Here is a 142,292-nt window from a genome sequence, read left to right on the forward strand (position 1 = left end):
GGGTGTCCGACGACTTCACAAACACACACATGGGCACACACTCGCCAGGCCATGTGCATGCATGCCTTCCTTTACCTCATCGCCATTAAAGTTTCATCAACGGGATGTCAAGTGGATTCATTTTATTGAGCCGTTTGTAGCACCTGTATTTTTACAGACTTTAAATATTTAAAACACACGCACATGCCAGGATACAGCCCAACGCCAGCATCATCATCACAAACTGGAAGGCTGGGATAGCTGTCAGGACAGCGGGATGGATTCATGATCATCAACACGTAGAAGTAAAGTAATCTGGCGCTTCATCATGGGACTCCCTCGGGCACAAAGCTGTGCCGACAGCTGCAGCCGGCTTTAAATCTGTACACACACCTAACCTTTACTCACACACTCTGATAAGCTTCAACAGAAGCCTATAATTGACTTGTAGACTTCTATCTTATTTTCTATGAACTGCAGTTATCAGTTCACTTCTCTTCTACCTATTTTTTTTAATATTATTTTTAATCGGCCTTAAATCGTTCAATCCGTATAAACAAGTAGTCACCAGCCTGATGAGAGGAGTCTTCATTACCTGTTAGCAAGTTGCATGGTCAGTGTAGAGGACAATTGTTTTTTCTACAAATTAATAATTGGCATGACTTCAAATCCTTAGACAATCCAGGTGTAGCATTCCAGTTATCACCACATTCCAAGTACAAGGTATCTCACATTGTGGTCTGTGATTACTACTTCAGTATCATCATCTCAGTTATGATCAAATCCAAATCCATCACTATTATATCGACATTATAGCTACTTGATAGAACAGTGTTGAATAACCACTTACAGATGCAACTAAACAGGGTAAAAGCAGCTCTGCAAAGTACAGCACAATGTGCCATTGCGATTTCCATCAGGATTTTCAATGAATAGGACACTGTTCAATGGAGACATATTCTTTCAGAAAGAATGCAAAACAAACCGAACAGAAAACTCATGGATTTCTTTGTAAGATGCATCCAGGAACCAGTTAGATGTTTAGTCACGTGTTCTCTAATGGCTCTGAACCTCGACCGTCTGGTCCTGATCGACGAAGGCCATGTTTACGTATGATCCGGACCAGAGGTCTCTTCAGGGACTTTCTCGCATCTGTGAACATTCCCCCGATCTCTGATCCGGATCTACCAAGGTATCTCTGGTCCCTTTAAAAACGTTGACCTCGGTTCTCACGCAGGCGGACTTTCCAGCGGGCGGGGTGGGAGGATGTGACGTAACGCGCAATGCATTTTGGGTATCACACAAACAAAGCTAACCACGCGAATTTGAAGATGCAGACACAAAGAAAAACTTTGAAAATATCTTGCAGTCAGACATGAAGTAATGAGGAAGAAGCCATGATAAAGGCGCTCATCGATATTATCATTGACTATATATCGCGATTGTTTGTGGCTACCCATTAGCCATGCGCTAATTAGCCCAGCCTTCTGTCTGACAGATGTACAAAATGACGCACACCATCTATTTAATGTGTTTGTGTTTTAACACTTTGGTAGACAGAAGGAACCCAAAAGAAGACTTTAAGCAAGAGAGGGTTTATTATGGATCACAGAGCGGGTGGTGGTGACGAGGAAGAGGAGAAACCAGGTCACCAAACGAGGTGACGCAAGGGGATCCTGAATCGAACATGATGCATTAACTTGAGTCCAACTAACAAGAGTTTCAGGGAACAAAACACTACGAACAGGCTGTCTTCGCCGGCAAAACTGGCGACGAGTGGATGAAGTTCTCAGTTAGTGAAGCTCCAAGCAGAAAACCCAACTGATTATTATCGAAGAGGAGTATCTCGGTAAAGGAGAGGCGAGGCCCAAAGACAAAGAAATAATAAGCAGGTAGGAGAAAGAGCAAGAGAGAGTGAGAGTGAGAGGCAGACCAAGGCAGGAACACTTCAGCTTCATGAATGTGGAAAATTTGTCATGTCTACTGCGTCGTGCAAAATAAATAGAGAGAGGAGTTTATGCAAACAGTTTGATTGTTATTGTGAGGAGAGTCATTTTCTCAGCTGGCTTTCTGTGACTTTTGTTTGTGGACTTTATTTTAAAGGTTTAGGGTTCACTCCGGACGATCCCTTCATGGCGAACACAGACCAATGAACATGGAAGTTAAACTCTTTCCAGCTGATTCTCTTTGTGTAAAAGTGTTTAAAGCTCGCAAAATCCTTATTTGAATGCTCCTTTTTCAGTGCGATGTTAGTTGCACTTCGAGTTTGTGCGTTTTACTCAGAAAAACACCACGATCTATTTGATCAAATATGCAAATTAATTGTTATGCCTGACCTTAGACAATCAGGCCTTATGACTGTAGTTATGTAGGAATAATGGAGAAAAACTTAAGTTTAAAAATTCTGCTTTGATTTATGGTTTAATTGGCAACAGAATTCAGAAATAATGTATAATTGTGAAACCATTTTATGTATTGTTTGTCATACTGTCAAACATTTTTCTGCACATCAATAGTGTGCAAAATGAGTCAACAAGGGAAAAAAAAAGAAAGTGCACCGTTGCAGCTCACTTGCTTTCCTTCATTAGTCATGTGAGAGAGGGTTGTGGAGTGGCGGACTGGGAAGCCTTGGAGGATGAGCGAGGGGCTAGATTGAGTGGGTCCTCATTAGAAAGCTTGCTTCACTTTGGCCCACTTAAAATTACAAAGAAGAACAGCTAACCTGTCCCTGTCAGGCTCTGAAATGAACCTGCCAACAACACTGAGGCTCACTTACATCAGACTGAAGCATGTGAAAACAACACTGTGACCTTTTTGTTATTAAATTATTTCCTGGGGAAAAACATTTTGATGCTTCCACTATGCAGCTGTGAAGCAGGTTTCCACAAACAGTCTGAGTGCAGGCTGTGGTACAGTAAGTAGGAGTTGTACAGGTTTAGTATATTAAGACTTAAACGTGATGTTGGTACACCAGTTGCGGAGGTCACTGGCACTTAAAAATAATTTAATAATTTATTAGTGCATTAAATTTGTGCCATTTGAACCCTGGGGTTGCACCAAACAAATGAAGCAAAGCACCATGAAGCACAGATGCTGGTTCGGTAGCAGTCGACCTCTGGTGTTTGATCAAAGTCTGACACAGAAGACGTCTGAACAGACAGAAGGCAGGATGTGGCTGGGATCTGATTCGCAGCCCTTTTGCAGCACATGTTCATTATCATGCGCGATGGAGGACTTCTTATTAGCTCGGAAAGTGCCTTCACATGTGCCATCAGCCTTTGGTCGAATGTCAAAAACGGTTGCCATTAACCTGAACCCTGGTTCTGTGCTACTGCATAGTTCGCAATTATATCAGAGAGAATTCTAGTATTGTAAAAATTAATATTGGTGCCGTGGCTTCAGTCGTAAAGCGGGTTGGCACCCAATCTAATGATGGTTGAGCAATGGACTGAACCCAGAGTTGCTCCCGAGTGCAGTCATGTCCACTGATGTGTGAGTGCGAGTGTGGTGTGTAAATGGCTCAAACTGGTGTTAGGAGCTTGAGCAAGTGCGGCCAGTGAGAGGCATTCAGGAACAGTTTATTTAAGATTTTGGGGGTTTTGCTGAGGTGTTTAGAACATCTGTGTTTTTGAAATGCTTCCAGTCTACTACAAAATGACTGTACAAATACGTTTTATGTAATTCATGAACTCAACAATAAATTGTACAAAGTACAATTCAAGACTTTGAGGGATAAAAAATTTTTTTTATTTCTTTGAAATTAATATTATTTCTCTATATTAGTTGAAATTTGGTCCATTCATAAAAAGATTAGACAGTCCATTTAGAAAAACAGAATTTTAGATCATCACTCATACAAATCTCATGCAGCAGCACAGAAAAGAGGTCAATAATTCACAATTGAGGCGAAATAGGTATTGAAAACTGTAAAAAAAAAAAAAAAAAAATGATTCTAACTTGTTCTGAAAGCTAACAATAATAAACTACTGATGCAGAATGAGAGACAGTGATTCTTCCACCTGCCGTCACTATTCAGAGCTCTGAGATTCTATTTTTGTAAAACATTTTGACAGGCAAAGGTTAAAAGCGATAACATTTCTCTCGTTTCACCCGAACATTCAGGAAGTGATTATAAAAAATTTACTTTTCGCTGCTTTGCGTGTTCAGGCTGAATGAAAATAAATTCCTCACCAATGCCTGCAACACGCCCAGCAGTTTACTAAAGAGCCCTGAGATCCATTACAATTACAATATAAATGCTGTTGACCTGCAGCCTCCCACTGGAGGAAGGTGCGCTCACATTTTTCCTCTGGTAAACTAAGAGAGTCACTTAAAAAGCGGCAGTTTTCAGAGAGAGCTCTCCATCTAAGTGGGAAACACAAAGGCTGCAGTGCAGGATCAAAGTAAGGCAGTTGTCTCATTTTTGAAACAGTGGGGGGAAAAAGTAGGACAGAGAGTGTGCAACATAATCAGGGAGGAAGGCAAACTGATGCAGGAAAAAAATAAACTGAAATGAAGTGGAGACGAAGTCATTGTAGCCTCATCTATGATTACTGTACCACAAGTGTCCTCATAAACAGTGAGTGGATCATTCCAGTCTGGCTGATGGTGGGAGGTGGCTTTCATCTGAAATGTTGGAAATTGAAGTTTATAATGTAATGTGTTAATAAAACCAAAAGGGACCTTTTTCCAAATTGTTGGGACTAAATTAAAGCAAAACATTCCGCAGTAATAGTGCTTTGACTGGAGGGAGCTTGCATTGAAAAATCATACACCATGACCTCCATCTCCTGCAAACATATCTTCCTGTGATTCTGAGAGAATCTGCAGGAGTAACGTCTAACTTACTCCATTTGTCATGCTTCTCAAAACCAACTGTAGGATGACGAATGTTGTAGCCACGCCACACATATAAAACACTTATTCAAAATTCAGATGGAGCCATTTGTTGTTTTAGCTTATAAAGTTACAAACAAGCTAAACTGAGGAGTTTATGGGCATGTTATACGAGTGTGAATTACATAACCTGCCAACCATGTCGCCGGAGTATTTGAGTGCATCCACTTTTGCTCTGTAGGCAGTAACATCAGTCATATGTTTCAATGGGATCATATGTATTATCTTATACATAAGGGTTATTTTTGAAATTAACCATCTGAACCATCCATTCTTTGAGAATCTAGACAGGTTCACTCCTTGTTATACATTATAGAGGTAGATTCATAAAGCAGTGGTGGCACAAATAGTTTGTGAGTTGTGGCCTGAAAAATTGCAGTGCCGACACAGGCCCTGATGTCACTTGGTCAATTGTGAGAAGCCTGCTTGTGTCTCTCCTATACAGCAATCTGTTGCAATTTCCAGTTTGATGATCAGATGTGCCCAAGTGGCTGTATTATGCAATAACACACATTATGCATTATGTCGCACTTCTCGATACTAATAGTGAGATTTGTTGAAATTGTATCGTTCAGGTAGACAGCCCATAAATTGGACTCATGCAGGAAGGTGACAGACTGATTACCAGTTCCAGCCCATCGCTGTGCGCCGAACATGGTGGAAAGAAAATCGAGAGGAAATAACTCACTAAGCAGGGGGACAAAGAAAAAAAAAACAGACCAACACATGAACAAGCACATGTGATAATGGAACAGTCAGAGGCTGAGAAGCTCACGCTTCTGCCAAAAACTTCCAGCTGGCGCAAACTGAGTTCAGCACCTTGGACAGCTCCCGCAGCGCCGACATCAGCTGCACAACAGCAGCCTCTCTGAGCACAGCAACATGTGGTCCTGAGTGGAGGCAGTGGAAGAAAATTACCTTAAAACACCACCAGCATGCCTGAAGGAGCTCTCCCTCATCCCAATGTCTAACACATCACAAATAATTTCATATTTTTTGCATATACAGTGGAAATCAGTGTGGGGGGGGGGGGGGGGTAGCTACGGGTAGACGAGGTTTGATAGTGGTCCCACCTTGCTCTTATTTTGCTTTTCCCTTTCTGCCACAATTTCTCCCTGGAAGCTTTTACACCTCCACGCTGAATGTTCTTCTACTTTCCTCCCCATTACTGCCACTGCCTCTTTCTTCACATGTCCTGTCCCTCACTTAGAGAAGTGAAAAGAGACAACTCCAGCACCATGGCTTTCCCTCAGGGTTCCTCCAGAGACTTATACTGGCCTGATTTGTGCCCTCTGTGAGAAAGTTTTGTCTCAAAATACATGTTTTGAATTTATTTTGGCCAACACTGAGGTTATGATGTAATCTGGGTATTTTTTCTAATTTATGGGCGCCGGAAATATACCTATACCCAGATGTTGGTCCTAAATGAAGACGCAGGCAGGTGCATTGTGTGCAAATTGATAGCTCAAGTCAACAGAAATCTATTGCATTATTGACTATTTAAAATGAGGTCTTCTGCCCATAGATAAATACCTATTACATACATACAGTACATATTGAGGGTAGATTATGCTTCTTAGATTAAGAGATTTTTACAAGTTTCAACAAAACATTATCAGAAGCTGAAGTTCTGTTTGTTGCTTCTAGCTGTTTATAAGTCTTCACTCTGAGTTCATTACATACCTGCAGCAAGATCTCTTTGCAAGTCTCCAAAGTGGGGAATTTATACATGCGGCAGTGGTAACGACAAAAAAATAAAAATAAAATTCTAATTATTAGAGTTGTGTTTGTGGCCTCCCAGCTGTTTATCACAGTTTCTTTGCTTCGAGTTAATTAAATGGCAACGGTTATGGCTCTGGAATGTGGAATGATAGCGGTTGGGCAATCGGTCCAGATTGTAACGGGACATTGAGAATTATTTCTTCGTCTCTGGCGTGGAGTTGGGAAGAGTCTGGATCTTGTAGCAGAAAGATGAACCGTCATACAGTTCAGCTTATTTACTACATCGCAGCCTATTCTCTCTCCTGATATCAACACATGGCCACCTAAATTGTAACGGGAAAGCAAAGTATGCCTGCATCCTATGCAAACAAAGCTCCCATTAATGAATGCTAACTCGGCATTAAAAACAAACACATCAGTCAGGTGGGTTCATACAGGTACCTGGGGCTCCACATTGACAACACACTCAGCTGGAAAGTACATGTCGGAAGTCTATAAAAGCTCCAACAGCGTCTCTACTGCCTACACAGACAGAGGGTCTATGGAGTGGAGCACAGGATCATGTTGCTCTACTACCGGGCTGCACTGGAAAATATCATCGGATATGGCATTGCGGCCTTGTACGGTAACCTGACCGTGCAGTCGAGGTCACAGATTGCCGGTCTGGTGCAGATTGCCATGAAGATTATGAGAGTCAGGAACTGACCTTCCCTCCAGATGCTTTATGAGCACCCCATCACCAGAAAGGCAGAGAAGATTGTGTTTGACCCGACTCACATCTTACGTCACCGACTCCAGCTCCTACCTTCCCCGCAGGAAGTTCACGGTCCCAAAGAACCAGGCTGAACCGCTATAAAAACCAATTCCTGCCAACATCCATCCAACTGCAACCAACAATAGTGCAATAAGATACATGGTGCAATGACTTCATATCTGTGCACCGCTGTCCTATTATCCTGAGTGTGTGTGTGTGTATATATATATATGCTATATACATGTATATATATTTTATGTGAAGTATGTCATTACTGTACTTTTTTTCTTATTCTGTTCTTATATGCTTGTAAACTGCACCTTTGCAAAATATCTCCCCATGGGGACAGTAGAACTATATCTTAACTGGTCAATGGATTTAACCTGTATAGCATTTTTTCCACTGCTTGAGCAGTTCCCAGTTCACCCATTCACACACACATTAACACATCAATGGAGGTGCCTGCAATGCAAGGCGCTCAATCGATCCATTGGGAGCAATTTGGGGTTTAGCGTCTTGCTCAAGGACATATAGACAGAACCACAACATTCCTAGCCGGCTCTACCATCCGAACCACAGATTGTGATAAAGAGAAACCCTGTGCCAGACTTTATTCACAATCTGCAATGGCTCTGTGCTCCAGCTGTCACTTTCACAACAGATTGACAAAACCACCATCACAAGATGTTGAATATATGGGAGACGGAAATGTTTAATGGCGTTGATGATTAATTAAACATAATGTGAATACTAAAATGAATTTAACAAGCAGATAATTTGCCATCACACATGAAAAAGTGGCCTTGGACACACTGAGTCTGAACAACAGAGTGTGTTTCTCAAACCGATAAAACAAAAAGACAGTTTAATAGACGGCGTATACCATTAATGTCATGTCTGGGTTCAAAGAGGTCAAAGTCTTAAAAAAAAAAAGGATTTTTATTTGCGCCCACCTCGGGAACATCTGATAATCAACTAAGCTTCATGTTTATTTAGGTGTTCTTTAAATTAACCAATTGCAATTCATTGCCCTGTTATTAATATGTATATATAGCCATAAAACAGCAGTATCAGGACATGCCTGTTTTAAATTAATGTGCTGTCCTGGGGGGGGGGGGGGGGGGGGCAGAATGGACCCGGACTGTTAGGTCAAAGCTGTATAAAATCCAGGTTTACAGCAGGCGCCCTATATCATGATATGATCATAAAAAGGCTGGTCATGAACATGCCTGATTAAAATTTATTTAACATCCATCGTAGCCGTCCCAGGAGGCCGAGAAGCAAACAGAGGCAGCCCCTGGGGTTGGCTGATGGTAATTAGGGACCATACCATTATCAGCTGAAGGAGGCCGTGCAGAGGCTGACGTGGACCCCAAAGGGGGTGGGTGAGAGGGTGGAGAAGGGTTTTTATTGTCCCGAGACATGTCTGCATGTATTACGAGGCGATACCCAAAGCAAGAGCCATTGTGGGGTTTTTACATTTAGGGGGCGTTCAGTGTTATAATTAATGTAACATCCTGAATATAGGAACCACTGTGGTGTGAAACAGGAACAGACAAAGGAAGGCGCAGCAGAGCATACTTCCTTTACCTCTTCATTTTAGTCCATTCCCTTCTCTAAAGCTAAAGGGCGGCTCCCATGGGTCCCATCGGTGCAGGAATCAGTTTTAAATAATCAGCAAAGTTCTATTAAAAAGGATTCAGGTTATCACTGTAATCTATCATCGATAGAAGAGAGACGTTAAGAACCGGCTCTCATTAACAAGTTAAGAATCTTTGGAGGGACAGGCGAAGGAGGAGAAGAGGACGAGGTATGACAGGATAGTTGCAGATGAGAAGCAGCGAGCTGAGCCAGTATTCTAGAGAAGAGGTGTTTCCTGTGGGAAGTTCACTCTATTTACCGTTCTTTCTGCCGCTCTTCTCAAACGCTGTGAAGGTTTTCACTAAAGTTAAAATGATCTTTAAAAAAATGTATAAAAATCAAATACGGTCTCTTTTACAGGATGTTATCGTGCTGACCTTCTGCTTCAGGCTTTTCCACATCATATCGCTTGTTGTTTATGCTATTACAATTATGAATCAGGCGCCATTGTGGCAGTATCCCAGATTCATCGACATTCTGAGATCAGAAATGAGCAACTTCTCACCTTCGTGACACTACATGACCATCAACTGTGCCGACAAGTAGTGATTCACAATTCAAATATCTGCAATAAAACACTACAAGTGTTATAAAGACAACAATAAAACAACTGATCATCAGAGCAACATTTAACATTGTGTGCAGAACAAATAACAAATTGAGGTCCTTGAAGTTTTTCTGTGAGAGTACGGACCTAAAGAGGGTGAATCTTTTAATCAACACCTGAAAGGACAACTTTAATCCATTTACAGGAGAACTTCGACACAGAATACTTTTAAATGCCTTTTAATTAAAAAAAAAAAAACAACAGAGGTTACAATTTGATTTATTACAATATGTTGTGAAAGTGCAAAGTGTGATTAATGTTTGGAATTAATCTTTAAGAAACTTTAATAATAGTTGGAGCACATACACATTGTTGTGCAATCAAAGCAGTGAATCCTGACTTTTTTAGTCTTTGCAGTTTCTTCTAGGCCTCTCAAACAAAGCAAACCGGTTGCTTTCATTCAAGACTAATGAGACAGCAAAGTTTTTCCATCGTCTCTACTCTAAAACTGAATGGCCAGACATTTCCAATATACCGATCCCAGAATGCACCAGCAGCCATTTCTCGCATGTTTTACTCATGTTGACAATTAAAAGATGTATAGTTCAGTTCAGTGCAAGCATGGCGGTTTATTTTCACATGATGCAAAGCTGCCAGCCCTCCCAATTGTATAGAGAGGATTAAAGAAGTAATGATGTGTCTTCAAATGTCGAAGCGGAGATCTCCTTTGGAACAATCACGGATGAGACATTACAGCACCTGCAGAAAAACTGACCTTTGGCAGCAGTGTGATGCCAAGTTTAGCACATGAGCTAATGAAGTCATAATGTTACTTAACTGATTTTTTTATTGTTTTTTTCTTCATCTCAGTGCCTTATGCGAGAGCCGAAAACCTGTATGAGGCAATAACTGTGCGGTCAATGTTTTTTTTCTTGCTTCTTTACACGATAGTATTCTTGTGCCAACCTTTCTGTGGGAGAGTTGTTTTCACATTTTGTGTTCGTTATCAATCTTTGATTAAAATATAGGGGAAGAATGACTGTAGAAAGTGTAACAAAAACCACTTGACTGAATGGAGGGCTGCTCATGAAAATTAAAGACACTTGGTAAGACATATAGCAGACTTAGCTCCCGTTTACACAACGTTTTCAAGTGAAAACAAACAACTTCCATTGCGTTTTGGATGTCCGTTTACACGACGGCGCTTTGAGCCACTGAAAACGCAACATTGTGAAAACGGACCCGAGGTGGAACTTTCTGAAAACGCTCCAACTCCTTCTCCGTGTAAACAGAGGAAAATACAACTTTTCTGAAATGCTTGACTTTGTAGTTTTCCAGCCGAGGGTCACCCGGACTATCAATCCAACTTGGTCGTCTGTCCATAGGAATGTCTCTTTACTCGTCATTGTTGATGTTTATATCGTAATATTCTCTGTAAATATGTGTCTGCAGTTCCATTACAAAAGCAATTAACAGCATCACCTGGTGGCCCTACATGAAAAACTATATCGTTTTCAGCATTTTTGAAACGTTGCTGTTTAAATGCAAAACTTTCCTGAAGCAAAAACAAAAAAAAAACGATGTCTTCTTACTCCTCCAACGTTGTTGCCCAAACAGGGCCAGAAATCTTGCTGCGTGCTTTCCTTTTGAACGCTACCGTCTCTGTGTGTTGGTGGGATTTGGTGTGTCCACCAGCGTTTGGCTTCACTGTCATGATGTGACAGATCAAAAAACTGGAGGTCTACAGCCTTCCTTAGAGGCAAGCTCATTTGTTTGACACTCTCCAGGATTCGGGCGAATGCTCGTGCTTCCACAACAGCTCCTGCACTGATGCAGCAGTCATATCAGGCTTTGTTCTATTCAACCCACATGTGAACACAGAGCTCCTGCTATGCGTTTCAAAACTGCATTTTTGCCATTAACATAGAGAGCGAGCGCGACTCTTTGCAGGCGGCAAGAATGACAGCGTCTTTGAAAATGAGGATAATTAAAAGCCCTCGGTGACACACAAAAACACATCGAGTCAGCCGTCCATCATTTAGTGGAGCGAAGCCAGTGAAAGCAGAGCACAGTGCCGGAGTGAACAGCTTGTTCCAGAACAGTGTGTCCTGACTTCTTGCCTCATGTTCACCTGTTGTCATTTTGTTGGTTTAGAGGATGTGGAAAGGTTTCTGACTGGGTTAAAAAAACATGCACTCTGGTCTGAAATCATGTTGTTTTGTCAGGAGCAAAGTGCAGTGTATTTCTTTCATTTTTCTTTATTTACATATAATGTCCCTATTTTCTGTAATGCACCGAGGTCTACTCAGATAATATATTAATGCCCTATATGCAACCTGGTTTATTTTTATCACACTGCAGCTTCTTGCTCACTTCACCCATTTAAACGTCCTCTCATTATAATGTAATTTATTTTCTTACCACTAGGGGCCTCTGTTGACCTTATGCATTTTCTCCTTATTTGATTCTAAATAAAACCAAGGGGACTATTTCTGGATATGTGTATTTATAGAATATTTAAAAGGTGAAACAATCACATCCTTTATGCAATATTCAATTTTGTTACAAGGCTACAGCGGTGACATTTAAAAAAAAATTTAAAAAGTATAAAACATGGTTGTGTCCTTACCATAAACAGTAAAACATGGCGGCTCTCATCAATCACATCCCTCACTACTACTGCAGACTCAAACCAAGGCAATCACCTGAGGAGATTTAATAACCGTCGGAATTCATCTCACTTATCATACACTTAATTAGTGAGCGGCATTGAAAGTCTGAGGAGACGCGCAGCAACTGAAGCCTCAGCACGTCTGGAGATTTGTTATGCATGACTGCCATCTGGTGGCAGCAAGTGGTATTACACCTGTGAGCCCTGACCAGAATGAAGCACGTGTTGAATAAAATAAAATGAAGAAGTTCAGTGTGACACATATAATCAGACATCAAATATTCTCCTCTGGAAGTTGAGTTTTCGTTTGTTTGTTTGTTTTTTATTTCTTTGTCCAAGAGATCCATGCAGTCAGTTTGACCTCATGAAAGATATGTACACATTAAAATATGTATTAGTTACTCTTTAGTTCCCTCGAAATATATATATGTAGATACCCATGTGTCCGGTATAATACTTTGGGTAAAAATCTTTGATTATACACTCGCACAAAGAACAACAACTAAACATCACAGAGCTCTTTGGGAATGCAGTACACAGGCCACCAATGGATGAAGCTTCTAGGTCGTTGACCAGGTCAACCAAAACAGGAAAAGAAAAGAAAAGATTGGCTGTTTTAAAGTGGCCTGCAAAGACGCCTTGCCTAAATTTAATGGAAAAGTGTTCTGCACTTCTGCAAACTCAAAAAAGCTTGTACACCCCACAAGGGAATAGTGTCGGAAAATAAGAAGTGGGCAAGAAGCTTTTAGCTGGACACAAAAGAGGTTTACAGGCTATCAGTGCTGCTAAAAACTGCAAGCAAGAAGGGTCAATAACTGTGCCCAGGATTCAGGAGGTTTTCAGTTATCAGCATTTTTTTTTTTTTTTTTTATATTTTGACATTTCAAACATTTCATTTGCAACTATTAGTGAAGCTTATGTAAGTCCAGACATAAATTAGTGTTGCTGATAATTAGCCAGCACCGTCTGCTTTCATTCGCAATCCGTGCTTATTTTATTAAAATCTAATCACTCAGTTTGTGCTCGTTCTATACAATATGGTGTTTTGCCTCTCCTTTCCTTGTAGCGTCGCTTCAAACATGTTTGTGTTGCTCCCTTTTTCAATGACATGCTGGTTCACTTTACGCATAAAAACAGCTCCCAAAGGAAAGAACAGCTCTGCCATTCTTAGCTCTGCCTCCGGGACAGAGGCAGAAAGGCCACGAGGGCGAAAAGAGTAGAGAGAGAAATGGAGAAATGAAGCGGTAGAATGGTGGAGAAAAAGCAAAGCACACGGGAGAGACAAACAAAAATAAAGAACAACCCAAAAACCAGAAAGGGAGAAGCAACAGAAGGTTGGAGAGCAGATTCTTTCCCCTGAGAACTAATTACACCATTACCACAGTGTGCAGTTCAAGGCCACTTTAAAAAATAAATAAATAAAAAATGATGCTGGTCTTTTTCTTCTTTCACTGTTTTGATGATTGCTTGTAAAAAAAAAAAATGCACAGAGCTTCTCCACATATATCCCAATCTACAGATCATACATGGAACTAGTTGTTGTCTATCAATGTCTGCGTGATATTTCACCCATTGATGGACGACTACTGTGGTTGTATCCATATCAAAGAGTCAAAAAGTATTCACATCCATTAATCAAGAAGTACAGATACTGGGTTTGAAAAATACCCAAGTAAAACAAAGAACAATTGTTGTGCAAGACCCATCTAAATGTTTACAATATGCAGTGGGCCTATAACATTAGATTATTTCATAAATGGGAGCCAAGACAATAAGTGTGTTGTCAATCATGTCTAGCCTCCATGACAACACACTTACACATACTTCATTTTTGATAATCTGATATCCTGCAGTATTCTCAAGCACCGACATAGGTTGCATTGGCTACAGGTAAGTTTACTCCATGTTCCCGGGGGCCACGTCAGCCCCGTTTGCCCGAAACCTAGTGCGCCGTTGGATTTTGGGGAATTCTGAGGAAGGCGCGGCACGTTATTCACGTTCTGTCAAGACTTTCTACGGATGAAATGTGGACGCCGGCCAATTTTGAAAGCACGTTTAGGCCCCAAAAGGGCCACCAAGAGTGAAGGCAATCATCGTCTCCTGAGACTTTTGCTGGGTGCACACATACCTCTGGATTTCTTTTTCGGTGGCAGAGCCTGTAGAAGGTGTTCTGTCGTTGATCGCTCAGACTCGAATGAAACTCCCCTCCGGGGCCCGGGAGTCGGCTTCCTCCCAGGCCGTGCGCGTCGTCGTGGGCAAGCCGCCATTGGACGTGCTGAAACGGCGCCGTGAGAACCGCGACGAGCCGCGATGGAAAGCCTCCCGTCCCAATGACGTTCATCCCGTTTTTGGCAAACTTTTTTTCACAGTTTAAAAGTCTGGCACGGCGCCCACGGCATTCGCGACCCATCCCGTCACGCTGCGTTGTCTCACGTTCATCCCCGTTTTGTTGGTCCCGGTGGCCTGGAACGGGGCTGCCGTGGACATAGTATAAACGTACCTTATTCCTGTACTATGGATGCGCGTTGTTTTTGTAACAAGGAGAGGCAAAGCTGGGCATTACAACGCAGACGCGACAATAACTGGCACCAATCTGAAGAAATGCCAGGTGTGGCCTATCAGCAGCAATCAGTGCACCTGCAAGAGAGTAGTGTGACCAAACTAACTATTTGTTATTTATCCATCCATCTATAGCAAATACTATCAGACTGACGCACACAGACACACAACCTACATAACAATAATATAACTAAGCAATATGCCGAAGCTGGAAAAGACACGTGCACAGTCTCGAGCACACTCACCTGAAGCACAACGATCAGCTCTGTCGTCACAAAGATTTAAAAATGATAAAACTTACCTCCTAACTTTCGTTGTCCAAGCGGCCGGGCTCCTTGTGCGAGCAGCAGTAGCAGATGACGTTAGTGTGACAGCAGCGCCTGCTGACCAGGGCCGACTGGTCGTTAGGGGCGGGTGAGCCCCACCTGGTGTCACCAGAAGGGACTGCATGCAAAGTATGCTCTTAATTCTTTAAGATTATCTGCACAAGATAAAATAATCTGCACGAAATATCTTCACAAATACCAGTTTGTTAGTAGCTAAAGCTCACAGTTAAGAAGTAAAAAATAATTAGGTCGATTATTTACGAGTACTAGTACAAGTTTGAAACTCATACTTGAGCAGAGAAACTGAAGGTAACTATTTTTTAAGAATCTTTTAAACTTTTAACTTTGCTGGTGGTTGACTGGTTGAGCTTTGAAACAGGGAAAAAAAATGTTTTCCTGCATCTATATGTGTTTAAGAAAGAACTCATACATATGGAATCAGAACGACAAAATGAACATAATCCAACTACATGGAAGGAGACATTTTGGAGGAGACCACAGCAGACCGATAAAGTTCAGTTTTATCTGTTTGAATTAAATATTTGAACAGGGACTTGCAAAAAGGCTCTGTGGACTTATGTGTTGTATTCTCAGCCACTCGAGAGTTGGAGGCGGAGGGTGACGAGGAGGTCAATTCTGTCTCCGGCACTGGTACCCGCCGCACCAGTGCGTCCAGAGCGCATGGCGTTGCAGCGCATCCACACTGCAGCTTTACACACGGCGGTCACCGCACTATTTACGTGCTTACTCTGAAATTAGACTGATTGTTACACGCCTTGCCACAATTGATAATCAATCGAGTCTATCCACCGATCTGTATCATTCGAAGATGAAACTATGACATATGAACATCGTGTTGCTGATTCAGTAGTAATGTTCCACTAAAGACACAAATCTATACCACTACAGCTGGGCTGTTTATGATTACGTGGATCTATAAGATAAGATAAAGTATGACTTGACAGCTGTGAAAGTTGTGATATAAGTATAAGACTCCACAGTTCAGTTTTTGCTACGCCGCAGCATAAAATCCATTTGACCCAATTCACATACATCCTTCCTAACAAGCATCCCTGTAGCTAATCCCATATTAGGCCCTCTGGCACATTCCTCATAGTCTTCTCCCAGGTCCCTTTACACTTCAAAATACGGTATGTTCTGCTTATATCTGTACTTGACTGTGCTGTCTGCTCATGTTTGTCCTCTCTGGTCAGAATAATGTATGAGCAGAATTTGATGCCTGAAGGCTTTTTTCCCCATCCATTTCCTGAAGGATTGAGTCTTCTGTGAAATTACAGTTATACAGTTATACATGTGAGATAACATGTATAATATGTTGAGTTCTGTATTAGAAGCTTGTGTTTGGGCTTGTTTAGCATTATTTAATGTATCCTATCTGATCCACACCGTAAAACCTAGTAAGTTAGTAAGTTAGAGTTTACTCAAAACGGTCCCATGTCTCTTTTAAATGTGATTAAAAAAAATTCCCCAGTGATTCACATCCTTTGAGTTGACTTTATATGATAAGATGCTGAACATTTCAAACTTAAATTTTAGGTTGTTTTTTTTCTCCAAATAATAACTCATCCATAGTTTTAAGGAAAAACATCTGCCCTTCAAGACTGTGTATATAATAACAAATATTTTGATATTCGTTAGCAATTAGGGTGTCAGAACATCTAAATGTGAAAATGATGTTTGTAGTCATTGTCTGGTTTCTCAAATTGAATTAAAAACGAAACACCATAACATAAATTATTTTACCACTTTACGTTTTATTGATTTTTCCCATTTTCTTTTCAACACAAACAGACAGAACGGGACAGTTTGTAACATAGATTTTAAAATGTTAAATCCTTCAAAAACAAGAATGAACCGGTTTGTATGTGTCTGCGCTCAGCGACATAACTGCAAATCTTCACAATGCGAAATTGCAAAGACAGAGTTTTAGTAGGTCTGCTCAATCAATCGGTATATTAGCCTCTATTTAGAGTCAGCTGCAATCAAATGACACAGGAACCGTCAATATAGTACAAGCTCAAAACAACAAACATTGATCATATTAACTCTTGGCTCTTATTAACAATGAAAATCAAAGGGCTTGAAAACACAGAGTTTATTTTCTAATTTTATTTTTAAAGGTTTCTTTCCTCCACGTGTCTTCCTTCAGTCCCTTCCCTCACGCTTTTGTTTTAAAGTGGATGAACGTGAATAAATTGCACATGAGCAGCAAGCCTGCAACGGCTGCCAGGGCGATCACAGCCACCTCCAGATTCCGGACATGGCTGCCGGTGTACTGAACCTGGAGCAAGTACTGGCTCACCGTCCTCTGGTGCATTTTGCTTTTCACATATTCTACTGTCTCACAGGTGTAGAGACCAGCGTCTGAAATGGAGGGTGTGATGACGAGACCCTGACTGATTGGAGTGTGTCGAGGATCCGGATGGATGATCTTGTCGGAAAAGCGCCAGCTCACTGGGAGGTTGGTATCGGGGTGACATGGCAGGAACTGTGTGACGTTGACTGTGAGTTGTACAACCTCAGGTCTCTTTGTCACTGGAAGAAAAAAAAAAAAAAGCATATTTCAGTACCATGTTGGAAATCGTTACGCTGGTGCTCCTGTTAAAGTCCATTTTGAACTCGCTTGTGCTTGTAGATCGAACACTAAACCTAACTTACAATTAGAAGTTGAGCATATACTGGTGTCTCCATCACTAAGACTCTGAAACCTGCAAAAAAAAAAGACAAATGCCACGTTCAGACCGAACCTCATCAAACACTGAATTTCAACAAAATTTGAAAACAAGTCGCCAATTTGAATGACCTATACCAGGAAGTTGCGACGGCAGCAGATACACATTTGCCTCTTATCCGGTCCCAGCCACAGTACGGGTCCCTGGCAAGGATGCAGTCGTCACACGATGTGTAGCGGCGGCAATCTCGTACATCCACCTGCACAGCAGCGTTACTGGCCCCGCTGTACAGCTGACCCTACAGAAACAACAGTCTCAGGCTGTGTTGGCAATAAAAAACATTTGCATTACCTACAATGAAGTGAACCTTACTGTTTTGGAGGAGATTTGTAGGAATTTGACTGGCAGCGGGTCTTCAAACAGCTGCAGCTCCTCAATGATGCGCCCCTCTTCACCATCCATATTCACTGCCTTCAGCAGCCAGCCAGACTCTAAAAACACATTGTTGTTATAACATCACTAGTTATCAGCAATGGGCAAGTAGCTGAGCTGTCAATTACATCGTGAAACCGTGAAAAAATCTCTGAAGTGTCAACAAACTCCACGTTTCATTTGTTTCGCATTATAAAAAGCGGAGGAGCTGCGGTCTCTTTCTGCTCGTCTCACAAGCCAACTGTTTGATTTAGTATTTGCTAAAGCTGTCATAACGGTCACCACTCCTGTTTCCTGAAATAATTTAGCAACGGGAAAGGTTTCCCACTCGTACATTAGCATTAGCTTGTATCCACAGCAATTGTGAACAAAAAAAAACATTGGCTCCTCTTTAAAATTTATATATATATATATATATATATATGTTTGCTTATGTCAGCATGTTGGTACTTGTATCTTCTTGTTGTCGCCAGTTCATGAACTCAATTATGTCAAGATCGTTTAACATAAAGATTGCGGTGCATCTTTCTCTAACTAGCCAGTCATCCCTTCCACAGCCCTGTAGAAAACGGAATCCAGCATGTGTGCGTCTGCTGTGAATAATGAGGAATACGCTTGCATACCTGTGCCAATGAGCATAATCTGGTGCTGCTGTCCATCTGGTGTTGTGACTTGGTCGATGACAATTTTGGAGAACTTATTTGATGGGTGGACTAGCAGAGGCTTGCCGGTTATCGGCGTAACTACCCCCTCCATCAGCGGATGGTTCCTCACAAACATCAGACTTGTGTCCGGGAGATCCAAAGACGTGTTCACCCCTCTGGCTCGCATCTCATCGTTAATGCACTAGTCATGCAGAACAGAAACAAGTCCTGTCAGCGTCGTCAGAGCTTGTTGGAACTAAAAATGAATGGATGCTACTCTATACTTACTGTACCAGGGTGAGGGGATGGCTCGTTTGCCGTGTATATGTCCCAGCTTCCAGTGTTTGTCTCAGTCAGAAACTTCCCAATAAACACCTTGTTGACGTCTGATAGTTTGTAGGCACAGACGGCAGAATGGCCACTGGCTCCAGAGTCTTCCCTGTCAAACAATGCAGGAATTTTCTTTCATTCATTCATAGGCGTGTGGAAAGGAGGCGCGTGGCTTGGCAAAGGCACATAATATGTGACGCCTTTGCCTCCTTAGTATTAAATGCAGACATTTTCCCTATGGGACCAGTTACTTCAGTTTTATCACCAGCAATATTCAAAAACTCCCGAGGCTTGGTCAGAAATTAGTTTTGTCTCATAGTGATGACAGAGTGAGTTAATGGAGGATGAAGGTTCATTACTCTCCGTATTACTTTGCTTCAGACTTGAAGTACTTCTTCAAATCTAAGAGGTTGAGTAGAAATGCTAATCAAAAACTGTGTAACTAGAGAGTTTACAGACAAAGAGTTACAGGAATTGACATTGTATCACAAGCTATACCACACATGTCATTGTCAATCAATCAATCAATTGTGCAAAATGTGAATGTTTTAATGTGAACAAAGTTTTACCTCTGAAAGGTATATATGTCTCATTTCTTCCAGAGCAGGACCCTCACCCAGACCAAAGCAGGACTCTCACATATAACATACTAAACATCTCATGAACAACAAGATTATTGTCTTTTTCATTTTAAGTGGGTCAAATCACTTATATTAACAGTAAACTAATGGAAATGGCTGCTGTAATTTCATTCTTTTAATAAGCCATGTAACTTGCTATGATCCCAGGTTTTGAACAGGCATGATACTGGCGTGTGGCCACAGCGTGCACATTTAATGTCGCTCACAGTGTACTGGGGGAGCTTGTGTGTATGCCCAGACACGAGGAAAAGTAAAGTGAACTTTGCCCGAGTACACGCTACTTACGGGTTGGATGTAAACGCAGCATAAAAAATGCTGTCCTCCCAGTTACTTTGATTTTGGAGAAGAAAGACATCCCGCGCGAGGGGTGACGAGCCAACGTCTCCAAACGGACAGTCAAGCCGGGCTTTAAAAAAAGAAGTCCACTTGCGCTGAAGAATCCTGCTGCCCCCAAGGTCACTCTGAAACGACACAGACATTTATATGTGTTCACAGCTAAGACAAATTAAGTTTTAAGCCTCTGAATGAAAGGACTTTCGAGACATACCTTACATACGCGAGCGATCCTCGAGACCCGGAGGTTGCGCCGACGCTCTTCCACCGCGTTCTCGGTGAAGAACAGGAACACATAGTCATCTTCTCCAGTATCGCTGTGTCTGCTCGCTTCAACGAGGCGGATGGAAATCATGGTGGGATCTGAGGACAAATGATCAAGAATGTGAGCTCGCACGGGTACTTTGGGGTTCCACAAGGATCTGGATACGTGTTCCCAAGTGGGATCAGCTTGCCATTGAGCCAGGAGCGTTTCATTTCAGTCTTGATGGGGTTCAGTCCGTGTTTCTGGAACAACATTTCCGTGCCCAGAAAATTTGAAGAGGCAGCAGAATACAGAGTGTTTTCTGTGGAGTGGCAAAGATGCTTTAATTAATTGTTCAGAGTTTTAGAATCAGGAAGAAGAAATGGAGCTTTACGAAAACAGCGTTGTACTTAACCGTCCATAAGTGAGGCGAAGCGTTGGTAGGGGTCAAAAGGCACTTTTCCCTTTCCTGTCATCTGGTTTCTTTCCAAGGAGATTGTTCCGTTTGTGAATGTCTGTTAACAGTGGCATTCACAGGATTTCATATCACTGTCTGATTGTTGTTGTTTTTTTTTAACTTCTAATGAACCCCTTTGAATGCATTAACCCCATTGGTAGTTACCAGATCTTATCATTCCCACACAAATACAAGAGTCAAATCCACCTTGACCTTGATAGACTATTTAACTCTCATCAAAATGCTGGTAATTGGAACATTTCCTCAATTTATTTATTTTTTTCCATCAAAACTCTTGATTACACAAGAGACAACATTTCAAGTTCAATTATACAGATTACATGATGAGTTACAATAACCACACATTCTCAGACGGCTGCTGTTTAGATGGATGCACTCACCATCACTTTGTGATTAGGTGTAGGAAACACTGTATTCAATGAGAATGATTGAAAACTCACCATGTAGTCACATGTTGGGTTGAAAGCGTTTGTCCCGCACACAAGCATTTTCCCATCTTTCATCATGTGTAGAACCCTGATGAAATTATCACATTCCTGTTGGAAGAATTAAAGCTGTAAGAAGCGCCAACAACCAGCAGTGGGAGCTGTTTTTGGTAAGTAGGAAATTCAATAATAGCTGATGATTCCTCATTTTTCCTGTCCTACCTCTATGGGCTTGCCCTTTTTCTGGCAGAGGTTTTTTTCTGCTGAGCTGGCTGTCCAGTCGACCTAGAGCATGAAATAATTAACACGGAATATAAAGCCGTCATGTTTTTGCAGGAGGTGAAAATTAGTTTTGAAGGTCGAGGATGTAAAAACATGTATATTCACTGTACCGAGCAGTTGAACTATTTCTGAAACAGTCAGCCATACCTCGCCGGTCTTTTTGGTGACGTCATCCAAGCTGAGGGTGAACACTTTCCCCCTGGCGCCAAGGACAAGCTGCTCAATGTCGTCTCTCAGTATCAACGAGCTCAAAAAACCAAAGTTGGACTCTTTGAACAGTTTCAAGTTCATGTCTGAGGCAGACAAAGAGACGAGGAGCTGGAGGTTACTTTTCAGAAATGTGAATCCATAATCAGTACATTAGATATTTTAAAGCATGGTCAGATAAACTGATATTTGACAAACAATGACAAATTCAGAATAGCCGCATGCACCTCATTGATGTCGCCCTGCTTTAGCACACTCCATTGAAATGATAGTCATGTGATCAGGTGTTTGAAGGACTGGACATTGGCCCATTTGGGAGCTATTCAAATATAAAAGTCCAGGTCGATTGCGTGATGCAGTGTTTGTCATTAATTGCTCAAAGAACAAAAACAACCAGAGAATGAAAGGAAGAGTGGAAAATCAATTAAAAAATAAATTCAGGGCCAAATATAATTAAGATTCGGTTGATAGAAATGATGCGCAGATGTAAATCTAACAGGCATTTGGGCTGGAATGAGCCGAGGATGCAAACTGAAAGGAATCTACATGGAAATGACTTCAAGTGTTGCTGTTGAAAGAATTTACAATCTTGACTTCCATCACATAAATCGGGAAGTGTGCTTTGTGGTTCCAGATTCTGACACTTTGAGGTGCATTCAGTCTGACTTCTTAAAATATTTTGTGAAAGACAAAAGACAGAAATTGGAGTCGCTTTGCTTTTTGATTGTGAACATCAGAAACTTTACCTTGGAAGAAGACACTCCGGCGGGGTTTGCTGCTCACGGCAACGCCTTCAGTCATGATGAGGAGAAGGTAACAGAGCACAAAAAGAGGCCTCATCTTGTCTTCAAAGAAACAAAGATACATTCTATCAGCAGCATTGTGCAGGTTACCGCCAATAAATACTTGGATATAGTTACTAGTCAAAAAACAATTCCCTCACAAGGTACTGAAAATAAGAGGGACAATTAGGATTATGTCAAAATAAAATATGTTAAGTATGAGCATGTTTGGTTATTTCAGTGTTGCTGTAACACATTTCCTGAGCTATCAACAATAATGATTGAGTTGAAGTTTGAAATTTGCATTATTGCAGCAGCATGTGGGCGGTGACAAAACATCAGCAAAGTGAAATAATGCAAAAGAATAATAACACATAGGAATATACAAGCGACAATAATATATCAACAACATAATAGACATTTGTCTTCTCATGTGACCCCGTTGCCTGGTGTCTCAGGGCACTTTGACAGTGCTGTCTGTGAATGATCATGCCCTAAGCGGTTAGGTTTCCAGTGGAATATCACATTTTATTTGTTGTATTTCTTGCTTAAAATCATGTGAGCCACTTGTGCCTCTGAATACGGAATGTGCCTTGAGCTCTGTGCTGAAACCTGAATGGATATGGTTTTGAAAATATTTCCAGTGCCATCTTTTTGTCCTGGCAGAAAAGAAAGTTTTGTCATTCCTGTATGAGAGTCCATTTCTGACCTGGATTAAAAACTACTTTTTAACAACGGTCTATTTTATTAGCTTCTGTTTTTACCACTACTCAGATTACTCATAACATCTAGTGCTGTGTCCAGTATTAGGTTGAGTGCTGCTGGAGCCATCATAGGCCAGTGCAGAGAACTAAGCACAGCTGTAATGTGCTCCATCCCCTTTGTGTTGGTGAGCACTCTGGATGAGCTGCAGCCGTCTTACCTACTTTCTACTGAGACCTTAGTTATGATCAGTGTTGGTCACTTGGAAATAGTAATTAGTTACTGATTATTTCTCTGAGAAAGTGATCCCATTACTTTACTGATAAACTTATTTTCAAAACTAAGTAGTTACTTTAATAACTACAACGGGCACTCGGTAGAGCGCAGACCACATTCGCTTGCTGAACCAAGTTAGCATTGCTAGCACGATACCCATTCGCTCATATCAATGCTAACGAGGTAGGTCAGATCATAGACATAATAAATCTATAATTTATAATGTCTATGGGCCAGACAGCTACATCACTGTGGGAAATATTCTTCTTCTTTTTGGTTTAATGATAGGGAATATATATCCATAAAGTTGCATTACCGCCATCTGCTGGTTCTGCCTATCAACATTGTTTCCCAACCCTTTTATCGGCCCTGGTGACTGTTTCCCTCTCTTTTTCTTCTTCTTCTTCTTCTTCTTCATCACTTGGGTTCAACGGCAGTCGGCATCCGTGAAGTTACACCACCGCCATCTGCTGGTTCCAGCTAGTCCATACAACTCCCACCACTCAAACAAAAATTGAACAAAGAAAGAAAGACTTCTCTACACTGTGTGAAATCTACTATAAAATGCACTACAATACACACTAAAATAGGCTGATCTCCTTTGATTTCCTTCGGGAGGTGCCACTCTCATCTGCTTTGTATGGGAAATCTTTTTGAGTCTTTTGGGGATTTATTTGGAAGGGGTAAGTTATTAACATCCCAAAATCTAATCAGTTGGTCCTTGGATGATGACAAATCATACCTGAAAATGTCATCCAATTCAAGCGAGTAGTTTTTGCGAAAAGTCGGTAAAATACATACATACATACATACATACATACATACATACATACATACATACATACATACATACATACATACATACATACATACATACATACATACATACCAATAAATAAATACACAAAGACAAACATATAACCTTCTTGGCCAACTTCGTTGGTCGTTAACCAACTTCGTTGATTGACCAACTTTCGTTGGCGAAGGTAATTACTTTACTGAATTACTTTTCAAATACATGATGCACAACCTGAATATGCTGTGAAGCAATAGACCTTTCAGCCTCATTCTATTCGTTCTGCATTTTCCATCGCATAAAAATTTTAATCAAATAAAACACTGTCTTATTTCAAAACTTGTTTTGTTGATTTCAATCTTTTCAAATGCTATGCACATTGCCTCTCGCAGAAAGTATACTAAATGCAACAGTCTGGCTTGAAAAAAAAAATCATTTAGCATTTAAACCCATTTGCTGCACATATTTGGATAAAAACAAGGAAATATTTGTTTTGAATTTGTTATTATCATCATTATTATTATTATCATTATTGTCATTAGTAGTAGTAGTAGCATTACTACATTAGAATTATTTAGGGGGAAACGTAAAACGGGCGTGTTTACCTATAATAAGCCCCGCCCTCAACATGCAGCGTGGTCCCGCCCCTTAAGCAGCGAGGGTTTACGGTTGATTTCCGGTGTCTGGCGTCAGGATTTTCAGGTTCCGCGTAGTGTGTGTGCGCGTTAGTATGTGTATGTGAATGTGAGCGTGAGCGGCTTGTACGTGCTCGTGGGTGTGTGAGGGAGGACCGGAGCGTGTGTGTTTCGCTCGGATATTGCACCACAGAGAGAGGCGCCGTGTGTGTTCCTACATGCAAGTTACCGCCGCGGCTCCACAATTGTTGCCCAGCAATGACCGAGACCCCCGGACCCAAAGCAGCCAACGGGGAAGTGTGTCAGCGCGCCAAGAACGGCCTGAAGCCGGAGAGAAACGGCTCGGCGAGGAGCCTCCACCGTCCCCACGAGTGGCCGCCCCAGGAGAAGGAGGAGGTGAGGCCCGGGATGGGATGGGATGGGATGGGATGGGACGGGGCGTGCGGAGAAGGGATGGTGGAAGCCGGGGCTGGCAGTATCGATGAGCCGCGCACCCCGGCAGTCTCACGTCCGTTAGTCCGACGTTGTCCGATGTGACACGAAGTTGGCCGAGCGAGCCCCGCCGCTGTCACCCGAGACAGTCTGCTGTCATCGAGCGCGCGGACGTCTCCCCAGTGCACCCGCCGAACTCCATTAGAAATTGTCCAATTCACCGAGTTTCCGCGAATGGTTGCTGTTGTCTACGCTTCAAAATCTGAACGCTTGCTTGTTACGAGCCCCTCTTTAATTCGGCATACTCTTTATTGTCACCAAACGCACGTAAAATTATTAAACTAATCACGAATGGGTTCAAACTGCTCAGTTGCTCAGTAGTTTTGAAAGGAGAAAGGCAGTTAAAAAGGCGGGTGTGACAACTCTGTTGACATGAGGAGGATGCCTAAACTGCTGTAATTGTATCTCCAATCCATACACAGAATACCTGATTAGAAACCTGTTCTTCAACTTCGGACAGTTCCTCTTCTGCTTTTATATTCCCATCAGTTAAAAGTGTGTTAAGTCTTCAGAAAACAGTGTATGCACTAGTTATTCTCTTGCACCAGGGTGACATTTCCCCTTTTCCCTTCACAGCATGTGTAGTGCATTGCACAAAGTTAGAAACTTTGATTCTTGTGGATATCTTATTTCCCTTTGCTAGATGGTGAAACTGAGATGAGCAACATTGAACTAGTGCACCTGTTTGCTTCAAGCCATCCACTGAGACTGCAGCCTCTTGTTTTCCCAAAGCGGCTAATGAAATATCCACCCGCTGTGTCTGTTCCAATTATCAAGTTCCCACAGGATAAGTTACAGTCTTGTATTGACTTGTAGAAAATGTTGTGCTATTGAGATTTCACTATTACCTTTGGAGATACAGTTTGTCAGTTTTTGTTATCTCATCACGAGATAACGTGGTGCCAGGAATACCGGTATAGGTTGGTAAGCGAGCCTGGTGCCTCAACCTCAGCTGGTTTGAGTTCATACAGATGTCAGCATTGCTACACTATAAGGGATTTGAGAGAGAGAGCGAGAGAGAGACGCATGACTGGTCACATGCAGGGCCTAATGGCCTTAAGGCCCGCGATGAGTGTGATGGTGAATTGCACAATTCCTGTGAGGTCTGGCTTTCTGTACTTGTTGTCAACATGGAAAAAGTATGTACGTACTCAAATGAGCTTCACCACAACCTGTTGGTCTCTTATTTGGCAGGCAAATCCCCCTTTCTCATTGTTTATGGTTTGTGCAGACCTGAACCAGAACCTAATTCGGTGGTCTTATCTTCCGGCTCAACAACCAAGCAAATAAGCCACCTATAGCAAAAGATTAAGTGCTCTTTTCTCTATACTGAAGCTGTAGGATGTTTATTTATATGTAAAGTAACATGGAACTCAATTTGATTTGTTAACCTGTGAGCTGATACTTTGTTAACATACCAAAGGCAGGGAATTAATGTTGTTTTTAAATGCCCAGAGGTCTGGATCTCAAAGCGTGGAAAGAGGTTTACATTCATAAGTTCCAGATGTAAATAGGAATTACTTTTCTCATTCATGAAAAAAAAATGATGTGACGCAAGTGTGCTTCTGCAGGATAATTCATTCACTGTGCTTCCTGGTTCCTGCAGGTCCACGCAGCCTCACACCATGACAGACTGTACAGTCGGCCATTCGTTGAATCCTTCGAGGAGACGCCCATGCTGGTGGCTGTGCTCACCTACATGGGATATGGCATCCTCACCATATTTGGCTACCTCCGCGACTTCCTCCGTCACTGGAAGATCGAAAGCTGCCACATCGCTCGAGAAAAGGAGGAGCAGCAGGTGAGAGCAGCGACTGTGATAGTCTCTCTTAAGAGGCTGAAACGATACTGAGGCTGAGAAGATACTGTCAAACAACGGATCCAAGCCAGTGAATAGCAACCTGAGGTCCTTTAGTGTGCGGTAGAGATGACAGCAGGAGTTGTTGCATTCTCACCTGACAGCGAGGATGTACCTGGCCATTTCACATAAAGTTTGCATTTACACTGGGTACTCTGGTTTTCCTCCTACAGTTCAAAAACCTGCATTTGGTACTAATTAATGTCTCCATTTTGCCTCAAGGCGTGAGTGTCAGTGTCTATCTCTTGAATAACTGTAGACCTGTCAAAGGTGTGCTCTGGCTGTGCTCACAGTAGCTGGAATCAATTTGGCTTTTTTTTCTCAAATCTGGATTATACCTGGATAACTGTGCTTCCTTGCTTTTGGATGGTAGTCAGAGAGTGGATGGTCCCACCAGTGTTTGTCTTGACTGTAGCGTTTTTGCAAATCAAAGATCAGAGAAGAGGCTCAGAGTATTTGTGGAGCCGAGAAGTGAGTTGAAGGAGGAGTCGTGCAGTGAGTTCTTGAAAAGCCAGGAGTTGGGAAATTTGCACTTATCATGCATTCAGCAGTAAAATTCTAAACAATTTTTTTTGTTGTTTGTTTTTACTTTAGAAATGAAGGGTTTGTTGCGTAGTGCTGAGCTGTTTCCTGGTTGTTGAGCTCATGTTGAAAACATTGGCGATAAGAGAAAACTGGGCTGAGTTGTTTTGGTAACCAGGGTAAACCACAGTGCTGTCTGCACACCACAATGCACAGAAGCTGTAATACTGCCTCTCTCATCTCAATTAGTGTTGCTGTTTTTTCGAGAAGAAAACAGTAGACCACCCTTAAGCCTCAGAGAGCTCTGCTCATCAGCTATTCCTAAATCGCCATGGTCATACTCAATTTGCTGAGCACACTGGGACACATCCATGATCCCACCACTTGTTTTCAACATGTTACATAAGGCGCGATAGGGAAACTCATTGTTTTAAACGGTTGGTTTCATTGAGGAAAGGAAGCCCATGGTGATAGACATGGGGAAGTCAGTAAATCCCTCAGGATGTTTTCTCCCAGACCTCAGCAGCATCAACTCCCTCTCTCACGTTGTTTTTAAAGGTTGTAATTCCACAGATTAAATGCTTTCCTGTCACATTTTCAACGTTCTGCCGAGGCACGGTTGGGATTCAGTTTGCGGGTATTCACACGAGTCTGTTAAACTCGTTGAATGGAAAGACTTTGCGATAAAAGTCTGAGTCTTTCATGTTGACGCACTCCCTCTCTGCTCTTCCACGTGTAGGATTTTGTTCCGCTCTATCAGGATTTTGAGAACTTTTACACCAGGAACCTTTACATGCGGATAAGAGACAACTGGAACAGGCCGATATGCAGCGTCCCGGGAGCCAAGATGGACCTGATGGAGCGAGTCTCCCCCGACTTCAACTGGACCTTTAAGTTAGTCCCACACTTTTTCTGGAATGTGATACAGTTGTTGTTTGCAGGAGAGTTTCATGGAGTTTGTATGCAAGTTCATGATGTCCCTGAATAAGTAAATATCTTGCTTTTTGCTTCTTTCTTTTTTTTAAGTTCCGGAGCTCAATAAATATAAATATATCATCCAAAAAAAAAAAAAAGGAATATAACACTTCATATTAACTCTAAAAATAACAGCCAAACTTAAAAGAAATGTTGCAGATTCTACAATGAATCATTTAATTGTTTATTTTGTGATTTGCTATTTTTGACTACCGGTAACTGTATGACGATAAACAGTGATAATATCGGTACAAAATACACATTCTACAAAAATAACTGAATTAAAGACGACTCCCTTCTTCTCCCTCTGTGTATTTAAATGTCCTCACATTACACAAATGTGCAATAAGGTGTTTCGTTATGAAGGAAGCTTCCCCTCTGTCCTCAATTAAAATGCTGCAAATCACTTGCAACTTTGAATAAAATCTGCCAGGAAGAACTGAAGCTGGGCGGCGGTCTGGAAGCTAAAGAAAATAAAGTTACGTGATGCCTAAATGCCTTTTACTTCCCTTCACTTAATTTCTTTGATTATCTGTCCCACTCTTTACTATTAGTGAGACCACTCTGGCTTCCACAATCCTTAGTTTCCACTCATCGATTGCTTCCTGCGTCTGCTCATCCTCTTGCTGTCTCTCCCTCGCTCCTCCTGCAGATACAGCGGTCGGGTTGTGCCGGATGTGATTAACTTGGGTTCGTATAATTACCTGGGCTTCGCTGAGAACAAGGGCCCGTGTGCTGACGCCGCAGCCCAGGTCACCATGACGTACGGCGTTGGAGTTGCGAGCACCAGGCAGGAGATTGGTACTAATACACGACCACACACAGATATATAGATTAGATTATTTGTAATGCTAGCAAAAACACAGTAATCGATTGTATCTGTCAATGAGTCATTTTTCTAATCGTCCATGAGCCAAAGAGTTTTTATTTTTTATCTTGAAGTTTGAGTTTCATCTAGTCTAGGCTGATGTGTTAAATGTATTGTGAAAGTGTTTCGAGCTCGCAGTGTTTTCATGCTGCTTTTCTAGTAATCAGTGTTCTTCGTTGAGGGGATCATTTGTCAATAAAAGCTTGTAACAAGGCTGCCTTAGTAAAGCTGTGATATAAGCGCTCACAATGTATTGCAATACTTAAATCAAATTTTAAAAACACATGTTATGAAAAAGGAATCCTGATTTGTTTTTTTTGGCATCATTACCTCATTACTAAACACTATACAACAGTATTTAATTTATGGACTATGGTTATTATGTTAAAGCTGATCTATTTTGAAATAAATAACAGTTGTGAGCCCATCGGTTAATATACACCAGAGACGTCCGTAACCAAAACCGGTATCCACCAAAATTAAATCATGCAGAAAGAAGTGAAATTGTTTCTCTTCTGTTGGATTACTTCCTGGAAAGACCAGCCCAAATTAAAAACAGCAGTGATTTCCGTGTTCCTGGACTATCTTCTGATTTGCGTGGTATAAATCAATTGGCTCGAACTCCTGGTCCCAATTACAACCTCTACCCAATAAAGAAACAGCAGAAGATGTTTTTTCAAACAAAAACTGTTTGCGTTGGCAGTCAAAACTAAAGTGTGTTCTTTTTAAATTTGTTAATTAATGAGTAAAATGCGAGCAAAGTACTGTCAAGTGTCTGGACAGAAGGCAAATTGTGTTAATGTTTTTTATTTATTTGGAAGGATGTAATTAAATTGGAGGTATTTAAGAATTAGGAAAATGATCTGTATTTACTGTTTTCAGTTTTGTGCTGTTACATAATATTTCAAATAAAACAGTTATTTTTTAAGGCAGAAATATTCAGACGTTTTATTAACGACTCAATGTGCTTGGTATAGATATTTCCCTCCTCCAAAAACATTGAACTCAAATGGAGGAGTTGTAATCAGGACTTGATTTAAACAACCTCCAGGACTTAAAGAACCAGGATATCTTACTATAACAGTGGCAGAGGTCAGTGTGGTGGGTCAGGGCTGGTTTAGCTGATGGCCATGATGTTACAGGTGACTGATGTATATCTATTGAATACAAACAATAAATCTACAGCCAATCTGATTACAACCTTGAACACAGAAGAAGAAAATCACTTCACCTACCCAGTAAACGTTCTAACATGCAGCATTAGAAAACTCTACCCTTGAGATAATGAAGTCATTTTAACTTCAAACTAAACCGAGTGAGCGTGAGCGCCATATTGATTTCCTTCCCACCTCATACAAAGGAGTGGTATTCCCAGTGATTTGTGTCGGCTGACTTTTTGGGAGGTGCTCAGACGAACCCGCTTCTTGTGACCTCAGGGAACCTGGACAGGCACGAGGAGATGGAGAAACTGGTGGCCAAGTTCCTGGGGGTGGAGTCAGCCATGGCGTTCGGGATGGGCTTTGCTACCAACTCCATGAACATCCCGGCACTGGTTGGGAAGGTAAGAGCACAAGTGAGGAATCCTGAGGGGAACTGCACACACCTCTGCCGTTTCGCTTCTCGGTTCTTTTCCCAGTCGGCTCTTTTTCTTTTTTTCATTCTCACACTAACACATGTGCCAATAGATAAAATGACTTCACCGCCCAGCAAAAAATGTGAGTACAGTCTTTAACAAAAACATTCCATAACATGACGGTATCGCAGGTCATCAGTAGCACCCTCCAGTCCTCGTATCAGGAGGAAACACTGGATTGAGCAACTGGCACCGCGACTTTATGTCAAGAGTGAAACGCGGCAGAGTTCAGGTCAGCCGTGTCTGCTGAGTCACGTTGCTGCTGCTGGTGTTGTTTGGCAGGTATATCCTTCACATCTTTCCACTGTTGCAAACCGACTCAACGGGCCGCTGAGCGGAGCTGTGAGAAGGGGGCGGGTTTTCACCGTCGGAGCATTTGAGTCCATACAAACACCACAGCGGTGTGTAACTCATCACAACCTGATGAATAATGTTAGTTATGACACGTTGCAGTAAGAGTAACATAATCTGTGGGAAATATTTTCAAATCATATATCTAGTTAGTCGTTTTAATTTTTTCTATTTCAGAACTTGAGCTTCTATGTGAAAAATGGATGTTGGAGTCCTGAAAACGCAGTGTTTTCTTAAACTCTTATGTATGCTTTGTTTTTTGTGGGTACACTCTTAGACATTTTCAGTATCGTTCAGGTCATTTATTTTTTTGTAGAAATCGCATCAACAAGACCTGAAACCTGATGCAGGTTTGAAAACATAAAAGTGGCTGTTTCAGGAACTTGTCTTCCTTCCAAACCTCATTATCTCTGAGTCGTATGGAAACCTCTAATGATGCATCTAACATCTCTCTTGGCAGATTCACCCGCCATGAAAGGGATCTTGTGTGTGCAGTGCTGTTTAAGTGAGATTGAAAATAAACAAATTGGGGATGTATGAATTATTGACGGTAATCGGCCTCGGTGTGGTGTCCTGCAGGGATGTCTGATCCTAAGTGATGAACTGAACCACGCCTCTCTGGTCCTGGGAGCCAGACTCTCCGGGTCCGCCATCAGAGTCTTCAAACACAACAGTGAGTCACGAGTCCTGTTTGCCTCCTCACTCCGCTTCATTGGTCATTTATAGCCTCTTGTTTACATGCATCCTTGTGTCTGGCTGGAGTCATCGAATGTGGATATTATAGACTCTGAATAACCTGGTAATGGATGCTGTCCCGACTTTCACATCTAAATGCAGCACAGAATGTGTTCTCATTCCCATAAAGGATAAATAGTGTTGCAGTTACTGACTGCAGTCACAGTTAAAATGAGACGTTATTTAGTTTTTATACTCCTGTGCCTTTTTTAAATACCAGCCCAGTGTTAGGCTGTGCTTCCCCCCCCCTCACTGCCAGTAAATGACGGAACATAATCTGCAGAGTTTAGTTGGAGCCACGTTTCGGTGAAACTCCATCTGAGTCAGATCCTGTTAAATATCGAGGTAAAGTAGCTTTGGGCTTGATACTAATTAGTTCTATTTGTGTAATTGGCAGCTCATGTTAATACCCTGGCGGTACTGGGTCGTTAACTGCCTCAGTTGCTTGTTTCAGTTCCCCCATTAGCAGGTAAATGCAATTTGCAGCTACCAAGAAACCACAAAGAATCAAATGAGGAGCTTGATTGTAGCAGTTTGAAATCTAGCTTTGGTTTGTTTCGGTTGCGATTCACTCATTATTACAGCTGTGCCCGTATTTAATACAATAACATAACTTCAAGTGTCTTTATACAACAGTAACACAAATTTGATTAATCCTCTTTTAATCATTTGTTTTGTCAGACAGAAATAGTGCCAAATAGTGTTCAAAAACACAAAGCCTATTCTGTGCTTGGCTTCTATATTATCATAGTTTCTCTTATATGTACAACCAGAGGAAAAGATAGATAGTATATAATTAGCCTCGTCTTAGCATGTGAGCGTTTACCTCTTCTGGGTGTTAAAACAGCTGTAAGGTGGAGTGATTCATTCTATCATCATGCTGTGGTCCAGCACTAATTGAATATCTTTTGTACCATAAAATTCTGTTCAACCAACAGCCTAGTGTAAATTTATCATGCAATAAAAGTGCAATGTCATGAGAATGAAATTATTTTCGATGAATGAAGATGATTACATGTTGTGTTTTAATTTCCGTTCACCTTAAATTTGCTCGTAAAGTCCACAGTATATGTTTAGATTCAGTACACAGTCATTTAATAGCTAAATATGGAGCATTGTAAGCTTGCCGATGCCTCATTTTGAGGGTGTTGTGAAACAAACTGCGAGTGATTTTCTACGGTCGCTGATCAAATAGAAATTGTCTTAAGTGATTGTAACGCTTGATTTTCCTCCCAGATATGCAGAGCCTTGAGAAACTGCTGAGAGAAGCCATAGTTCACGGCCAGCCCAGGACTCACAGACCGTGGAAGAAAATCCTCATTGTTGTCGAAGGGATTTACAGGTATGTGAACAAGATCTTTTGACGTACCAGAAATATAAATGGAAGATACCCATTGTAAACCATCTTAAATTTCCTCACATTTTTCACATGAACCAACTCTTTCCTCCCTGACTGGTTTCTACAGAGAGCAACAATGTGTAGCAATCAGCTGGTACACATATAAAGAAAGTTTCCTTTGCTCAAAACACAAAACTTTGTTACATCTGAGGCATGAGAATCTGAAACTAAAAAGAAATTCTGCTCTAACACCACCCGCTCCCTGCTCTTCCTCCCCCTGCAGCATGGAGGGCAGCATAGTGCGCCTGCCGGAGGTGATTGCCTTGAAAAAGCGCTACAGAGCCTACCTTTACCTCGACGAAGCCCACAGCATAGGGGCACTGGGTCCACGGGGCAGAGGGGTGGTGGACTACTTCGGCCTGGACCCACGTGATGTGGATGTCCTGATGGGCACCTTTACCAAGAGCTTTGGTGCTGCAGGAGGATACATTGCAGGGAAACGGGTGAGTATGACATAAAGAATGTTGAATGTATTTCACTTTTTGTCAAATCCACAAAAACAACATATGATTAATACAATAAAAGGCCATATTCAAGCCTGTAAGTCATAATTTTTCACATGTATGACTTGCACTTACAGTATATGAATCCCCAGACTTACAGTAACAACTTCTAAATGTAACCTGAATTATGTCAATTCCCCCCAACAATGTGGATTTACAACCTTCCACTGAGTGTACGCTGAATTCCTGACATTCTAGTATTGTTGCATGGCATACCATCAGGCTTACCATAAACAGTGTTTCACCACAGAAGCCCTGAAACCCTACAAAACCCTTTTTTCCCCCCTTTATTAGATTCTTTATAAAATTGTGACACTTTAAAGTGTTGAACAAACTACTGAGTCCACACATTGCAGGAAGCAGATTACAGTATGTGTTCATTGTAGCCGGGTGTCTTTTAAACAAAGTAACGCACGCATGCTGAAAGATTGTTGTTGCAGAGGCAAAAGCTAAATTTGAATTGTTCCGAGTATCACATTTCAGTAAGCAACACACTTCAAAACCAGATTTCTCAGCTTTCAGCTGGAATCGTAGAGTTACATGATCAGAGCTTTTCCATGGACATAAGGAGGAGAAATCACCCTGCACTAGACACAGGACGGTCCGTATGTGGTTGGATCAAGGTTCAAACTCTTCAGTGGCAAAGTAAGGAGACGTGCCGATAAAGGTATTTTAGTAAATGATGATAAATGCTTCAGTGCTGCAAGTCACAGGCTGAGCCCCACACAACCAGTGTTTCGCTGACTGGTTGTAGAGTGAAATGCAAATTAGAACTGAAGCTAACATTAGTCTGGACCTGGTTGTGCAAAGTAAAGATTTCCCTTGTGTCTCCTCATCAGTCTGCAAGCTGAAAGAGGGACTATCTATTATGTCTGTGGATAAATATGACCCATGGGCTACATCCTCACCAGACTCCGGGAGAGAATTAATCTTCCCGTTTCTGATGCAAAGCTGATATTAACTTTAGCACAAGCAAAGTTGAGTTGCTGTCACTTTTATTTACCTTTGACTGTACTTTTGCCTCCATTGCGTTCTGCCACTGCTACAATGAACCTCACTTTTTACAGTTTTTAATTAAAAAAAGCCAAAGAACCTTTTTTAAGTTTCTGTTTATGACCCAAAGCGGGTCAGAGCCTGTGTAGCCGATACATCATAAAATGAAATGACAAAGAAGCAAATAACATTTCCAGTTCTGTTTGGCTGACAAATTGTGTTGTAATTCTAAGTAATAGTGCCACCTTGAGCTCTTGAAATGTACTGAATATGATTTCTTCAATTAAAATATTGAAATATTTCATACGTGCATAACTATGGGAAAACAAATTTTGAACATTTAGGCTCACGACTGAGTTTGTCCCGCTGCAGTTCCAGTCAAGCGTTCCCTTGATTTACCCTCAATGCATGCCGAGAGGAACAGTGTTGTTCATGCACTTCTCCCATGTTTCGTGTCTCTGTTGGGTTTAGGAGCTCATCGAGTACCTGCGCTCCCATTCCCACAGTGCAGTCTATGCCACCTCCATGTCTCCTCCTGTGGTGGAGCAAATCATCACTTCTATGAAGTGCATTATGGGAGAAGATGGCACCACGATAGGTACGTGAAAGTGTGGACAACCATGTTGAAGTCTTCAGATTTATACGATTCAGTTACACTACAAATACAAGCTACAAATGTATTTTTTTGGTATTTTGTGGGAAAGTGAAAAGTGTTATTGTTTTTTGGTTTTTTGTTTGTTGTTCCAGTGGCAATGTTGGTGAAAACAGATTTCCTTTTTTATTCTTAATTTTTGTACCTGTACTTCCTTTTAAATCCTGAAGCTAAAAGCTAAAGAGGAGCATAATTTAACAAGGTCACACATTTATTCTGCAGCTGAATAAAATTGAGTATTTGAATTTGGAAAAACACCGAGGAGTCTTGATGGTAAAATATCGAGGTTCTAGTCAGTTTCCTTGTTCTTATTTGTTTGTTTTTCTCCTTTTTTGCATTATTGTTTTTGGCTGCTGTCTCCTGAGTGGTTTGAACACTAAACGTCAGCACAATGCTGTTGTAATTCTCATCCTGAGCCAGCAGGTGTCAGCGCAGACTAGTAAAACGCAGGAATGTGCTGGTTTTTGCATGGTCTCAGATGTTCTGTATTGATAGAGGAGATGCCACACTAACGACAGCCGTGAATAATGACTGTAGTTTAACAATCAACCATATCTTAATCCAAACCTTTGACGATTTGAAAATCTACATATACTAAAATGGACTTGCACCTGTCAGTGTAGCTTTTAGTCATAATCTGAACATCTCCTATAAAATGAATAGAAGAGCATAACCTGTGTGTGTTACGTCTTTGTGAGGGGATCTTGATACAAGTTCAGTGTTATTTGTTGGGACTGCAGCTTTTCCAAGAAGCCTGGGAATCTCTGAGCCCTCGTGGGACACGGAAGAAAAATACTACAGAGAGACTGAAAGGTTGATCTCTCCAGGCTGCTGTAGTTTTCAAATGGTTTCAAAGCTTCTCATCAATGCGGTTGTTTCCAACGTTTTCTTTCATCAAGCTTTATCAAACCAGTATTTGTTTCCTTTTCGTCTTGTCTTATAGAACAATGTGGTATAGACAGTCGTTTAGGTCCGTCAGGCCTCTTTAACTTTATGATGCAGCTTTGCAAATACCATCAGTTTAGTCAACACTGACCAACACACGAAAACCTTCCAAGTGAGTGTTCAACTCGCTTCTTTTTAAATGACCTAGAAAAAAAAGCTGTGAGTACCAGCAAGCGACGGGATGATTATTAATAATGAATAGTTTCAGAATGGAGGCCCTGGCATGTGGTTAACTTGCATTGCGTGTGCTGTCAGCACTCCTGTTCCTGAGTCTCTCTCCATCGTTCCCAGGCTGCGATCGTGTGCGGCAGCTGGCAGACAACACAGTCTACTTCCGAAAGAGGCTTCGAGAAATGGGCTTCATCATCTATGGGAACAATGACTCCCCCGTCATACCCATGATGCTCTACATGCCGGCCAAGATCGGGTGAGCTGACAACCTTCCAGCTGGCTGCCGCATCGAGTATTTAGTTGTGACCTTTTACTGCTCTAAAGTTGTCAAAATAGATTTGGCCAAAGTCTTAATAAGACTATTTTCAGCGTATCTTATGCAGGTGGATCTCCCTTCCAACACTGGTAATTGAGTCATTTTTGCTTTGCCTCCTCCTCAGGGCATTCGGCAGAGAGATGCTGAAGAGAAACATCGGGGTCGTCGTGGTGGGTTTCCCCGCCACCCCTATCATCGAGTCACGGGCGCGCTTCTGCATCTCAGCCGCCCACACAAAAGACATGCTCAACAGGGTAAGTAAACTGTTTTACTGTTTGAGGGACGGATAAGAAATCATATTTTGTAATGCGTTCTCATTCAGTCTAAACATACAGTTGGTATTCAGTCATGAGGAACTTATTCGTGGAGCTAGTTTCCTCCAGCAGACTCGACTCCTCGTAATTATTTTTCCTCTTCTTTAGACTGCAACAACACCACCTGCGAGTGTATCGATGTTGACTAGTCTTGCGTCGACTCATCTCACTGTTGTCTGCCCACACAAGACAAAGAGCTTTCTCAAGCCCTTGCTGTTTAGTGAGAAACACTCTCTGGGTTGTTAGAATTCCTTTAATTAGTAAGAAATGTTAGTCCCAGGCCTCACAGCACTCAACTCACCAGTGCTTCCACGAAGAGTTGTTCCAGGAAGCTCTGGATAATTACTGCACTCTTGCACACATTACAGCTTTGTCAAGTTTTCCGACGTGTAGTTTGTCAGCTATAGTGGCCAAGCAGGAGTACGAAATCAAGCGAAGGGAAGAAGCTGCCAGAGTTTTAGTGTTCACACCTCAACATGTTGGGATGATCTGTTGACCTTGAAATTGAACAGTTCTGAATATATTCTTGTGTTGCGTTTAGTAAGTAATGTGTCTGTAAGTTGCAGTAGATACTCCAGAAATAACTGTACTCCTCTCAGACAGCCTTACATGTTGAAAATACCACAGATGAACTATGGTGGCATTACTACCCGGCTCACGTGTGGTTCTCTGTGTGTTCAGACACACGTGCAGACACCAGGGAAGCTGGTGAGCCAGAGAGCTCAACAGCACTTCAAATTATTTATCACTATGATTTATTCCAGTGATCTGCATGTGGGAGAACATGTTTTACATTTCTAATCTAAACAGGAAACTTGTCCACAAGAATAATCTGCAAAACAGCACGTCCAGGTACCACAGATATCTAAAATGCAACTCTTATTCTGCTATAACATGACTTGTTGTGTTTTCCAGTTAATATGTTAATCATACTTTTGTCAGATGTGACAGAAAAGGGCTAGAATTTGTTTCCCACAATCACTTCATCAGTATTCAGGTGCTACTCTCAGCTGACTTGTCATGGTCACCGTGGAGAAAAGTTTGTATTTCGGTGCTTGCGTGGTCGAGTACCACCGTCAGTTCCCACTAAATCCTACAAGCTGTTCCTTTTAAACTCGGGGCTCTTCCTCCAAGCACCATCACGACCTTCGGGTTGTTTGAAAGGAAGCCGGGAGATGATGATGACATTAGAGCGAGGCCGCGCCGTCTAATGGATGGAAAAAAGTGTGTGTGATAGGTAGGACACAGGTAGGATGTCTCCTGACCTCCAGCGTGTGAATCGAGCACATTCTCATAGCTCAATCTCTCCCAGCTCCGTGCCTCACCTCCCAAGGACGCCTGTGAAAGGATGGAGTCTGTGGGATGAGCAATATAGCGGGAAAAGTTCGATTTAAGTGGCTCCGTTTTCCGCCGGCGGAGTCACCCTGCAGGTTAATTTACATTGTACTCCCCGTGCTTGGAGTTCAGACCCCTACTCCAGCCGTTTCCTTTACTGACTTTGCCGCTGTGTGTAAGCGCAGACTGCTCAGCTTTGATTGCTCTTGGCAACACATCAAAAAGCCTCCCACTTCTCCCACAGAGGGCTCTTCTGCTCCGCTGAAATGAGCTCACTGCAGACCTGACCGCTCTTTAACTTTGAGTCACCGACTCAAACTTGGATTCTCCTCTGTCTTTTTTTTCTTTTTCTTTCTTTTTTTTTTTTCTCACTTTCACACTGAAGGAAACTATCTGGCAGAGGTCGGACTAGATCTTACTATCTAATTTGGATGAGTCATATTTAGGGATTCACTGCTGTATATCCACGAAGGAGCCTTGTATTCAGTTTCTATTCTCCTTCTTGCACAAATTAGAACCCCCCAAAAAAATGCAGACAGGTAGTGGGAGTATTTTAGTGCGGCAGCACTTTTATCTGTCATAATGTTAAACCCTCCGTCCGTTAGCCCTTTTCTCGGTATCTCTCTGAAGTGTCATGTTGATTTGTGTCTTCCTTTCATCCTGTGCTGAGCTTTCGCAGCTCAGTTCTCTCTTTCACGTGTGCACTGATATTCACACATAACACCTGAATCCTTTGGGGTTTTTTTTTTAGTTTTTTTTTCATTGCTTTTTATCCCCCGACTTCATTGATATCCAAATCATAACAAGTGTCAACTTCCTACTAAAGACAAAAGATCCAGAACTGTGTTGGACTGAATGTTGCTCTTCATTGGTTTAGTTGAATCTGGATTCTGTGGCTGTTGAGCCTTCCTGTACTGTTTCAAATGGAAGTTTGAATTTCAGGTTTTGGGGAGGGTTTTCTTTGATAAATATATTACAATCCGTTGACTCAAAGGTTCAGTAAACCGAGAGGAGAAGCGAAGCACAGCAGCCTTGTCTTCTTCCTGCTTCTGGGCTGAAAGAATTTAACAAATCACCATACGTTGTTATCCTTGTGGAGGGTTTATTGTACAGAGCTTCAAAAGTGACTTATGAAAGCCAAATCTTGCTAAGATGCTTGTGTAGAGCAGACCATCAGAAACCACTTCATAGAAATACTATTTCTGCGGGTCCAACCTTTCCTTAAAGTCCATCCCACAGGAAAGCTCTGAAAGTGAACTCTTCCTCAGTTTGTCATTTAGGAAAGGCCAGAGCGTCAGTATGTCGGGAATAGATCTTTATACTGAACCTTGTGTTGGACTTCCAAGCTGCGTATGGTTATAGTTTTCATAAACTTGGATCTTTACACAGGATGTAGTAATTGTGTAGTTTGAAACAAATTAGAAAAGCACCGGAGAGGGCAGAATAATGTGATTTTCAGAGTTTTATGGCAGTTGTAGTTTCCGAATAACAGGATTGATCAACCCTGCACTCTCGTCTAACTTATTTAAAAACAAAAAACCAGAAATGTGGTGCCACTCCTGCTTTAAGAGTTAAAGCTACCATTTAGCTTCGGGCACAACGGTTGGGGTTTACTTTCCCACCGCAATAAATCGTGTCACAACAGCGATGAGAAACAAGCTGTCAATATGGTTACAGAGTTTTGAAGCGTTTTCTATCACACTCCATTGAATTATGTTCTTTCACCGCCAGTTTGACTCACTTGGTCCCCAAGATTTTACAAGTATTGCAAATGCCACTTTTGGAAAAAGTCCATTTGAGTCTTTTCACAGTCATCGGCACCTTTTGGTGGGAATCGGTCCATTTAACTGAACATCTTGTCCAGAACAAAGAACCGTGAACGTATCCAGTATAAATTAAAACAATGGGGGCCTGACCAAGACGAAGTTACTGCACTGAAACCAGAGAAATTGTATTAAAGGTGTCTCGCTCAGGCCAATGGAAGCTGTCCTAAAGGAACACAGAGGGAATTGCAGCCTAAAAAAAAAAACCAAGAGGCGTCTAAAGAATCAGAGCCCGCAGGCAAATTCACACCAGAAGCAGTAGGTTGCATTGACAAAAAATGGAAAAATGCCAGTTACAAGCAAAAGTTCCGATTCACCCTCAGGCAAGACGGCTATCTCGTAGTTAAAGCAGCTCCACTGGCAGTCCGGGCCTGTTAGAAGTTTCTTAATGCCGTATTGTTCGGACTTGAGCGAACATTACACAGCAGCAAGATCCACCAGCTTCTTACTCACACTTTACATTGAAGAAAGAATGTTAACCTTACACAAAGGAGCGTTCAGGGATCACGGTTCAGTATAGGTCAAGTCTGTGATACAAATCTATACATATCTGTACAAGACTGCCATGACGTCACTTTATCCCACTGAAACTTCGTCCTGATTCAATCTGTCAAACGATGAAATTTATAGCTGCACAATATCTAAATGATTACTGTGACCCATGTTCATGTGTGAATTGAAGTTTTTGCTCGAGCTTCGTAAACATGGTCGTCCACTGTGATGAGCAGTTACAGTATCTAAGTACTGAAATGTAAAGTACTTCTTGACTTGAAGTCAAGTGGCTAAAAGAAATGTGCTAATGCGACATTATTTCAAAGTAAACCCAGAAAAGTGGCAGCAAATTGGAAACTGGATTAAAAACCCGAGTTGTGTGATTTCATTTGATTGACCAGATGATATTTAGAAATTATTTTCCACCCCCTAGAAGCTGAGCCTGTCCACAGTGACCCGACATGTCTGTTGTGAACTGGTTGTCCTAACAAGATGTCACTCTGGCGTCTTCATATCCAAGCAAAGAGGAATGTGCAATGTGGTCTTCTCCGTTTGTGATCTCATCTTCCAAACAAAGTCCATCTTTAGATTTTCTCCAGACACGTTGGCCTTGATGTTGACATTTTTTATTTTTATTTTTTTTAATTCCTCCTCCACCATACGAATGTCTCCACAGGCGCTGGGTGTCATCAGCGAGGTCGGAGACCTTCTTCAGCTCAAGTACTCCCGTCGGAGAATACGGCCGTCGTTGGCTCGGCCGTTTGACGACAACGTGTACGACGACGTCGACGACTGATTTGGACCACTCCTCCTCGAAAGTGGTGCGAAGCAGGGAAGAAAAACGAAAAAAAAACACCTCCGAAAATACAGAGCAGGTCAAGATGGATCGTAAGTCTTCCAAGGAGGGAAGAGATGTACATTTATCTCCCTCGTCACAAGGTTGCCATAATGTAATCCCCAACCGGAGGAGAACTCTCACAGTGATCATCTGATTCCACTTGGCCTTACCCCAACACACAGAACTTGTAGTGAATACACTGAAAATAGTACCTGTGCATTTACTTGTGTGTGTGTGTTGTTTTTTTTACCATTTTGTCAACGTTTTTCTCCTGAGGTTGTATGTTTTGTGTTTGCTGCGCTTCTTGCTCTGCCTCATTGCTTCGTGTGAAAAGGAGACGTCGGACCTTCTTAAATATCTCGTATTATGATGAGCTGCTCACGTTTAGTTCTCGACTGAATTTAATAACCACCAATCAAAGACCAAGTTTTTCTTCTTCTTCTTCTTCTTCTTCTTCTTCTTCATCCAGTACCTTTCCGATCAGTCATGACTGCCATAGAAGAAGGTGCTGGGTTGTTGCGTCGCTTGCGCGGGACCATATCCACGTCACTGGCCTGCAGGCCGTCGTATCCGATTTTCACAAACGTATTTAAGGAACCAAACCTGTTGCACTTTTTATTTGTTAAAAAGTGTGTTTGACATTTTAAGCCTTCAGGCCATTCCCAATCTACTTCCAGATGTGCAACTCTATTATAATTTAATAATTAGACAAAACCAATTCTGGACCAAGCTGAGGTAAATTGTATATGATATAATATAATATATATAATACAATGGAAGATATTACAAATCTGAAACTTGGTCACTATAATCAAACGCAGGTTGGTTCAAGTGGTATAAAAGATGGATGGAGTTTTTAATCTAGATTAGATTTGTGTTCACTAATCTACATCCAGATATGTCATTTGTCCATTTTTACAGATATAATAAATGTTTTACTTGCTTTACGTGTAGGAATAATGTGGAGATGGCGCCCGCTGAAAATTAGGTTGGATAAGAAAAATGCCCAACCCCCCCCCTTTCTCTGGAAAGCAGTGTGTTCCAATCAAAATGTAGAGGAGCCCCGGGAGAGTCCTGCAAGCCTTTCCCTCCAGCGCCTTGTCTGGAGGCTAACCCTGCCGCCTCACGCTTCATAATCAGCCCGCAGAGACGAAGGGTGGTTGTGATGTTCGCTCCTGAATTACGGCGGGAAAAACAAGCACTTCCAGCGACGCCAAACACTCGTCCGAGTTCGCTCAGATGATCAGTTCAATGTTTATTGCCAGTTTGAGTGAGTTAAATTATTCATGATAATGTTATTGTTGATACAAGCCATTAAAGAAAAACAAAAAAAAACAACTCCTGTTTGCCTCGACTGACGCCGCCTCTGGTTCAGGAGTAAACCGTGCCAAAATACTAGAGTAGGAATTTGATCCAGAATCATTAGAGACTGACACTTGATCTGGTTCAGTGACGCCTATATTTGTTGAAGTGGGATCAATTTCATGCTAAAAAATAGCAAAGCCAGGATTTTCACTTTTTATTTTTTTACTACTTTTTTTTTTTTTTTTTTTCCCTTCAACCTTTGAATGAAAATTCTGAATGAAAATTCATCCGTGTCTGATAACCTCGTTCGAATGCCTTGTAAAACAAAGTGCTCTCTTTGTGCTGCGACCCAGAAGTCGTCAGTGACTTTAATCGTTGTGTGTGTGTGTGTGTGAGACGATTGCCTGCACGCTTTCGTGTGTGTGTGTGTGTGTGTGTGTGTGTGTGCGCCGCGCGCCGCTCTTTGAAGCCCGAGTTTTATCTTCACGTTGTGCCACTGAGGTTTGGGGACAACAACACTCTGTTATAATGGCAGCTGCTTAAAGGAAAAAAAAAAACAATGAGTAAAAGTCACAGTGGTAAATTAACACTTGCATGCGTCTGCACACTAAGCGTCGTGTCATCACTACTTTTCCATACGAACGCATGCACAGGATTTTATTTAAAAAAAAATTTAAACTAATGGTGCTTTGCAGCACAGCTTGAGGAAATGTTGACGCTTATTCATGACGAATTAGGGCCACGTTAAGGAAAAAGATGAAGCTATAGTAAGAATAAATTGTATTAACTGTTTTCACTCATATTTTGACTCCACTTACCTTTTTTCAGAGGTTTTTCTTGAAATTCTTTAGTTTGTTTTGGGTTTTTTTCATCGACTTCCTCTTCCCTACACATTGCTTACCTGTGATCCTTTCAAATTTATTCAAAGCCTTTCGGGTATTGGTGACTTTCACTCATCCTCTCAGCTTTGTCCTCATCTTTTTGCGTGCCCTTTGACCTCACCATCAACTAATAACCTCCGACTTTATGACTTGACATTTTAAATCAATTCTCAGTCTTTCATCTCTCTTTGACTTCATTCTCCTCCCTTTAATTTCACATGTGATTCGTCGTCTTGATTTATCAAACTTGACATTTTAACAATTTCTGGAGTTTTCATCTATAGTTCCATTATTTCTTTTTTGACTTCATTCATAAGCTCTCAACTTTCTGCCTCGATAAAAATACATTTGATTTTTGTATTTATTTTTTCCCCCCTAAATAATGTGGCCTCAATACACTGTTGTACGTCTTAGTTATTGTAAATGAGAAATGCTGTTTGTTTTTTTTAATGTAAATTTAATTGGTTTGTTTCCGGTTGAAATGTCACAGATGATTGTCCATGAACACACAATGAGCTGGTCCATGTGCAGAATGTCTTTGTATTTTTCTCGTGTTTGCACGCGGGAGAATCATCCAATGCTCAAAGCAAAAGATTTAAATCGTTAAATTCTTTTTTTAAACTTAATGATAAAAAAAACAAAAACACCCCATGACCTTATGGCTTGATGTCTTAATGATTCACTTTCAAATATAAATGAAATTTGTTCGACACCGTTGAGAATGACTGGTCCATATTAAACAAGTTACTAAAAACCAGATTTAACAATCCGCTATGTTCCCTTCATGCCTTTTGTGGGTGTAAGATGGTTGGAATCCTCCATGGCCTGGACCTTTAGTCTTCATTAATCCCTTCAAATCGAGCTGTTTGGGATTTTCTATTTCCCCAGGAGGTGTAAGTGCAGAAGCGCCACGCGTCAGACATCTTTTTCTTTGGTATATAACAGTAGTGCCTTTGAAGCTAATGATTTTTCTAAAAAGTCTGAAGACGGTAAATAAAACACGGATTATTCATCTTTGACAGTCCTTTCTGACCTGGACTTGGTCTTTTGCAGGACTTGTTCGTACCGGACGTGTCATCCATGTTGACGAATTGCCAAGCATTTGATCATACAACAACAACAACAACAACAAAAAGCACTTTTTGCAACACATCAGCAAACTGGTAATATATTGGATGCCTCCCAAGAACGGTGTATCAGTAGATTATTCAAAGAATAAATAAATTGAAATGGTTTGTTTTTGCATACTGTCTTGTCTTTTCTTTCTTCTCTCCGCACGTCACTCGCGTCTCAATAGGCAGACAAAGAATTGGAAAATTCACATGAAAAAAGTTCGGTGAACAAAAGCCCAGAACACAGAAAGAATTTTTAGTGGGAACTTCTGATGAATGTTTCATTTATTCCTACGAAACGCATGGCTCTTTCATGGTGCTCCTCCATCAGCGAATAGGAGTTTAAAGAACTCGCAATAGAATCCTCGAGACAACAGCTTATAAAGCCAACAGTGGCCTGGACGGAGAGAGACAGCCGCTCTGCAGGTAAGAAGCTCAGTAAATATTCAATAAGTATATTTTTAATTTATATTAAATTAAAAATGGTGGCGTTATAGTTTCTTTGCTATACTCAAGAAAACAACAAAACAAGCTTTACTTGGACCCCATTCAACTGTTTACAATTGTGCAAACACACAATGCCGTATTATTGTACAAGCAGACATTTTAATTCTATTGCCAGAAGAAACATGTATAAGTGGTGAGTAATAAAATGAAACGCCCCCCCCCCCAAAATAAAGTTCGAGTGTTTTCGTCATGATTGTGTCGACTTCAACACACAACCGCTGGGAAAGTGGGACAAACTGAGTGGAGGAAACTCCCGAGTGACGGGGCTTTATTCATGGAATAGGTACTCCATCTGCACACGATCGGGGAAGATCTGCTGGGAAATCCCTCATCTGGAGCAGTCGGGCCCCGGGATCGCAGTGAGGAGATATAGCAGTGAGTGGAAGGGTTCAGAGTCCCGACACCCCCTCCCCCCTCCCCCCCATGAATGTTTAACCTCGGGCGGCGGAGTTTCAAACTGTTGTCTTCTCGCTTCACCTCATTTCGTCCTTGTTGCAGTGATGGACACGGCCGGTCAGGTAAGGACGACACGGAAGGGCTTGTGTTGTGCAGCCGCACTGGTTCGTTGTGTTTTTGCAGAGACGAGATTCTAGATGGTGGAGTGACCGTAAACCGAGGGGACTATTAGGAATCTGGGGTCCTGCCACTTCCATGGCCCAAAAAAAAAAGCCACTTTTGTGACGTTCCAACAAGTTAATTTTGTACTGAGCTGCAATTTTTACTTTAATAAACTCAAAAATAACGACAAAAGAAAAAATGGAACATAAGACATGTTTGTTTGTTTTTTTAAAATCTTTGTTCAGCCATTTTCTTTGTTTTCACCTTCAGCTTTGGCTCTTTTCATTGTTTTGACTCTTTGTCATTTTGCTTGCTTGTTTTGTTTATTTGAGGCTACTTTTGCCATTTTTTAGCCACTTTATGTGTTTCACTTTTTTGTTGTTTTAGCTATTTTGACTCTTAGAAATTAGAAATTTAAAAATGGTATGTTTTTCCCCCTTTTTTTTTTTCTTGTACCGATTTGAGATAATTAAGCTTTTTTTCCTTCTTTTTCCCCATTTCAGGTCATCTTAGCAGTTTTAGCTTTTTCCACTTATTGATCCACTTTTAGCCACTTTGGTTGATCTACCCTCTTTTCAGCTATTTTAACCAGAACATAAGCGTCTTTAAAAAAAAAAAACAACAAAAAAAAAAACTACAATGTGCAAATAAAATCAAGATAACTTTTTTTTTAAGCATTTCATTATCTGACCGCTTCACGGAACCGTCCCAGTGGTGCTAAAGAACCACATGTGGCTCCAGAGTATGACTGGTAATGTTGTCAATCAGTTCAGACGTCAATGTGCATCAGTCAACTCGTGCGTGCCCGGTCCACTCAAACCAGTTTAGAGTTTCACCGCAGCATCAGATACAAGACGTATATCGTGTGAAATATCAAGAGTTTTGCTGTGACTCTGAGCTGGAAACCCAAAAGCTTTTGTCAGACTTTTTCCTTGGGATGACTGCTTCCCTTGGTATTATAATGGTACTTTCAATTCAAAGCTGAACTCAGCAAAGGGAACCGCAAGGAAATATTTGAAATCTCTTTATTCAACTTGATGTAAATGTTCCTTAAATCACAGTCGTTTGTTCAAGTGGGCGATCAGAAACATCCTTCAAGTAGATCTCGGAAAGACTGAACCGCAGAAACTGGTGTGTTTATTGAATTAAACACACCAAAGAGAAGAAAGTCAAGGGGGGAAAAAAATGTAAGTCTCTTCCCCTGCAGGTCATCAGATGCAAGGCAGCAGTGGCCTGGGCGCCCAACATGCCTTTGGCGATTGAGGAGATCGAGGTGGCACCACCCCAGGCCAATGAAGTCCGCATCAAGGTGAGACACGATTCTCCAAATTCAGAGTTCATTGATCCGTCGGTTGGCAATGCAGTCTTAAAAAGGCATTCGTTTGAGGCGTCAATGTTTTCATGTAGATTGTAGCCACTGGGGTGTGCCACACAGATCTGTACTACCTGTTTGAGAGCAAGCGTGAGGAGGGCTTCCCAGCGGTGCTCGGCCACGAAGGAGCGGGTATCGTGGAAAGCGTCGGTCCCGGGGTCGCCGAGTTTCAACCAGGTGAGGGAAAATTTGAAAAGTCAACACTTTGATTCGCCTGCATATTGTTGTCAGCATGAAATTGATTTGATTCGATCCACGTCGTCGTCAAAACTCAGGAGACAAAGTCATCCCTCTGCCCATCTCCCAGTGTGGAGAATGTCGCTTCTGTATGAGTCCGAAAAGCAACCTGTGTGAGAAAGGATGGTGAGTTAATCCTCAATTCATTCTCCATGAGGTTCCTGAGCCGGTGTGAGCAACTGGAACTGGTTGAACTTTTCCATTTCGTGCAGCGACGAACATTTCAATCAGTTCTAATGAAATCTCTTTTTTAGGTTCTCTGGATACGATGGCCTGATGTCAACGCCCGAATCCAGGTTCACGTGTAAGGGGAAGAAGGTGCTTCAGTTTATGGAAACAAGTACTTTCTCAGAGTACACTGTGATAAACAAGAACGCCGTGGCCAAAATCGACCCTGCGGCTCCTCTGGACAAAGTCTTCGTCTTGGGCTGTGGGGTCTGCACTGGGTATGGAGCAGCTATTAACACTGCTAAGGTGTGCGACTGGTGACTATATTCCACTATGCTTGTACGGTAGCTGTGTTGAGAATCACCAGATTTGTTTGAATCATAAAAGACAGATGGACATAAGTATACTCATCCTTCAGATGTTGCTGCAGCTTTAATGGCGTCGACTTGTGGTAAACTCACTTGATTGAACATGATTTGGAAAGGTGTACACCATCTTTATAAGAACCCACAGTCGACAATGCATGTCAAAGCAGAAAGCATGAAGTCACAGGGATTGTTGGTAGCTCGAGGGATTATGACTCAAATATGGACGAAAGCAACATATCGATGTTAGGGGGTTGAAGACGGGTTCTATCCTGCGCTAACATGACCAAACTAGTTCCAAAGCGATCTAAAATGTGTCCCCTTCACCGCAGGTGGAACCGGGCTCCTCGTGTGCAGTGTTCGGCCTGGGAGCCGTGGGTCTGGCTGCGGTCATGGGCTGCCAGGCTGCGGGAGCCGGACGGATTATTGCCGTTGATATCAACCCAAAGAGGTTTGAAAAAGCCAAAGTACTTGGAGCCACTGACCTCGTGAACCCCGAGGATCACGATAGACCCATCAGCCAAGTGCTGGCCGACATGACCAACGGAGGGGTGGACTACTCTATAGAGTGCACGGGGGATGTGGAAGTCATGGTGAGCCAAACCTGAAACATTGTTTTCTCGGTAAGAAGCGACCCCGCCCCCCCTGAACAAATTCCCTGACTTTTTTCTTTTTTTTTTTCTTATAGCGCAGTGCGTTGGAGTCTTGTGTGAAAGGCTGGGGTGTCAGTGTGATTGTCGGCTGCACGGACATGCATGACTTTGCAGCCCGACCGATTCAGCTCATCGCTGGACGAACGTGGAAAGGTTCCCTTTTGGGAGGTGAGGAAGAGCTTTTCCTAAACACCTATCAAGAGTTCCAGAGTCAAGTTAACATGGCCGGTTGTGTAATTTCACACAGCAATATCACCTCGAACACAAAACCTTTCCATATACACTACATATGTTGCCTGCACATGAAAATGTTCAATTTGCATTATTTTACAAGGTTCTTGTGACGGTGTGACCAAGACCAAGACCGATCGGACAATTCGGCATCCATAAAAGTTCAAATGTATTCGTTTATTTGGAGTCATGCACAGGAATCTGTCTGCAAGGCAAAGGTGCAAAAGAATAATAATAAAGAATGCAAAGGGCAAGCCAAAAAAAAATAAATCACACAACTAAGAATCCTCAAGAGAAAATGCTGGAAGGACTTGATATAAAAGCAAAACAGCTGGTTAGTGATGAGGTGCAGATGTTAATGAGTGGGGAAACAGGAAATGAAGCATGAGGCCATGTGCACGGTGTGTTTGGCTACGAGATGAAACAAGGAGCGAGAACACGACAGGTAATTGTCACAGCGAGCATTGATTCAATACAGGATAGAGCGGTGTTCTGTTGCGTTTGACGTAGTCATGCATCATGGGCTCCACTCAGCTCACGACTGGATAGAGCAGACGTCGGAGCAGCATTTCATGTAGTGTGCACACAAAATACCAAAGGAACTAGATAAAAACAAACCCCATTTATCAGTCCAGATGGGAAAAATTTGAAGTCTTCTGGCACTTGTGTTTTGGTTTTCGGTGAAGGTGTGTTGGACTGCAGAGCTCACTTTGGTACAGAAAAACACAGAAACAGTAAGATTTATTTTGTTCACGCCAGATTAAAAAAAACAAAAAAAACATGTGTTATTTATAACATGAGATCAGATTTATTCATTTATTCAACAATGATCATTTATTTCAGACACATAAATCATAATAATTTACACACACAGATATATATACACACACACACACACACACACACACACACACACACAATTATTCTATTCTATAATTCCTGTGTAGATATGCCTCGGTCCCTCCGGCTATAGTGTGTATAAATCCACTTATACCAGCATGCATCATGTTAATATTTAATCTCACCCTTCTTTCTATATCCCAATTTACTATTTAACATCTTCCTGAATCATATATGTGGTGCCTGCATTCAGTATTCAACAGTTATTTGCTATGATCAAACCTAACCTCTGTAGTTATTCTATAATTCCAGTATGTATACTAACACACCTGTCAATAGTCCTTGGTTAAAGAGAAAGCCTCTATTACTCTGTTATAAAAATTGAGATTTCTATTCATACGGAGGAGGCTCATATAATGGAGCGAGTATTATAAGGGCCATTACTTGTTTATTTACTTTGTGGCCCTCAGGGTATAAACTGAAGGTTGGCGTACCGGACCTAGTTACAGCCTATCTGGACAAGAAGGTGAAGCTGGATGAGTTCATCACTCACCACATGACTCTGGACCAGGTCAACAGTGCCATTGAGCTCATGAAGCTTGGCCAATGGTACATTTCTACTCCTCGCCAACCATCCACGACTCACCACCTCAAACCATTATTAAATCTCGAATTTGCGTTTTGTTTCTGTTCCACAGCATCCGAACGGTGATGAGTGTTTCCCCACAATAGGACCGTCGTAGTGTGTTGCAGCATGTCCAACGTTGTTTCCGAGATTCAAATCATGCGGCAAAACAGCATTTGGCAGATCTGTGCAGGCGGTTCTTCTGAGGGCAGTCGGAGTTCATCTGCGCGACACTGAAAGTTTGCTAAGAAAAATAAAAGGTCACAACGGAAGAAATAATTTGCACCAATCATGTCGAAAAAACAGTAATAAAGCCTCTTCAGAAAATGTGTCATGGTTCTAAATCCTGTGATAATCTTGAATGCCAAGTGTGTGTTGTTTTCTTTGATTAGCTTTTTATTTGTTCTGGTTCGAGATCTATGCTTCTTCTAACATAGTGCAGTTAAGTATGCTTCAATGGCTGCTTGGATGACAACAAACTTCCCTTTTCTGTGTGTTTGAGTGCTTTTCACTATGATCTCTGATTGTGACAGAAGGGAGATATTCCAGGATTATTGCTTCAGTCTGGTCTTATCTAGTCCACATGGGGTCACTGTGGCAATGCAGAGAGCAGAAGTCCGGAGGTTTCTGCCTCCTGGCACAGTCTTCTTTAACGCTGTCAGGCCTGAGATAGGTTATTTCACACATAATGAAACCTGTTGTTTTTGTTCTACTTGGACAGATGTTAAATACAGTTTTTCAGAGGTGATCTCAGTTTCTGTGGGGATAGAAATAGCCTCAGCTGGTGCTGCCTATGGATAATCCAGCCCAAATATGCAGCTATGCATACACATCAGTGAATGTACTTCAGTTCATCGAGTTTTAGACCCAATAGGAAGAAAGAAATGTGTTAAATGCTAATCAAGATGGTGCTTTTCTGATCATGCACAGGGACAAATGACCTCCGGCTGCTGGGATTTTAAAACGTTGGGCCTGGTATTGCAACTGTAGGCTTTGGCTTATGGCAGACAGTCGCCTCGTCTCCGGCCTTCAGTGGTCTGCGTCATGCTGCCTGAAGCCAACCCAACACACACAACACACTCCACTATGGTCCAGTAGCCTTGCCAACAAATGATTAATAAATCAATAAAGAGCATGTCAGACCTTTGGCACCCTAAGATATGTCTCACTGCAGGCCTCGGATGCTCGACATAAAAAAAAAAGACAAGCAAACAACAAACAAATGAGAAATTGTGATTAAGAATGTCAGTTGCTGTCCAGTCCTAATTATTTCTACATAATTCCCAGTGGGTTTTTTTCTTCAATTAAAAAAAAAACCCCCAACACGTTTCTTTTGTCCGTTTTATCTGATGTGAACTGTTTGAACGCCATCAGTTCCCTGACCTGATTCGCAAAGATGGCTGTAGCTATATTGAATACCAATAAAACAGATCAATCCAAACCCGCTGCATGTTTGAATAACAGCTTGTATGTTTACGTGAAGCCTAAATTTTCCTTTTCTCACCTTGTGATTTTGCACATGTGCTCCTTGAGCCGCTGGTTTAATGTCATAGCTGCAGAGAAGATCATGGATTTAATTTTTCCCAATTTATAGTAGGAACCTAAAACAGAAGTAAAGGTGCTTTTGTCTATCAGACAGTTTTTTATATATCTGACAAGGTTACTAAACTAAATCATTGTGTTGGAATAAAGTTTGTGTCTAAAATGAACTAAAAAAAATGGACTTTATTCTTGGTTTTGGTCATGAGCAGCTGAGAGATATCATGATGGAACCTATAGGTCCAGAGTTAAAGTGCATTAAGCCTTTTTTTTAATGCATATAACCATGTTAAGAAACATGATCTGCTCTTATTTTCCCATTTTGCGCTCTCTTTTCAAGTTATTTTAATGAGCAGCCACAATGCCAATAGACACGTACATAGTTTATGAGAGGTCAATAAAACACTTGCAGTTCAAAATATTTTTTACAAAACAGCTATCTTTGTCGAATATCCATTTTATTGCTTTAATCGAGATTAAGAGTGAATCATTATCCTTAGTATCTTTAACTACTATTCATTAAACCATAGTCACTCCTGCTGAATACCGGCTTGACTTTGCAAATTCGCCCCGTTGCACAAGCAGTTCGTCTAAAACAGTTTAAAACATTAACTCTCGGGATATCTAATGTTCACTTTGAAGTAGGTTGTTAGCAGAGAGGCGCTGCATGAGGGGTTCAGGTTTAGTCTGAGAGGACTGAGGAGAGAACATCAACATGCATATGACCTCAGAAAATCTCTACAATGTTTTAGCAGTAAAATAATCACCAAAATACTATCAGTATAGTATACTGTAGTACAGTGTAGCATCACACTATTGTCCTGACTGACAAGGTATGTATTTGCAAGTTTTCTCCATAAACAAAAGATATTACCATCTATTACCACTATTTGTTTTGTTTCGATGAGACTTTCACGATTCAGTAGTTTTACTCCAAAACAAGCACGAGTACTATTGGAAACTTTTCTCTTCGTAAGAGAATTTGTTGTTGGCATGACTTTGGGGAGGTTGATCAATGTTGGCAAAAAGAATTTAGCAGAACTTTTTTAAGGCGTTCGCTCTGATAGCAAAAACACATTAAACATGAACTAAATTCAAAAATGACAGATATGCTCTTTGGAGCCGTGAACTTCAAGTTTCAAAACAAGAAAATCAAACTATTGCGGTTTTGTTATAGCAGATGATCTGTGCACAATTTGGAGCACGATTCCAAAACAATTTATGTCTCTATTCTGTCATGGAGTTTGTCTCCTCCTCTCTGCTTGAGAGTAACACCGCTTATTCTTTTGCCGTTCGAACAGTGCAGGCGAACTACAAACCCAAATGATCAGTGACACGTGTTGCAGACGGAGCAGTGTATGTCAGAGCAGTAAAACACTCTCCTCCGCAGCTCCCCCTTTTTCAGGTACATTGATGTTACAGCACAGTCATGGTAGGATTTTATCCAAAGGTCAATAATGTTGATAAGGAAAATGTAGAGTCACTGTTTGTCTTTCAGACAACATTTTATTGCCTCCGTAGATAATCAGTTATCAGACAGCAGTGGACTAGTTGTTCCGGAAACCTTTTTGTTTTACAGGACATAAAGGTGGCTCCACCTCGGGCTGAGGAAGTCTGCATTAATGTGAAAGACCGTCCTACAAATTGTTAGTGTTCGAGGGGAACAGTGAATGAAATGTCAAATGTCCAGTTATACAGACTGTATCTCCTTCTACTTGTTGAGGCAAAATGAGCTCCTTCTGTGGCCATGAAGGAGCCACAGACTCATGAGGGATCTTGGAAAGTGTCTGTCTTGGTGTCAGTCTAATTTGGCCAGGTTTATAAAAGCTCACGTCTTTCATCCATCCGTCCATCCATCAATCATCTCAGCCCTACGTGCGGTTGCAGTGGCACTATGGAGAGGAAAAAGAAACTATTTGCTTGAATCCACAGTCTCATTCTTTTGGTCGTGATCCAAAGTCCATCAGTAAATGGTGGGCTCCCTCTTCACCACAACAGTCCTGTACAGCCAGTGATATAACGGTCTTTCCTCCCATCACTCATGAATGAGACTCCAGGACGTTCGAGTTTGTTCACTCGTGGAAGGTTCTTCCACCCTTGTTTTTTGTTTTTTTTTTCCCAGTGGGAGAACCATGGACTCAGACATGGAGATGAGATTCGCAAAAGCTTCCCACTTTGAGGTAAACCGTTCCACTGCATTCAAATTCCCCCAGGTGATGCTGTTAAAAGGAAAACATAATCTGTAATAACCAAAGACGCCACATTGTCTTACTGACGGAGGCTTCACCTCGACACCCAAGACTTGACGCTATGCAGCCCAGATTGAAGCTCACAATTCCTTTGTCATTTTCTCTATTGTATTTTAAACAATTCCCTCCTGGAAGTCCTTTAAATCCATCAATTTTCTTAATGTGCTGCACGAGATAAACAGTAGCGTTAGAAAACGGCTCCAATTTGGTTTATAATCAGTTCAAGCCAACAACAAAAAAAGTGAATTCTTAGTATAGAGGTGTTTCAACACTATATGGGTATTAGATGGGTAACCTTTATGCTCAGCTGCAATCATATGAATCTGAACTAACTCTGTAAAAAGGATCAAACTCATCTCCAGGCCTCATTTGTCCCACATCCCCAAAAAACATGAAGTCCACAGTAATTTTCATTGTCTCAATAACAAAGTCAAGACATCTGGGCGCCGTGATGATTACCGTTCATAAAGCAGACGTTCTGCAGTCCAACACACACTGCTTTTTCTTTCCAATAGACCTTCTCAAGCCTGCAGAAGCTACGATCCCAAAATTCATGATAAGTTAATTCATCAGAAGTGCATTAGAAAAGTGCCTTGCAGTGAGCTTGAGGTGTTCCTGCCGACTGAAAGTCAGAGCCTCAAGGCAGGTGGCGACTTGGCCCTCGTGGTCATCGAGGAACCTGAACATAACCCTCGCTGTTTTCATCATGTTTTCTATCATTCATCCTATTGGATGAACTGGAAAGCATTTATATGGTGATTTAACCGTGCAGTCTATGAATAGTCCAACCATGATATCCAGATATAAATAATTCAAGAGAAAACTGACCTGACATGAAAAAAATATACAGAAAATGCTTAATATTTTAATCCACATTCCTAATAATGCATTTGTTTTATATAGCACTTTTCAGGACACTCAAAGACACTACATTGCATTATTCATTCCCTCCACACTTGATAGTGGTAAACTACATATGTAGTCGCAGCTGCCCTGGGGCAAACTGCCAAACTGCACCATTGGCTCGTCCGACCACCACCAACCACTCACTCTCTCACTGCACTTCGACATATCGGCAGGCAGAGATGGGATTTGAACCTGCAACCTTACGATTGGGAGAACCAACCGAGACGTGCCGCCCCACCGTTCCTTTTACGCCTTCTGTCCTCATTGTTTATCTGATGTCAATATCTCTCACCCTAACGTTTCCCTGACCCGACTGAAAGGTGATTGCAGCGCTTTTGATAACCAATAAAGTCATCCAAGGTCTCTGTCTCAGGAGTGTTTGCATAACAGCTTTTCCGGCGGCGGTATTTAAACAACCAGCCCAGATATTCTCCTCATAATTTTCCTCACTCAGCACATCTTCTTCTGCGTAGCTCTGCTCTCTTTCTGGTTCGTCTTTGCGGCAGATATGGCGACAGCTGGTAAGGTAGGTGCAAGGCTCAGGATAAACAACCTGCAGTGGTGTTGCCCTAATATCCTGGTTTAAAATATAAATAATCAGGTGATTAAAAAAAAGTAAATGATCATTACTGCTTTGGACTAGAGGTGGTGAAATTATTACAAAATGTATACCTTTCTTCTTTTTTTTTTTAATAAGACAAAAGCAGCTGTTGCAGAGAAGGTGGTTTTATACCTTAATTTCTTTCTTTCTTTTTTCTTTTTTTTTACTGAAAAACAACCCCAAATACTTTGAAGTCACATGAGCCGATTTGGCTCAGCATGAAAATAGAAGTTGAGCTGAAAGGTTTGCGTAACTTTGTGCAATTGCCAAAGAAAAATACCGCGAAACCAATGGCGAGTTCCAACAGGGTTATGAAACAAAAGTATACTGGAACAAACGTGTGCGTGTGCGTGTGCGTGTGCATGTGTGTGAGAGAGAGAGAGAGAAAAAAATCAAACATCTGCCGGCAAATTAACAGATCAGCACCTTGTTTGATTTTTTTCTATTTTTATGGGGGGTTAGAGTACATCAGGCACATGCAAATCAACATTTGCTATCACACATAATTGGAAAGTTTGCGCACAATTTCCAGTGTGTGACTCAGAAATATCACACTTTATAATTGCCACCTTTCATGACCTTTAACTGTGTGGTCAACCTTGATAATTTGTCCTTTTTCTTTTTAGGTGGTCAAAGAAAAGTCACAAAAATGTGACTGCTACAGTTCAGGGTCGTGAAAGCTGCTCTGTGACATGTAAACTGTGACTGAGTGAAAGTTCACCCGTATATAGTGAAGAGATCGTCTGATGGAAACAGCTTTAAGTGACAAACACACCTCATTGGGACACTTTGGTGAAGCCTTTCGTAGCCGCAGTCTCTGCACAGATTATTCGTTGTGCGGCCTTGAAATAATATGGGAAAAAAAACCTCTCACTGACATAACAGCTGTTTTTAGTAAGTCTGTCATGGCGTTCGCTTTCCGTTGCCTTGCTTCCACTGCTTAACAGTTTGACACCACTCTACCACATAGTGCACAGTAGTAACCAGTCATTTGCTGCAGCGCAGTAAAGAATCTCCTCTAAGTCACTGTTATTACAGTGCCATCATAGTAGCCTTTATCAGTGTTTACCTTACCAGTGATGGTGATAAGGAAAGTGTAGAGTCACTGTTTATCTTTGATTCGTAACATTTGGCTGCTTCATCAGGTGATCAAGTGCAAGGCAGCGGTGGCCTGGGAGTCCAACAAGCCCTTGGTAATAGAAGAAATTGAGGTGGCCCCACCTCAGGCCAACGAAATCCGCGTCAAGGTCAGAGGCCGCCCGACAAATTGTTCGAGAAAACACTCAACGAACTGTCAATTGAATATAGAGGTACCTCCATCGTCCACAATGAGCGTCTCCCTGTTATCTTACACAGATTGTGACAACTGGGCTGTGCCACACGGACCTCTACCAGTTGTTTGATAACCAGCATCCAGATGCCCTCCCAGCGGTCCTTGGCCACGAGGCAGCGGGGATCGTCGAAAGTGTCGGTCCTGGTGTGACTGAATTTCAGCCAGGTTTGTAGATAGCCCGCGACGTCAACGTGCTATCAGGCAAAGGGCCATGGATGCAGTACAAGTTGTGTCTCTCAGTCTGGTTTGAGAATCCTCTTTTCTTTTCTTTTTACGAAATTCAGGAGACAAAGTAATTCCTCTGCCCATCTCCCAGTGTGGAAAATGTCGCTTCTGTAAGAGTGCAAGTTCCAACCACTGCGATGAAGGATGGTGAGCTCACTTCTTGCTCCTTTCATTGGATTATTGTGACGATATCATCATAATCCATTTTCTGTTCAGGTGGTCTAATCGCACCAATGTCATGACCTCAGCAGTGAGCAGGTTCACCTGCCGGGGAAAGACGGTGTATCAGTTCATGGGAATCAGCACCTTCTCGGAGTACACCGTCGTACACCGGAATGATTTGGCTAAGATCGACCCCGCTGCGCCGCTGGACAAGCTCTTTCTCTTAGGCTGTGCGGTCAGCACTGGATACGGAGCCGTTTTCAACACTGCTAAGGTACAGCAGACAGCTGATTCAACATAAAACCCATATTGTGATTCACACAGTGTGCATGAGGCATTTAGGTTTTTGAAAGTCTGTTATATTTGCAGTGATCTTTTCTTTTTTTTTTATTAAAGGTAACACCGGGATCCACTTGTGCTGTGTTTGGCCTGGGAGCTGTAGGTTTGGCCGCCGTCATGGGCTGCAGGAACGCAGGAGCCAAGAAGATCATTGTGGTCGATATTAATCCTACAAAGTTTCAGAGAGCTAAAGCACTTGGCGCCACTGACACTGTGAACCCAAAAGACCACGACAAACCCATCAGCCAAGTGCTCGCTGACATGACCGGTGGAGGAGTGGACTTCTCTCTTGAGTGCACGGGGAATGTGGAAGTCATGGTAAAAGGAATCTGCATACAAATTCTGTCATGATTTGTCAGTTCAGAGTAAAAATTGTGTCTTTTAAAAATGGACATATGTGATTTCTCTCCATGTAGCGCAGTGCGCTGGAGTGTTGTGTGAAGGGCTGGGGTGTCAGTGTGATTATCGGCTACACAGACCTGCATGACTTTGCCGCCCGGCCCGCTCAACTCATCTCTGGACGAACATGGAAAGGATCCCTTTGGGGAGGTGAGACACAACCTAATGTGGAAGTTTGCATTTCTCATGTTTAAATATTGTTCAGAAGCAAAGCATTGGATAAGACCAACATGTACTGGGGTATACTTAAGATTCCCTCCATCATACTTATAGACCGTGAAATCTAATGAGCAGCTCAAAGTATACTTGTGCTATTTAAGAAGTGGCCCTGCTAAAACAATGTGTGAATGATCTGGACCTCAGGATATAAACCCAAGGATGGCATAGCTGACCTGGGGAAAGCCTATCTGGCCAAGAAGCTGAATCTGGAGGAGTTCATCAGCCACGAAATGACCTTGGATAAGATCAACGACGCAATTGAACTCATGAAGCAGGGCCAATGGTACACTCCCACACCATTCACCATGCATGACGTATAAAAAGTCAAATGAAGAAACAAAAACCTTCTAATGTGTGTTTTGGTTCCGTTTTACAGCATCCGGACGCTTTTGAGAGTTTGTCCAGAATAAGATCGTCAAAGTTACTGCCAGCGGTGGTGAAATCATTCCAGCTGGATATTCCGAGACTCTTCTAATCATGGACATCTTTGCATATTGAGTGCAAATTATGGTTGTGACACAATCTGTTTCATGTACAAAACGATCAAAGAAAAACTAAAGCGTTGTTTTCAGTCTATTCATGTGTCCCTGTATGTTTTCCTTTAGCTTTGCAATGTATTATACTAAATAACTATACAGTTATTCATTTGTCTGTATAGTAATGATGTCCTGATGTGGCATCCTGAAGGTCAAGCAGAGAACCAGTTGCTTAGAGATGTAAAATGGTGGGAACAGGAAGTCTGCTGGAAAAGAGTCTATAAAAAAAGGGTTGGGAAGCTCCCCTGTGTCTTTTGTCCTGCACTGAGAAATGCCCGAGGCCAGCATTTGTGTGGTGTCTCAATTGATAAGATCACTCGCTGAAAACATTTTAAAATGGTTAAAATCATGATTTTAAATGCATCGTTTGGTGGAGACTGAATTCAGATTCAAATCTCCTGCATGTCTCCAACTGGGGGAGGGGACGGTTCCAGTCTGGCAGGGTATATTATTTTTGTAAAGTGTTCTTCATTTTGTAAAGTCTTTTATTTTTGGTGGGGGGAGGGGTATTCATATGCTCCTCTTTCTTTTAGTCTGCAAGTAAAGACACCATTAAAGGAGCCAACCATTGTGTTATGTTAGACTATACCAGCGCCAGCTTCTCTCTACAAGTGGGAATCTTTTGCACAATCTTCTTTCCTGTGTGATTTTTGGCAGATCCAGCAACAAAAAGAGTCAGGATGCTTATAATTTCATCAGTTTTAGTTGACCAAAGGTTCACCAGCTTTAGGTTAGATAAACCACTCAAAAGACCCAATCCCTGAAAATGAGATTGTGACTGTTATCGTTCAGTTTTTTAACAGCTCAAAATGCATTAAGTGACAAAGTTCAATAAACACTACAGTTGATATATCTTTGCATCCCTATCTGTAATTTCCTGTGTAAAATGTGACAGAACTGATACAGTCAACCGCACTTAAATCATAAAATCAAGCAAATGACAACAACGTTTTCATAAATGCATCACTTTAAGGTCAAACTCTAATTTTTGATCACTTGTCACAGTCAAATTATCTCAATTATTTTTGAGTGTCTTAACCTTTTCTTATTGGGGGGCGGGGGGCACAGGGAGTTTCAGTTATATAACTGTAGTTGATGTCTCCCTGTGATATAACTGTAACACTAACACAGTCTCATCTCTCATTCTGGCATTTGACCACCTGACCAATTCTGCTTTCAGTGTCCTCCCAGCAAACATGCAACCATAGAAATACATTCAGATTCCAAAAAATAGTCTCAATAATCTACATTTGTTCATTACCCGACACCCCTTATAGTCACAGGTTAGTAATATGTTGCTCTCTGACAGTGACCTATATATCTATATATATTTGTGATCGCAACAATTCAAAGTCACTATCAAACACATGCAGAGTCCCTGCCCCCCTCGTGTTTGCAGAACCGCCTTTCCAGCTGCAGTATTTAAAGCTCAAGCCCAGGTCTCTTCTTCCTTGTTTTCTGTTCCTGCAGATTTCGTTCTTCTCGCGTCTCCTCTCCTTTTGTTTTTTTGGCTCAACTTTGCTGCAGACATGGCCACAGCTGGTAAGGTAGGTACATGAATCAGTGTGGGAGAAGGTCCAACTTGCACACGAACAGCAGTGATGGAGTTCAGAAAATAATGCAGCGTATTATATTCAATCGCAGAGGATAACCAGACAGCATAACGACATCAAGGTTGCAACGATGACATGAGTATATCTGATGTATGCATCAGTGATGACGTGGTCATGAGATATATTGTGCAAGGATTTCTTAACAGAGATTTGTTTCATTTGTCTCTGTGGAACTGATTTGAAAGTTTAAAACACGACAATGATTTCAAAAGAGATTCAGTATTTATTTATTTTTATATCAGAAATCTTTGTGTGCCTGCAAGTTAATTTCACGGTAGTAAGAGTTTAAAGTTACACTCTTCTACTGTTGCAAAACAAAACCAGAAAAGAAAAGAAAAAATGTGGGGTGACTTTGTGGGTAAATTGCAATCACTGATCCGACTCGGCACGCCAATAAAATCTTCCGACAAAGGATTGTGCAAGAGTATTTTGGCGAAACAACTACAGTGAAGGTCAGAGGAGAAAATACTGTTGGAGTACAGAGTATGAATGACAAATAAAACATCTGATCTTCAAACTCTTGCTCTTGATTGTTTGTTGTTGTTTGCTGCTGTCCTTAAACCTCAAAGCCACACACACACACACACACACACACACACACACACACACACACACACACACACACACACACACACACACACACACACACACACACACACACACACACACACACACACACACACACACACACACACACACACACACACACACACACACACACACACCTTGCTTTGTATTGTTCATTGTCTTTATTGTTTGTACTGGATGGACATCACTGACGCGTTGTTGAAAAAAAAAAAGTCTTGATGAAGCCAAAATGAAACTATAAATAAGCATGAAAACAACTATATTTTTCTTGATAATCTCATAAATAAATGAGGATATGATCCTGAAGCAGCCTGTCTTCATGTTTGGAATAAGGAAACAACAACTTTTTCTATCCAAATGCAGATTGCTCGATTTTTGTAAATGTATACAGGGGTCCCACTACAACTACTGAATGAATTTATGAGTGATTGCTTTCCCAAATGTGTGTGAGGAACAAACACCACGTCAGCTCATAATATCATTTTAACAAAACTGTTGTGTGAACCAAATGCACACATAGCTCGACATATATAAACAAAATACGAAGAAAACACCATACATTTGATATAATGCCGAGTTTAGTTGGTCAAAGAGCACAATGATCTGACTTTTAACACAAAAGATGCCAATAAATCAGAAATCCAATTTCTTTTTTTTAATAAATGTCTCTGTAGGTCATCAAGTGCAAAGCAGCAGTGGCCTGGGAGCCCAACAAGCCTTTGATGATTGAAGAGATCGAAGTCGCTCCACCTCAGGCCAAAGAGGTCCGCATTAAGGTGAAAAACTTCTCGTCGGATTTTATGCTGTTGTGGAAGAGATCTATGTCCTGTCAGGTGCCGGTGCAGCTGAACAGACCGAACCGTTGCTGTGTAGCGTTGTAAAGAAACCACCCCTCCTGTTTTCATGCAGATTGTTGCAACTAGTGTCTGCCACACTGACCTTTACCACCTGTTTGAGAGCATGCATAAAGATGGCTTCCCAGCAGTGCTTGGCCATGAGGGAGCCGGCATCATAGAGAGTGTTGGTTCTGGAGTCACTGAATTTCAGCCCGGTGAGTAAAAGTTCCCGTATTAGTCGGCCTACTTGGTCTACTTGCTATATGCCATATGGAGGGGGTCACTTTGTGTTTACATTTGTGCTCTTTATAAGTTGATGTGAACGTAGTTTGACGTGTAAACATTTCTTTGTCATTCAGGAGACAAAGTTATCCCCTTGTTCATTGCTCAGTGTAGAGAGTGTCGCTTCTGCAAGAACCCCAAGTCCAACCACTGTGGGGAAGGATGGTGAGCTCGTTTCTGTCGTTTGTAATACTCAAAGGCGACACAGCAATCTCATGCTGGATGTCACCTGCATTCTGTTTAGGGCTGCTGCTCGTCCCGATGTGATGCTGCTTGAAGACTCCAGGTTCACCTGTAAAGGAAAGAAGGTGTTTCAGTTCATGGGAACCAGTACCTTCTCTGAGTACACTGTGATGAACCAGAACGCTGTGGCGAAGATCGACCCTGCCGCCCCTCTGGATAAAGTCTGCCTCCTGGGCTGTGGGATCAGCACTGGTTACGGAGCAGCTGTTAATACCGCCGCGGTGTGTGTATATTTAGTAGCTGGTGATAGGCTGGATGTTGGGAACGAAACCAAATGTCTGCGGCTGTGACAAGAATTGGTGTTTATCACAGTATGAAGTAGAAAGAGGTACACCTCCAACTCCCTTCGATTGCAGGTTGAACCGGGATCCACGTGTGCCGTGTTTGGCCTTGGGGCTGTGGGTTTGGCCGCCGTCATGGGCTGCAAGAATTCCGGAGCCCAAAGAATTATTGGAGTCGACATCAATCCCGACAAGTTTGACAAGGCCAAAGTGTTTGGTGCCACTGACTTTGTGAACCCCAAGGATCACGATAAACCCATCAGCCAGGTGCTGGCTGACATGACCGACGGAGGAGTGGACTTCTCCATTGAGTGCACTGGGAATGTGGAAGTCATGGTAAGGCTGACTGACGACCTCTGTTGCAGAGTGTTTCTGTGTCCACTGACAGTGTGTTGTTCCTGCCTATAGCGCAGCGCCTTGGAGTCCTGTGTCAAAGGCTGGGGTGTGAGTGTGATTGTTGGCTGGACAAATATGAAGGACTTTGCCGCACGGCCCATCCAGCTCATCGGTGGGCGAACATGGAGAGGCTCTCTGTTCGGAGGTGAGACGAACGTGAATATAACCACTCACTTATTTTATTGACTTAATTTTGTGTGTGTGGTTAAAAAAATAAAGTAACAATAAAGCCCAATTCAAATGACCCAATGAATAACAGACCTTGAATGAATTGAGCATGCATTGATGTGTTCATAAGTGAGTTCAACCAATCCAGTTTTTGGGGGTAGAACCTTATTGGGATCAGCTTGACCAATAAAACCTTTGTTATGAGTAGTAGAGTGCAAGATGCTGAAACTGCTTGTGTTTTACTTGCAAAGTTACTTTAATAATTGCTTAAATTAACATCATTAGTTACCAGAGGTATATTTCAACCCCTCTCACTCTCCAATGGTTGATGATCACGTGTTTTCAGGGTTTAAATCCAAGGATGGTGTACCGAAGCTGGTCCAAGACTACATGATGAAGAAGGTGAAACTGGACGAGTTTATCACACACAACATGACCCTGGACAAGGTCAACGATGCCATTGAACTCATGAAGCATGGACAATGGTACACTCCTATTCTTTCTTCACTATTCGTGACCAATCGAATTTCTGGTTTCTAACGTATATTACCTTGTTTTTCTGTTCCACAGCATCCGGACTGTGCTCTATGTTTCTTCCCAGTGAGGCCATAAAGGCGGTACCACTGGTCTTGAAATTGTCTTGACAAGAGCTTTTGAATCACACATTGTAATAAAAGACATTAATAGTCCTAAAAAATTCAGCGCACTATATTAAAATTGTGACTGTGACAATTTACGGTGTTCGTACTTACAACCAAATTGAGGAAAATAAATGGCTTTGACAGATAGCTCCATTTTCTTTTTCTGGTTTTGTTGCTCTTTCGTGATAGAAATGACCAGTACTGATATAAAATCACAATGCATCTTCATGTTTAGAATGACAGGAGTGCTTCTGTTATATTTGCATATGTGAGGTGTTAAAAATCCGGAAGACCTGTGGACCTGTCTGTCTTCTTCCATCCTTCTCCCTTGATTTTTTTTATTTCTTTTTATTTCATTATTTTATTTTCATGAATGGATTATCTGTATTCAACAGATTTGTATGTATTCTTGTAATGCTATATAAGAAAAAAGAATTTACATGGTCCTCATATGGCACAGAATCATTAGAACAAAATACTCCCTACATGCATTCAGATTACAATCGGATTTCTATTTTCAGCTGCAACTAAACCCTGCATGACAATGAATGTCCTCATTTGACTTCACACTGGTTGAAACTAACCAGACTGTGAAAAAGCAAAGGGGGAAATTATTCCAGTACATTGCATATACAAAGCGTAATAATAAAAAACAATCATAAAAGGAAGGACACTTCTGTTTCTGAAGTGGGAGTGGTTTATTTAGCGACTCAAAAGGATTTGTTGTTCCGACAGTTCTGTGTATCATAAAGATACAGAGAGCTCAAACCCTTAAATGGAAAGATTGTTTAAAAGATTATTTGGTGCACTGGTGTGTGTGTGTGTGTGTGTGTGTGTGTAAGATCCACTCTTCCATACTCAGTGTTCCAGACACAGATGTATCTGGCGGAGTATGTGGACTCCTCTTGAGACATTTATAGGCCAAAACAGAAATGTAATCTTTCTGGCATTTCCAGTTGGCAGTGTCCACCTCCTGCTGGACAGAGAACTTCCAAAGGAAGGCCCCCAAGATGGTAATCAATCACCTGAACCCCCACAAGCAGCTGCTTCTTCCTGCTGCCTCCAGATGTCTTTACCCTATCGACTAAGACTCACTCAGCCCAATCTCATAAGACACTAATTACTCATCTTTTTTTACATGAAACAAATGGCACTAAGTGATGGTCAGAACGGAGATTGATTGCTTTATTGGAAACGTCATGGTGTGATTTTTTTTCTGGATGCTCCTGCTGCTTGTATTAATAGGTGTGCCCACCAGTGTTTGGCTTTACCGTAATATTTTGGCAAATCGGAGACTTGGAAGAGGGTTCTCGGCTTTTCTGCACTCCGACAGTCTGGCAAAGCTGCAGAGAAAAAAGCTTATCAACCACCACACAACACAGTTTGCAACTTACTGCAGAATACTTGCACTGCATCAATCTAATAAAACTAATGAAGGTCAACAGTATTTGTTGCTGGTTGTGTGAGTAGGAGTAGAAGTATTTGCAATGTTGACAATGAAAGCACACCGTAAGAAAAATACTGAACATCACGATAGTTCTGGTGTTAGTTCTGTCAAAGATTCATGTAAGCTGGCCATCGTTCTTGTATGTTACTCTTCGGGCAGCAGTGAAAACAGACGCAGTGTCCATCCCCCACTGCAGATCGAACTTTTATTTCTTTGTGCGCGTAAAGGTGCTATGCAGGTAGTAAAGTTGACATTTCGGATCCAACCTGTCATTAAACCTCACAACGATGGGCAGGGGGAAGTGTTGACAAAAGTCAGTTGCGGTTATCTCCAAGATATGAGCGTATAAAGTGAAAACCAAGAAGATAAATTGTGTGATGGTAGGCCAACTCGTAAAAGCTGGGGAGTTTCTGTCCATCTGTACGGATTTTTACAGTGTTGGACTGAGATAACTCGACAGTTTAGGTTGTTTTTTGGAGTCATGTTCAACTCAACCAGTTTAAATGATGCAAGTTTATTGAATATTTGGCTTTCACAACCAACTTCTGTTGTAAACCTTTGCAACTATACGACTCCACTGTAATAGTTCACAGGTAAAGCGCAGCCACAGTACATGCACATCTTTTTTTTGCCCTTACTGACTTAAATGAGCTTATTTACATTTCTCCCAGCATACCAGAGCTTCAGCATTATTCTGGCGGGGGGAGTACGTTGCATGAACAACAAACTAAAAGTGGATAAATTTGTGACTCACACTCTGTCCGTTGAGCAGTTCACTGGTGGTTTTGATCTCATGCAAGTAGAAAAAAAAATAAAATAGTAACCCTTGATTTCAGTTACATTTTGAAGATGTTTGATATGTTAATGCGCAGTGTTCAAGTGTCCCAAAGGGGTTGGTCTGTGTCACTGCTGCCCTCTGCTGAAGGTGGAACCGAGATATGACAAGCAGTGGAAGACTTTCAGGAAGGATTTTTATTTAACACACTTCTAAGCCCACCAGTTGTGATAAAAAAAATGATTTTTTTTTAATTCTCCCTTTTTGCTTGGTCAAGACAGTCTTATGTTCTTTATTTACTTCTAGGTGTGTATGAATATTAATAACTTATAATGCCACCAACAACCTCTCTGAATATGTAACTGCTAAATCTTATTTATTCACATTTATATGTTTTTAAGTTGGTACTGGAAAAAGAAAAATCCATATAATAGACATGGCAAACTAAACTCTGCAAAAATCATCTCCGCTTCTTTCAAATCACATTTTGTTGTGCAGCACACCACACAGGGCTACATAGGCAAAAAACTGTGGCGCAGCATCAACTTCTACAACAATTTGAGTCACGAGTGTGTATTGGATCAGATCAGAAGACACTGGCACTCCGTCCCCTCACACACGAGGGCATTAGCCTCCCATTCCCTGCAATCCTTATCGGACCACTTTTGGCAGACAAAAAGGTCCACAGTGCGCTGACTATATCAAACGTCCTGCTTATAATTCTCCACATGAACATTTTGCCTTGCTTCCTACTGTGTCCAACCCAGAAACAGATATCATGATGTGAGATATAAACAGTAGTGATTGTTGTATGTTAAATGTGATGGTTATTCAAACGGTATTACATTAGAAAAATCCTCTTTAAAAAAAAACAAAAAGAAAAAACATGTAACAGATCAACTTAGCTCCTGTAACTAATAATATGAAGATTTTTAATTGAAAAGAAAAAGCTTGTTGACTTTGGAAGAGCTGCTGGCTACCGCTCGCTTTTTATAACCCCTCATATACTCGCCGTCCCTTTGTTGATAAGAAGTTAAGACATGATAGATGAGAACGGCCCCATTCAAATCACCAGAGCACCCAGGCGTCTCCACCCCACTCACTGCGCTGCAGCGTCAAATAACTCCACCGCAATCTGATCTTTGAAAGCTAAAAATGGCTACAGCAGGGAAGGTAAGACCAATTGGGCTAATATTGTGTATCTGTGTCACGCTTTGCCGCCGCATCGTATACAGTTCTTTGATTTTGTTTGTTCACTGTATCTGACTGGTGTAAGCAGGCAGAGAAATGGAAGCCTTTCAATTGTTATGTAATCTTCCTACTTTACATAACAACTGGAGATATCACTCCGCTCCTTTCCCCTTTGCCTCAGATAAATATCTCATGTCTTGTTTAACTTGGCTTTGGCACTTCCTGTCAGTCCTGTTTAACTGTGGATTCTGGCGAAGATGTGAGGACAGGAAATCCAATATAGACCAGTAAAACAGGGAATATGTTGTGTTGGAAAAACAAATGTGGTTGAAGGAAATCAACAGCTATTTATTCAATGAATAATGCCGAGGCAGCAGTAAATTGCTTGTTGTTTTAAAGGAGGCATTTCTCTGTCAGGCAGGGATCTCCTGTCAATACCAGAGAAGGTGAATGAGGATAACGATTTAGGCTCAAAAGGGAGCTTTTTCATTTTAATGTGATTTATTATTTGATCTTATTTTATCTGCGTCCATGAATCACATTTTCAGTTCAATTTTTTCACCAAAGATATGAGACCAGGTAATGTTTTCTTTATGCTCAAAATATTCATTAGGATACTCATGAATAAAGCAATGCAAGCACAAAACTAGGCACAATGAAAAATGTACCATGGCCACAGTTAATCAGTTCTCACTACAACTTATGTGCAGAGCCTTAGCAACGTTAATGACCATTGATCATGAGCGTCTTACAGCTGTATGTTGCTATTTTGACACTTTCTTGAACATGATGTGCAAACAAATTTTGCAGATTTGGTAGATTTCAGCTTTTAGTCACTTTCAAATAATCCCACCCGTTGTACTGTTGGATGGATTTGGATTTTTTTTTTGTCACCAACCTAAGAGATTTATCTCAGACCAAGTTTTCTGACACCGACTCACACATTCAACTCTAAAATATCTTGGTAATTGTCCAATTTAGTTTTTTCTTTGATACATTCAATGTGACTCCAGAGCAAGAATAGAAAAAAACTGTTTCACTGCATGATGGTAAGCCCATGTTTTGCCGTAGGTTGAGCTGTGACAAAGATAGGTTTAAATTCTTATGAGTTTACTGCAACTAGCCAAGATCTATTACTGCCATTTCCACAAGAGGATAAAGGCTCTATCGGATATTTGACAACTGCTTCTTTTAGGTGATCAGGTGTAAGGCAGCAGTGGCCTGGGAGCCCAACAAGCCAGTGGTGATTGAAGAGATTGAGGTCGCCCCACCTCAGGCCAATGAGGTCCGCATCAAGGTGAGAGGCCCCAATTTCCAAGACTGAATCCTGCAAGCGTCTTTTCATGTTTTTTTGTCGTCACTTTTCTCGAATGAGCGATTTGACATGTCTTTTGAAAGTGGTACTCAAACTGCCGAATCCAACAACAATGAACACTCATCAGTAGCTTGGTTGCTACCTTTGGTGCAGATTGTGGCAACTGCAGTGTGCCACACGGACCTGTACTTTCTTTTGGAGAGTACGAACATCGAGGGTTTCCCAACGGTCCTGGGCCATGAGGGAGCAGGCATCGTGGAGAGCGTCGGGCCGGGAGTCACTGAATTCCAGCCAGGTCAGTTGGGAAGTTTTTCAACGTAGGAAAATGCCAAACGCTTGCATGATGTACAGCCGCGAGGAGAAGATTCAATGTTTAGCTTAGCATGACGTTGTAAACATCAGCCCTGTCGTCAGATTCCAGGAATACCGGAACCAATAACGAGGACTTTACAACATTCTCAAAGCTTTTTTTCAATGTACTGTCTTACAGGAGACAAGGTGATTCCTGTCACCCTCTCCCAGTGCAGGAAATGCCGTTTCTGCAAAAGTCCAAGGACCAATCAGTGCGAAGTGGCATGGTGGGCATTGACCTCCTTCCACACACGACAAGCTTTCTTCATTCTTCGCTCCTCTTAAACCGCCATACGTAACAACAAATGTATTGTTCAGGACCAGGATTCGTCAGGAAATTATGGCTTCTGTGGAGTCCAGAATGACCTGTAAGGGGCAAAAGGTGCATCAGTTCATGGGAACCAGCACGTTCTCTGAATACACTGTGGTTGACGAGATCGCCGTGGCCAAGATCGACCCTGCTGCTCCTCTGGAAAAGGTCTGTCTCATCGGCTGTGGGGTTTGCACTGGGTATGGAGCAGCAGTGAACACAGCTAAGGTCTGTATGCGTGTTTGTCAATTAGAGACATAACCTTTGATCAATTAGGGTTGCAGTTAAAATCATTTCTATGTTTGCTTTAATATACCCTTTAATGTAGGTGGAACCGGGCTCCTCGTGTGCTGTGTTCGGCCTGGGGGCCGTGGGTCTGGCTGCAGTCATGGGCTGCAAGGCTGCAGGAGCCAAAAGGATCATCGCTGTGGACACCAATCCAGACAAGTTCGACAAGGCCAAAGTCCTTGGTGCTACTGACTTTGTGAACCCCAAGGATCACGATAAACCAATCAGCAAAGTGCTGGCTGACATGACCAACGGAGGAGTGGACTTCTCCATCGAGTGTGTGGGGAATGTGGAAGTCATGGTAAGGAAATTTGTTCATACGCAGAAATAGGTCATTGTGTGCTTTTACAAACTCAGTTCTGAGAAAGGCTATAATAGGATCTAAAGGCAATTAAAAAATGACAACAACAAAAACTTTTATTTTATGTCTGATAGAACATGAACACAATGTCAATGCTGAAGGGCAAAAAAAGTAAAACCTTGAAATTAAAGGGGTGTATTAAAAAAAAAAAAAAAAGTTTACGGACCTTTTTTTCAAGCTTGGATCGATTGATAACAGGTCAGACTGGGTATAAATGTGGAACATACATATCTGCTCCTCAATTCAAAACTGCGAGTACTTTCAATCTTCCATCAGTGTACATAATGAAGATATTCTACAGTGTGCAATATTTTCAGACATTCAAGACAGTGTCACAGAGGCCAGTTGGTGGCGTTGCATTCAGATGTGAATCTGTGCTGGGAACCTTCAAGTCGGCTCAAAAACCTTTCCACAAACCATTGTACATAAGCACGGTTTCCCACGCAACCAACAAACATAAACTGACACTGTAACATGTCAAGAAGCCACGGGTGAACACAATCCATAAGAGCTGTATTCTGGTTATTCAGAATCTACTGATCCTACCCCTGACCGAGGCAACATGGAAAACCTTGCTGCCCTACAGATCTAAGAAGACCATTCACCTTGTAATAAGTGCATAATGTCATTTACAAGCCAGCCTTCCTGATGATGTAGCGTTGCACCAGTTTCTATGGTGTCTTGACACTGTCGCTTTTATGAAAAAAGTCTCCAATACTTCAGCAATGTGATGTCAGACCAATTTACTGAATTTACATGACTTTCCTCGACTTAAACTCCAACAATTGGTCTGCTCACTCGTGCTGGAAGCAGAGATTCTGTGGTATCGATATATCGTTTCCTATTTGAAGATCGACAACTGTAATAAAATATCAATATTGATCATCAAATATGAAATAAAGGCACTGTGTCCCTTCCGACTCTCAAAGGGGAAGAGTTATAATTGTTGTGTTTATTCTATTTTGGATTGAATGTTGTTTTTTTATTGAAATTTTACACATCGTCTGATCTCCAATCTTTTGGGATTAGGATTATGGATGTAAACCCGTTTCATGCCGTTTTCCCCCATCTAGCGCAGTGCCTTGGAGTCGTGCATCGCAAGCTGGGGCGTCAGTGTGATCGTAGGATGGACAGACAAGCACGACGTCGCTGTCCGACCCGGTGAGCTCATCGCTGGTCGCACATGGAAGGGCACGGTGTTTGGAGGTGAGCCAGATAAGAACCATCACTTCTCTATTAATGAATTACAGATCAACTAAAGAGCCTTTGGCGTTAAGTCAGTCAGCTTCTGTAGATGCGGGTTAACACTCAGCTCACAGTCAGTGTGCATTCTGTCGCTCAGGCTTTAAGAGTAAAGACGGCGTGGCTGAGATGGTGAAAGCCTTCATGGATAAGAAGCTAAACCTGGACGAGCTCATCACTCACAACATGACTTTGGACCAAATCAACGACGCCATCGAACTGATGAAGCACTGCAAATGGTAGATTTGGTCTAAAATACTTTCCCCATCTTTTGAAAACCAGAGTGCAGCCCGGACGGACGCAGTTCCGCTCACTTTTTTCCTCCGTTTTTCTTCCACAGCATTCGAGCAGTCATGAGCGTTTCACCACAGTGAAGGCCGCCCAGCAGCTTTACTGACGACTAAGCAAAACAACGTTTAAGACGTACAAATCACAGAGTATTTCAATGAAATATAAGTAGATCATGATTGTGACAAAAAGAAAAGTTCAGCGCTTATCAAGCACAATAAAGAATTCAGATGGGTTTGGGAGTTGTTGTTTATTAACCATGTTTAATCATGCTCTATGGAACTAAGTTTCTAACTGCTATAGTTACACGTTTCCAGCGATTATTTAGAGCAGAGGTCTGCAACCTGCAGCTGTGGAGCCACATGTGGCTCTTCAGCCCATATGCAGTGGCTCTCTGAAACTTTCAGAATATTCAATGTAAATTTCTTTCTCTATGTGCATATCGTAAATATTTTTCAAAAATGGTCTAATCTTCTGGCAAGGAATAGTGAAATTGGTCAAAAACAGGTAAAACAGATATGTTACGACCCGGTTCTGCTGGGAGAAGGTGGAGGAAGTAACATTCACCTGGTGAGTTTGGGTGAAGTGAGGCAGCCATACACACATGGCACAATGGAAACAAACAAAACACCTGATTAACTCATTAACAGCCGGTGTCTTCACCAAACTGCTGGACTAAGGTTCAGTTTGACTAACGTTTAACTAAAATTCACACCCTCAAATATTGGAGTGGAGCCGAGTTCAAAAGTCCAAACCCACACCAAGGTTTTCTCGAGGCAGACTGAACAGACACCTCCCGCCACAGCCGCCATGAGGAGTCTGCTGGAGCTGCTATAAATGGCCTCAGCTGGTGGGCGGCGCTGAGCCAATCAGCAGTCATCTTCCAATCAGAGTGCTCCACATCAGGACGGGAGGAGGGGGACGTCGGTGAGGATACCTCCTGTCAAAGAGAACACAAAGAGGCAGAGGCGAGGCCATACAGCCTGCGGGCAGTAACAGGATAAAATAAAATTGGGAAATTGTTCAAATTGGCAACAAAAAATGAAGTATTAGAATATATAAATTTTAGCTATGAAATGTCATCAGTTTTTTAGTATGTAATGACATTTATTTATTTATTTTTTTTCTGTTTTCATTTTTTTTTTTTATTTCACATGATCAACATAACATGTTTTGTGGCTCCCGGCAAATTTTACTTGATGGAAAATTGCACAAATGGCTCGTTTGGTCATAAAAGTTGCACATCACCTGATTTAGAGGGTGCAGCTTGTTTACTTCATTTTGCAGGTTGTGTTGTAATTACCTTGGTGGTATGGACTCCTGGATTCGTCCCTCAGAGGTTATACTGTCTGCTCCTTCAACAACTTGTAATAAAAAAAATGATATTACAGTCAAACACCAGGCCGTCTAAATGAAATAATCTCAGACCACATAATCACTTATAATAACAGAAGATACATCCCAAGATTATTAGCAGCTTATTTTGTGGCAGCGGCTCCTGCGGCAGCAGTTCAATGACTTTGTGAAATCATGTCTGAAAACTTGCATTTAACTCAGAAACACAGAGGTTGTCCAGATGTAGGGGACATCCGGTGTGTACCTCAAACTTCTATCCAAAGTCCTCTCCTGCCTGAATGTTTACCCGAATATGTATCAAGACCTTGTTCTCCTTCTCTCTCACTCGACGTTCCGGTTACAGTCCAGTCCAGACAAACTTTGGGATCTCAGTAACAAAAATGTCCACAGCCGGAAAGGTAAGAATATCATCAGAACTTAAAACTGTCTGCATACAAATGTGTATGATTAACAAAGCTGGTATAACATGAGACAATAGATAATCGTTTCAGTTATTTCTTGTTATTGATCTACACGTATGTAACAAGTTGGGGTGTACATGATAGAGTGGCTTACACATAAGAAACACATTGGGACTGTGGAAGCAATTTTCAAAACAGAACACAATTTAAAACATGTCTTCAACGGATTCATTTAAAAACTCTGGAAATGCTGGCTCTTTGTTATACAAACAAATAGGTGCAAGGTCGGGTATGGAGGGAGAACGGTCAGTTAAACATTAAGAACTATGAAGCAATATGTGCAGGCGTCTATTTACTAGTTTCTGATCATGTGAAAGCTTTAAAAGCAGAATATAATTGAAAAGGCTATGCACAAATTATGGAAAAATAAAAAAATCACACTTCAGCAGATTGGTCATTTTTATGAAAGTTTAAGAGTTGTCCAGCCTTCAAGAGAACTTTATATTTGGAAATTAACGTCTATTTTATTTGCATATCACACAGATTTTCAAAAATGATCTAATCCAGGCTAAAAACCGATAGACAAAGTAAAACAGTCAGAATAGCTGGAATTGCAAAGAAAATGGATAAGATTACTGAAATATTAGTAATTTTAAAAATACAGTACAAGTTGTTAAAATTGCTAGTACAGACTTGTTGTTTTTTTCAGGAAAAAAAGGGAGCGGAATAGAAAATGCTTTATCATATATCAGATGACTTGTTCAATAACTTTCCCGCTAAAGCTATGTGTACTCTTTAAAAAGTAATAAAATAATGTGGCTTAGAGCGATCGTCACAAAGTTAAAAAAAAACACAACATAAATGAAAAAACATTTTCAAATGTTGTGGAATTTGTTTAGACCAACAAAAAATAGTCATAACAAAAAATAAAACACACACAATTCCCCTGTAACCCTACACTCAAACAATCTACTGTATACTCACTTGTATTGATTCTTTTGCAATTGTATTGTGGGGGGGTTTGCATTGTGGTCAACATATTTGGCCCATCGTATAAATCTCCAGGGAACCGCTGTACAGTCACAATCTGATTCACAAAGTATAAATGTGAAGTAAAATGTGATTAAAAATTTAAAAAAAAATAAAAAATCCCAATAAGACCCCCATTACATTGTAAGTACACGAGTCTTCCTCTGTAATGTCACTTTCTGTAGGTCATCAGATGTAAAGCAGCGGTGGCCTGGGAGTCCAACAAGCCTCTGGTAATTGAGCAGATCGAAGTGGCTCCACCCCAGTCTGATGAGGTCCGAATCAAGGTGAGAATAACAAACAAGTGGAAGCAATAAACAAACTGTGCGGCCGGTGCTCGCAAAGAACGCAAATATGTTTCACAGAAAACCATCGTTGCTCACCAATTTCTGATAGTGAGCTCTTTTTAATCTTTAATGAACGACATCAACTTTTTTTTATTATTTTTTTGGCCTACTTCATACAGATTGTGGCAACTGCATTGTGCCGTACTGACTTGTACTTCCTTTTGGAGAGTACGACTAAATACACCTTTCCAATGGTATTCGGCCACGAGGCGGCTGGTGTCGTGGAAAGTGTCGGACCTGGAGTGACTGAATTCAAACCAGGTGAGTTTAAATTGGCGCATCTTGTTTTTTTGTAGCACAATGGCTCATTGTTAGTTTTAGGATCATAGTATGGAAACTGGAAAGACGTTACATGTCCACATCCTGATCAACCAGCTAATGCACCTGAGTCCACAATAACAGCTGCTGTCTTTTAAAAAAGATGATCAAAGATGAAATAAATTCAAGAGTAAGAGACAATATTTGATGCAATGTCTTTAAAAATGGTTGGTTTTAATTTGTGCAAATAATCCAAACACTTTTTTGTTGTTGTTTTTAATCAGAATTGGAATCATTGTTTGGACAAATGATGAAATAACTACCATTGACACGGTAATCACTCTTGTAGAGTTGTACTATCTGTTCCTTTGTATTAAAACAGATATGAATAATCAACAACTGCAATGTTTGAGAAAGTTTTGCAGTCGGCGGAGAACACATCCGGACAAATGTTCTCTCATTGTGTAATGTCCTTGATCTGTGTATTCTCCAAGCTTTTATTGTACCAACTTCTGGCTAACTTCAACCTCAATTGGGGAAATAATTTTCAAAATGATTTAGGCCCTCCCAAAACTGTGCATTTGTTTGTATCTTTCAGGAGACAGAGTGATCCCCGTGTTTCTTTCCCAGTGTCGGGAATGTCGCTTCTGCAAGAGTCCTAAGACGAACCTGTGCGAGAGATCTGCGTGAGTTACATTCTGCATGTTGCGCTTGAGATAATCGCCGTGGCACGTAAAAGATGTTCCCAACTGAACATTCGTCAAAGCTCCAATGACGCTCTAATTTGACAAGACAAGCACTCAAAACTTTACTCCAAGTTTTTTTCATGGAGCTAATCTTCCTCGCTCAGGCCCCTCGCTCATGTGGACGGGATGCCAGAGCCAGTCTCCAGGTTAACCTGCCGGGGTAAGACGCTGTTGCAGTTTGCAAACACAGGTACCTTCTCTGAGTACACCGTGGTTAACCAGATTTATGTGGCCAAGATCGACCCCGCGGCTCCTCTGGATAAAGTCTGTCTCATCGGGTGTGGAGTCTGCAGTGGGTACGGAGCGGCGCTGAACAATGCCAAGGTGTGAACACTGACTTTGGATCCACTTGCACAGATTAAACCAAAGTGGCGCATTTGGCAAGAGCCTTCGCAAAGTATCCTAGATTTAACTTTCTGAACTGAACGTGACCGCGTCTCCGTCACGGTAGGTGGAACCGGGCTCCTCGTGTGCCGTGTTCGGCCTGGGAGCCGTGGGTCTGGCCGCCGTAATGGGCTGCAAGGCTGCAGGAGCCAAAAGGATCATCGCTGTGGACACCAATCCAGACAAGTTCAACAAGGCCAAAGTACTTGGTGCTACTGACTTTGTGAACCCCAAGGATCACGATAAACCCATCAGCCAAGTGCTGGCTGACATGACCGACGGAGGAGTGGACTACTCCATCGAGTGTGTGGGGAATGTGGAAGTCATGGTACGAATTGTGATTGAATTCAGTTCATATCATTTCTATTTGGTGGATATAGATACCAATATCACCAGTTTACTCTCCATGCAGCGCAGTGCGTTGGAGTCCTGTGTGAAGGGTTGGGGTGTCAGCGTGATCGTCGGCTACACAGACATGCATGACTTCGCCGCCCGGCCCGCTCAGCTCTTATCTGGAAGAACATGGATGGGCTCAAAGTTTGGAGGTGAGAGAAATGATTCCAAGATGAATGACCGTGTCGATCTTTAAGTCACTGCCCTTTGGGTTTTGCGATTCTTCTCCAGTCATAGTCGGTGTGCATTCTGTCGCTCAGGCTTTAAGAGTAAAGACGGCGTGCCGGAGATGGTGAAAGCCTACATGGACAAGAAGTTACAGCTGGAGGAGTTCGTCACTCACAGAATGACTCTGGTCCAAGTCAACGACGCCATCGAACTGATGGAGCAGGGAATCGGGTATAATCATTGTTTGTGATTAACTTCACACCATCATACAAACAATTCAAATATTTCAAGTCTTTATTGAACACAAACCGTTATTTATTGGAGAAAGGAAGCAAGCCCCTTGCTTGAACGTCTTTTGGCCGTCTCAGTAGCTGCTGGTCAGAGCTTCATAATGTAGAGGAGGAAGTTTTTCCTTTGTCTGTTCAGCGAGACTTTTAGGATGTCTGTTGTGAACATTTCACTTTTCTTTTCACTATTTGTTTATAACAGAATCTGGTCTTTTGACTCTTTCCTTTGTCTATTTGTTCCACAGGATCCGGACAGTCCTGAGTGTTTCTCCACAATAAGAGTGCTGTGGTTATTTAACCAAGCTGCGTTCCAGTAATTAGTACATGTTATCAGCATTCCCGCCAAACAGAGTGTGTTCAGGTGCGAGTGTAGATGGTAAAAACTGAATATTTGTCTTACTTTGTGCATTTTTTATGCTGTTTATGCGTCACAAAATCTACCACATTTAACTCCTTTACGTAAGCCCTCGTACACATAGTGATGCAACTGCTATTCTCACTTTGTTTTCAAACAATGGAACAATCTGAAGTTTTGTTAAATACATATCAGCACATGAACAGGCAGGGCCTGGGACTGAACCCTTGAGATTTGAGGACAGCCTGCTCTACCACCTGGGCCACACTTGCCCTATCGACAGTGTCCATGAAGAAAACCAAAACTGTTTATCGAGAAAATAAATTAAAGTGTTCGAATCCACTTTTTGAGATTCTTTGTGTTTTTGCCATTTTTTATTTTTATTTTTTATTTTAATGGAGTGGTGTGTTTTTGAGCCTCAAAAATTTGTGATTCAAAATTTGCAAATGAAAAAGTATTGATTTAAACTGCTTCCAGACATTAACACTCCTGAGTTTGGAAAAACTAATTGTAACGGCTGCTTGCTTATAAATAAACCATTATATGCTTGATGTGGGGCGCAGCCTGCTTTACGTCACGTTGTCATTATTGATCGCTTGTCTCCCAAGAATCAAAACATCATTCATGCACACGTGTGCAGCAATGTTGCTCTCCCAAGAAAATAAGGATCTTTTCATTTGGCTCCACGTACTATAATATATATAACATACATACTATAATAATATAATATATTTTTCTACTAATATAACCTGAATGTTGTACTATTATTACTGGGCTGAGATAAGCTTCTTTTTTCTTAATTAAGAGATTGAGGCATCATCTTTCTCTGAAGGGCGGCACGGCGAGTAGTGGTTAGTATACATGCCACATGTTAAGATAACTCAGGTTGACTTCAACATGAGGCTCTTTCCTGTGGACTTTCTGTGGACTTGTTTGAGTGAATAAAAGGGGACTCTCTCCTTTCTCCTCCGGCCGCGTCTCCAACGCTGCAGCCTCACGGTCCTCCAACACCCCATGAGTGGGTGTCGTCTCCTGTTACAGCCTTTATTGTTTTAATTACCTTTTGGAATGCAACCCCCCCACCCCATTGGGGGGGTCTCTCCATTCCCATGTGAATACGTTTCTCTATGTGTGTGTGTGTGTGTGTGTGTGTGTGTGTGTGTGTGTGTGTGTGTGTGTGTGTGTGTGTGTGTGTGTGTGTGTGTCTGTTGATGCCTACATGTGATAACAAAGTGCTGCTGCAGTATTGTGAGATGTTGCGCATACATTCAATTATTCCTTCATGAAGAAATACAATTTGTTGTCCTCACTAGAAGAAAGGGACTTCCAGGAGCAACTAATTTGTGGGCCTTAGCCCCCTTTCAGTCATCAGATGGTCACAAGTTCTGCTAGATAAGGAGGGGGCAAGGCCGTTGATTGCTTTAAAAACAAAGAGTAAAATCGGAACAATCAATCCTCAAAGAAACTGCTGGCCAGCGGAGGGAGAAGAGGACTTGGGTGATGTGCTGACATCTGAATGTGTTTGTTAAAAAACAGAAAGCGGCATTTTGCACCAACTGGAGGCGACTGAGGGCTTACTGGGAGACACCGACACAGAGTGCATTATATTTCAAGGACAACCACAGCATCCTGCAGGGGCAGGGTCAAGGGCCTTGCTCATGTTCGGTCGCAATTTTTTTGTGAGAATCAACTGAGTCTCTCGTGTCAGGCTCCTTGGCTTGCCCCCCCCCCCCCCATTCCCATTCCCATTCCCATTCCCATTGCGTTTATTCAGCTCCCAGAGTCTGGTCGATGTGAAAGACCCAAGGTAAACACGCCCAGCATAATCAGTTGCAACCAATGATTGCGTCATGCTCAAATCCCAAAACCACACCCATCAAATTCTTTTCCCTCCGAGATCAAAAAACTTCCCTTTTTCACTCTCTGTGCTGCAGTTCGTCTTTACTTGAGCCAAGTCATACTTTGGGAGGCTGATATCTATTATCAAAATGAATACAGCAGGAAAGGTAAGACCAATTGAGGAAATTTGTCTTTTTTGGGTGGAAACTGTCTGCATACTGTCATCTAATACTGTGAAGGTATCCTAATTATACAAACACAGTGCTGTATGCACAGGTGTGGCATTGTTCAATAAAATTGTACTTAAACATAAAAATAGCTCATTTGCTTTCTTAGAGTGTTAAAATATATTAAACTGTGTTGTTGTAGTTCTAAAGACTGGACTGCAAAGTTTATGGTTACAGTCTCTCCAAGGTAAAATTTGTGTTTTTACAAGGAATCACATTGAAGCATTTCTCATAAATGTTTATTTCTACCTAACTTAAACTGCACCATAGATCGGTTGTCTGTTTCTCAACTGTGCCTCATCACAGTTTGAATTTAGATACGCAACATCGGTTTACATGGCTCTATAATAATAAGAGTATTTTATGGCGCACGTTTTTTTTTCTCTCTTTTTCAATGTCCAGACTTCTTGACTCAAGAAACACCAAGTGCTTTACTGAAGCAAACCAATAATTCACCAACCAACCAGACATTTATTTACCTCCATTCCCTGAAGCAACAGTACTGGATATCTGTACCTATGTCACTGGAAAAATAGAATTTCTCACTACTTCACTTGTTTGTTAGTTTTTTTCCACATTTGAAAAGGCTGGCCACAACTTTAGCACAGATGCTGCAGTTATAATGAGTTCATTGTGACATCTGTTAATCTGTTAAGCATGACAAGCAAACATTCCAGAAGCAACAGCTTCTTTTTTTCCCATATCTTTAATTTTTTGATTGATTATTTCCCACTCTGTTTTTTGGACGAATTCAGAATTTATTTGATTGTTTTTGCAATAATCGCTCTGATATGATTGATACTCAGCTCCACATCACTCCATCCGGTCACTCCATTTTGAATCCAAACAACTTACTGTGAATACCATTTCCAGCAGATCATTATTGCGTAACTGGCTTCCAATGCACTCATTTGAATACTCTTGCTGCGGGATCTTGGTAAATCAATCTTTGAAAGGCCCACACATTGGCAAGATCGGTCTTACGTCTGTCTCTGTAATGTTTTGCTGCATTTTGCAGGTCATCAGATGTAAAGCCGCCGTGGCCTGGGAGCCCAACAAGCCTTTGGTGATTGAAGAGATTGAGGTAGCCCCGCCTCAGGTCAATGAAGTCCGCATCAAGGTGAGAAACAAAAACTAACACAAACCAACGGTAATGAATATTTAGAACATCAAACGGTTGGCAGGTACTGAACCTCTCAACACATCTATTTATCACCTTGCTGTTCTTGGTACAGATTGTGGCCACCTCACTGTGCCGATCAGACCTCTACTGTCTTTATGAAGGCAAAGAGGACTTCAGCTTTCCCATTGTCCTCGGACACGAGGGAGCAGGCATCGTGGAGAGTGTCGGGCCTGGAGTCACTGAATTTAAACAAGGTCGGTTCGAAATAATTTGTTTGTTTGTAAAAAAAGATGCAGGCGAGGGTTAGTATCCAGATATCAGTCAAGAGCTCGGCAGGAGTCGTAATCGGGTAGAAACAGGTCAGGATTAGGAACCAGGAACACAACGCAACAAGCAACTGGAGCAGGAACGCAGCAACACAGATGAACTGGCCATGCGACACAGACCTCAAGCCCAATATATTCTGCAGCCAGCAGAAGAGACACAGGTGAAACACATCAGAGCAGGGAACAGCAATCAGACATGAGGGGGGGAGAAGTCATGGAGCCTGAAACAAGAAACAGAGTGAAAATTCTAAATAAAACAAGAAACAGAGGAGACAGAAATTGTGCACGGTGACATGTCTTTCATTTGTGTCTTTCAGGTGACAAGGTGATTCCCATTTTTCTCTCCCAGTGTCGTCAATGCCGCTTCTGCAAGAGCCCTAAGACCAACCTGTGTGACAACACTGTGTGAGTTAATACAGAATATTCTTCAATTTGCTTCCTCTCCTTCACAAAGGCGACAAACACTGTCTGTGCTCACATCTATCCTCAATAAGAAGATCAACGGTTTGTTAGAATGATTTTAAAAGGTTATCAACCGGAAAGAACGAAACAAAAACAAGATAGACAAAGTTTAAAATGTCATTTTGGTCTTAAAACTAAAAAAGTATCTCATTCAGGCACATCGAAGAGAATTAACCTTCCACTATTCAGGTCCCTTGTTCGCGTGGAAGGCATGCCAGAAGAGGTCTCAAGTTTAACTTGTAAAGGGAAGGTGTTGCAGCAGTTTGCAAGAACCAGTACCTTCTCTGAGTACACGGTGGTGAATCAGATTGCTGTGGCTAAGATCGACCCTGCTGCCCCTCTGGACAAAGTCTGTCTCCTGGGCTGTGGTATCAGCACAGGATACGGAGCAGCTGTCAATACCGCCAAGGTATCTGTGTTTGGATGTTGCAGTCAATATTGTTTGATGGCATAAGTGAGTGAATGTATTTGACAAAGCCCATATTATGCAAGCTTACAAAAAATATTCTCTTCGTTCACAGTCTGGAATGATAAGAAATTGACCAAAGTCTTCTTCACTGTAGGTGGAACCGGGCTCCTCGTGTGCTGTGTTTGGCCTGGGAGCCGTGGGTCTGGCTGCAGTCATGGGCTGCAAGGCTGCAGGAGCCAAAAGAATCATTGCTGTGGACACCAATCCAGACAAATTCGACAAGGCCAAAGTCCTTGGTGCTACTGACTTTGTGAACCCCAAAGATCACGATAAACCAATCAGCAAAGTGCTGGCTGACATGACCGACGGAGGAGTGGACTACTCCATAGAGTGCATTGGGAATGTTGGAACCATGGTAAGTGGGTTGTAATCCACGATGAAATACTTTGGCACGTTGCAAAACAGAGTTTGACTCGGATAACAAAAAAGTCAACATCATTCCTAAAGTCAAACAAAAACGTATTTCCTCAATGATAACATGGAATTTTACACCACTTAAAGCTTCGAACCCTTGGGAACAGATCAGCACCTTGTCTGTCCATCGTTTGCTGATATACAAGCACTGATCCCACAGCACAGATGTGACTTGTGTTTAATTCCCGTCTGAGAAATATTGTCCAAAACATTGTGAGCCTGATATAAGCATGGTCAATCCCACCTGAGCAAAGCATACCGTTGAACAAAAACTGTGAATTTAGTCAATCAGTTTCCTTTCAGTGCATGTTGATGACTTAGGACACCTTGAGAGTATTGAACATCTAGGAAATGTCCATTCATCTTCTATACTGCTGATACTCTGTTCAGGGTTGCGAGGCGCTGGCGTCAATCCCATCTAACCATGGGCGAGAGCAGACTACACCCTGAACATGCCGCCAGTCCACTTAGCTAATTTTAGAAAACCCAATCAAATTGGAAAGTTATGGGAAGACTTTGTTCAGTTCTTTCAGTTCATCTTAGCTTATCTTAAAGATATGTTTGAGTCAGCACGTTCCTGGCTGACACTGAGCTCTTTCTCCATGTAGCGCAGTGCGCTGGAGTGTTGCGTGAAAGGCTGGGGTGTCAGTGTGCTCGTCGGCTACACGAACACGGACGACTTTGCTGCCCGACCCATTCAGCTCATCTCGGGACGTACATGGAAGGGCTCCCTTTTTGGAGGTGAGAACGATCGCAATCGTCACGGATCGCAAGTGAATAAACACATTTTGGCTTGAGTTCTGTAGCCTCACCTACATTTTGTCTGCTCAGGGTTTAAGAGTAAGGACGGCGTGCAGCAGATGGTAAAAGCCTACATGGACAAGAAGATCAAGGTGGATGAGTTCATCACTCACAACATGACTTTGAGTGACGTCAACGAGGCCATTGAACTGATGAAACAGGCCAAGAGGTAATGATTTTTAGTGTTTTCTCCGTCAGATCTTAACAAGTGCAGCTGTGCTCATTTTTTGCCTCTCGTTTTTGTTGCACAGCGTCCGGGCCGTCATGAGGGTTTCTCCAGAGTGAGAAAAACGTCTCCAATCCAACATTCTGTTTGAGCAGAATCAAAGATGGTGTTTTACTGAAAGGCACTAATTATGTCTCTAAATCTAACAATGTATTAAATATTATTTCCTTATGCTCATTGATACCAGGTTTAAAGGCCGTATGTGGCCCGTCGGCCCATAGTTGCCCACATCCTCTTCAGTCTGACGCTTCTCTTTTGTGTTATTCAGTAATTTTCTCTATTTCGAAAACTGAAATTCAAATTGATGGCTTACATGCCAAACAAATTATGAGAAGTTCGTCCTCTCAATTGGAGTAGGAAAAAAAATGTTAAAAATGGGTTGTTTCCGTCCACTGTTATCAAGTATTTACGTATGTTTTTCCTGACATTAAAAAGCTAAAGTAAAACAAGCAAAAACCACAATAGCCACGGTAGTTAGCAAAGCTACTTTTATGTTTTGCTGCTTTATTTCTAATACTATAGATGTAGAAGTTTAAAAAGGTGTATTTGATTGTACATCCATCTGTATCACCTGCTTTATTTGTAGTGGAACACTGTAAGGCCAGAGCTCGTTTTTATAGTCTAGTGAGAGGCAGAATGAAACCCGGACAGGTCACCAGTCAATTAGTAGGCGAACACCAGCAATCCATCCATCCATCTCTTCATTTTCTGGAACTACTTTATCAAGAGTAGAGTTTCAAGGGCCTTGAGCCTATTGCAGCCAACAATTGATGAAAGGCAGGATACAGCCTGGACAGGTCAGTAGTCAATTATCATGGCTGACAGAGACCATCCATCCTCTCATCCATCGAATACAACCATTTCAGTTCATCAATAAATACGTGTTGTTTCTGTATCTCATGGTTTCCTTGGATGTCAGCAGCACTGAAGAAAAAAAACGGACAAATGCAAATGCATGTACCTTATATCGTATATTTTCCACCAACTGACAGCCCAGAAAATGCTTTATTCACTTAGACACACTCAATCAATAAATTCTAATTGGTTATTCGTTGTCCTGCCTCATTTCACCTGCACTCACGACATCAGTCCACAAACCTTAATGAAAACCTCCATTTTGGACAATAATTTCTGAATGAAAATGCATTTTGCATTTCATTGTAGGTTTTTTTTTGTTTCATAGGAATTGACAGTTACCAATTGAGTTGTTTCTCTAAATGAAGTTTACTCACGATTGTGTTCAACTCTTTTGCAGCACAAATGTCATTAAAATGCTCCAGTTAACAACCCAGATTGAAAAACTTTCCTGTCTGCAAGATATTCTCTTTGCTTCTGTATAGGAGATCTTATGTCTCATAGTATTTCCTTAGCCTCTTGTAATTTTTTTGTAGCAAATAATTTTTTTTTACCTTTACGATAAAACGTATTTAAGCAGTTGTCTGTGTATAAATGTAATTATGTAATGTTTAAAACATGACTCTTGAATTAATTTTATTCGAACACGGTGCTATTTTAGAAAAGAACATTCTTATGATATTATTGTTAAAAAATGGTTTAAAAAAAAAAAGGTAGAGCAGCCAAACTTAAATGTAAAAACAATGCTAAAATACCCCCCCAAGAAAAGAAGGAAGGAAGAACAAACCAAAATTCTGAAAGAGTCCAAATGCAAAATCAACTAATAAAGATAAAACACTTAAATAGCCAAAACAGCTGGGGGAAGAAAACCCTACATACATGTGTTTAAAATGAAAAAAACAAACAAACAAAATGACTAAGAATCAAAGTAGTTAAAATGGGTTAAATTGCTGAAACAGTGATACAGAGTAAATTACTTTAAAAGGTAATAAAGAAATACAAGGAAAATGTAAAAAAAAAAGAGTCAAAATAATGAAAACTGTGAAATCAACTAAAATTGCTAAAGTGGCTAAAACAACAAAAAATGGCTTAAAGAAAGAAAAAAAACCCAACAACATATAAATAAAAATGCACAATATTCGGGGCTCTGGGCCGCTCCGGTGTCCTGGCGCTCTGGCGCACGGTGTGTGGGCGCGGTCCGAGTCCGATCGTCACGCCGCGGCTCTCTGTCTCGGCCTTGCTTCTGCTCTTTCGGGACCAAAGTGAAATTTGGGTCGGAAAAAACGAAAAAACAACAAAAAAAAAAACAACAACCAGTGTGCAAAGCTGAATCTGTTAACAACAGAGGATCCATACAGACGACATATTAAAATATTGAAGGCGTGTAGTAAATCTCTGACCAATCAGCAGACGGCTCCTCAAAACCGGACCGTTCAATTGTCCTGAGTACCCTAAAGGAAGGGTGACAGCAAAGCGTCAACCTCTGCAGCGGTTACTTCGGTACCATTAACCATTCTCGCCGTGAAAACACGAACCGTACCGGACCACACCATTTCATTTCTGCACTTTTTGGCTTAAGTTTGCAAACAGGTTTTAAGCAACATTCTGCACCCTTGCCTTTCACGAGCTTGGCTCTAACAGAGTTACACTATTCATATTTTTATTGAACATATTATTCATAAAACTATTATCTCTTCAATTATCTGTGATTGTCATTTGATAAGGGAAGAAAAATCTCTTGAGGCATAAGTGAACACGTGAGAGGAAGAGTGTCGGTCCGTCTCTTCCTGTGGAGTGAATGTGAACGAGTGAGCGCTAACGGAAGGGGCAGGGTCCCTCTGTGTGTGTGTGTGTGTGTGTGTGTGTGTGTGTGTGTGTGTGTGTGTGTGTGTGTGTGTGTGTGTGTGTGTGTGTGTGTGTGTGTGTGTGTGTGTGTGTGTGTGTGTGTGTGTGTGTGTGTATGGTGCAAACACTGATAAGACCAACACTCCCGGCTAACCGTGGACTCAGCGTGTGGCTGAGGAACAGCATGGCGAACGCGGGGAAGGTAAGAACATTGCCTAATCTTTTTAGTTTTGGGAAGATTGTCTGTCGTGAATGTTTGATAGATTTTAGCGTGTGAAAAAAAACTGTGATGACTGCCAAGACCATTCCTGCTCAGTCAAATGTTTACAGAATGGAGTTCATGTTTACAGTGGATGGAAAGAGAAGGGACAGCAGGCTTCTCCCCTCTTTCACAACTGGGTTAAAGAGGAATCGAACGTGCCACTTTCAGTGAATTCAGTGTTTTCTGCGAGCTGTTTCATCTGATTCCTTGTTGCAACATGCGGGCACCAGGAAGGACTTAAAGGTCAAAGTTCAGTCGTCTACAGTTTATTGAAAAGCAGACCTGGAAGCTACACCTGATTAAAAAGTGTGACCACTTCTTGTGGGGACGGCGGTTTTAATGTGGTCTCCATATGTTTAAGGATATACATTATGTTGTACTGATGATTGGAACAGAGCAGAAGACCATAAATGACTTCGGGAAACAGCGATCACACATAAATACCATAAACTGTACATAGATATTCGTATAAATAAATAGGACAAAACTTTAGATCTCATTCTTTCAGTGTTCAAATTGAAGCAGTTCAAGTCCAAACCATAAATCATCTAATAAAAATATTACAAGATTAGAGGGAAAATATTTTTGCCTCTCTCATAATGGAATATTAAAAGCTTTCAAGCTCTTGGCTCAGGGTCTTTTTACATTCTGAGTTTTATTACATTATTTTTTATAACATCTCGGGCTTGGCACTTTTGTTACATTATCAACCAGTAATTACATTTTGGGTTTTATTAGATTTTATAACAATTCAGGTCATCGTTACATATCGGGCTCTAACAAGTCTTGACAGAGCAGCTGAAGCGTTTGAGGATATGTGTGGGTGTGGGTGTGTGTTGTAGGTGATCCGGTGCAGGGCTGCTGTGGCATGGGGCCCGGGGAAACCGCTGGTAATGGAGGAGGTGGAGGTGGAACCTCCAAAAGCCGGGGAGGTCCGAATCAAGGTACTTAACGTTCAGGAAGGAAGCGTGACGTAACAATGTTGAAGCAAGCAAGAGTTTGCTGTATATGTTTATATATCCTGACCGGCTCCACGCTGAAGCCCTCATCTGTAAGCGTTTCATTAAGCAGACGTGTATTCAGGTACTCCACTGCACTCTGTGTACTTCCCGCCTGTGGTTAAAAACAAACCAAGCGGCCCGTTTTAGAGCTGTATTTTTCATTTCCCCGCCGCAATAATGGGGTGAAACAACCTTCTGTACATCAGAGGGAAATGGATGTCAGACCTCAATCCTTTGTTTCAGATTGCCGCCACAGGGATTTGCCACACCGACTCCTACACCCTGAGCGGCTCCGACCCCGAGGGAGTCTTCCCCGTCGTGCTGGGGCACGAGGGAGCTGGCACCGTGGAGAGTGTGGGAGAGGGAGTCACCAAGTTTAAGCCAGGTTCCTCTTTTTTTTTTCTCTCTCTCTCTCTCTTTTTCTCTCCTCTCTCGCAGGCACAGAGGCGAACACTTCATCACGGGGAAATTGGTTAGGGACCCTCACACAGTGTCTTAACAGATTCCACCGACTGTTGGAAGTAATCCCATTACATTCCACATCAGCTATCTACCTCTTGAGATATTTCTGACACCATTCCCATGAAACTTCAGAGGCTGCTCTGCCTGAAAATGACATTAAATCAACAGTGCGCCAAACATATAAACAATCACATTCTCCCAATGCACATCTGTGTAAATCTGTATTTGAAACGTAACGATGTGCTTTTGTTTCAGGCGACACCGTCATACCCTTGTATGTCCCACAGTGTGGTGAGTGCAAGTTCTGCAGGAATCCCAAAACCAACTTGTGTCAAAAGATCAGGTAGCCAACCAGAGTTCATACTCTCCATTTATGTATTTAAATTAAAAAAAAAAAAAAAACAACTCTGAAGATTCTGTGTGCTTTTCTCTAGACTAACTCAAGGTAAAGGACTAATGCCGGATGGGACCACTCGCTTCACCTGCAAAGGACAGAGTCTGTTCCACTTCATGGGCTGCAGCACCTTCTCGGAGTACACTGTGGTTGCTGATATTTCTCTGGCCAAAGTGGACGAGAAGGCTCCTCTGGACAAAGTGTGTCTGCTGGGCTGTGGCATCACCACCGGCTATGGAGCTGCTCTGAACACGGCCAAGGTTAGTTCACCTCTTACACCGTCTCAATAATTTACATTTACAGAAAACAAAGCATCCGACCTTTAGTGTTTCCGACTGCATGGGGGGGATTCAGTGTCAATAACAATGTGTGGGGACTTCACGGCTAATTCTTCTGACAAGGGAGCAACAAAGGCCCATATTATAGTGTCCTGTTTGGTCTGTATCAAAGTATCTTCACAATTAATGAGAGCCATGTAATTTATCACGCCCAGAGGCTGATTTCTACTGACTGTGCTGGCCTTTACGCCACATGCATTCTAACAACGATTCAGGACCTTTAATTCCAGAAATCAGGGGGGTTTGAAATTTGTGGTTCATTGATTTCATCACTTGACTGAAGATACTGAGACCGACACAAAGAATGTGTCTGCAAAACCTGTTTGGACTTTCACTGTATCTAATGCTTACGCAACATGAATAAGCGTTGTATTATATCTGCACTTGCCCGTCGCTCACCTCTACCCTGCAGGTGGAGGCGGGGTCCACCTGTGCAGTGTTCGGCCTTGGGGCTCTGGGCCTCGCCGCAATAATGGGCTGCAAAGTCGCCGGGGCCGCCAGGATCATTGGGATCGACCTCAATCCTGACAAGTTCAAAACTGCGCGTGAGTTTGGGGCCACGGACCTCGTGAACCCAAAAGACCACAGCAAGCCGATCCAGGAGGTTCTGGTGGAGATGACGGATGGAGGCGTCGACTACTCCTTTGAATGCGTAGGCAACGTGGCAATCATGGTGAGTCCCACACCAAGGACACCGGGCGTGCTGAACGTGGACTAATGGTGTGCATAGGTGCAGTGAATATATGAGGTGATGGTTTAATGACGTTGTCTGCTGGTGGCAGAGGGCAGCTCTGGAGGCCTGCCATAAAGGATGGGGCACGAGTGTCATTATCGGAGTGGCAGCCGCCGGACAAGAGATCTCCACCCGGCCGTTTCAGCTGGTGACTGGACGCACCTGGAAAGGCACTGCCTTCGGAGGTATAACTCAGTTTAACCACTGAATGATGAGAGGTGACAAGTCAAGATGGTTCACGGCAGTCAGATGACTGAAAATAATACCAGTGAAATTCTCACTTCTCACAACAGATTCCCTGTGTCTCGCTTCGACTCCTCAGGATGGAATATTAAAACGATGTTTTCTTTAACAGAACCTCATTGGGTTAAATGTTATTTTGAATATATCTTTAACAAAGAAACACTACTTACTTACTGGGTGACTTCACAAAATTTTCCTTAAGATATATTGTTATCACAGAGGCAAAAATATAAAAGTTCCAAAGACATGGAGACTAACCTCAAAAGTGGGAAACGAACCACAGGGAACAAAGGACTTCCACAAACTGTTTCAGAACAACATTTACAAGTGAAAATGTACGATTTCTTTTACAAAAGTGTGTGTTCGCCGTTCACTGCTGGAAGTCTTTCTGAGGCGCCAAGTACTGCAGCAGTCGAATAGATCGACGACAAGAGTGCTGCCCACTCTTTTGAATTGAACACTGCTTCTCCAACAGGCTGCACATTTACGACGCCCTCATCTGGATGACATGTCGTGACGCGTTTACACACACCAGACAAGACAAAGAAAGACTGTTTGAAGGAGCTTGAATGTTCACTATGTGCATGCAATGTTTGTATTACAAAGAGCAAAGCACCACCCGCGAGGTGGCGACCTGACATGCATGGCTTGGAACATTTCGAGAAAAATATCACCCCACCCAAAAAAATGCAGCCCAAATTCCCTTTGTTCTTCACATTTATGAAGTAAAACAGTGACTATGACGCTTTGGTGTAACATGAGAAGTAACTGATAGTATTTATCTGAGAGGCAATCGGACTTTGCTCACGGTCATTAATTACACTTTGACAAAGCAGAAAAAAGAAAACGCACACCATTTTGTGTAATCAGCTGAAGACACAGCGATCACCCCTCCCCTCCCCTGAAGGACCCTGTAACAACCAATAACGTACTCACGGCCAATAATGTAATAATTTCGTCTTTATTCAGTGCAAGAAAGCCCATACTGTGATTACTGAACATTAGTGTAATTATTCATGAAACATCTTCCACTAGTGAATATTATTGCCAGTCGTTACAGAGCTCGTATTGCTTTTTCACAGGCTACAAAAGCGTGGACAGCGTTCCCAAGCTGGTGGACGAGTACATGAAGAAGAAGCTGAGAGTGGACGAGTTCGTGACTCACACTCTGCCATTTGAGAAGATCACAGAGGGTTTCGATCTCATGCATGCTGGGAAATGGTAATCCTGGAAGCCTCGCGGAGGCCCCTCACTTAAAATAATTTCTTTTCACGCAACAAATGATTTCGAGCGGTTAAGAAACACCAACATTTTACTTTCTCCCTTTTGCTTTCAGCATCCGCGTGGTCCTCCAGCTCTAGACACGGAGGAGCAGAGTGTGGAACAACCCAACATGCTGTTTACACAGTTACTCGCCTCACTTTAATAAATCTTTCAAATGCCCCGAGTGTTTGTTTTACTGGGACAATGTGTCGTCGGAGAGAAGCACAATACAGGATTCACTGGGAGAGAACTGAGACGGGAAAAACATCGAAACCAACACAGGATTATTCAGAAACGTTCTTTGATCTTGAGTGAATGAACAACACGATCGTACGACCGCAACTGCCGAGTGATTCATTTTTCGGGAACAGTGTGGACATGAAAGTTGGATTATATCTTGCTGCACATTAAGTTCGCAGTGTTTTAATTCTTAACATCATCAACTTCATGTCCCTGTGGGATCTGAGCGCGCACATTTGGTTCTAATCTGATGCGAGAGGCGAAAGTGCCGACTCTGGCTTTGGAATGTTTCACGTAACTTTTTGGCTTAAATTGTAACCGAGTTGGGGAATTTACGACACATCTGATTTGAACATGTTCTCTTCAGTTTGGCGAAACGTGTCAACAGCTGGGTTTCAAAACAACTTGGTCCAGGAACAGCACGGACCCCAGAAGACTGCAGTCATTGTTCCTCCCACGCACTTTGTGTGGTAATGAAGCCTGTTGTGATTTCTGCCAGACGAACAGATGATGCAGCTGGTTGAGAAAGAACAATCCGGGCAAAGAGAACAGAGGTTTGTGGCGGCTTGATGGGTTTATCTAAACTCACATGATTTCTGAACTCGGCAAGGTTGTCCTGCTCCGGCTATGACATTAAACTTTCATGTTAGGGAAGGACACAGGTGCTGATTTCCCGTCGGTAGTATGGGTGAATTATTATTTTATCTGGAGGACGGTTCAGGATGCATTCTCTCATAATCTCGTTCATAATCTTAGATTTTTGTTTAGTCATCGTTACTAACCACCATATACTATTTTACCAGTCCGGTTCACTCAAGATGAAATTGACCGCTGAACTAAAATGAGTTTGACGCTCCTGGTCGGTGGCGGATTGTGCAATGAACTATAAACAAACTCACTTCCTGGCTCTCTCAACACTCTCTTGCCTGTGAGTCTAATTTATAAAGACTTTACTGGCCTCAAGGAGGACGTTCACCAGCTTAAAGCCGAGTTGGAGGCGAAATCGGATTTGTTGACAGCCTGCATGAACATCGTCCACCAACAATCACGTGTCTGACGGCGGTCCTCCAGGACCCGGTCCACTGGGATGGCTCCACAAACCCTTGACCGTCCTCCAGCTCAACACCAAACCACTACCGGTTTTGGATTGAAGCGGTGGTCAGCAGTGAGAAAAAAGCGGGCGCTTCTTCTCGCCTCTCCAACCGCTTCGGCCCATTGTGCTGGCTCGACGCCCGGAACCAACGCTGCCCCTCCCACGGTGGACCTGATCCCCCCAGGGACGCTGTGGCCAATAGTGCCTCCCTGGCTGCCCGCTCGGTCATCCCAGAGTCATCCTCATTGGCAGCCGATGGAGTCGCCCAGTGGTCAGATGGGGCGTCACACCGACGAATTCCACCCCGGACGCCAACGTCAACTCCGGCCGCTCCGGATGACAAAAGATAATAACCTCACTTTTTTATTTGAATAGGCTTTATGAGGAAGTCTGAAATTCAAGTAAAGATTACTGGTGATGGCAGTTGTACAACTTCTACAAATGGACCAGTGGTGACCTCACCATCAGTAAAGAAAAGGATCATCCAGACCTTCGCTAAAGCCTCCATAGACCAAAGCAAAAAAATAATAATAAAAAGTGTTATTCAGTTTTGTGTGATTTAGTTTTTATTTAGGGTGCAGAATTACAGTAGCAACTGTAGGGAAAATGTCCATTACAGAAGACACAAGTCAGTGGCAGAGTATTATAAGGCTAAGCTGACAATGTCTGTAATTTGACACCATCCTCGTCAGCTCACTCGCTGTTAAGGTGGAGCAAAGTAAAATATGAAGATTGCAATGAAATGCTCTGTTGCGAATACCTGGTCCAACCCAGAGTTTTCACAGACGTCTGGAGCTTCAGCGTTCTATGGACGTTTTGGACGCTTTAGCTGGACAAACATCAATTAAATGATTCTTCCCAGAAGTGAAGGGAGATAAAGGTCAGGGCCCTGACGATTGATTGGCTGGCTTATTTTTCACTGCTAAAATTGGAGGGACAATGGTGTGTTTCTAAACATCCTTGTGTTAGGTATCCAGTAGAGGAAGCTCCAGTCACCCAACAGCAGAGTGAAAAGCCGACGGCGCATTTACTGAACCGAGCGCGTTCACCTCGGTCAGCTAAAAGGTTTGTGAAATGAACTCAAAATGTTTACCATGACGTTCCTCATTGTCACGCTTACTAATACTAATCGACATATTTACGTTGATACGTCACCTCGGCACTAAAGAATATTAAAAAGTAATGACAGATATATCGGTTAGCGGAAATTTTTTATTCCCTAATATTGGAATCTGCCCCCCCCCCTCCCCCCCACCAAAAAAAAAAATCGATATTGCTCAGGCCCTAGTGCAAATTCCAATCTCTTCAAAGACAAAGTCACCAACAAGCAGCTACAGAAGAGTCATTTATTACTCCATTAGAAGAAATACAAAGATGGCAGAGAAACTAATCACATTACTGCTCTGACCAGTAGAAATAACCACCGTCGCTCGCACCGGCAAAATCCCTCCCGCTGTGTTTCAGGGAGGAGGAGGGACACCACTTTACATGCTTCCAGACACCCAGCAATGCTTCTATTCTCAAATTCACATGTTAAGGCTTCACTTTTGCTACACCAGGGCTGTTGGTAACGGCACGGAGGTTTTCCCTCAAAGCGGGACTGAGGAGTGAAGCAATTAGTGACTATGTCGTGATCCTCCGCCTGGATATCCACAGAAACGCTCTGAGTCACACTTCAAGCAGTTGGGGCTCATAATGGACACATTCCTAAGCGTTGAGCGAGCTTGTTAACGGTGAACGCTCAGGTGGGTGTAGCTCAGGATAAATAACTGCTGCTGAGGATCAATTGACCTCTTTGGACAGCCCGTTTGTCTTCAGTTCTAAACTGTAAAAACATCACAAAGCATCTGACAAGATCGACAACACCGTACGTTCATACTCACAAAACATCGACACTCGTTAAGACTAACGCCTCAGCACTGCACTCGTCCCTTTGTAAGACCGAATCGCGAGACTAAAAGCTGCATTTTGTTTTTGTATTATGAACCATGAAACACTGAAATATGCTTTGGGTTCTGAGGTCAGAGGAAACTCCGACGCACCAGAAACCACGAGTGTATTTTACACTTTCTCCACTGACCTCGTGTTGTGCGGCCGGAGTTCTGTGGGTATCCAGGAGAGCTGCTTGAGATTCAAACGCGACCTCAGACTTTCCGTCTAAATTTTGAGCTGCTGTCTGCCGAGTCTTGCAGACTCAGTTGGAATCCTCCCGTGTCTCCAGATATTGCTGACTCTGCTCGGGTCTTTCTCGGGTAAATGTATAGAACGCGCGATTAAGTTAGGAGAAGTTGAGAGAACAGAAGCAAAGCGTGGCGTACTAGTTGGATCTGCCAGGAACTCCGAGTGATATCAGCTAGAATGCAGGTCTGATGTCCAGCCTGACCACTAAGCAAGACCAAATCTCATAAATACTTTTGATATTTCCTCCAGAGGATAGTTTTTTCACTAATAAAGCAATCCACATCTACATTCAAGTACTTCCATTTATTTTGAGGAACCAATATTTAATCAAAGAATCACGAGAGCAGCGCAGACACTGAGCTCAGAGTGGCGCCTCGTGATTTCAAATGTGTGTGTGTGTGTGTGTGTGTGTGTGTGTGTGTGGGTGTGTGTGTGTGTGTGGGCACAAGAGTGTATATATGCATGTGTGTGTGTGTGTGTGTGTGTGTGTGTGTGTGTGTGTGTGTGTGTGTGTGTGTGTGTGTTTGTGTCTGAATAAGTCCAGTCCTCGGTACGTTCCGGCCCGGCCTACATTTGGCTCAGGAAATGAGCCTGTCCGTTGTCCTCCATGCGGCGGGTGAGGATCTCGCAGCCGGTCTCCGTCACTAGCAGAGTGTGTTCGAACTGAGCCGAGCGCTTCCCGTCTCTGGTCACCGCCGTCCAGCCGTCGGGCCACGTCTCGTCCTGCCAGCCACCTGAGACGCAAACACAAACACCGTCGATTGAAACACAAACGCGGCGAGGCACCATCCCAGTCTGGCAGCGGCTCACCGGATACCTGCGCGGTATAAAGTGCTTTTTAAATCTATAATGACCCGTTTTAAAGCGCGACTGGCTCTCGGGTACCATTTAATCCACAAATCCTGCTTGTGGCTGCCAAACAGTCTCAGCTCATCTAAAAAATCTAAGCCGGAGTGTGAATGAGACCAGGTGTTTGGCTCCAAATGAGCTTTGGCCGACTAACAAACTTTGAGACGGGTATTTATGTTTGTTTGTCTTCTGAGAAATCCATGTGAATCCTGCTTTGGTCAGTTAAACTAAAGACATCGTCAAAAAGCCAAATAAACACCACTAATCTGTCAGGATTATGAGGGGGAAAAAATCCATTAATATACAAGGATTAGGCTCCGTTCTTGTTCTGCAGTCTCTGGATTCGTTGGTCTACTTTATTCAACTGCTACAACTTTTAATTAATGCTTCGTCTTACAGATTCACGGAAGTCATCTCACCTTCACATATCATGGGCTCGATGGTGAACACGTGACCCGGCTTCATGACTCCGACTGCTTTGTTTTCTGTGAAATGAAGGGGCAGGAGAATCACACCTCGGTCAGGACGTGTGAAAATTCCCCATTCAGTCATTCCCACCGGTGCGGTCACTCACTGGCATAGTGTGGCACGTTGGGAGCGGTGTGGAAAAGTCTGTGGATGCCGTGGCCGCAGTAACTTCTCACCACTGAGAAGCCGTGGGCCTGGGCGTGCTTCTGGATGATGTTACCCAACTCCCTGTAGCGGATACCCGGCTTCACTGTGGGGAAAGGTACAGAGTCGTTTAAGACTTATCTCAAAGGGAAAGACTAGTTTGACTTGTTTTTAACTTTTAAACAAAGAATTCATCAGGGTTTGACAGGCTGGGAAAAAAACTCATTGACCACTTGACCATTCACTGTCACGCAAATAGATGAATTTTAACTTTTCTGCTAATTGTAATTAATTCTCCACCGTATCAACTTAAAAAAACAGACTGTTTCAGTATTTCTCATTCCCAATTTCAAAATTACTCTCACATGTGTAACTGCCCTCTGGTGGACAAATCATGATATAGCATCAATACTTATCTGCCCAAATGGTTTGTCTAAGATTTACAAATCCATAACAGCATTTTTTCACAAGTTCATTTAATAATTAAACACCACAGTGAGAAACTATAAATAATAATAAGTAAATAATAATCATAGCCTTTTGATCGAAAGATTTTAATTGATAAATATTGTTCTGCAATAATTTGATCATTATCGGTTCGACAAATTGAGATTTGATATTTCACCTTTTTAAGACAGATTTTCACGTAAAAGGATATGACAGCTGCTACTATGAGACAGGAGCCTCATGCACAGCTGCCGGAAACTAGTGGAAATTTAGGGTGCAAGCAATCCTATTCATGTGGAAGCTCATAAACAAACTATACTACATAGTTTATCATTTGCAGTGAACTTACCATCAGCAAAATCATGATTGTGATGGATTAAATGCCATTACATGATCTCTTCTTTCCCTTCTGTGTTGCCAGAGCTCAGCCGCCTGATGCACATGTTCGAGTCGCCACAAGTTTCACCCGTTTTGAACTCAACCTGAGCAGTTGAAGGTTGAAGGGTTTCGTCAGGAGACCCACAGTAGTGACTTGTCAGCAGTGGGAGTCGAACCAGTTCTTCCAGTTACAAGCTTTGCTTCATCGTTCTTATATACCAGGCGTAGGGAAGGTTTGCCAGCGATCATGTGCCTTTCAATGCCACCCAACAGAACATTTTTGAAGAGGGCCGCACTACTGGAGCCTAATGCCTCCAGAAGCTCATAACGCACCTCCTCTGATGACCGTCAGCTGTTTGGCAATCATCAGAGGGAGTGTGTTACTAAGCAAAATCCCTGTACTGACCCTGTCGGTTATTATTACACATCCACGCATCAGCAACATCCTGAAGTGTTGAGGCAGCAAATTGCATAGGATACTGAAGATGAATGGCGATTTAAAAGCATTAAACATCATCACGGCTTTGTTGGAGAGTAGCTTTGTTCAAAAGAGGATTTAGGTTGTGACCTTTGTTCATTGATAAAAATGCATTACTTTTTGTCCACGCTTGCATAACAAGCTGGAGCTGCCAGGCGCTCGGGCTCAGCCACTTCCACGTTAACTTTCTTTGCTTTTTCATACATTTATTACTCACAACGTCGTCTCAGACGTCACGTACAGCGGTGATGATGATTTAGCAGCGGGAGTTAATGAGCAAGCGGCCCACCAGCCACGCCAGCAGACAAAGCGCCGACGTCAGTGCGTGCGATGTCGTTGCCTACCGGAGTCGATGGCTTGCATAAGGCATTCGTACGTAGTCTGAACCAGCTTCTTTGCTCCTTCTTCCATGTCCCCGATGAAAAAGGTTTCGTTGAGGTCGCCATGGAAACCATTGTGGTAGACGGTGATGTCCACTGTGTGAGTGTGGGAAGAAGAGTGCGTCAGAATCATTGTGTTCAACACCGAGGATGAGTTGTATGAACAACCTGCCTGAAGCCTTTGATAGCTACGTAGCAGGCTTTCAGAAAATTTTCACAAAAACCAAACGCAATGTCAGTTGGAGCATGAAGTACTAAATGTGCAAACTGGGGAATTTCTTCTGCTGATAATGAGAAATGTAGAGAGCAGAGAATGTGTACTAGCAAATCCCCACTGGTAAAGGTTAATGAAACTATTTGTCTTGTCGGGCCACGCAGCGAGAGATGACTTGCTGGCAAGTGCTCCATCAGTCGCTCTGAGGGGAGTGGCGGATGGAAGACATCGCCTTCACAGAAATATTCATAAAGAGGCTAAAATTGGCCAAACTCCTGCTGACACCCTTTCAGGATGCTGGGACAACCATTTGTCATGGAAGAGAACTTGTTTTCCTCCTCCACTCTCATTAATAAAACATTCCCCATCTTCCAAACTTAGTGTAACTATTCCTAGGAGTTGGTCCGACACTGAGAATATGACTGGGCTGGAAGCTTTCAAAATGCAGTTTCAAGTTTGTTTCTGGTTTCACCGACCCCTCGCAGCCTGCCGTTTCATCCACAGAGCAAAAGCGGAGCTGTCACAGAGATGAGAGGATGTGTAGTGTGACGAGCGCACCGTTGAGGATGTCTCCTTCTTGCAGGGGTCTTCTGTCGGGGATGCCGTGGCAGATCACTTCGTTGACAGACGTACAGCAGGATTTAGGGAAGTTGTAGTAGTTGAGAGGGGAGGGGTAGCAGTTCCTGGCTGTGCAGGCCTGAAATAACAAGCATCACGATTAAAAGGGGAAATTCTTCATGCACCTTCTTTCTAGACATGGAAACAAGAACAGATGTTGAGCTGTGCCTCTGGAAAATGGAATTCTGCGGCTTCAATAGTGCTATTCAATGTTAAACACTGAAAACCTCGGGCTTGTGTCGACTCTTGACTTTTGGTTCTATGACAACTACTCATTAATAATCCAAAAACCTGAACGTAGAGGATTGTGCTCCTTGACAATTGTGATGGAAAGCACAATTACTTATTTTTAAGCGGTACCCAGGAGGAATTGTTGAGAACATACATTTATAGAATGTGCAGCAGAGCCGACTGCGGGGTCGCAGAAACGAAAACTTTGCAAAATCCTCTTTGCCAGGACCAAGCGGCTTATTCTGCTGTGGACTCCTGTTTAGATTCTAATACCATGGATGTGCATGCAGGAGCAGCAGAGCCTCCTGGCCTCTCGCTGAGACGTTTCAGGCTGCTGTGCATTAAATATTCTCATAAGCTCAGTGGATATTTAAAGGATTGCTGCTGTTTGTAGACACTGATCAGCCAGGCACATGTTACTAATTGTACATGCATACTGAGCATTTGTCTTGTTTGTTGTTTAGTGTTTTTGGATTTTGAATCCTGATGGCTTTTTTCTACACAGGTAGGCTATGTTTACCACGAACTAGGGAATAAAGTTATGGTTTTTGTTCCTATTTGATGGCTCAGCTTTTCCACTTCTACTCAATATGATACAGATATATTCAATGTGTCATTTTAATGTAACTTCTAGATCAAAACGCTTTGCACTACAAAACAATTCCGTTACATTTGCCGGATCCATAACTTTACTTCTGATTTACCAAGATGTGTGAAGTCAGTATGTACACATCATGAACAGACTAAATATGTTCAGTGCAGTGTGTTTGTGTGTCTGCAACACAAAGGACTCCAACATGGAAGGATCTAAAACCCATTATGTAGAATTGTTGTACACCTACCAGGTGAACAGCGTGATCAATTTCCTCCGTGGTAACACCTTCTTTCACCATCAAAGCCGCAATGTCCAGAACTTCACGCGCCAGCTGCAAACAACATACGTGTCAAAAAAACAACCTGCGACGGAGGCAAAACTAACAGCATGAAAGCTGCAGCTGGTGCTACCTTGCACACGATTCTCATGCCTTCGATGTCCTCGGGGGAGAGGATCTTGATTTGTGACGTCCCCTTCAAGAACTGCTCAGACTCAGACATCCCTGTGGGAAGCAAACAAGGACAGACACCTAACATCACTCACATGTCAATACCCAGCGACGCTGATGAACTCGGTCTGCTACATCCTTTCCAGAAGCAGCTGCTGTCAGTCCATCAATTCCTACACGCTCGCAGGTGGATTTACATCCTCCTGATTCAATATGAGCTTCCACCACAGGCGACGCTTTGGTCTCACATTTCAACTTTTAAGTGGGGCTACTAAAGATGCTATAAGGTATTTCAATTAATCCTTTGTGTCATCATTTTACCTTCGGTGGCATCTGACTCCTGGCAGCTTCAACAGGTCAAACAGCAGACAGTTAATTCAACTCCAAACGGCTCATTTAAGTCACTCAAGTCACATGAATATCTTGCAAACATGAAACCTTTCTAGAGTCTACAGCAGAAGCCTAGTCTACTGAGGAAGCTGCTGCTTATATTTTTTATGCTTGTGACACCAAGATGATCCTGGTGAGCATGAAAACTTCAACTTCAAATAGTCAATTTCCTTTATAGGGTCAAGAAATTGGTGTAGTTCTTAGCATTGTTTGGCTCAGCTGGTTGAGCATGTTCTCTTTCAGTAGTAAAGTTGCAGGTTCAATCCCCCGTCTTCCCTTTGTTCGTGTTCGTGTGTGTGTGTGTGTGTGTGTGTGTGTGTGTGTAAATGTGAATAAAAATGTAAAGTGCTTTTGGCAATGCTGAAGCAGTGAATAAAGCACCGACGAGCTGCTCCTGCAGAGATGACACTACAAGCTGCAGCACCTGAGCTGAGGCAAACTCTAATGACGCTCACACTGTGGGCTCGGGAGAACAGGCAGGGGCGGGGGCTATTAGAGAACAACAGAAAGCACGGGCTTGTGCGCAAGCAGACAGACGCCTTATCAATCGAAGCCAACCGCTGTGGACGCAAACCAGATCCTGACAGTATTATTATTACTCTGAAAAGTGCGCGCCGACACTTGTTGGTCAAAACACGGGCGTCATCAACAATTCAATGATCTATAATTTATTAACTCCGCGAGATGAATGTTGGATGAACACGCGCTGTTGCTTAGCAACACAGACATGAGACCGATTTGTGTACAGGTTCAATACAGCCCTTCTTTTGACCCCCGGAGCCTACAGTGCAAGTGCAACAGTCAATTCGACTTACTTATGCTTTGATGCACACGGTGGTCTCGAGGGACGGAAATTATGTGCGAAAATGATATTCCCATACTAGTTCATCTGTGCTTCTCTACGGGTTGTAACAGCCACAATACTCTCCGTTGTTGAAAAAGAGAACCGCATGCAGGTGAGCATGGAGATTAGGTTATGTTAGGAAACATCAGCCGGCCACAATTGTGCTCCACTCACTGACGACGCATCACAGGAGAGAAAAGAGACCGTAACCATGACTACCTGAATATGGATCTATGCAGTGTAATGACAGGGATGTGGAGGTTGCCATGGTTGCACAGTGAATGACTCGCCCAGAGAAAATACATGTATATTGAGGCAGGTTAGAATGATTGCAATGTGTGATCGTTTACATAAAAGAAGCTGACGGGTGATGAAGAAATGCAGCGCGACTGCAGGCCTGTCAGCAGCTTTACTTTTCACTTCAATAATTCCACCGCCAACAGTGGACAGAGATTAACCTGAGATATTACAACAAAGCACTGCTTTAGAATAAACACTCTGAGTGAGTTCTTACGTTTAAAACATCATATGAGCATGAATAGTCGTTATTTATGAAGACTGGGGGAGTGTCTTCATACTAGCAACTATTCTATATGGTAATTTTTCTTAGGGTTGAAAACTATAACTGTACTTTAAAGCATTGTCAATTAAACCATGTTTTAAATGCAAAAAACATATTAGACAGTAAAGTAAGTCAAATTATGAAACAGGTGTAACAGGTGCAGGGGTTGAAGAGGTTGCAAAGGCTCTTTATTTCCTAAGAACTCCAGAATGTGTGACTGTCAAGAGCAACTTCAAGTCTTTTCACCACCTTTCACAACAACCTCATCGGATATTAAATGCTGCTCAAGTAAAAGAGGCTTTGCACCCTACGGCACAATGGAGGTAAGCATTTTGCTTTCTGGCATGGAGTATTCAGGTTGAATAAGCTCCTGCAGTATTTACATTCAACAAATGCCTCATTTACACATTTCGTGTGCCAACACAGTTTTTACATTTTCATGTCAGTTTATATCGAAATGGCAGAAGTGCTGAAAATGATGTTTTCATGTAGGGCAACTAGTGTTTTTATTTTTGTGACAAAACCAGCCACATGCGCGCAAAGATCCATAAACTATAAACGTTAACAATGGGAGTACACCGACATTCAAATGGACAGACGACCAAGTTGGACCACTATTATGGGTGATTCTCAACTATAGAACTATCAAGTTGTTGTTATTGTCCTTCTACTCGCGTATGTGCAGAAGAAATATACAATACGGCCGTGGTGGAGACAGAATCGAGTTTTGGAGAAGCTCCACTTTGGGAGCCATTTTCAAAAAGTTGCACTTTCAGTGGCCCCAAGCATGGGTGCCGTGTACGCGGACCAAACACAATGAAACTGTTACGTCTTCACTTGAAAACGTGGCCTTATTCGATGTTTGCTGTCCAGTCTGCTGGAGAAGTGGCCCTGATAGCTCAGAGAGGAAGGTATTGATTCACACGCCTGCCTCTGAAGTTTAATTTTTAAAGTCATTTATAGCCATTGTCAACAAAAAAAAAACAGTTTCTGAAAGGTTTAATACTTCTACAGTAAAACCATTTTAAAATGAACACCTCAATAAACCATGTATTGAAAACATGCATTCTCGCATCTGTAAACAACTTCCAGCCACTTGAACAAATCATACTGATTGAAACACACGCGCTCGGCTGCAAATTGATGGTTGTGAAATCGCACAGCTGCGGCGGAGCACAGATTTCTCCACCAGGCAAAATGAAGTAGTCCGGCTGTTAATCTGTGCACAGTGAGGCCCGCGGGGGCCGAACCGCACTGTGCTACCGGTGCGTCGCTCGGAAGCCGACGACACACAAATCGACTCGTCTGTGTATTCATGCAAACATGATGTAAAACACACGCATGGATGAGCGCATTGTCTCGACCAGCGGATCGCGCTGCAACAGGTTGTTCCTACCGGTGTGGTGCTGAATCTAAGCCGTGAGCTGCTGGCTGGTACAGGTTTGATCGTTTTAACGTGCTCGTTTCTCCACTGACGCTAATGAGATTTGGCGAGTTAATATTCGACTGGTTAGTAACTCATCGGCCACCTACGGGAAAACGGGCTTTAAAGTACCGTCATGTAGTTTATTTCAGTTGTCAAGTTAGAGTCAACATCTGTTTTTCGGGGGGAAATGGCTTAAGAGAAAAATGAAGGTTGAGAACACTTTGACCCGGTCACACAGAGACTAAAACATTTCCTTTTACCAAACTTTTTCTGCAAACTATTTATATTATTATACTATTTAGAGCAGGCCTTCCAACTCCGCCACAGAAATACAAGAAATACAGCAGACACGTCCAAGTCAAAACACTCACTAGGGCAATCATGAAAGCAAGAATGTAAAGTCATTTGTGTGGTTGACCGAGTTCAGCTTTTGCTTTGGGTAACACTGGATTATATCCCCAACAAATTACAAGAAAACATTAAAAAAATAAAATGGTTGTAAAATTCACAACCAGCTCAATAGCCTCTGCAATAACAATGTATAGTTTGTGTTGTTGGGCGGCATGTACTACCGGTTGAGGGAGAGGCGGGGCTGTGACGCCATCGGTTTTAGAGTTTTCGTAACAAGGACGGAGCAGCTCAGTGAGCAATTTCCCATTTATCTACACTCTGAGCTGATGTTAAAAAATAACTAAATAAATAAAGTTTTGCTCCCCAAACATGCTGGCTTCATGTGAACAGAACACCTCGTCGATAAAGAGGAAAGTTAAGCAGATACAATGAACCAGATTGTGTGAATCTTAACTAGCCAATGTTAAGTTGTCACAGATTTCTTTAAATGGCTACTTGGTGGACAATCAGAGGAACCACAAAAATCAAATGAACTAATCTGCACCAGGTAATAAACTGACAAACAGCATAAAAGATGAGTATAAAATAAATTATAGGAAGACTTTGAATCATTAGGATTCATTAAGGGTAACATATATGAGATTAAACCTAAAAACACAAATAGTTTCCCTTTACTGAGCCACATTCTACATTCAAATACCCAACCTATAATATTGAAATATGCTATGTCAGGAGTAAAAAGCTGAATACGGTTCCGTTGAATAGACAAAAATCACACTTCTACAAGCAAAAAGAAAAAAAAAAACGAACACTAACAGACTTCAAGTACTTACAGCATAAAGACTGTTTCTCCTTTTGCGTGTATTGAAATGAAATGTATTTCAGTCATTAATATAAATGGATTTGAATGAATGCAGATACAACTACGATGGCATGTGCCTGCAGAGGAACACGTGACGAGGTGAAATGAGGAGAACTTGTTACCTCTGGGATGATCGGCATAGTCGGGTCTTTGGATGTCACCCGGGACCGGCCTCATGGGAGTCTACAGAGAGAGCCGAGACAGACGGGTTACATCATTGAATTCACATTGATCGATACGGCACAGAAGACAAGACCTGCGGCAAGTCACAATCTATAACTTTTAGTCTTACTGCCAGAGTTTTGACGCACGCAATATGACGAATATCAATGTTTCGACTTTGTCAGGGACTTTTCTCCAGGTTTGAAATATATGTCGTATCCCAATGTCTGCCTCACTAACACTTGTACCGGGGAGTTTCCAATTCCAAGATTCAGCTCTGATCGCCACCTGTAGTTATCTCAACGAGTCCTGAGATTACTCCACTGCTTGGTCCCATACAGGATGAAGTGTATTCGAAAACGTACGTGTGAATGGCTGATTGCGCCCGATCATGTAAAACGATCAGAGACTGCTGGGGCAGTAAAAAAAACAAAAAAACGTTTTATATTAGTAAAAGTCCATTTAAATTCAATTTTCACCCGGCCATCTATCTTCTTTCTCACGTACTCCTCATGGGATTATGGTGGCAATACAAAGAGCCATTACCAAACCCACCAAGTGATTAAATCTCTGCAGCGTGTCCTGAGCCGACCTTGGGAGTCTCAGTTAAAAATGCCCGGTGCACATCTATTGGAAAACCATCCAGATTCCTCCTAATTAGACACCCAAACAACTGTGGAGTTTTCACTTGGAGAGAGACTGTATGCATCCACAATGTCGCCCTCTGTTTTTAGCAACTGAAGCTCTTTGTGCTGTGTTTTACTGTATGGAAAATGCTCTATAAATATAAGTTGATTGATTCTTTTATTAGGACAATTAAGACCAGGGTGTCGACCCATTTGGAAACTTTGACTGGATTACTGCTGCCGCCGGCGGACGACAACTGTACAATCCCTCCTCTTATCACCCATGTTTGGGATCCCAAGAGTCTCAAAACAGCCCCACGCGGAGGTAAAATCCATTTCTCTACCATGAATTCAGACTTGAAGGTGCGTCACGCATTATTTTCAAACTGTATTTACAACACAAACCTACCAGAGGATAGTGAGGACGTAGCTTTCCAGTGAAGCGGTAGCCTGGCCATGGGTCTGTGTTGATGTCTTTCTCCACACAGTTTTTAGATTCAATCTGGTTCTTGTCTTCCTCTAATAAAAAAAAAAAAACAAACAGGTTGTAGAAATAGCTTGCAGAAACTCTTTCTGAAGCTACTAATAAAATTGCAGACATTGCATGATACTTACTGGCTTTTTTGTGCAGCAACTTGTGAGACTGCCAGCTTCCCTTGAAACATTCCTGGAAAATAAAATCATCAGCATTGAAATCCTCAATTCCAACATGGTCCGAAACTGCTTAGTCTTTGGATAATTGGATCAAATGTTTTGTCAGAGCAACACTCGCTTTACCGTCATTGGGGAATACCGATACTCTCAGGAATCCCCAATACAATCTTGGTTGTTTTTTTTGCAGTGAAACGCTTCAATCAAGCCCCTAAATCTGTGTTCAGAGTTAAAAATAGCTACAGAACTTTAGGAGACTCATCAGACCAAAGTGTGCCGCTGCAGTCTCGGAAACTACATGGGCAGCTAACAGAGGGGGGAAACAGGGTCAAGTTGCAAAGACAAAACTGCACTAACAGCAAAGACCACTGGAGTTAAGATACCCTGGTTCCATAAGAGGCGTGAAACCGTCACTCAACGTAACTGTGCAGATGCTCAGCCACCAGTCAGGACTGTGAAGGTAACTAGACTTTATGTTTCAATGATGTTTAGAGGGATAAACACCTTATTGATACCATCAGAAATTTATTTTTAATTGAAAAAGGGCATACTTATAGACAGAACTAAACATGCAATATATTACTCAAGTTAAGACACACTAAAGAGCACCGATATACAAAATCATTAGGTACACGATTTAAGTAATTGTACAACAATTGTAAAATGGTATATGAATATACAAAAACAGGATTGCTGAACTTCTCAGTCAAAATACTTCACGAGTTTTAACTGAAGTTTGATATTTAGCAAAGTCAGATTGTCATTATGATAGAATTACATACCCAAGCATAACAAGCAAGTGTTAACTGTGAATGCAACCAAGGCACAGGGTGTATACAAAGAGTTAACCTGCACTTATTTAAATATGCATGCTTCAAGGCACTAAAGTGCATCTGACACCCTTTCAAGGTGAACTTTGTAAACTTTCTGCAGTTCGCACACTGCTGACTTACACTCACAAGTCCAGCTGAATACATCCATTACCAGTTCAGGGTTAATAGATGACTGTTTGACTAAGAATGTGAGCAGACTGAACAAAATGGCATTTCTAAGAAGCCAGATTTCTGCACGAGCTTTGGTCTGGTGATAAACTAAAGTGGCAGGATCAGGGTCAGGCAGCATGACAGTAAGTGATCTGCCCTGTGACTCAGATTCCACTGCAGTTTATTGCTTCACGTGAACACACGTTCATTCACACACAGAGCAACGTTACTTTTTTGAAACTGGGGTGTCTTTTTTTTTTTTTTTTTTTTTTAGCAAGTCAGCTAAGCTAAACGGTCTCCTACCGGCCTGCTGTCTGCACAAACACACCCACGATCAGTCGTTTCCCCACGTGGGTTTGCACAAAATATATTCTTACGCAACATGCAAAGTTAAAGTTTTAATAAACGCCCGGTAAGCTGCTGTGGTAGCTCCTAATGCACACATGTCCACCTAGCATGGTGGTGAGTTAGCAGCCTCGTGATACAGGCAGAGAGAGGGCCCGGCTCTGCGGCTAAACGAGCCGCTTCCACCGGGTCCGAACCGAGCCGAGCAGCGGTACCTGTGAACAGAAATAGGAGCCCTGGATACCGAGCTTGATACATGTGGGACACTGCAGTTTGGCGTCCTTGCTGCAGCCCTCTGTCTCACACTCCCTTCTAGCCTCGGTGCTCGCCATGCCTTCGTCTGCGGGAGGGGTGGAGCCGCCGCCGACTCGCCGTGCAGCCGGCCATCCAACGGGTGGCGCACGGCGCATGCGCGCAGCGTGTGCCCCCGACTCGCGTCGGCTCGGCTCGGGCCAATCAGCGGAAACTTTCCTAACAGAGATTTGTAAGATGGCGACCGCCGAACCGGTGAGCACTTTCTACAAATATCATGTCAAAACATATGGGGCGCTTTGGGCTTTAAATGCGGGGCGATGTCGGTTTTAAAGTTGACTGGTGACTTCCAGCCTCGGCCTCCAGTAGGTTGCTCGTGGCTGCCGGGTCTGTGTGTGCTCTTTCGGGGAGTTTTCAGTGAAGTCTTCTGTGTGCCACGACCCGGGCGTTAAAGAGGAATGCTTGTTCGGAGATTGTCCCAACTTTAAGGCTGACGTTACAGCTAACCGCCTGCAGCCACCGGTCAGAACTGCACTGAAACTTCCAGCCTATTTAGCGTCAACCAAAGATTATGTTGCGATACTTTAGCCTTAGAAGCCAGTTTCCAAGACGTTTATGTTTCACAAAGACTTAACTAAAGTTCGGCGTGTGTCATTTTGCGTAGGAAACTAGAAACTTTTTAATTTGTGGGAGAATATAAACTGACAGAAGTGGTGGAGACTGGCCCCTGCTGACCTCTAGAGCGTACGTGTAGCTGTTTCAGTAGCTAGGTTACACGGTGATTTTCCGTTAAATGTACTTTTATCGGCATGAAAGTTAAGTTTTGTGACAAGCCGAATTAAATAATGATCCCCAAGTTTCTGTTAGGGGGTGATATAAGGACTGGAAACAAACTTTAGGAGGGGAAATGACACAGAAACTCTTAACAAATAGTGCTTGACAAACTCCTGCTCCACATGTCATTTAAATGTCTTCCAGATGTTCCACTAATGCCAAAGAAATCAGGCTTTACGATAATATTGAAATTATTTCAGGGATGAGCAATGTCATTTGAGATTAAAAAATACACTAACTTTGTAATTTCACACAAGTTCTTAGTTGTTTTTTAATTTTTTTTAATTTGTGTCACCATTGAAATTAGGAGCCACTTTGCGCCACTCTCGTTGTGAGTGAAACCACTGAGCTTCATGTAAGCAGCTGCAGGACAAAAGAGAGATCCTCCATGTTCTCTCCGTTTACTCTCTCTGTTCTCTCTCCCCCCCACCTGACTGCTTTCTAGGAAAATAAACCCAGTCCACCCCAGCCTGAGGAGGATGGAGCTGAGGAGAGCGGACAGGAGATAGTGAGCCCAGAGGCCTACATCAAGCACCCCCTCCAGAACAGGTCAGCCGCTGCACATCCACCGACCGCTTTAGTCTGGGCATCAGAACACAAACAGGAGCAAGTTTTCAAAGATAGAGCCTGTTCAAAGGTCTCTCTCTCTCTCTCTCTCTCTCTCTCTCTCACTCTCTCTCTCGCTCTCTCTCTCTGTGACTTCAGAGGATCAATGGCAGCACTGTACACCTCCCTGTGTTGTGTTGACTTGTGATTCCCAACGTCTTTTGGGTTGTTTTTTTTAACAGGAGCTAAATCCAGATTGAGCCTTTAAAAAAAACAAAAAACTCTAGACCCTCTATTTGAGCACCAGTCTGTACTTATTGGGGTTTTCTTTGGCCCATGTAACATCTGGTGCTTCCCTATTGGGTTCCCACGCTCCCAAACCTTGGAATTGATATAGTTAGAGAAGCTACATATATTTGTCTCATGTTCTTACCACCTTGAGAAAACTAACCAATTTCTCCGTTCCCACAAGTATGTATCCATATTTTATCATGGTTTTTGTCTCTTCACATGTCAACGTGGGTCTGGACTTCAAAGAATAGTTACATTATGGTGAACATCTTTCGTGTTGCTGTCAGGAGTTCAGTAACAAGTTATGACAAACGTGTAAACTGATGGTAAAGCCAACAGTGTACACAGCCAAGTCAGAGAGGCAGCAGCTCTGAAACTATTATTTTAATAATTGTAGTCATACACTAATGCATTGCTGCCAAAAGGAGTGACATTGTTCCCAACACTGAACATATGTACATCCCTACTTGTCGTCAGTGCGTCTACGATGCAGACGCCACAAAATAAGCTCAAAGGATGCGTGTGTGTGTGTAGATGCATGCATGTCAAAATGTGGATATAGTCACCAAACATCAAAGAACAGGCTGGCGACCTGCGTGCCACTCTTCTGCGTTTGATCTCCAGGCGTGTGGAGCGGCGCGTGGCGAAGTGGAAGCGAGACATGAATTGACCATTCAGTGAAGAACAATGAGCGCTGTGTTAACAAACCAGCAGGAAGCCGAGACATATGCACAACTGTCACAGATGTCACAACATCTGGGAAATGTGTGTCTTTTTATTCTTTACTTTTTTTTTAGATTCTTGAGAGCAGTGCCTTTTCAGCTTTAGTAAAACAACAATGTGTACAAATCCGCCGGAGCGTGAAGGTACCCGAAACGCATTACAGAGGCTCTCAGGATAAGGATGGGACGCGACCGTGCCCACGTATGATATATATCACAGTGCAGCTGCTAGGATTGGATATAGCTCAATACACCGAATATTTCCCCTCACTGTGACAATTTCTGTAACACGGTAAGAAAACTACAAGGGCTGTGTGTGATTCAGACAGAGTAGGAGCCTGAGGGCAGATTCTTCAGTGGTGTACATGAAGTACAATACACAGATTAAAAAAAAAAAAGTGAAATATCATGTGGGCATGTTGCTGCTGGATAAGAGAAAAAACAAATCAAGAATATAATTTATAATTGATTTATCAAATAGGGAGGATAGACGTTTTTGTGTTATTTTTATGTCGTGTTTATAGAATAACCTAGCATTAGTGTGATCAGGTTTCCTGGTATCATAACACATCAGATAATTTCATGTTACGTACTGTGATGAAACTATTGCATCAAAACGTTAGCACGTAATGTCAATCCACTTTTTCGGTGGTCTTCCTTCTAAAAATAAATCACAATGTCAGGAAACTTATGTACAGTTAAATAGCACAACATCCATTTTTTATAAGGGTTTTTTCTCTCTGAGCAAAGAAAAGCAGCGATTTCTATTCAATCGAAGAAAGCATTTTATCTTTGCACTGCTAGGGGACAGTGTTGTTAAATATCTTCAACCATTATTTTTTCTGTATATGATAAGTCAGTCAGCTGTTAAATCTAGCCACGCTGTGTTTCCAGTGTTGTTCACCGATGCTTTTTGGGTGACGGGCGCGATCTACTGACAATGCTGCGTAAATAATGGATTCTTAATTGATGCACATGGTCGATCGCGCAGCGCTAAAGTTTTGGGTTCGGCAGCGAGATTGACAGGTTTTTTTCCACAAATGATAGATCCATTATTCGCGCAGATCTCAATCACAGAGATGGTCCAAAAGCTCTTTACATTAGAACACCTGGCTAACGAGCAATGGAAATCAGCTAATCATTAGACGACTAATCAGCGATTTGAATCAGTGAGTACACTCTCGTCAAATACTATACCACTGTTTTTAAGTCTGTCCTGCCACAGTGGTCTTGAGTTAGTGTGGGTTTCTTTCAGTCTGCTGTGCTGGAGTGGTTTTATTTCTTCCTCAGGCTGTGATTGCCTGTGATGCTCCTGTGACCTGTCCGGGGGGGTTCACAGTCTCTCTTTCAATCCTGCCCCTGATCGGCTCCGGCCTCCTCCTGCACCGAATACAAAGAAGCCACCAATGAATATTTGATGTGTATTTAAATTCTGTAAGGATATTTATGTCCGTGAGGGTCAACTAGAAAAGCCAAACGCTACAGAAAGCCCGACAGCGAAAAGAAAAACCGGAACCTAAATGCTTTCGTTGGGGGTCTCGGAGCTTGGTGGTCAAAGTTTCTCAAAAAGTTTTGATTTACTACTCGAGAGATTTCAAGGAAATAAATTCTAGGTGCTCCTAATGCCTCATTGTGAGGCTTTTAGATGGTCTGTTCATTTGAATCTGGCAAGTTGAACTATAAATAGCTAAATTTGCTTGTCAGATGCTGTTCTGTGCATTTGTAATGTACTGAAGAGGGTTGAATTTGTATTCTCTTTACCATTTCTGTAGACGGTGCTCTCATTTAAACACACCCTCTGACAGAAGAACGGTTTTAATTGCTGCATAATCGCTCCAGCAGGCGCACTTCCCTTTAATGTACAACAACTTAAATACTTCCAGTCTGTAAGCTGAGTTATGAGGGTAGGTTTTTTTTTTAATTTAAGCATCGCACACGCTCAACACAACGTCACAATTAATTAGGCCGGGAGAGTGACGGCGTGATTTACAGAGTAGTTTGCATCGACGCCATCCAGGTGCGTCCATACGACGCAAGTTTGCTCTAAAGCACAATGGCCTCGTTTGCCTTGTGCACATAATTAGGGGCTTGTCGCATTTATGCAAATTCTTCTCTCTCTCTCTCTTTTTTTTTTCCCCTCCTCTTCCAACAGCTGGTCCCTGTGGTTCTTCAAGAATGACAAGAGCAAAACATGGCAGGCCAACCTGCGACTCATCTCCAAGTTCGACACGGTTGAAGATTTCTGGGCGTAAGAGGCTATAAAGTTCATCTTCTGTGTGCCTAACTGATCAAAGAGCAGACCTGCCATGACTGCACCATTTTCGATGCGGAGGGAGTCGTTCCTTCTTCACGCCGCATGTTGTTGTTGTTGTTTCAGCCTCTACAACCACATCCAGTTGTCAAGCAACCTCATGTCTGGCTGTGATTACTCCCTGTTTAAGGTACGTTTGATTTAGTCGCCATTTGAGCAAATAACTGAGGGGATCAGAGACTTTTAGAAACAGTCACGTACGTAGCTTTTTGTCTGTTTGGTCAGTATCCTATAACTTTTTTTTTTTCTTTTTTTTTTTTCTTTTTTTTTTTTAGTGCACTAAGTACAGTATCTGTAGAGAATTTCACGCAAATTATCATGTAGAATCACATGCTCAATATTTAAAAACACAGTAGAGTGAATACCCCAAAACGAAAGCAAATTTATATATACAAAAAACTGTTGACTGGATAAAAACTTTCCATTTTGAATTGGCAATCACAAAAAAAAAAAAAAGGAACAATAAAGTGTCTAAAAAATGAAATTTAATCAAACAAAAATTACAATTAATTTGCAGAATTCAGGGTTAGAGTTTAGGAATAATTGGAAAAAGTAGTCAGATATCAGTGGTTATGATCATCCAGAAGGTCTTTGCTTGTATGAGTGAACTTGTTTCACCTCAGCTGTCTTTGAATATATAAAGTCTGAAAATGTTGAGGTAGGCTGAATGAAAGGATCTATCTTTCTTCAGGTTTTGATGTTTTTTAATGTTTGTTTTGTTGTTCGCCAAGAGACTGACCAGTAGCTATTAAATTGTGCATTAAATCAAACCTGACTGACCATGTAACTGTTTTACTGATAAGCTACAACATCAAATTTATTTTTTTATTTTTTTAAATCTAAGTTTATCATCCATTTTTTTTTACCATTTACTCTTTCCTTTTCCTGCCATTATACTCTATATTTCCTTTTACCATACTTAAAAAGATCATGGAACTCGTGAGATGTGGACTTTAAATATGTGAGGACACCCTGGGTGAATCGTTTGAGAATGTGGAGGATTTAAAAAAAATAAATAAATGTGTTTAGTTATTTTTCAAACTGCTGAAATGTGAAAGGCCCCGTGCAGAAGCAGTTTGTGAGTGCATCTTTGGGGATGTTTATTGACCATGTAAACCACCGCTGCAGGATGGCATTGAACCCATGTGGGAGGACGAGCGGAACAAGCGTGGCGGGCGCTGGCTGATCACACTCAACAAGCAGCAGAGGAGATTAGACTTGGACCGCTTCTGGCTGGAAACTGTATGTTTGGCTGTGCCTGCAACACTTTGTGTCCTCTTTTCACATCTTTAGCTTCGAATCTTCTTCACAAAGTAGTGCCTTTATGAGCCAGCGGCAGCCATAATTAGCACCGATGCTCTTATCATTATACCTGCTGCTTTGGGAAATGAGCGATTCCGTCCAGGGATACCTCTGAAACCTGAGCAGCGTGGTCGTGTGCTTGTCATCGCTGGACACGACACAATCTCGCTGCTAAGAAAGCCTTTCCACATGGCGTTGGCGTGAGCTGTTCCGTGGCTCCAAAGGTCACTGACAGTGTTACACAGACATCCAGCAAGTTATGAGCAGCCCACTAACTACGTTTAGCCATGGAAGGAAGGCGCTGCCTGTTTCCCATCTTGTAAAGAGATGATCATCCAGTGCAAATTATCATGTTAGCTAATTAGCTAGTTAGCTTCTTCAGGACAAAACAAGCAATTTCAAAGTTCCGGTTAAAAATAACACTATAACATGTCAAGTGTATATCACTTTTAAGATTGTTTATGCAAGCTGAAATCTTAAGGCTCATTACTTTGGCCTCGTTTACGCGACAACATTCCAGGTTTTTGTTTCAGAAAAGTTTTGCGTTCACACGGCAACTTTTTCAAAACGAAATGGCAGAAACGCTGAAAACGATGTAGTTTTCATGTCGGGCCACTAGTGGGTGCTGTTTTTGTAATGAAACTTGACACACAGCGAGCGACACACCATAAACATCAATGGCGAGAACACGGACATTGGGGTATGGACCGGATTGTTATTACAGTGACTCAACTATTTAAGTCCCAGGAGAATATGGACTGGGAGTCATGTCACTCTGTAGACAAACGCTGTTATTGTTGATCTCCTTGCGCATGTGCAGAACTATGTACTTCAGTGATGCGCACAGACCATAGCAGTGTTTGAGAAAGGTTGCGTTTTTCCCGTTTCTACAGTGACGAAGCCTAAGCGTTTCAAAAGTTCTCCGTTTTCACTTGAAACCATTGTCATGTAAACGGGGCCGTAATCAGTTCCACAAGCAACACCCAGTCTTGTCTTTTCTGAAATGATTTCAATTCGAGGGTTAACGGAAGCTGTGGCTCATCAGGCCATGGCGGCCGCTGTTCTTCCTCCTCACCCTCCTCACCCTCTCACCAGCTCCTGTGCTTAGTCGGAGAGGCCTTCGACGACTACAGCGACCAAGTGTGCGGAGCCGTGGTCAACATCCGCACTAAAGGGGATAAAATAGCCGTCTGGACGTCAGACTTCGAGAATCGGGACGCTGTCACGCACATAGGGTGAGCCCCTCCTTCAGTCCAAACCGTCCCCAGTGTTTACATTCTGCCCTCCTTCCTAACGCTCTGCTTTCCCCGTCTACAGGAGAGTTTACAAAGAGCGTCTGGGGCTCCCCACCAAAATGACTATCGGCTACCAGTCCCATTCGGACACGGCCACCAAAAGCGGCTCGACTACCAAGAACAAATTTGTCGTTTGAGCATTGCCCCATGTGCCTCTTTTCATATTCTCGTCTTATTTGTTGTTGGTGCGTATGTTTACTTTGCTGCAAAGACTCTGCGGAATGCAATCTGGAAGGAAGAAAGTAAAAGAAAGAGGAAAAAAAAAAAATCAAGATGCCAAAATGTTTCCATAACCTGCCCGGGACACTCACACCACAGGAAAACACACACACCAGAGGAAAACAGCTGCACGCAAATCTTCCAAAACACTAACAATGAGAGGGATTAATAGTTCATATTCTATCAAAAATAAATATGTTGATTCTATTTTTATTTCTTCTTTTTTGGTTTTTTGAATGGCAGGGAATTCTGAGATGCAGAATTGAGTTTGCTCCCCTCCTTTATTTCTGTTTTACAGCATGGTTTGCTGTAATGACATTAAAGCCTTTTAATTTATTATTTTAATTTGCCTGCATATTATTAGTTTATTAGACTTTTGTTTTATGCTTCTTCTTTTTTTTTGCTTTGAAACTGTTGCAAGTAATCAACCTTTTTAAAGTATTTCATGACCCATTTTAATTTGAGTGTTGATATAATTAAACATTGGTTTTTGCAGTTATTAACTGTTCAGTTGTTCAGTGCTTTATTTGTATCCGGGGCATCATTTGTGGTCCGGTTGAAGTAACAAATAGCCATTCTAGTGCTTTGTTATGGTAGACAATGCCAGACAAAAGATTTAGATTACTGGATTTAAAAAAAACAAGTTTTCAATTGATGGATCCGACGAGGTATTTATGTTCATAATCGTCTAAACCAGGGGTGGCAGACGTGAGGCCAGTGGGCCAAAACCGGCTCGCACGAGCTCCAATCCACTTGTAATCTCAATGTCACTATGGAGATAAATGTGTTTGACAAAAAGTGATAATGCATATGATTAATATGAAGGACCTGCTTGAGAATGCAGGTATCATGAAACATATTGCTCAGCATCATTCTAGCCTATATCGCTTGATCAAATTTAGTGTTGTAGCTGATCCCCGCTGACCATAAATGAGAAGATGCAAACTTCACACCAAACAGCCTCCAAGCCCAGAATGGAACTGAGAGTGTTCTCGCTGTGAGGTGACGATACTAACCAATAACGCCACCGTTGCATTCACTACAACCCCATGGCGATGATCTGAAATTCCAGCTTGCTGCCAAAACGGGGGGAAAAGGAAGTTTAATTCAAAGGTAATCTCCTGGGATTCTCACCAGTCTCCTTCAGTAGGTGTCCCAGAGAAAAGTGTGAATTACAGAAAACAAACCCTCGCTGAGAGGTCAGAGTACAAATAGTCAGACTGATTGGATACAACACAAAAGCAACAGGACTTCTACAACTGGTTTCAGCCCAAGTGTGCTGAATATTATACGTGAACCTGAAGCAGATCGACTTTAAGCGGAGGCTACAATTCACACAGACTCACCAAAACTACACGAGATCTTCATCTGGTGAGTTTCGACTTCTCCTGCAACGTGATTGCATGAATCCATCTTGCCCCGTATCAGCAGTTCAGACGGCTCCCGCTGTGATGGTGTCGGAGACGTTCTCTTCGCACACCTTTTGTCTGCTTAGTTCTAACTGAGTGTGATGCTGGTTATTAAAACATCATCTATCAGCTTTTTTTTTTCTTCCTGTCTCATCGTGTCAGTCTACAATAAACGATACAGCGATCCTGATCTACAAGATCCTGACGTTTATCTTCCAAAATATGTTAAATGGTGTATTTCACCACCATTTAACACAGACACAATCTTGCTCCAAAAAAAAACTGATTGATTGCTTTGAAAAGTGACAAATTCATTCTCACTCACCAGCTCCACACCTCCCCCACCCTCTTAAGATGCTTAAAATGTCACTGTAAAAGAAATTTGATAATAATAATAATTAAAAAAAAAGAAAACGGTTAGGTTGGCCAACATGGCTTCATTTCTCTGTTCGCTGACATCGGAGCGGCAATCAAAATGTCACTTCTGCATGACAAATGTCACCACGTTCTCGAGGATGGGCTCGTTTAAGCCAGCGGGCAACGCATCCGCAGCTGGAGCCTTCTTCATCTGATGAAGCATTACAAGTGAGCGGCAGCCCTCCATTTGGTCCTCGTCGGAGTTGTGGTAGTAACCTTTTGAAGGCCACATAAGATCCATTTCAAGCACATACTCGCATAATAAAAGTCAGTAAAATGCATGTTTAATGCTCGTGGCTGAAGCAGATTTTTACAAAAAAAATAAATAAATTGTTCAGACTGAGCAGGGTTTTTTTTTTTTTTTTTACCTCCAACCTGTCAATTCAGTTTCTGTTGACAACATGAGCGAGGCTAAATTATACAGCTGTGTCCAGGAAAAAAGGTAGAAAATCAATCCAGAATACAGAAACAAATCAAAGTCTCAAAGGAAATAACGGCTTGCCAGAATCTGTTAAATTTTCGATTGATTATTTCACGTCAAAGGCAGTGAAACCTGTTGTGTGAGGTACTGGGAAAAAAACAACCTGCGGATTCGATTAAAGTTTACTTTAGGATGTAACATGCAGACAGCACTTATCAAAGAAAGTTTCATTGTACTAAAGGCTGTTAATAGATCACAATTACCATAAAAGGTTACCTGGAGTGGGACATTTCTTTCCTGTTGCAATCAACACGTTAGTTCAGTTTTGGATGATCCTTCTCCAGTGAACAAGAGTTTGCCAAACACCTAAACGTCCATTTTAGAAAAGTGCAGTTCATACGATTTCTGGCAAAAGCTTGATGTCACTCAACACAGCAATGTTTGTTAGATTCACAGTTGATCCATCCTGTTATGGGGCTGAACCTATCTGTAAGGAGCTCAAACTGTTTTATTAATTCTATGATACTAATCAGGTATTAACCTACTACCATGACTGCAATGGATACAGTAAAAGTAACCACTGCTGTTAAAGTCCACTACTTTTCACGACGCATTATTTACAACGCCGAGAGAGAAAGCAGACAAACGCGTGGGTGTATGCAAATTACACCATTTTACCTGTACATAATATTCAAGGGAATAGAAAATCGTTTGAACGGCGGGTTCAAACGAACACAGAAGAGAGGTTTCAAAGCAGCTCGATTTACTCTCTATTCACCAGTCCCCGCAGGGTTTTGTTTTTTTGGGGTTTTTTTAGGCATTACTTGTGGCTGATTCTTTCAAAAATTGTGATAAAAATTGCAATTTCTTCAAAGTGATTAATTGTAAGGATCCAACAAATGTTTTTGGAGGAGACGGCAGAATTTTAAGGCAGAGAATCACTAACTGCATTAACGATCATCCGCTTCATAGAAACTGCTGCAAATGTTTGGTCTTCATTTGAAATAACCAACTTCCAAATGAAATACTCAAGGATGTGTACACTATTTATATAAAGAAACACAATGTAAAACATCATCAGGGATGGTTATTTTTTTTTTAGTTTTTTTTTTTTTTTTATCCCCTTGTGAGTTTACAAGAAGTGACGAAAAGGACAAGGACAAAGGGACCCACAAGTAATATAGAACAAGTATACAAAGAACATCAGGCAAAGGACACCAGAAGTGTGTGTGTGTTTATGTGTGTATGTGTACATACACGCATACACACATACACACATATACACATGCTCTGTGCACATCTGCAAGATGTGCGAGGTTGAGAGCGTGACCCAGCTCCGTCTGCTGAGGTCCTAAGAAGAGTCCCAAGAGAAGCTGCTCTGTCAGGTGGAACATGCATGTGAGCGTTGGACAAACATGCATGTGAGCATTCATTCGGTGGAAAGACATAAATGACAGACTATCCCTAAGATCCAGTGCAGGTCCCCGGCCATTGAAAAAGAGATCCTGCAATCTCAGTGGGACTCACGTTGTTAAATGAAGGTTAAATAAAGAATAATTAAAAAAAATAAATAAATTGTGGACCGGAATGCCAAACAACCCCACTGTATGTGTCAATATTTTGAGCCCCTGCCGTTATCTCCGGTTATTATGTTCCATTGGTTCTTGGTGATGAAATGTTGGGCCAAAACCGTGACTGAACGCTTCGCTAAGGCTCAGATATTCATCCCCCTCTAACCAGGTCAGAGTTATCGGTTATCAAATCGTTCACTAGTAAACACTTGGATGAAAGATTTGGATGATGATATTTAATAATCCACATTTGTTTATTGTGGCCGTTTGTTCTGCTACGGCGGCAGTTTTGATCGATTAACTCTTCTCCTGTGGAATCCAATTTGTGTTCAATTAAATCGTCGGGGAACAGACAGTCTCCACGGGATGAATACAAGTCTGGTTGTTGGATTGTGATAGATGCAGGGGAGCAGCAGGGAAGAGTGTCATTCTGTGGTCTGTGTCGCAGATACAGTACATATATACAGTTTTCACTGTTTCTGAAACACAATTTCACATAGTTGAATGAGGTCCAACAACATTGTAGAGTCTAAAGGTCCATCTAGGGAGCTCTACTGAAAACAGGCTGTTTCTGTGCCTGTGCCTTTAAATGCTAATGAGCTGTGTTTGTTTTCCAGTAGCGGTTGTAATTTTAGAGGGCAAACCTCCTCTACCCGTGGGAGCACCAGCGTGAGTGTCCATGACCAGAGGGAGTGGTAAATTCCCCACATGATGTCATGAAGGGAAAATCTTTGTATGAGCACACATTCGGTAAAAAGTCGAGCAAGCAAGTGCGGGAGATGACGGAATTTCTTTACTTGTGGTGCCTCATACACATACTATTGTGACACATATTACTGTTAGAAAACCATTATTAAGGGATTTTTGCATAATATGGGACCTTTAAATCACCTATCAAGCAAAGCAGCTGGAAATGAACGAGCACAGCATGGTAAGTGGTTTCAGTCCCTCTCACATCCTGTGTTTTCTCAGTTCAAGACGTCTTTGGTCTTTGCTGTGTTCACTCTCCAATGGAGGTACGCCAAGATGATGGGAATTGCCCAGTCGCACAAATGCACTGATTTGTTGAAAAAAGACCTCAATTTACAGAAAACACTCTATGCAGTTCATCTTACAGTTGTTGTTTTTTTTTATTTAAGAATTTAATAATTTTTGCCGTTTGCTTGAACGATTCACTGATCATGTCGCCCTGATGCATCATTCTTAAAAGACCAACAGTCATCTGTGCAAAAAGAAATAGTTTTTTTATATTGCTTTGAAGCCATTTGTGCCCTTAAACTAAAAAAAACAAATAAAGCGTCAAGCGTGGGAGAAGACTGAACACAACACTCTTTTGTATGAGAGGTACTTAAAAAAAAAGCCACAATTTGATGATATGGTACCCGTCAAATGTAAATGTATTTTAAATCTAAAATTGAAATACAAAAAGTATTTTGAGCAAGGTCCAAACACAGACTTTGCCATCTCCTTCAATCAGATTTCATTATGTTTTTTTTCATTATAAGATTCTACAGTTAATGGCTCCTGGCATTTTTAATTCAGCGAGTGACGTCACGTTTTTAATTTTCAGTTCCCTTGCAAGTTTTAATATATTTTGGGTGATATTCCTTTGTACTTGTCAGGTTTATCATTATAACAATGCACATTTATGTCTTCTCTGTTTCCAGTTTCAGGCTCCTTGTCCTCCCTCCTAATGTCTCATAAGTTTCACCTGTGCCTGAGTGTGCGATTGTCTTCACCTGCTGACAGCAGTAGACAAAGATGTATATTGGGCCTCAGTTCTGTGTCAAGTGGCTGTTTTGTCTGTGTTCTTTGTGCCAGCGTTATGTTTCAAGATCCAAGTTGGATTCTGATCACCGGCTCTGACCCTTTGTTTTTACAACTATGTTTCTGTTGACTGTGTATTCCACCTCCCCGCTCCCATGTTCTTCCATAAAGAACTGCTGTGTCCAGCACTGTGGCAGCCATTTGGAACTGAAACATGCAGGGCTCGCGACGCTTGTGACCAAAGCCGGGAAAACACTGATCTAGTTCACGTTTCCTAGCAGATCCTCTCCAGAGCTGCCATCTTCGGGCCCCTCTGTAAACGCTCTCAGCAGTTTGAGTCAGGGTTCAAAGATCGTCAGATGCTCGTCTTGAAGCCGTTCCAAGTTCATCTTGACGATATGTTTTTATTTATTTCGGTTAACTATGACACCAATGCCCGATCCTTTCTTTCTGAGGTACATTTTCTTCAACGATCCCGCTGTACTCTGCAACGCTGTTCCTTCTGTTCTGGCCGGTCTCCCAGTCCCTGCTGCTGAGACGCACCCTCACAGCATGATGCTGCCACCGCCATGCTTAACCATATGGATGGTATTGACCGGGGCAATGCCTGCTGTTCAGCAGACATAGTGCTTGGAGCGCTTCGGAAAGTGCTTACAGTCTCAGACAAGACTATCATTTCTCATGTTTTGAGTTCTATTAATGTCCAGACTGTGAAGCTGTCATGTTGGTTCTACTCCTTAGTGCTCCTGAGAAGGACTGGTTTCTATTAAGTTCCCTGACTTAGCTGTGTCAGAATGCGGGGTTCTGGAGAAACTCTCGAACTATGACTTTACTGTATCAATAGTGCAAAGTGCCCAAGTACCAACAAAAGAGAGAACATTTGTCTCTTATGGCCAAGGCACATTCTAGTCTTTTCTTTAGTTTAGGTGTGTTAATACATGTTTTGTGCCTCCTTGATGCAAAGAAGGAAAAACAAAACCACCTGGACCTGCTTGAACTTTTGAAGATGTTTTGCTTTGCCATCAGTTCTGATTGACACGTCTTTGGGATCAATAGAGTAGAAAGTACCGTATGGATATCCACAGAATGAATATTGGTCTCCCTGACCTATCAGTCGGAATTGATGAATCCTCGCGGTGGAGAAGTCAAATGTCACTAAGACCTGAAGCAAGGCCAGTTGCCATTTAGCGCAAACGGGGTCTGCCTTAATTAGTGTTAATGTCACGTTTTCAGCAACTGACAAAGCTCTAAACAGGCGGCGCAATGTTACTTCATGATGTGGAACATTTCAAAATTTCATAAAAATCGTTGGTACTGGACAAACTGTGCTTGTGGATTGTGAAGTTAAGCACCTGAAGACCCACTTGTCACATCAGTGTCTGTTCTGGTGCAGGAAAATCTTCTAAATGGGATCACATCCTTTATCACAGTCACTTCTTGACTTTTATTTTTTGATGAATTCGAGATTATTTTGTACACTTTATCCCAAAGGTCAATCTGACCGGACAGGCCTTACTCTGGTCATGAAGAGCCTGTCCTGCAGGTTTCAGCACACTTGAATCTAATGATTATTTCTCCAGCTTCTAAATATGTATATATATATATTTTTAAATGCCCAATAAGGATCTTCTCATAGCAATCAATGTGTGTGTGGTTGGAGACACCGGTTTTAAAACATATTGGAAGGTTTCAGTTTTTTTAATAACCTAGTAAACTATTCTTAAATGTGTTTTTTATATTGTGTTTGTGTAATTGAGCTTACATTTATTGGGAAAAACATGTACTTATTCAGCATTTAATACAAAACAGTTACACTCCAGAAACTACTACAGCATACAGTAACTATTATTCCCCTCCATTGCGCTGGCTGTAATGTCCCAACCATTAAAAATAACAACAACAAAAAAAAAAACCCTTTGATATAACTTTATGGTCCTTTTGGAGGCTGTGGTGCTTTTGAACCGCCTGATTTTAAGATAAGAATCCATTTTAATAAAAGTCCATGCTTTGATATCAATGGAGAGGAAAATTTGCTCGGAAGCCAATAAAACGCGCATTTTATTTTATACATGAAACAGAACAGTTTAGAACAATAACAGCCAGTTTAGTTTTTTTATTTTGTATTCCTGCCTATCTCCCCAGATGGATTTAATAGTTCTAATCTTTCTGTTGTGAAACGTAATGAAAGCAAACGCAGGTAAACACACGGCTGCCGACACGGTCACTTTATTAAATGGGGTTACAGACTAACCTTGGCAGCAATGAATGCAATCAATGTGCCAAATTGAATTGAGCAGAGTTTTCCTGGTCTCCAGTCGGGCCCCCGGCAGCCGCGGGGGCCTTCTTCTTTTCCAATCACGGGCACTTATCAAACCCCCAAACTCTCCAACGTGAGGCGGCGGGTCACATCAGTCAGACGAAAAGGACACGGCTGGGGGAATACAGGAAGTGGGAGGAGACTTCACAAAGACGAACGCTGCCGAGGCGGTTTATTTCCAAAGCTATAACTTCCAGAAAAGCACAAAGAGGCGAAACATAAAATATTATCACTGAGTAGGAGTTATCCAGCTGACTGGTTTTTTTAGGGCTGCTCTGGGCATTTCTGTCCACACTTTAGTTGCGTGCAGATTTTAATAGGTATTCATTTCACTGCTGTCCATCACTTCACACTGGAGGGAGCTGCAACCCTGTTTAACTTTAAACTGGTGTTTTGTTAGGTCTAGTAGACAGTACAGAGATGGATTTGTTTACAGCCTAAAGTCTACGTCCTGCCGACTTTCGTCTTGAAAAGCAATGATTTAGGAGCTCGGTGTTGTCTGTCTGCGTGTTTCCTATCTCTGGCTTTGATGGCGCCAGCACACGATTCAGAGGAGAGAAAAAGAAGAGCGGGGGGGAAAAAAAGAAAAGAAAAGGAAATTAAGTTTGGCAGCAACACGAGCTGAAAAATGGATTGTGTTTGTGCAGGGGTGAAGAGGGAGTCTGAAAGAATCAGCAAAAAACCCATGAAACATCAAACAGGAACTTCCTCATGTGTTGCTGCTGTGACTGGGAAAAGCTCTGGCGGTGTGATGCGAGTCGAGCCAGGAATGAGACTACACGTTTGACTTCAAAGAAAGACTATATTACTTACAGTGTATGTTGCCAGCAGCTATAATTAGGACATAACGCTGTGGAATACCCTCACAGCAAAAGGATCTAAGCTGTAGCCATTTGTGAAGCTCAATGCTTTATCAGCTTACCGTTCTATAGATGGCTGATCAATTTCCCCGGGGGGCATTTAGGCACTCGTTCTTCTCCCTATGGTGTAAGAATCCATAGCAGGATTTATTAACCCGGGGAGATTAATGAAGAGGGTGATCAGAGAGGTATGAGTTTGCCTATTTTATGCAAAGGTTCGGATTTCATGTGAAGCTCAGGCTCACGATACTTAAGGAAAATCCAAATATTCATGGTAAGACCCTTGAGACAGAAACACAGAAAACACCGGGCAGTCCTCGTGCGCCTTTCAGGTTGGTCGTATCGATCCAAACTCCCTGTACACCTGTTTGAGTCTGACTCCTCATAGCCAACTAAGAACAAACAGCATATTATCCTCGTGTCAGCTCCATGTTGCTGGCTCCGAAAGCAGCCCAGCATCGATTTTAACATTTTATTGATCATTTTTTAAGACCCATCTCACACTGGAGCCTTGTTACTTCGTTTAACTTTCAATTGTTGGTTGAGCCAAAGGCTCCAGGGAAGGAGCGTTCTGGCTTTCTGGCACCCCCAAGGAGAATTACACTTTATTCCACGCAGGTGTGTTTCCCATTGTTGTTGCTGATGTAGCAACGGAGGACCACATTCAACCGGGGGAATGAACATAGAACTGTAAAATACTCACTTTTGTTAGAATTATTCACACCACTCATGCAACCCAGTCTTGGGAAATGCGATTCTACATTTGCAGCGGGAGTGGTTCTGTCTTGGAGCGAAACTAACATTGAATGCTTGCAGAAACTTCAGTAAGGGGGAAAAAGCCACATAATTCTCATTTGAGATATTATAGATTTTCTTTTTGTTTTTAAATCAAGAAAAGAATGTGATGTATATTTTGTTCAACCACAGTTAAATTGATTTTAAACAAAAATAATCGTAATTCTAATATATGGCCAACATTATAAATGTAATGTTAAAATTATGACAATCTATATTACAAGGCCATAATTACCTTGTTCAATTCCACCATGGATCTAAGTCTATGCCAAAGGTGAATACACTAAATTGTACTGAAAATGAGTGTTTTAATACACCAACATAATTGCTCTAAACATATACATCATTTTAATGTTCTGAGTTGCACACAACAACACAAGCCAGATGGATAACCCAAATAGGATATTTACATAAAACATGTCATGGAAAATCCCTGGCGAAATCCAGGTGGATCCACATGCGTGTAACTGAGCCACACGTGCAAGACAATCAGCCATACGACACGTCATTTGTGCGAGACCTTTCACACGTTTGTGCAGAGAAAATCTCTGCTCACACAAGCAATACTGCATCTCAGAGAAAGATATATATATATATATATATATATATATATATATATCACACTTACTTACTTACCTATCTAAATTAGTTACAGTTCATGAAAATCAAATTAGAAAAATCAAATGTTTCTAAAGTCAACAGCAACTAAAATAACTGTTTTTTGGAGGCACTTTGTGGAATTGAGTCCATATGTGGTCAGTTTCTGGGAGAAATAACACATATTGTAGTTATAGTAGATGTTGTAAGCCCAGTTTTACATTTTCTCTCAACTAAGAAACTTCCTTTGCGTGTTCCCACGGCCATTCTTTCAGAAGCTTCACACAGGCAACAGCCAATCACAAGACATGAAGACTTTAATTATATTTGACAATACAAAATGACGCCTGGCTCCGCCTACTTACTACTAAGAAAACCCACTTGAGCGGCAGCAGGTGCGCGCTCCTTCATATTTTGCAGATGCGCAGAGAAAGATTTTCTCCTTGCAGCCAAAATATTGGTTGTGGAAGTGCAGTGAAACTCCACAACAACATGCGCTTACATGGCAGTTTGATTTGTGGCACATAGAGCTCATTTGAGCTTGCAGATTTTGCCATCATGCAATCATTTTGAATCTTTTCACCGTATTAAAGTTAAACACCAATCGTTCCGTGAGCCAAAAAGTCAGTTAAATATGAAGTTGAAATCGCAAAACATCATGTTGGTAGCAGTATTGAGCTATAAGCTCAATAGTAGCAGGTTTCAATCTTAAGTTTTGAATAATCTGTTACTATTAATTTGTTTATTTAATATAGTGCTATTGCTATAATTAACTATTTCTTTGCTCAATATAAGTCTTTTAGCAGTGGCTTTCCTGTTCCACGTGCTCTATGGGAGTGTGACTTCTGCCTCAATTAATCATTGCAATAATCCACTTTGGCCTTTTCTTCTTTCTTTTGCTAATTGAAAAAGTGACATTTAGTTTGCATCGTGTTAATTACTACTGTGATTTATACTTTAATACAGTGGATCTGGGTCCCGCCTGCAGCAGCCGCTGCGCTTTCTGGTTATCGGTCTTACCAGGTGGGTAATTGCAGTTAATTCCATTCACCTGGCGCTGCAGGTGTCAGTTAGTCCCTCATTAGGTGGCTGGAATAAAAACCAGTGGGCCTGTGAAACCCAAGCGTCTGAAAATATCGCAACTTAAAAGGTTATTTCTCTTAAAAAAAAACAAAAAAACTGATTGGCCACTGAGCACTTTCCACATAGCTTGAAAATATCCAATCAATAGAAGTTCTCGTTAATTTGAGCCGCACATTCATCCAAGTTCCAAAGGAAGGTGAGGTCGTAACTGGCAGGGTTCACACAAACTGGAGATAATTAGCGTAGCCTTTTGTGAAGTTTCATGGTGTTTGCACTGGCGGTTATGTATTAAATTGGCTGGTAATAATAACCCCCCGTGCTCTGCCTGCATCATTCATCTGTGGAAAATGAACTCCGGCGATACAGACGTCGTATTTTATTTGTCGTCTCGACTCATCGAAGTGAATGCGTTCCTTATAAACGGTTGCTTTAATAATGTTCAGATGTGCCAGATGTGCAGTTTGCATGTGTCGCAAAGGCAGGACTGTGAACCCTGGTGTTGGTTGAAAAGGAGATATATTCAACCACCCTGGGAGGAGACGGTGTTCTCTTCAATTAGTTTTTTTCAACGATAGATATATGTGACCGTTCAGAAATCTTCCAATCTGCACAGTTGTCAAAAAACAGGATTTATTTCAACTATATATCCGTTGGCAATAATAACAAAATATGGACTTTATGATCTGTTCCTATCTTGCACTATTAACTAAGATCGACCTAAACCTGACCAGATTTGGGGATAGAGTTGCAAAGGGGTGGCAAATTTTCGGAAAGTTTACGGTAAATTTAAATGGAAAGTTAAGCTTTTGGGGAATTTTGGAAATATGCGTTATAATCGATTATGTTTTGTCACTGTGACTGCATTGTCGTCTCTGTATGTTTAAATAGTTTGCCAATATAATTAGTACTTAATGAAATGTGATGGACTCCATGTAAAATTGAACTGGGAACTTACTAGTTGGGGAAAGCCTCATTTCCCAGTTGACATCATTCATGGGACAATAACAAACACAGACGCGGTCACCGCCAGCAGTGCTGCTGTCAGAGTGCATAAAAGAGACAAACAAGCTCATCATCACATGCGTCAACCGAGAGGGGGATAAAATGAAGCTCGGGAGGTACAATTCATTCTCACGCTGCATTTATGCACATTTGCCGAACAGCCGTTACTTTGTTTTCCACGGTTAATATATCTCACAATCGCTCTAACTCCTGCTATAAATCTTTATAGTTACAAATAACCAGTCTGTTTCACTGAAGTGGTGAGATGGAGGGTTGTAAAAATGCCTGTGAGTGCCCGCGTGCAAGTGAGTACATTTTCTGACTTTGACCAAAAACCACTGATTAATGTCGACTTTCCGAAAACTCCTACTTTCCTCATGGAATTCAGATAGAGTTTTCCCATTTGGAAGCGCTATTGCTTGTTCTGAGGTTTTTATTTGAAATAAATATCATGGTCCACACCACCATGTTCTTGTGAAATATAAATTTGTGACATCAAATCAAACTACACTCTGCCTCACGGCCATGCATCACACATAGGTAAAAAAAAATTATTATTACTTAAGTGGTAAAAATAAATAAATAAAAATCCCCTCAAAAAAGCAGCTTTAAGAATAATAATTTTGTTAATCGACTAATCAGGGAAAACATTTGAAAGTCAGAAGCTGTGCTCAAGCCAGAGAGAGTTATAGAGAGATCTATTCTCTGTATGACATTTAATGGATGAAGTGGGATCGTTGTTTTGTCTTGTAACTGCACATGATGGATATGTTTTTATAGCTGGAGTGGAGTATGCAATGGGGACGCATTTCAGCTCTCTGTGGGTTTATTGTAAATATGCATTTCAAAGAGGGCTCGCCTCCTACAACAGGTGCACAAGACATTTACAGGGAACAGAAGAAAAAAAAAAAATCCCAGAGACTTCCATCAGCACTTTGAAGCTTTCAGCACTGAGCCCGTGGACACACTATAAAAGAAGGTGGAAAGTATATATTGTTGTCTGGCGCAGCCTTGGGGAATATATATCCTATAGGCCACCACTTCCCTCAAACTAGATCATCGCTGCTCTTGCGCAGACACAGAGAGAGCCCTCAAAATATACATAGGCTTCGTTTTGTCGACGTGTGTGTGTGTGTGTGTGTGTGACAACCATGCGCATGAGTGCACAGGCTACATATTTATCACGGGTGTCCCTGGAGGGGAGCCCCAACCCTGACACAATCACAGTGTCATACCGAGCTGGGTTTTTCTTTTGTTGGAACAGATGAAAGGAATTTGTCATTTAAACAGGCCTTTTATTCAAAACACATATAATGTGTACAATAAGATTCTGCTGTGATATATAGGATTTGATTAATACAAAAACAAACGTCAAGTAACAAAAGCCTGCAGATTGCTGTGTGTGTGTGTGTGTGTGTGTGTGTGTGTGTGTGTGTGTGTGTGTGTGTGTGTGTGTGTGTGTGTGTGTGTGTGTGTGTGTGTGTGTGTGTGTGTGTGTGTGTGTGTGTGTGTGTTTGTAATACTCGGAGTATGCGTTCAGTCTCGGCGCTCTTGGCTCGACTTCATCGCCTGATGCAGCCTCCAAAATTTGAACACGCCCACCTTGGAAACGCTTGTCTCTTTATCACGGCTGTTCTCTCCTCGTAGCTCCCTGAACTGGAGCATTTGTTTTCAGTAATAGTTTGGGTTTATCTGTATGGGTTCTTCTTTTCTTTTCCTTTTTTTTTTTTTTTCCATTCGTTTAATTACTACATTTAGACAAATACAGCACAGATGTATGCCTGAGTTGTGCACAGTTTTGATTGCAAATGAGAATCTTAACAGTCACAAGAGCTTTAAAGCCATTTCCTACAGTGTTGTCTAGAATCGGAAGCATTAAAAGTGTCAGTTTTGCTTTAAATTTGCAATTTATCACAGAAACGTGACAAAAGGTGCAGCGTTTCGCTGAAAATTGCCACGGCTCCTCATCCTCTGATCACTGCCTCCTTGTTTTCATTTCCACGGCATTGGTAGTAAAATAATTTCATTACACACTCCGGACTGGCGGATGCTTGTTATTGCAGGGCTGCTTTGCTGCTCCCTCCTGACCAATATTCCTCCCACAACTCTTTAAAAAGGAGCAAAGGCTGCAATATTCCCTTCAGGTGTGATTGTGTGTGTTTGACCAGCGATAAAGCGGTTAATATTCCCCGAACAACGCTCACCGCATCCATTCTTCTCCCCATTCAAAGATCCTGCATCTGGTTCATTATCGACATTATAAATTTTACAGTGGATGATTGAAGAAATACAGCAGACTAAGTGGAAAAACTTGCACTGTACTAACATTTTTAAACTCAAAGATTATTAAACGTCTGCGTGTTTAAGTTCGAGGGATATGACCATGTATGTTCTCATTTTTCCGGGTAGAACCAACTCAAAGCAATCGAGTCGGGCACACTGGACTTGGTTATGTCTTGAAAGAAGGCTTTCCTCTTTATCCATGAGGCTTAACCACTTAGAGAGAACAATATTATGGTCAAACAAGAAGAGCGAGAAGAGGATGAAACTACTACGGCAGAACTGCTTAGCTCATCCAGCATAAAGTCAAAAAAAAAAAAAAGAAAAGATAGGAGTCAACCATAGATCAAAGATAATCCTGCCAGAACAATTGAAATCCATAGATGAACCTTTTACAGCGTTTATATTCACTCAAACAAAACTAATTTGTACAAATAAATGTGTAAAAGCAAGTTTTAGGAGCTGTGATCTTCATATCTATTGGATGAGCATTAAAGTGAGATGAAGCAACGACAAAAACACAATGAGTGTATAATGTAGTATATTTGTAGGCGATAACCATCCCAGTCAAAGCTTCCCTTTAGATGTTAAATTAATGACTGACTTGATTTGGGAATTTGAGTAGCATCGTGGAAACTTCATGAGTTTGCAGCCCTGTAACTGTGATGCAAGAGAATTTCTAGAGTCGCCTATCACAGCGAATAGAAGCGGCGAGACAACGGTCATCCAAAGGTCAAAACGTGTCCTTCCAGCACCTCTAAAGCTCGCAGACTTACTCTCTACCATGTGTGTTTGATCTGTACAAAATCCAAACTGTCCAAAATATTCCTCTTGTCTTTTCTCCTACAACCTCTTGCTTCACGTAGACCGTCTGAACGGGAGACATTCTCTCCCAGGGAGTAACAAGAGACGTCACTCTTGTATGTTAGTCTACTTGTTTAGAGTTGTGTAAAGCCTACGAGCAGAGCGACGTCCACGGATAAAGAAATCCCACCAACACCAATAAAGCTCACCGATCTGCTCTTTGTACTGGGTGTATTTATTACCTGCCAGGCTTTAGGGGCTCTTTATGTTTACTGTACATATATAGGGATTGTATCACGTGGTATGCTCCCGCTTGGAGTTGGGCAATTAAAACCACAGAGAGCTTCTCTTAGGATATATGGAATAGTACTCCAACCGTCAAAAGATGAAAAATAAAATCCATCTGCACTGTTGAAGCTTACTAATGGGTCCTTTAAAGCATGCTTGTTTGTTCCATTCACAGCACAGAACTCCTGGCATTTCCCCCCAACTGCCTTTTGCCTATACGGTGGCCTCTTGTTTGACTACATAGAGATGATATCGGTCCATTCAACAGTCATTTAATGCAGGTTAATAAGGCAAAATTCATTTGTCCATATATATATATATATATGCAGTATTTTACTGCTTTATCCAACTTGTGGTCACCACAGATATGAGCTGATTCCAGCTGACTGTGATGCACCCTGGACAGGTCACCAGTCCATCAAACAGAGACTCAAAAACTCACCAACGGATCTCAAACGCATGATTTTGGACTGTGGGAGAATTTGAAGAACCTAGATTACCACTTCAACAGCACATCATCACTCGGGTAATTCCCTGTTAACACGGTGTCCAAAAAACTTCTTAAAAATTTCTAGTGAAGCTGCTATAGGTTTGGGACGATTGGGAGACTGAGACTGAGACTGAGCTATGTATTTAAATGTCACTGACATTCTGTCTGTCTCTCCTGTTCTGCAGGTTCCTTCTTCCTGGCAATAGGGAGGTCGTTTCCACTGTCACCAATGCTTTCTCATGTGGAAAAGATGGGTCTTCTATGTGGAAGTGCTCAACCTGGACCCCAACTTGGACCATCTCACTATGAGGCAAGAGAACTATAGTAGGTAATTCACTATTCATACATCTGCCGAACGCTGGAATCACACTCTCCCTGGGTGTTGTTGTGAAGATGGACAGACTGCTACTGTAATTGTAGGTAAAGCCAAAGGCAGGGTGATCCCATATGACAAAGGGCGAAGCCGGTTTAAAACCCACAGTTCATCACAAAATGGACAGAAACACGATGCTTCATCCCTTAAATGTCAAACTCCAAGTCTCTGATCTCAAAATCTTTTCCAGACCCATAGAAAACAATCCTGTATGAGTCAATAGTATTAAGCTGTTACTAAATGTCAAATAACATTATAGTTTTTGTCCTATCTTGCCCCGAACAGTTTGTTTTGTTGTGTATTTACGATGGTGGGTTGACCTTTTTAAGCAGTTGCAAAAACACAAGCTGACTCAACCCTTTGGACGGCGGCAACGTCGGTGGCAGAGTGCATCAGCTGGATGTGTTGCTGTTTTGCGTTCGCGTGCGACCTGTCACACAAGCCACCACCGAAGGCCTTATGCAACCCCGCTGTGAAGCACCAGGAGACGGGTCAGGCATCAGCTATCTTACACAAGGGCCTCTGAGAGGTGTGGAGTTTACATAACTGCCCCACTTAATGCCTCAGTACGCGCAGTTTGTGATGCGTGTGGACGCTTTCAAAATGTTCTCGAGTGGACGAATGAATTTCCAAAAACAACAACAAAAAAAACAAACAACTTGAGCTATGGCCTCATCACCGGTGTGCTCAAGCAAAGCCGTGTTTATCACAAAATGGATAACTGCATCCTGTGTTCCATGATGACACCAACATTCGTCCCAGAGCTGGCTCAGTCACAGTACACCTTGAGCAAGATGAAGTCAAGATGCTCCCATTGTTTTCCTGAAGGCCTCAGAGGCGAGACCAAATGGCGCGCCTTCTGTCCCCGTTGTTTCTGCCTCTCTGCACAACCTCTGCGTGAGTGCAGGTGACATTTATGATGTGAGCCAGATGCTTGTGACCCCGAGGCTCTACTGCCACCAGACTCCGGGACGGTTCAGGAGGACCAACCTGCGTCCTCCCACTTCACTGCTTAAATCCTGCACATTTCAATTCCTTTTTTCATTAACCTCAACTGGTACTTCATAAAAAAAAAATTATCTTTTTTTTTTTTTGAGATTTGAATGGATACATTTGTAACTAAACACTTGATGAAAGGCAACACATTGTTTGGCAAAACAACACCATAGCGCATTTTTGTAAACGGAAATTGAATATGCCGCTCCCCCATGTCTTGGCTTGTGGCTTGTGTGTTTTGCCTAACTTGTCAATAATGAGCCTTTCGGGCAGAGCAGAAGCAAACAGATTGGTATTAATTCACAACAAATTAGATAATTGGAAAAGCAACTTTTAATTCATAAGGCATAATTGCTCTCGCCCAGATCTGGCTGCGTGAACGCTCCATTTAGAAAAGGGGCTGTCACTCTCACAAGTCACAAGTTTACAGTCTCCTTGTCTGCCCTTTTCAGTGGGACGATAAAGTCAATTGGAACGTCATGTTCTCTATGTTTTAATCACTGGGGATATTAATACAGTTAAATTATGAATTTCTTATTTGTCAATCCAAAATGTCAAAATGCGAGTTGCTGGTATTTGTGGAGATGCTGCTGTCATTTTGTGCCATCCGTCAAGAAAATAGTCACTACATTTTGGCAGAAGTCTGCACCGACTCAGGCATGAGTAGAATACATTTAAGCGATCAGCATCTTGTTTTCCCTGTTTTGTCTGCTACTGTATCTATTGTCATATATCTAACAACTCTGCTGAGTTTTTCTTGTAACTTTAAATGAAGGCCAGTGAGTGTGTGGTATAGCATGTCAATTTTAAGAAGTAAAAAAAGGTCTATACAGACTGCAGAGCTTTAATGTAAAATTGACTATCCATATGTGATGAATCCAGACATTCACGGACATGTATTAATGATATTTCATTAACCAATTTACTTAATATTTTAAATATCTAATTTGACAATGGTGACAACAATTTCACCAATAATGAATTTGTCATTGTTTTTTCAACATAAACGTGGCCAATTGTGAAAAACATGGCCATGTAGTCGCCATTCAACAGACCAACAATAAACACATGATTCAGTCACCAATCTGTTCTCCCATCATGAAATCGTTGTCATTTTAACATTTGACTGATCACTGGTTACGGTTGTCACGATTCTATTTAACATTCAGGTGGCTGAATGTGTAAATATTGCCATTCACTCGACATTTACCATTCAACAGGCCGATAGCGAAAATCATTCATTTATCGATCCAATGTCCAATTCTGAAAACTTTGTCAGTCATTTAACATTTAACTGACCCATGGTGACGCCATTGTAATTAAATCAACATTCGACTGACCTGCAAGGAAAACATTGTAATAAACTCAATATTTAACCAGCTAATGGCATCGCCTTATTATTCACTAAGGCCTCGTTTACACGACAAAGTTTCAAGTGAAAACTCATCGTTTTGGTGTTTTCAATTTTGAGGAAAATTTCGCATTTACACTGCAACGTTTTGAAAACGATGCCCGTTTACACGGAAACGGCAGAAACACTGAAAACAATGTAGTGAGCATATTGTACCACTAGTGGGTGCACTAGTGGTGTAATGTCATCAATCAAAAAAGTTTAAATACTGTGAACGGTGGAGTGTCATATGCTGATGCGCATTGGCGCTACTCGCAGTTTAATCTCTCTGGTTTTTGTTTTATGGCCAAACAGTTGTGGGTCCAAGTCTTACTTTTTGGCACGTGACTAACCAATGATGTAAACCTCAACTTTGTCAATTTTTAGAATTCATCATTCAGTCACTAATCAACTGACTGGTGATGTAATTTATTATGTCACTGAGCAGCACTGTAACCGGCAATCTGTTGGATTTTGTTTTAAGTTTTTTTATTGAATCAGTCCGTGTTCAGCAAACCAGCGATGCAACATGTATCACATAATCGCTTAGTCACTTAGTGACAGACATTCACACCCAAAACGATGGACCTGCTGCTGTGGTCCAGCAATTAGATAAAGTCAGCGAAAGAAATGTGACATTCACAGCAAAACTTGTAAGGACTTTTATTTAACAAATTGTCTTTTTTCTAAATAAGTTATATTACAAAGCTAGGAAGAACAAAAAAAAATCTATCATAGAAATATTATACAAAATATAAAACTAAATTCTATTAACAATCCGTATATGACAATGTGCAACGTTAATGGTCTGTTCTCTATTTTGTCGCGCACGATACATTTGAAACAGTAGCCTATATAACACATTTGAAAGAATGCAACATATATTGTTGTTTTCCCTGTGGGAATTGGCAAACATCACTGACACAAATATAGAGATGAATTATTTACACCGCCATGACATCAATGAGACCACTTCGAAGGAGACTACTTCGAATGAGGAGCACCAGCAAGCGCCGCCGCAGACATGCTGGGAGTTCCTGTGAGGTTGTGCATGTGCATTGTGATGGTGTTTCTAATCTACAATGATAATCTGTACCACGTTCGCCTGCTCAGTTCACTGTGTGTTTTAATTAGCAACATTCAGTCTTTTGAATTCAATATTCTTTTCTACATTCCAGTCTTGAAGCTTCTAATTGTAAAACGTGTATCCGGACATTTGATGTCCAAACTAAACCTAACTTTGAAATTGACACCCAGATTATATCTTCTATATTCAGATAAAGGTCACCTGTCCTTCCCAACATGGGGCAAAACGCAGGGTACACCATGGAAAGGTCGCAAGTGAGACATACGATCACCCACACGCACGCTTCCAACCTTTTGCTCATTTAGCGTCACAGCTAAACAAGCCGAGGTAAACTGAAGTACCCAGAGAAAACCCACACAGGTAGAACATGCGAACCCCAGACAGCAGGTTTGAACAAGGACACCCACAGACTACAGCTTGTGCTTTCCAGCAGCTTATTATTATTCTGTATGTAACCAATGAAAGACGGAGGAAAAACACGAGAAGCTTCAAAGGGCTCTGGACTAGTACAGACCAGACATGTAAGTAGTACATATGAAAAAAAAACACACCCAATTAAGATTTACGGGGATTTGAAATCAAAATATTGTTTAATTTTGGACCTTTAAGTATTTCTAACTTCATGGTTCATATTTAGAAACAAGGTGTTTTGGAAGGAATGCCTTGCAGTTTGATTTAACTTGAGGCGTTTCAGTAAATGAGCTCATTATATTTGATGAGGAAGTTCATGTGATTACATTGGCTTTACAACAGAGACAGGGACGGCGCATCAAAACCGAGCGGGGAAATATTTCACGTCAACATCGTAAGTGATTGGAAGTATAATGAATTATGACGCAATAAAAGCAGCCGGCGAGCTGCGGGTGTGTTACTGTTGGGCTTTATTTTCTTCCCCGGTGTGGTCGCTCGAGATGCCAGAACAGTGTCTGCTCCTCTTTGGTCTCCGGTTCTGTCTTTACTGCTTCTATTTTGGTCTCGCACGCAGTCCAAAGTGTCAGGCGGCGCAGGAGGGGAGTGGCAAGCCAGTCTCTCACCACAGGGAGAGGAGCGGAGCGTTGGCTTGTCTCGCCAGAACCCCATAGAGACGTTAGTCGCACAGGTACATGCTAATGAAGACAGCGGAATCAATATTCCTTCCATCCTCCCCACAGCGACACACACACACACACACACACACACACACACACACACACACACACAGACACACACACACACACACACACACACACACACACACACACACACACACACACACACACACACACACACACACACACAGAAGCCGTACAACCCTCCATTCATCTCTTCTCGCTCCCATTCACACACCTGAAAGGAGGCATTTTGTTATCGTCTCCTTGCAATTTTCGTTGTACTATGTAACACATTGTGTTTTGTGGGAAAGCCCACAAAGAAGTCCTTTCAATTCGGAGCTTCAGAGTACACGCAAAGTTGCCATCCAGGACCATGCATGGAAATTTCCGAGAGTTCTGAGTGAGAAACTAAATGGACGGGCCTCCTGTACTATTAAATAAAAATAATGTAAAGATGTTCTCTAAGTGAAGCTTTTAACATTTCCAACTGAGTTGAAGTTGTCACATTCAAATGTCTGACATCAGATTCAGAATCCTGAGGATTTCTTTTCTATTGTGTAGGTATGTTTTTAGATTCATCAAGCAAAGTTGATTTTTCACCTAAAACGACAGTGAAATGTAACTCAGATTATAAGAGAGCATCTTCTATTTATTTTTTACTTAGTTAGCTGTGCAATCAATACTGACTGCTTCCAATAGAGCTCTTTATGCATGGACAAATGATTTTTAACATTCATTTTTACCACATTTTTTAAGTAGACCAGCTGTCATTTGGAACTGCAACTGGTTAACCAGCGAAAAAAACTGTGCATGGTAATTAGGACAAAACAGAGCAACAGCATGATGAGCAGACTGCTTGGTGACAGAATCGATGCATTACCACACGAAGAGTCGAAATTCGAGCACCAGACTCCAGCACTCCTTCCTGTAAACACATTTCAATAAGCTGATTGTTCGAATATTATGCCTCCAGAATCCACAGTACAGATTAATGTAATTGTGTTAATAACGTTTGAAGTGTTAAGACGAAGATCTAACATGCAGTTAACGCCCCAATAAAACATGATAAGTACAGGCTGGTTTCAACACACGAGAATCAAACTGTTGAGAATTTCTCGGTGGAACGAGACCAAAGCTTAACATTTCATCAGTCGGCCAAAGATATACAGAAGCGTATGTTTTTCTTTTCCTTTTGTTGTAGCAATGTCTCGGCAATCTTATACAGTCTATTGATTTGCCTTTTTAAATGCAGACACGTATGTAAGGGAGACGCATTTGTGGGATGAGCAGCAAAGCTTGAATCCTCAGCTCTACTGCACATCCCACAAATGTAGCAGAACCTTAAAAAGAACAAGGAATCAAATGAATAATTATCTAATTAACAAAAACTATACGACCAAACACATTGCTACGCTTACTTGTAAATTTGTGATTTCGGGACTTTTGTTGAAATTGCTAAAATGGTACTGCAGAGCAGAAAAACAGCTGCAAGTGGTTTATTTCTCCAACCTGACCTCAGATAATTTAGCATTCAATGTTCCTGAGTTTTTATTGTTTCGGGAATTGTAGCAGGCGTAAGATAGTGATTCACCCGATGGGCTTGAAAGCACCGTGACGGGATCCTTAGGTCGCCTAGCATTCGTGCATACAGGTGCATACACTGTATAACACACGACGCATTTACATTCAGGTCACCTGACAAAATGACGAGTCTGCACGCTTCACTGGTTTTCATTAGGAGGGACATTTCGACGGGAGGATTTATGTCCGTTGTCAAGCTTTACGTCGGGCTTCAAGCTGTGCGCTCGCGTCCTCCCAATTGAAAGCGGAGGACACTTTGGTTAAACATTAAAGCAACTGCAAGTGAAATTTGATGGCCTACGTCAAATCTAAACAGCATAATATGATGTTGGATATAAATAAGTAGAATACGAGACACTTGTGCAAAGGCCACAGGGGCAGGTGCTGGCGTGCCACATGAGGTCTCTCTGTGCACGTGTCTGCTGCCATATCGGTGCAGATTAACACTCCAGGGGTGGACCTCCATTCACTGCCTGTCTTCACTGAGCGCGGCAGTCATTCAGAAAAGTACACATCATTTGCTTAAGCTGCCTCAGTCAAAAGTCTAAAGCATTTGAGAGCAGAGACGGAATTGAGCACTGAAAATGTGTACTTCATTTTAAATGGCAAGGTTCATCGCAATTTATGTAAGAGCAAGTTTTATTAAAAAATTATGTGGGGTTGTAATTTCTCAAAACTGCCGGTGAAAAGGTTTGAATATAAACTTGCCAATGTGCTGTATGCAGTCATAGCTTAGGACGTGAAAAAGGCTCTATATAAAATTTAAGTCATGCTGTTGTATATTGGGTCACGGCGTTGAGTCACTCATTTTTGCTTTCTGGCATCTACTTTTAATTGGAAATTGGGTGCCAGATTAGGTGGAAGATGTGAAAATGTGCTCTTGATTAAATCTTGACTCCAACCTGCATCCCCAGACTGATGCTTTGAAACTGGTCGTCTGTGATAGGTGGTCATGACAAACATGGAAATACCAGAGGCAAAACAACATGTGTGATAACCAAGAGCTCCAGCCATTGTTGTGTCAATAGCTGCTTCTTTGAATGACTCAATACACCAACTTGTGGTGCAAACTGGTATTGCAAATCTAAATTGACTGGAGCAAGTTGTATGACTATGGCAGGTATCGCAGCAAGACACCACATCCCCTTTGACATGAGAAGTGTTTTGTCTTGGAAAGAAAATACATACTTTGAAAGAACAATCACCCAAAAATGCCCCTCACTTAAAATAATGCATTTTAGCAATCTATTACTTCCACTTCAGCTACTGACACACTACTAGCATGAGGCCACACAAATCAATTAGGAGAGTGCAGAATCTCATTCAGGCTGCTGAAGGTGTACTTTTCTTATTTTAAGTGGTTTTTGGAGTTGGAAGTCTGACAATTCATTAGTCCGTTCATACTGGGATTGCTCTCCTCTCCACTCAACAACCTCTGCACTCCAACAATTGTTTACGTTCATGTCTTCAACTTTGATTTTCAATAATTGGTGCTCTGTTTTATCATCCTCCGGGTGGTCTTCTTTCAACATCAGCAGATGTTCCGTTTCTTCTTATTCTTGCATTAGGAGTTATTGGTATTGGTTTGAATTTGGAGTTACGGGGAATCTTGTGTTACCATTTTGTCTTTGTCCTGATTTACGTTCGGGGTCAATCCAAACTAGTAATAATAATAATAATGCATTGGTTTTATATAGCGCTTTTCTGGACACTCAAAGATGCTTTACATTGCAGCAAACTGTAGTCATCTGTGCCCTAAACCTCCCTCAGTCTCCCTCTATATTTGATCAGCCTCGGCTCCAAACATCCTTGTTTGTTTCATTTTGGTTTTTTAAGTACTTGTAAAAGAGATTATCGATCTCAATGTGGTTCTCCTGGCTAAATAAAGGCTAAATAAGAAAATAGTTTATCTGTTTCTCGTTTGTGTTCCTGAAAACTTCTTATGCAGACTGCAACAGCCTGGTGGCATCAGATGACATGTTTTACTCTTCTTTTTTTCTGCAGCACAGAGAGCATGTAATTTGACGCCAGCCTCCTTACATTCTCAACCATTCCACTGTGTGGCGAGTTAACAAGTTAACATGGCCTCAATTTAAATGAGTAAAGTCTGAGCTTTTTCTCCACAACCGAGCTACTGAAAACATTGAACCTCACTTTGTGCACCTTTTTATATGAACACACAACAGTGGGGCAGTTTATTTTTTCTAATTCTGCATTAGATTTTCACCACATAGTACAGGCTCCGTTCAAGTTGCCCTTTTTGGGCGGCAGCTATTTTTCCGGGGTTGATTTCTCATTACACACAGTCACTGATCATTGTGATGGAGCAGTGTGGACTCGCCGTCACTTGGACACAAACCTAAGCGGAGGAGGATATTCCGGTTCCATGGTGAACAGCAAAACTTCTGTATCTTCTAATTGACCGCGCTGTCGACTTGTGGGTTTCCACTAATTGAGGCATTTAGAGACTTTAAAAATCAGTACCACAATGATAAAGTAGTGAGCGGTAATTGTTCCTCACCAGCTTTTAGTTTCATTCCTGCTTGTTTAGACCATTAAAGGAGTTAGATAGAAAGAAAGAAAGAAAGAAAGAAAGAAAGAAAATTGTGAGTTCTAATCTCACTGTGTTACTTCTAGATCCAATAAAATGAAAAAATAATCAACTTGTTGAACATCTCCTGAGTGACGTGTAGTGAGTTGTGTAATCCATGGCCATATGGGAGATTTGTACCAGAACTGAAATATTTAAAAATAAACAGAAAAAGCTTGAAAAACTGGAGAAATTGATGAAGAATGTTGATAAACTTCATCCCTCCTTATTTCCAAAGTTTTTGATCGACTTGTCACGTAAACAATCTTCCTCTGCCTTCTCCTGAGCGCGTCAGGCATTCCCTTTACCAATTCCCTTCTACAACCCAAAATATCCCTCACTTCCTCATCTTTAACAACTCCTTGGTACAAGCTTTACTTCCCCGTCTAAATCTGAACCCAAAATAACCACGAATAAATATGTCAACTGGAACCTTGTGCTCATTTCTCGGTCTTGGTGAGAACATTATGTCCTCATAAGGGGAGGAGTGTGAGAAACCCCTCATACATTTCTCATGTCTTCATTATGCCACATGAGAGTTGGCAGGTCCCCTGTGACTGAGTTGAGGGGAAGACTATGTTACAGAAGATTGAAATGAGGAAGAGATAAGGAGAGCAGAGCTCTGTGTGTGTGTGTGTGTGTGTGTGTGTGTGTGTGTGTGTGTGTGTGTGTGTGTGTGTGTGTGTGTGTGTGTGTGTGTGTGTGTGTGTGTGTGTGTGTGTGTGTGTGTGTGTGTGTGTGTGTGTGTGTGTGTGTGTGTGTGTGTGTGTGTGTGTGTGTGTGCACGCATGTGCATATATATGTGTGAATGAAGTAAAACTGAATTCAGGATAAACGTCGAAAAGGGGGGTAAAAAAAGAGGCGCTGCCTGACACTATGAGCTGCTGGCAGCAGGTAAAAGCACACAGTTCAACTTGGAAGACCGAGAAGAATTGCAAACACTGCTTCCTGTGAATACTTTCAAAATTAAATCCTCGGGTGTTTCGTGTGTATTGTGCCTTGTGTTCATAGAGTACGGTGTATCCTCTCATGGTGCCTTGTGTCTTCCGCACATGTCATAGTTGATGTTTTAGTTAATGCTTATGCATGTTTAGTGCTGTGGCTGATGCTCATGTTCGAGCTGTGTCCCTTCACCCCCCCCCCCCCCCCCCAATCTGTCTGTCCTGTCCTGTCCTGTCCTGTCCTGTCCTCTCATCTCCTCTCCTCTCCTCTCGTCTCCTCTCGTCTCCTCTATCCTCTTGCCCCAACCAGCCATCAGAAAGCCGCCATTTCTGAGTCTGGTTTCTGTAAAGGTTTGCTCCTGTTAGAGGGAGTTTTTCTTTTCCACAGTTGCTTTGCTTGCTCATGTGGATTTGATTTGTTGGGTTTCTCTCTGTAAAAAGCACCTAGAAATGACTGTGTTGTATTTGGTGCTATATGAATAAAGTTGAATTGAATTGTGTCTGATGGTGCTCATTGTGCATATTATTTACGTAGTGTTGTGTTTGTCACCTCATTCGTGTTCATGTGCTTGTAGCCTTCAAGCCAGTTATTTCTTGTCATTTCCTGTATTAAATTTTTAGGATTTGATCATTCAGGTTGGATTTTAGATTACTTCTTTGTACTGGTCTTTTGGTACCTTTGCAAATTGACCTGGTTCCGTGTGTATCATCTTTTGCCTCTTTTGCCATCCCAGATAAAACTTACAAAACCTGATCTGTCTTCTGATTCTGCTTTTGGATCCACCATTCTGACAAAATCCTTTCATATACTAAAGAGTATATTTTTTTAGAAATGTTTATTATAGGTTTATTATATTATATTCATATTATTCATCCATCCACCCATCCTTAAGTCTCTCCCGTCTGGTTTAGCTCCTCGCTGTATCACCCTATAGAGAAAAACCCAATTTAGCCACTCGTATCCACGATCCCATTCCTTCAGTCCCAAAGTTCATAGGTGGGATGGAGACTTACTGGTAAATAGAGTTTTGCTTTATAGCTGAGTTCCTTCTTCACCATGAAAATCCGATACAGCATACTGCATTACCACAGTCGGCTCTCTGAATCTGCAGCCAGTCTCACGATCCATCCTCCCATCGTGCCTCAGTAAGACCTCATTACATTTGAATGCTTCCACGCCAGGAAGGCTTCCCCCACGTACCTGGAAAG

At 41.9% G+C, this 142,292-nt stretch overlaps 9 protein-coding genes across 15 annotated transcripts; 7 read left to right on the forward strand and 2 right to left on the reverse strand.

The window, feature by feature from the left end:
• Nucleotides 1-14,580: 14,580 nt before the first annotated feature.
• LOC308119686 (semaphorin-4E-like) lies at nt 14,581-22,644 on the reverse strand (the record flags this gene model as incomplete). The annotated part of the gene is made up of 15 exons (XM_080479835.1): nt 14,581-14,684; nt 15,079-15,194; nt 17,318-17,651; nt 17,960-18,086; nt 18,161-18,279; nt 18,844-19,066; nt 19,153-19,303; nt 20,121-20,296; nt 20,383-20,531; nt 20,624-20,734; nt 20,828-20,927; nt 21,331-21,426; nt 21,538-21,600; nt 21,745-21,890; nt 22,551-22,644. The coding sequence occupies 15 exons, from the start codon at nt 22,642-22,644 to the stop codon at nt 14,581-14,583; spliced, it is 2,109 nt and encodes a 702-aa protein (XP_080335961.1).
• Nucleotides 22,645-25,006: 2,362 nt separating this feature from the next.
• Nucleotides 25,007-45,640, forward strand: LOC308119491 (serine palmitoyltransferase 2-like). Of its 3 annotated transcripts, none has more exons than XR_013935959.1 (13): nt 25,007-25,391; nt 27,094-27,288; nt 28,607-28,761; nt 29,495-29,643; nt 31,147-31,271; nt 32,274-32,367; nt 33,666-33,771; nt 34,052-34,271; nt 35,796-35,922; nt 37,213-37,348; nt 37,533-37,662; nt 42,049-42,260; nt 45,450-45,640. XR_013935959.1 is itself a non-coding variant. In XM_080479521.1 (13 exons), exons 1-12 carry the CDS (start codon nt 25,254-25,256, stop codon nt 42,166-42,168), a joined length of 1,695 nt encoding a protein of 564 aa, XP_080335647.1. In that variant the 5' UTR covers nt 25,007-25,253; the 3' UTR covers nt 42,169-42,193; nt 45,450-45,640. The 3 variants fall into 3 exon arrangements, 2 of the variants coding, with proteins under 2 accessions (XP_080335647.1, XP_080335646.1); XM_080479521.1 differs by having other exon boundaries at nt 42,049-42,193; XM_080479520.1 differs by lacking the exon at nt 45,450-45,640 and having other exon boundaries at nt 42,049-42,627.
• Nucleotides 45,641-46,191: 551 nt separating this feature from the next.
• LOC308119547 (alcohol dehydrogenase 1-like) lies at nt 46,192-52,765 on the forward strand. 2 transcript variants are annotated; one of them, XM_080479607.1, is made up of 10 exons: nt 46,329-46,390; nt 46,514-46,533; nt 47,781-47,882; nt 47,981-48,122; nt 48,221-48,308; nt 48,437-48,656; nt 49,048-49,308; nt 49,404-49,536; nt 50,910-51,048; nt 51,138-52,765. In XM_080479607.1, coding segments are annotated over exons 1-10 (1,140 nt in total). In that variant the 5' UTR covers nt 46,329-46,389; the 3' UTR covers nt 51,172-52,765. The 2 variants fall into 2 exon arrangements, with proteins under 2 accessions (XP_080335734.1, XP_080335733.1); XM_080479608.1 differs by lacking the exon at nt 46,514-46,533 and having other exon boundaries at nt 46,192-46,390.
• Nucleotides 52,766-56,149: 3,384 nt separating this feature from the next.
• On the forward strand, nt 56,150-60,424 carry LOC308119548 (alcohol dehydrogenase 1-like). The gene is made up of 9 exons (XM_080479609.1): nt 56,150-56,284; nt 57,505-57,606; nt 57,716-57,857; nt 57,977-58,064; nt 58,134-58,353; nt 58,476-58,736; nt 58,835-58,967; nt 59,181-59,319; nt 59,413-60,424. The coding sequence occupies exons 1-9, from the start codon at nt 56,267-56,269 to the stop codon at nt 59,444-59,446; spliced, it is 1,137 nt and encodes a 378-aa protein (XP_080335735.1). The 5' UTR covers nt 56,150-56,266; the 3' UTR covers nt 59,447-60,424.
• A 591-nt stretch (nt 60,425-61,015) lies between these two features.
• On the forward strand, nt 61,016-85,725 carry LOC308119687 (uncharacterized protein). The gene is made up of 19 exons (XM_080479836.1): nt 61,016-61,119; nt 62,448-62,549; nt 62,683-62,824; nt 62,969-63,056; nt 63,136-63,355; nt 63,491-63,751; nt 63,824-63,956; nt 64,326-64,464; nt 64,550-64,579; nt 66,840-66,846; nt 67,992-68,015; nt 69,229-69,330; nt 69,502-69,643; nt 69,839-69,926; nt 70,018-70,237; nt 82,453-82,713; nt 83,381-83,513; nt 83,604-83,742; nt 83,825-85,725. The coding sequence occupies exons 1-19, from the start codon at nt 61,102-61,104 to the stop codon at nt 83,856-83,858; spliced, it is 2,283 nt and encodes a 760-aa protein (XP_080335962.1). The 5' UTR covers nt 61,016-61,101; the 3' UTR covers nt 83,859-85,725.
• On the forward strand, nt 73,867-78,483 carry LOC308119549 (alcohol dehydrogenase 1-like). 2 transcript variants are annotated; one of them, XM_080479610.1, is made up of 9 exons: nt 73,867-73,942; nt 75,160-75,261; nt 75,441-75,582; nt 76,178-76,265; nt 76,430-76,649; nt 76,777-77,037; nt 77,122-77,254; nt 77,363-77,501; nt 77,803-78,483. In XM_080479610.1, exons 1-9 carry the CDS (start codon nt 73,925-73,927, stop codon nt 77,834-77,836), a joined length of 1,137 nt encoding a protein of 378 aa, XP_080335736.1. In that variant the 5' UTR covers nt 73,867-73,924; the 3' UTR covers nt 77,837-78,483. The 2 variants fall into 2 exon arrangements, with proteins under 2 accessions (XP_080335736.1, XP_080335737.1); XM_080479611.1 differs by having other exon boundaries at nt 73,874-73,942; nt 75,489-75,582.
• A 711-nt stretch (nt 85,726-86,436) lies between the features above and the next one.
• On the forward strand, nt 86,437-91,535 carry LOC308119550 (alcohol dehydrogenase class-3 chain L). 2 transcript variants are annotated; one of them, XR_013935961.1, is made up of 9 exons: nt 86,437-86,701; nt 87,604-87,705; nt 88,006-88,147; nt 88,480-88,567; nt 88,659-88,878; nt 89,369-89,629; nt 89,746-89,874; nt 91,015-91,153; nt 91,269-91,375. XR_013935961.1 is itself a non-coding variant. In XM_080479612.1 (9 exons), the coding sequence occupies exons 1-9, from the start codon at nt 86,615-86,617 to the stop codon at nt 91,291-91,293; spliced, it is 1,200 nt and encodes a 399-aa protein (XP_080335738.1). In that variant the 5' UTR covers nt 86,438-86,614; the 3' UTR covers nt 91,294-91,535. The 2 variants fall into 2 exon arrangements, 1 of the variants encoding a protein (XP_080335738.1); XM_080479612.1 differs by having other exon boundaries at nt 86,438-86,701; nt 89,739-89,874; nt 91,269-91,535.
• A 1,554-nt stretch (nt 91,536-93,089) lies between these two features.
• Nucleotides 93,090-107,551, reverse strand: metap1 (methionyl aminopeptidase 1). The gene is made up of 11 exons (XM_080479613.1): nt 107,377-107,551; nt 105,798-105,849; nt 105,592-105,701; nt 104,517-104,577; nt 99,922-100,013; nt 99,759-99,842; nt 98,626-98,764; nt 97,818-97,949; nt 96,133-96,276; nt 95,978-96,043; nt 93,090-95,443 (listed from the first exon to the last, which is right to left on the reverse strand). Exons 1-11 carry the CDS (start codon nt 107,491-107,493, stop codon nt 95,277-95,279), a joined length of 1,164 nt encoding a protein of 387 aa, XP_080335739.1. The 5' UTR covers nt 107,494-107,551; the 3' UTR covers nt 93,090-95,276.
• On the forward strand, nt 106,185-115,442 carry eif4eb (eukaryotic translation initiation factor 4eb). Of its 2 annotated transcripts, XM_080479616.1 has the most exons (8): nt 106,185-106,293; nt 107,478-107,668; nt 108,693-108,796; nt 111,959-112,054; nt 112,184-112,247; nt 113,246-113,359; nt 114,515-114,654; nt 114,737-115,442. In XM_080479616.1, exons 2-8 carry the CDS (start codon nt 107,492-107,494, stop codon nt 114,849-114,851), a joined length of 810 nt encoding a protein of 269 aa, XP_080335742.1. In that variant the 5' UTR covers nt 106,185-106,293; nt 107,478-107,491; the 3' UTR covers nt 114,852-115,442. The 2 variants fall into 2 exon arrangements, with proteins under 2 accessions (XP_080335742.1, XP_080335741.1); XM_080479615.1 differs by lacking the exon at nt 106,185-106,293 and having other exon boundaries at nt 107,666-107,778.
• Nucleotides 115,443-142,292: the final 26,850 nt, after the last annotated feature.

This window comes from Lipophrys pholis, assembly GCF_963383615.2.
Source record: "Lipophrys pholis genome assembly, chromosome: 14".
Lineage (NCBI taxonomy): Eukaryota > Metazoa > Chordata > Actinopteri > Blenniiformes > Blenniidae > Lipophrys > Lipophrys pholis.

Excerpts from the sequence above, each read along its gene's own strand:
- eif4eb (XM_080479616.1), top strand. The coding sequence starts at position 107,492 with ATGCCTTCGTCTGCGGGAGGGGTGGAGCCGCCGCCGACTCGCCGTGCA. Across the intron at positions 108,797-111,958 it reads AAGCACCCCCTCCAGAACAG|CTGGTCCCTGTGGTTCTTCA; the intron begins GTCAGCCGCTGC and ends CTCTTCCAACAG. Across the intron at positions 113,360-114,514 it reads ACCGCTTCTGGCTGGAAACT|CTCCTGTGCTTAGTCGGAGA; the intron begins GTATGTTTGGCT and ends CCCTCTCACCAG.
- metap1 (XM_080479613.1), bottom strand. The coding sequence starts at position 107,493 with ATGGCGAGCACCGAGGCTAGAAGGGAGTGTGAGACAGAGGGCTGCAGC. Across the intron at positions 105,850-107,376 it reads GCTCCTATTTCTGTTCACAG|GAATGTTTCAAGGGAAGCTG; the intron begins GTACCGCTGCTC and ends TTTATTTTCCAG. Across the intron at positions 98,765-99,758 it reads TTGATCACGCTGTTCACCTG|GCCTGCACAGCCAGGAACTG; the intron begins GTAGGTGTACAA and ends TTGTTATTTCAG.
- LOC308119687 (XM_080479836.1), top strand. Across the intron at positions 69,331-69,501 it reads CCAATGAGGTCCGCATCAAG|ATTGTGGCAACTGCAGTGTG; the intron begins GTGAGAGGCCCC and ends CCTTTGGTGCAG. Across the intron at positions 70,238-82,452 it reads CAGCAGTGAACACAGCTAAG|GTGGAACCGGGCTCCTCGTG; the intron begins GTCTGTATGCGT and ends TCTTCACTGTAG.
- LOC308119549 (XM_080479610.1), top strand. Across the intron at positions 75,262-75,440 it reads CTGATGAGGTCCGAATCAAG|ATTGTGGCAACTGCATTGTG; the intron begins GTGAGAATAACA and ends TACTTCATACAG. Across the intron at positions 76,266-76,429 it reads AACCTGTGCGAGAGATCTGC|GCCCCTCGCTCATGTGGACG; the intron begins GTGAGTTACATT and ends TTCCTCGCTCAG.
- LOC308119547 (XM_080479607.1), top strand. Across the intron at positions 47,883-47,980 it reads CCAATGAAGTCCGCATCAAG|ATTGTAGCCACTGGGGTGTG; the intron begins GTGAGACACGAT and ends GTTTTCATGTAG. Across the intron at positions 49,309-49,403 it reads CGGGGGATGTGGAAGTCATG|CGCAGTGCGTTGGAGTCTTG; the intron begins GTGAGCCAAACC and ends TTTTTCTTATAG.
- LOC308119491 (XM_080479521.1), top strand. The coding sequence starts at position 25,254 with ATGACCGAGACCCCCGGACCCAAAGCAGCCAACGGGGAAGTGTGTCAG. Across the intron at positions 34,272-35,795 it reads GATACATTGCAGGGAAACGG|GAGCTCATCGAGTACCTGCG; the intron begins GTGAGTATGACA and ends TGTTGGGTTTAG. Across the intron at positions 35,923-37,212 it reads AGAAGATGGCACCACGATAG|GCTGCGATCGTGTGCGGCAG; the intron begins GTACGTGAAAGT and ends CATCGTTCCCAG.
- LOC308119548 (XM_080479609.1), top strand. Across the intron at positions 58,065-58,133 it reads AACCACTGCGATGAAGGATG|GTGGTCTAATCGCACCAATG; the intron begins GTGAGCTCACTT and ends TTTTCTGTTCAG. Across the intron at positions 58,968-59,180 it reads GAAAGGATCCCTTTGGGGAG|GATATAAACCCAAGGATGGC; the intron begins GTGAGACACAAC and ends TCTGGACCTCAG.
- LOC308119550 (XM_080479612.1), top strand. The coding sequence starts at position 86,615 with ATGGTGCAAACACTGATAAGACCAACACTCCCGGCTAACCGTGGACTC. Across the intron at positions 87,706-88,005 it reads CCGGGGAGGTCCGAATCAAG|ATTGCCGCCACAGGGATTTG; the intron begins GTACTTAACGTT and ends CCTTTGTTTCAG. Across the intron at positions 91,154-91,268 it reads CTCATGCATGCTGGGAAATG|CATCCGCGTGGTCCTCCAGC; the intron begins GTAATCCTGGAA and ends TTTTGCTTTCAG.